The sequence below is a fragment of the Siniperca chuatsi genome, linkage group LG23, assembly GCF_020085105.1.
Source record: "Siniperca chuatsi isolate FFG_IHB_CAS linkage group LG23, ASM2008510v1, whole genome shotgun sequence".
Lineage (NCBI taxonomy): Eukaryota > Metazoa > Chordata > Actinopteri > Centrarchiformes > Sinipercidae > Siniperca > Siniperca chuatsi.
In genome coordinates this window covers 20,145,841-20,259,666 of record NC_058064.1, presented here as the reverse complement: position 1 = coordinate 20,259,666, position 113,826 = coordinate 20,145,841, and the positions used below count along the sequence as shown (strand labels likewise).

The 113,826-nt window shown below is 40.9% G+C and overlaps 5 protein-coding genes and 1 long non-coding RNA gene across 10 annotated transcripts; 3 read left to right on the top strand and 3 right to left on the bottom strand.

Moving 5' to 3' along the window:
- Positions 1 to 350: 350 nt before the first annotated feature.
- LOC122871159 lies at positions 351 to 2,892 on the top strand. The gene is made up of 2 exons (XR_006376804.1): positions 351 to 487; positions 584 to 2,892. It is a non-coding gene; the product is annotated as an uncharacterized LOC122871159 (long non-coding RNA).
- msrb3 (methionine sulfoxide reductase B3) lies at positions 1,915 to 26,834 on the bottom strand. Of its 2 annotated transcripts, XM_044185883.1 has the most exons (8): positions 26,082 to 26,834; positions 20,304 to 20,413; positions 13,542 to 13,691; positions 7,942 to 8,050; positions 6,284 to 6,361; positions 5,965 to 5,993; positions 4,201 to 4,298; positions 1,915 to 3,065 (listed from the first exon to the last, which is right to left on the bottom strand). In XM_044185883.1, exons 2-8 carry the CDS (start codon positions 20,395 to 20,397, stop codon positions 2,886 to 2,888), a joined length of 738 nt encoding a protein of 245 aa, XP_044041818.1. In that variant the 5' UTR covers positions 20,398 to 20,413; positions 26,082 to 26,834; the 3' UTR covers positions 1,915 to 2,885. The 2 variants fall into 2 exon arrangements, with proteins under 2 accessions (XP_044041818.1, XP_044041819.1); XM_044185884.1 differs by lacking the exon at positions 20,304 to 20,413.
- Positions 26,835 to 26,991: 157 nt separating this feature from the next.
- Positions 26,992 to 46,512, bottom strand: lemd3 (LEM domain containing 3). Its single transcript, XM_044185880.1, has 13 exons — positions 44,960 to 46,512; positions 43,277 to 43,317; positions 41,732 to 41,801; positions 41,176 to 41,249; positions 38,914 to 38,993; positions 38,648 to 38,793; positions 37,221 to 37,322; positions 36,186 to 36,288; positions 33,584 to 33,762; positions 30,652 to 30,733; positions 30,444 to 30,549; positions 30,251 to 30,329; positions 26,992 to 29,422 (listed from the first exon to the last, which is right to left on the bottom strand). Exons 1-13 carry the CDS (start codon positions 46,281 to 46,283, stop codon positions 29,250 to 29,252), a joined length of 2,559 nt encoding a protein of 852 aa, XP_044041815.1. The 5' UTR covers positions 46,284 to 46,512; the 3' UTR covers positions 26,992 to 29,249.
- Positions 46,513 to 50,325: 3,813 nt separating this feature from the next.
- Positions 50,326 to 58,246, bottom strand: tmbim4 (transmembrane BAX inhibitor motif containing 4). The gene is made up of 7 exons (XM_044185886.1): positions 58,009 to 58,246; positions 57,356 to 57,464; positions 57,044 to 57,149; positions 56,808 to 56,841; positions 56,603 to 56,720; positions 56,430 to 56,475; positions 50,326 to 51,876 (listed from the first exon to the last, which is right to left on the bottom strand). The coding sequence occupies exons 1-7, from the start codon at positions 58,097 to 58,099 to the stop codon at positions 51,670 to 51,672; spliced, it is 711 nt and encodes a 236-aa protein (XP_044041821.1). The 5' UTR covers positions 58,100 to 58,246; the 3' UTR covers positions 50,326 to 51,669.
- A 4,012-nt stretch (positions 58,247 to 62,258) lies between these two features.
- Positions 62,259 to 65,375, top strand: b2m (beta-2-microglobulin). Of its 2 annotated transcripts, none has more exons than XM_044185888.1 (3): positions 62,259 to 63,183; positions 64,211 to 64,483; positions 64,890 to 65,375. In XM_044185888.1, exons 1-3 carry the CDS (start codon positions 63,120 to 63,122, stop codon positions 64,901 to 64,903), a joined length of 351 nt encoding a protein of 116 aa, XP_044041823.1. In that variant the 5' UTR covers positions 62,259 to 63,119; the 3' UTR covers positions 64,904 to 65,375. The 2 variants fall into 2 exon arrangements, with proteins under 2 accessions (XP_044041823.1, XP_044041822.1); XM_044185887.1 differs by lacking the exon at positions 64,890 to 65,375 and adding an exon at positions 64,695 to 64,735.
- Positions 65,376 to 82,479: 17,104 nt separating this feature from the next.
- rint1 (RAD50 interactor 1) lies at positions 82,480 to 111,663 on the top strand. 3 transcript variants are annotated; one of them, XR_006376734.1, is made up of 16 exons: positions 82,481 to 82,802; positions 85,684 to 85,809; positions 86,447 to 86,562; positions 88,291 to 88,464; positions 88,598 to 88,738; positions 89,868 to 90,051; positions 91,009 to 91,119; positions 91,750 to 91,975; positions 95,196 to 95,333; positions 98,402 to 98,496; positions 99,107 to 99,211; positions 103,353 to 103,573; positions 108,048 to 108,228; positions 109,206 to 109,324; positions 109,797 to 109,954; positions 111,137 to 111,272. XR_006376734.1 is itself a non-coding variant. In XM_044185367.1 (15 exons), exons 1-15 carry the CDS (start codon positions 82,569 to 82,571, stop codon positions 111,348 to 111,350), a joined length of 2,385 nt encoding a protein of 794 aa, XP_044041302.1. In that variant the 5' UTR covers positions 82,483 to 82,568; the 3' UTR covers positions 111,351 to 111,663. The 3 variants fall into 3 exon arrangements, 2 of the variants coding, with proteins under 2 accessions (XP_044041303.1, XP_044041302.1); XM_044185367.1 differs by lacking the exon at positions 109,797 to 109,954 and having other exon boundaries at positions 82,483 to 82,802; positions 111,137 to 111,663; XM_044185368.1 differs by lacking the exons at positions 109,206 to 109,324; positions 109,797 to 109,954; positions 111,137 to 111,272 and adding an exon at positions 108,896 to 109,193 and having other exon boundaries at positions 82,480 to 82,802.
- Positions 111,664 to 113,826: the final 2,163 nt, after the last annotated feature.

Here is a 113,826-nt window from a genome sequence, read left to right as displayed (position 1 = left end):
CAGAATTCCAAATTGATAGCTTAGTGTATTTGATGAGACTGAATTAATTAATTGGCATTAATCATTTTCCCTTCTTTAAGGGTGGTGTGCCGAGGTGAATTTAATGCAAGTTAAATTTCTCTATTTAATATAAATATCGATTATTTCTGATAGCCCGAAGTGAGTGCAATCACTCTACTTCTTCTCTTTTGTACCGATAAATGTCTTTACGCTATATCATTTTTGGTGCCTTTTTAGCCTTATTATCGTTACATATTTTGGTATCCTTTAAGCCATTTTCCCTACACCATTTTAACTGTGATATTTTATATGTGTTTGATTTTAACATTTCTTCTGATGACTGTAGGTGAAGCATTTTGGATGGATTTGGATGTTTATGATGCTGATGGATGTTGTGAAGGTTCATGACCAGAAGCTGGTTTCAGAGATGAAGTGCGCTGGGTTTGGAAGGGTAGTGGCCTTCAAATGGCTGGAGCTGAAAAACACAGTATGTACTCCTATGATGTAGACTAAAAATACACAGCGTCTTTCAATTTCCAATAGTTGGATAATTAATAAAATGGTTGCTTAATCGTCTTTGAAGGAGCCAAAAGAGGAAAACTTCAGATAGCAGGTGATAACTGAAGAAGATCTACAGGAACTTGCTGGGACGCTGAACTGAGATCAGCAAAGTCCTCGCACCTGGTTGTGACTCGTCCTTTGGACTGCTGCTTGTACTGATGCATCAAATCATGTCTATCACCTCAGTACTTCGCCGCTGTACACCTCCATCTTTGCTGACTTCCACCTCCCCTCTAGTTCTGCCAGTCTGTCATTGTGTGTGCCAGAGACTGCCAGCACGGAGTCATGACAGAATGAGAGAAACATCACTTTAATTAGATATTACATTGCTACAAATGAGGTACAGTATGTGTTAAATGTAAGACCACATATATATAGCACTCCATAATCAGGTTTGTAAAGATGCATTTTCTTGCCAACAGAACCTCTGTGTGGACTACTGTTGTACTGACTTGTATGATGTACTGTATATTCAGTATGTGTTGTGGCTGTTCTCCTTTTTATTTCAATAATGTAACCAGGCTGTTAAATTCAAACTTTTTTATAAGTAGACCATCAACAGTATTTCTGAAAAATGTGAGTAGCCTAATTATTTATTTCAAACTAAATTATTCAGGTAAACAAAGAGGGAGACGTTTTGGGGAGGTAGGTGTGACTCACAATATTAACATAAAGCAGCTGGAGCTGAAAGGAGGGCTTTGCTTGCTTTCCTTGCAGCATGCCAACACAGGGCCGACGCAGAACCGTGCCTTAATACATAACACGACCCCGTTTGTTTATTCACGGGCAGCTGATAATAACTGTTTGTTTATTAGTTCTTTTTTCAAATACAGAGTGGCTGGAGTATTTTGTTGTTTCCCATAAAATTTGACAGTGCTGATGGTACTCTTTCTAATGTGTGCCTTGGTGGCTTTTTTTAGTTATGTTGATTTTTCTTTATTGTTCTTTAAGCAGACATTCCAGCAGCTTCTTCTCTGCTGCAGCTGCTGATTTGGCGACTCTTTTCTACTCCATTCTCACACAGTTAATCATGACTTTTTCATCTGACTTTTGTTCTCTCTGCGTAACAGATGCAACAGATTTTTAAGTAAGAGCACACAAAAAATTGACTTTATTACAATAACAAGAGTAAATGTTTGATACTTCCACCCCTGAAAACTACCTATGACACTATGGTTCCATGCTTAGGTCACATGATGTCACCTGAGCCAGTTCCATTCACTGATGAAGACCATGAGATGAAAGCTCGTATGTAAACTAGTATGTAGACCTTGTGACCTTGAGTTGGGATTAGTTTGTTGCATATACTGTACCTATTTACCGTTTTGAAAAAAACAGAACAAGAAAGTCATGCAGTGTTTCTCGATATTTTATTCATTCATCATCTGTTTTAATGCAAGCTGTGAACAAAAACTGAACTGAACAGGAAGTGAACTAAAGGCCACAGTACATTGCTCTGTCACTGCTGACAGGAGCACTTGGATAGGCAATTTCATTAAATCAACCTCTCAGTATCAAATATCGCTTCAAAAATATACTCTAATAAAATATTTTGAAGTTAGAATATCAAAGGTTCTACATTAAATATTTATATGTGTGTGTGTCTACTATCCAGCACTTAACCATGTTTAAATTAGCAGACCAAATGCTACTACCCAGACAGAGGAAATGAAAGAGAATTAAGGGGAAATTATGACATTTGTCAACATGGGTGTTACAGTTTTGTCCAGGGTCATGTCCATGGTTGGTCATGATAACATTTTAGTCACCCTCTCTGTTGGAGACAGTTGAGGAATGCAGGTTCCAGCAAGAACAACACTAATTGGGGCAAGAAGCCTTTTAACACCGTCAACTTAGCCCTCAAGCACTTGTCTTTGAATCTTCCAGAATGTAAACACAGAGAGTAGCGTCTTGGAACTCTGTGTAGCTACTGTGACAAACTGCAGGGAATACACACATCCTCTTCCTGCTCCCCTTTCCCCAAATCTCTACAAATACAATGTTTTCATGACCAATAGTCATAACGGAGAACAATCTGAGAATAACACCCAGGTTGACACAGTGTGTTTTACAGCTTTGACTGTGGCTACAAAATGGCTGTTTTGGAAGCGTGCACTTTCCCCAGTGATAGATTATAGAGAGAGTAATGCTCTGGTCTGTGTCTGAGGCCTGAGCACCTTCCTTCCTTTCGCAATATAACCACCTACTCTATCTTTACATTGTGAATCAAAAACACAGAATCCCTAACTATTTTATATATGTGAACTGTTGGACTCCCTACGCGGGTACAGTCATCGGTTTGCTGTGGTTCCTGAGGCTTTCTTTCAGAACTCTGTCTTCCCATCACTCACTGAGCTGCTGGCAGCTCCACCCTCGGCCGCAGAGCTGGAGGTGGAGGGGGCCGTGTTTTTGGGCTGGAAAGTCAACGAGGCAGAGTTAATGCAGTAGCGTTTTCCTGTGGGTCTTGGTCCATCATCAAACAGGTGTCCCAGATGAGCTCCACACTGAAACACCAAAGGGAAAGACTGATATGCATAGTTGGCATAGTTGTACATGTTACATCATCAGCATGTCCATTTGTGATCCTGTTAGTTGTTTCAAACATGATTCTGTCTGCATTGGCTTTTCAGTGACAGAGGACTGTTTGGATCACATGCTGTAACATCCTGTGGCCATGTGCAAGACTGGTGACCACAGAACAGTTGAAGGCACTGTGTTTAGAACTTTTAATTCATTACATCCATCCATCGGCTATACCTGCTTATCCTTTAGAGGCTCACAGTGACATTGGGCAAGAAGCGGGGTACACCCTGTACAGGTCGCCAGTCAGTCGCAGGGCTGAGACAACCATTCATGCTCACATTCACACCTACACCTACATATACGTAGTGGCATTAAGTAAAAGCAACAAATCAATCAATACAACAGACTTAAACACAGTATGAGCTGTGACATCACTCATCACCCAGGTTTTGTGTTTGAGTTCTACAGTATCAGGAATGTGCACTTGCATGTATTTGATTAGCCAACACAATGCGTAGCTGGATGACATTGTGCTGTGGCAAAGGTTGAGTCAGATTTAGGTTTTTGCCAGTTTATTAGCCAGCCCTCTGCATCAGCATGTTTTTGCATGCAGAGCTAATGTTGGTCTGAACACGACCTTTACCTTGTATTAGACTGCCGACCTGTCCAGAGTGAACTCCATCTCTTGCCAAATGTGTGTTGTGACAGGCGAGAATAGTCATCTGACAGAAAGCTAAGCCATCTTATAAAAGTGGAATATAGCACTGGGGACAGCCTTTTTACTGGATCCTGAAAATCCACATTTGGTGAAATATGATACTGTGACACCTGTCAGTCAAGCAAACACATCATAAAATATAATTCCTGTAAGCATTCTAAGGAACAATGATTCTCAAAACTGCCTCTAATACACACAGGACAAGTATAACAAAAAATGATTTTATTAAAAGATTTAGCAGTAACAGGGTCAAACTATCTGATCATTTGGATCATTTACTTTATTTTAATTAATTATTTACAATTATTTATTTCTGTTTCTATTTTTGTAAACACTGCACTGGTAAAGGAGTAAACAATAGATGCTGTTAGGGTGTGATGCAGTGTTGTGTAGCGTACCTGGCTGCAGGTAGTCTCCACTCTGTGCATCCCGTAGGAGAAATCATCTGTCCGAGTGATGGACTCCTCCTTCACAAGGTCAAAGAAGGACGGCCAACCTGAACAAATGATGGTATCATGTTAACAAGGTGTTAACACTCAGATGAAGTGACATGCAGAGGACAGTGATAATTCATCAGACAGCACTGGTCATACTGTGTGTCTGATGTAGGCTGGTGTTAGCTAGCTTTGGAGAAGAAATTAAACCTCTTTACAAATGTGAAATGACTACTGCATGCTTACGTCCATGTACAGGGCTGGACACACGCCAATACACCAGTAGAATCTGAGGAAATCCAATCCTATTTTTTTGTGGTGATGTCCTACTGGATTTCAGTTTTTTCCTCCTCCTCTTTTGTTTTTTTGCTAGCGGCACAGCTCTGGGGATCGGTCTGTTGATCATTTGGTCCACCACTTCGGTCCGGACTGAAATATTACTACTGGATGGATGAAATTTGGTACATATATTCATGGTGCCCAGATGATGAATCCTAATAACTTTAGTGATCATCTGACTTATCCAATACTTTGGTTTATAACCAAATACCTGAGCTGTATTTTGTGTTTTGTGCTAAGTAGCAAATGTTACTCAACTAAAATGGTTAACATTGTAAACATTGTGCCTGCTAAACATCAACATGTTATACAACCAGGGAATTATTCTGTAGCGCATTTTTGGAATTTGTGTCTGATGGAACGTAAACAGCAGCTAGAGATAGTGATAATATGTGCAGTGATAATAATATGGTGTCTATCTTCACATGAAAAGGTCGACATTGTGAGACCGTGTCCGTCCACTCTGTCAGCCTGGAACACGGGCCGCCCGTCGAGTGCTTGATCCGGGATGCTGATGGAGCAGGTCTCTGCAAAGATGTTAGCACAACAGTCTCTGATTCCCGTTGCTTGGCCAGCCTGAGTCCCATTTCGTCCAGACCGGACATTAGCCAGGAGCAGCCTTAAGTCCAACCTGGGCCAGCATGGCTCCTTTCCCGGCTGTCTTTCCTCTCCTCTTGAGCGATCACAGCAGCCGCCGTGGTGCCTGGTCCGGTTGACCTGGATCAAGGTCCGCTGCTCTTTAATCCAAACCTCGGCTTCCTTTTCCGATGACAACCACGATGCATTACTGTCATACGTCTTTCAGCAATAAAGCCGAAAAATTAAAAAAATAACAGTTGAAAAACAAGAATGTTGCTAGCGGAGTTTGCACATGCAGTCGTCGCCATACTCAAAATCTTCTGGTCCAGTCGATTTGAAGTAGCCCTTCAAATCAAATCCAATCAGACATCATTCAATCACGTTTCAGCAATAAAGCCGAAAAAAAAAAGAACGGATTAAAACAAAAATGTAGCGGAGTTTGAAGGAGCTACCGGCCGCTGCCATAGCATACAGATCCTCCGTGGCTGTATTTGACTGGTCTTTAATGGCTGTGTACAGCATGCCGTCTCATCTCCCTGCCTGCCTACCTTCTCCCTGAATAGTGTATAAGAGGGAAAATCCTAGCATTCTTCTACTTCACAGACTTTGGAGGAGAAGTGATACAAACAAGAAAAAATTGTTTTGCTGTATGTACATAAAGATCAATTTTGGGTCACCTATTAGGAAATATCAGCATTTATATATAGTACATTCAAAAAAGAGTTTCAGGCTTCAGAGATGCGACCTGCTCTGGCAAAGCTGGACGCAGCTTGTACAGAGGGAGCGGAGAAAAGAGCTGGTTCAACTTACCTGATCCGGAGTCAAATTTAGTGTCCGAGCTATAAAAGGAAACAAAAATGTCAATTAGAAAAAAACTGTTAATTTCATGTTTTAAAAAATTACTGTTACAGTACAACAGTCACAGGGGACATTTTTGAGTACTTTTAATACTAGTACATTTTCCTGGTGATACTTACTTTTACTTACTGTAAGTGACATTTTCAATGCAGGACTTTTACTGGTAACAGAGTATTTTTTACAGTGTGGTATTAGTATTTTTACTTAAGTAAAGGATCGGAATACTTCCTCCACCACTGTTGTTCACACACAGAAACAGTGCAGCTTTTACCTGAACAGCAGGGCCCCGCAGACAACACAAGTGTAGGTCCCCTCGTCTTTATGGTGTGTGAACTCTCCAGTGAAGGCACTGTGGAAAATGGCTGTATTAGTAAAACTGAATGGCTCAACATGATGAACAAATCAGTAATTGTTATGTTTCCAACATGGTCCTGTCAGTGTGCAACAACAAATACTGTTTTCAGGGAAACAACCTCATGCTTACGTCTGTGCTTTTATAGGAGGTTGTGTGTGTCAGCCCAAAAGGATGGTCTCCGAGTCTTGTCTCAAAATTACCTTACTACAAAGCTACCAGCCACTGGTACAACCTCCACTATTGGTCAGTGTGACTGACTCTTCGACTGACAGAGCTGTCAACAGCCAGGCAGGAGTGATGCTCCGTGGTGCACCAGGATTTTATAACTGCACTATGACCAGGGCGCACACTTTTTATGTCTTTGACTGTGTGAAAATCTGAAGAAGAAAATATATCAGTAATAATATTGAGCATTTATAAAAACAAAAAAATATCTGTGAAAAGAAAAAGCATGAACCATGAGTACATGATAAATAAGAATAAACTAAAGAAACTTGAGAATACTGAAATTCTGAGAATATGGAATTCAATTTTGAAAATATGGAATGAAACTCGAGAATATTTAATGTAACTTGAAAATATGGAATGAAATTCTGAGAATAATTAATAAAACTTGAGAATTTAACTAGTGTCGAAAAGCTAATTTTTGAGGAAAAACACACTAGCACTTACTACTAGCGCAGCCATTCAATGCGCCATGTTGCCTGAAGATATTGAATAAAGCATGAGAATATGGAATGAAATTTGAGAAAATTAAATGAAATTCTGAGAAAACTGACTGAAATTTGAGAATATGGAATGACACTTGAGAATATGGAATAGAATTTTGAGAATATGGCAAGAAATTTGAGAATATGGAATAAAATTTGAGATTATGCAATACATTTCTGAGAATATGGAAAAAAAACTTGAGATAATGGAGTGTAATTTGAGAATATGGAATAAAAATTTAGAATATGGAACAAACTTGGGAATATGAATGGAACTTGAAAATATGGAATGAAACGTGAATTAAATTTGAGAATATGGAATGAAATTCTGAGATTATGGAATGAAATGTGAGATTATTTAATGAAAATATGGAATTAAATGAGAGAATATTGAATGAAACTTGAAAATATTGAATGAATTTTGAATTTCAGAGAATATGGAATGAAATCTGAAAAGTCTCCCCGGGTATGATATTCCTTTTCTAAATAAGCTTGATTTGTGGATTGCCATGGCATGGATATAAAACACTGCCAAAAGTTTTTTGTATAAAATGGTGCATGAGGTTGTAATTTGACTTGTAAATGTGCAAAACAACATACAAAATTTGACCTCCAGCCTTTAAAGTTGACGGGTAAAATCAGTGTCTGCACCGGCACTTATACATTTGTGAGAACACATACAAAATTGTGATCAATTTAATGCAGGTTTCACTTTGATGACAAAAATCATGATGATAGTGAGTCATCACTAAAAAACTATGACACATTTATGAAACTTTGAGGAAAATTAGAGGAACAGCATAAAACTAACAATGAGCACTTTTATGCTCATGGTCAGCAGATGGTTACAGCGGTTCGTCCTACCTCTCAGTTCCTTTCTCCTGGGTAACATGGTACTGCATCGGTGTGAGGCGTTTCTTCAGCTCCTCCTGAGAGAAGCTCACTGGCCACAACTTCTTAGTCCTACATGTTCCTGAGGGGCGAGGCAGGGCAGACAAGAAATATTAACTATGCAGATATTTCTGATACCACCAGGAAGGAAAAAGAGCTGTATAGGTGTTCTTCTACAAAAATGCAAAATCTTCCTCTATCTCAACATCATGCTCTGACAGAAAATATAAATAAAAGCAGATGGGCCAAAAAAAATTAGCTTACAGTATGACAATGACACTTAAAAATAAACAGTGCTTTCATTAAAATCGTTTTTTCACCTTATATATGCTTCCTTTAGGCAATATTATTAGGAAACACTCCATAAACTTTCAGTGTTATGTGGATGATACCCAATTATATCTATCGATCAAGCCAGATGAAACTAATCAGTTAGCTAAACGTCAAGCATGCCTTAAGGACATAAAAACCTGGATGACCTGCAATTTTCTGATGTTAAACTCAGACAAAACTGAAGTTACTAGATAGTGCTCTAGATGGCATTGCCTTGGCCTCCAACACCACCGTAAGGAACCTCGGAGTTATCTTTATCAGAATTTATCCTTTAACTCCCATATGAAACAAACTTCAAGGACTGCCTTCTTTCACCTACGTAACATTGCAAAAATCAGGCACATCCTGTCTCAAAATTATGCAGAAAAACTAGTCCATGCATTTGTTACTACTACGCTGGACTATTGCAATTCCTTAATTTCAGGCTGCCTGAATAAGTTCCTTAAGACTCTCCAGTTGATCCAGAATGCTGCAGCACGTGTACTGAGAAGAACTTGTACTAACAAGAGATCATATTTCTCCAATATTAGCCTCTCTGCACTGGCTCCCTGTAAAATCCAGAATAGAATTTAAAGTCCTTCTCCTCACCTACAAAGCTCTTAATGGTCAGGCACCATCTTATCATATAAAGAGCTCATAATACCTTATTATCCCACTAGAACATTGCGATCCCAGAATGCAGGGTTACTTGTGGTCCCTAGAGTCTCCAAAAGTAGAATGGGAGCCAGAGCCTTTAGCTATCAAGCTCCTCTCCTGTGGAATCAGATCCCAGTTTGGGTTCGGGAGGCAGACACCATCTCCACATTTAAGAGTAGGTTAAAGGCTTTCCTCTTTGATAAAGCTTATAGTTATGGCTGGCTTGGATGAGTCCTGAACCATCCCTTAGTTATGCTGCTATAGGCCTAGACTGCCGGGAGACTTCCCATGATGCACTGAGCTCCTCTCTCCTCCTCTCCCTCTCCATCTGTACGCAGTTTTATCCCATTAATGCATGTTATTAACTCGACATCTTCTCTCTTCCGTAGTTTTGTGCTTTCTCGTCTCTCTCCTCCTGTCGCTTTCAGCAGGTATTTCTGCCTCCAGAGCTGCAGAGTCTGGATCTGTGATTGCGGGCCACCTGCTGCCCCCGTGTTCCTGCTCGACAACTGCTACTACAGTTGTTATTATTAGTCTCATTACTATTATTATCATCATCATTATTATTTCTATCACTATCATTCATATTATTATTTTAAAATTCTAGGTGGAATTTGCATTGTGCTCTGGATAGTGATAAGTTGTGGTTCAAGTATCAACTTCTGAACACCTTGCTCTGACACTTTTTCTCCTCAGATATGAGGGAATCGTCACTGCTTCATCATGCAGACTCTTATTATAAAAGGATAACTGATGCAAAAAAAGCACATCTTTTGCACACAAAAAGAAAAACAGAAAGAAGCTATGGAGCAATAAAACCTTTTAATATTAGATGTAAATTTCTTAAACAAAACCAAAACCACTCATTGCATGCAAGCTGCAAGGTAGCCAAGAAGTGAATCATTTTATTATTCTGTTAGCACTTGAAATTTCAGCTGTTTGACAGCAGCATGTGAGTAGAGCTACAAACTCAACTGATGCTGAACTCAAGGGAGATATGAACCATTTTAAAATGTACCCTGTGGAACTAATGGCACTAATGTTTGTATCTTAGACCAGCAAGTGAAGAGGGTGATGTGATACACATTTCCTGATTTTGCTATAGTATAAACATGTGAGTAAAAACATATTTTTTATTCAATTTAATTTAACAAAATTAGCTCATTTTTCAAATGTATCATTGTTTAATGCTGTCTAAAGGTTTTACCTCACAACAAATAATGTGTACCTCACATTTTTGCCAACCATTTTGAATGCAGGCTATACTATAGCAGATTTCGAGATGTATTTTTCATTTTCATTCATTTCTGTACAGTTTCAAAATCAATTAGCAAACTCTAGAAACTTGCTAACCTTCACACTAAATATCAAGTCTGCATTGTTTGTCAAAGTTACCTTATTGTTGGCTGATAATGCAGTTTAAATGCAATTTGACCTGAAAAGTCTGCACTGCATCACCTCACAATATAATATAGTAATATAATTTGTGAAAAAAGAGAGCAGACTTGATGTTTACTGTGATGGATTATACAACAGCCCAAGTCTGCTAATTGATTTTCATACTGTACAGAAATTAATAGAATTCATTGGACACCTGGAACAGTAGACAAAAATGCTATTGTTGCAAAAGTGCAAGTGATTAGTAAATGTGCTAAAACATGCAAAACCACTGATCACTGGTCCTTTAAGAACAACCTTTATATTTGGACTTGAACTAAGAAATAAAGTGAAATACAATACACTTTGTTATATGTATTTGCTTGTATGCATTTAGTGTGTCATAGTTCTATGAAAAACATCTATTAATAGGACTAATATTAAGCCACTTGCCTTAAATAGCTGAATTAATTGTTTTTCATCATAGATATATAATTGTAGATAGTGCACCCAGACTGTGAGATGCCCACATTGCAGCGAGGTTCTGGCCAGTTCAAAGAGTGGAAAATGTCAGACTTTTGTGCTGCTTTTGGATGTTTTGGTGTCTAATGAAAGAAATGCCAAAACCAAGCAACCGGGAATAATATTTCAGATGAAAAACTATTTTACAATATTTATAATAATTTTCGTTATAAAACCCTGTGTTGTAAAATTATCAATAAATCTATCGTGTATCTTTTACTGGTATGATTGTGTTGAATTTGATATATCACAGTAAGTAATCCTTCTTTTGAGCTAACAATGTTAAGTGACTGTCCTGATACTAAATTAAGCTAATTTTGTCAGGTAAAGAAAAACATTTTTTTGAATTAAAGTAATATATCAGTAAGATGCTGAAAATGATCTCATTATTATCAATCAGCTATGTTGCTCTGTGTATTACTGTGTTAAGTATGTCAGTCCTAAATGATCTACTTTAAAGCAGTAGCCCTAATGTGACACAAAGTAACCTGAATTGCAGCTAAAAGTAACTTACCTGTTACACTGCAACTCTTCACAGCCCTGTTGATACACTGTATATATAATTTTGCCTGCCAGAAATGTACTTAATCTTTTAACTTTAGTGTTTGTTGTAATTGTGTGTTTTTTATTAATCAGGACTTTATTTATTTCTAAAATATAAACAAAATTAGATCATGGCAGCAATTTTAGAATGCAGTAAGAAAAAAATAATATACTTAGTAAATTAATCTTAAATATTATATTATACTAATATTATTGTTATTATCTATATAAGATAGAGTATTTTGGTATGAAAACAATAATTTTGAATTTAATAAAGTATCCTTTATCATAAATACATGTCTGACATTTGTAACAAACCAAACAGCTTGAAAAGCTGTAACAATTCAACGAGTTACGATGATTTTAATTGTAGATAGACATACAAGCATTAGGAGGCGAGGCTTCCCCGTACCAATACGGTGGCTGCGTTGACGCATAGCTGCAATGAACAGCAGCGACCAATACGTGTATATATCTATGGTTTTTCATTATGGCATGAATTTTCCATGCCACATTAAAATCAAATCACAACACAGAAAAAAAAAAAGTTTTTTAAAGTTATAAAATTATAACCAAACATGAAAAACCGTCTCAAAGGTGGCTGTCCACCTAAAAATGCTGATATTTACATTAAAAAGGGGGACAGTGCAGGGTGAGATCCAAGCACTGGTGTGGAGGGTGTGAGGAAGATGGCGGGAGTGACCATGTGGGTCTTCGCCATGCACAGAGCCAAAATGGCGGGCAGACCTGCGAAACTCAAACAAAAGGGACAGAGCCGAAAGGGAGGACAAGCTCTAATTGTCCTCAAGATAGCGGGCAGCTTAGTTAATTATGCTCTCACGCTATCTGGGTTGTTTGAGATGTGTGTAAGTGTGTAAATGTACGTGAAAAGGTGTGTGGGTGAGTGGAGAGGAAAATGCTGTGGCAAAGCACAATAGCTGCCCCTTTATCACACAGGAACCCGGCAGCAAACCTTCATTCACCAGCCGTGTTACTGGATAAAGTTATTAGCGAGTCAAGACTCTCCTAGGAAAAGAAAAGTTTGTGTGATGTGTCTTCCTGTCGTAACGGGGGTTACAGTGTAAAAGACGACGAGCAGTGTGGGGCTTTATAGACGTGATGTCGTCACAGCTGTGCGCCGGGATTTCCCGCGCTGCAGTGCGCGTCTCGTCCAATACGAGTCCGGTGTTTAGATTCAACTGAGATCTCGCGTCAGTCTTACACCTCGGTGTGAGTTAACGGCTGTGGGGACTTGGCGCCGTTCTCCTGTCTGTCCTTTGTTTCTCAGTCGAGCCTCTTTGTGAAGGGGCGAGGCGAGGCGAGGCCCAACAATAGATAACTGCCCATTAAAGCTAGGGTAGCTAATGTTGGAGAAACTAGCAAGAGACAGCTACATTTTGAAAGTATCCAGCTGAAAGGCAGGTAGGGGTGTAGACTGGCAGGTAGCCCAGCCATCATTTCATTTGGGCTGAATGAAATGATGGCTGGGCTTATTGCAGGCCTGCGGCAGCCACGGACACCAGATTCTTTTCATTTTTTCCCCAGAGCATTTGATTTATTGATTGCTGTCGGGATGTAAACAAATATAACAAAAAATGCTTCTGAAATAGAAAACCTACCCTAGCTTTAAGATATGTTTTTCATTTAATTATGACACACTAAACGCATGCATAAACAGCAAATACATAAAACAATGTGAATTGTATTTCACTTCATTTCTTTGTTTGATTTGTTTTTATTTAAAATCAAGACTATCAGTATATAAATAAAACTGACAAAATTAGACTTTAAAATCAGGTAATATTTTTTCAAGAACGAGTCAGCAATTCTGTAAGAATCTGAAAGCATTCAGTGCCATAATTGCAGTACCAGGAAGTTTTTGATACTCACTGCTACAGATGCAAATCACTTGCTACTTAAAAAGTATTGAGGTCCAATTCAGATTTGGTCCAATTTTGGAGCTCTCAAGCATCGTTCACTGCAAACATTTGATCACCATTCCCTTAGAGGACCGATCACATTTAAGAAAATAACTGAAAGCAGCTCACATCATTGTGAACACATGCAGACTGGGACAATAAAGACATGCTGACACACCAGCCAGGTGTTAAGGCTTTAAGAGAGGTAGAGCACAGCAGGCACACATCACCCAGTCAGTGGACCTGAGGGAAGACTGCAGGACCTCAGAGCTACAGGCTGGCTCTTGGTTATTAGATGCAGCAGATTGAAGCCCGACATGGCTGCTGGAGAGAAGTACTCCACGCACCACAAGAACCAAACACCCCTCAGCAGGGCTACAACCAAGGACTGGGCTGGATGAAGGGGAGCAGACAAAGGGAGAAACAACACAAGACAACATAGGTCAAGATACTGAACAGCATCAGAGGCAAGATGTGGAATAAAAGTGCTGGTCGTCAGGATCTGTTTGGGATTCCCACTGTTCATGCAGAGTTTGAAGGACATTGGTTAACAGGCACATGGACACACACCTAGAAAAACAAGAAACATGAATACCTTATCCTGCATGGGCGACTAATTCCTTCATTACAATCCACACATCCAGTGTCATTTATGACTTTCTGATGGTGATGGCTAAAAATTAAAGTCACCATGGAGTTTATTAAATGCTAATTTAATTTCTCACAATTTGAATCAAAGAAAATGTTGATTTCTCTCCCTGACCAGAAAACATACAGAAAAACTCAACCAACCCATAATACCATTACAGATTTTTGAATGCTAAAAACATGTACACTCTGCTTAACGGATGTCCCATTGGTTTATACGTTTCAATAATCTAATCCAATATAGTTCTTTGCCCCAAAGTTCAGTTTCAACCAAAAATACATCAAATTTTGCAAATAAGATGCTCTGAAAATGCAAAGTCACTGTGGCTTTAAACATCTGAGGTCCATACAGATACTGATATTACATTAGGCCAGAAGAGTGTCCGAATCACAGCTCAGAGATAACAGAACCACCGTTTGATGATACTGATGATAATAAAGATGATTAATAATTACAACAGAAAGATTTTACAGTGTTACACATTAAAACATTCCCAGGGCGTCAAATGCAGACGTTTTGTCACGCCTCTGCGTCGTATAAACACGCACAAGGAGACACCTTCAGAGACGATGTAACGTCACTTAGAAGGTTTGGGGGAAAACACTTGGTTAGGCAGTAGGACGTCACGTAAGGTTTTCTGGCAGCCCTGTGCATCTAATCCAGACGCCAAAGGGTACCTTCTGTTTTTATGACGCCGAGGGCCGTGACAAAACATGCCCTGGGAATGAGAACGGGCTGTAACACCACATGTTCTCTGAACAGAGGACATCATAATGTGCGCACACACACACAAACACACACATATACACACAGCTCCTTTAGATTATACACTGAGCAGAGGTCCCCGGATGTCATTAAGATTTAGGTTTTACTTATACATGGCACCAACATTGTCCTATTATTTGATGATGGGTATGATTTCAGTTTGTGTGGCTTAATAGTTGTTTTAATTAAAACTACGTTATATCTGTGTAAAACCTTACTTCACCTTACTTATCCTGATGCAAACTTTTCCACAAAGCAACCACAATTATTATTATTAGTAGTAGTAACAGGAGTAGTATTAAACAGAATATTGAAATTTTACATTGACCAACATATAGAAGTCAGAAAATGTTTTCTTTGTAATTTGACTTAAACTTTCCCATCAGCTCCACCAGAAGAGACCACACAAGAAGCCTTTTCAATACCATCTGTGCTTTTAAACCATTTTACCACACAGGAAAAATACACCTGACAAATGTAGTCATAAAAAGTACGACACATGTTCATTGTGATGGGTGTCCTCTCTTACACATCACAATTGGTGCGTTTTTAGCAGTGTGTCATCAGCAAAGCATTGAGGTATGACTCGCGTTTTAGCCATTCAGGGTTGATTTTCTTACCATTCTGGCATGGAGTGAAACCTACGGAGCCCGGGAGGTGACATGGACGTCCCATACACGCTTTAGTAGGTCGCACACGCGTTATACTAAACCGCACACGCAGAAGTAAGTCGCAGGCAGGATTTACTAAAGCACACACACACTTTAGTAAGACGCACACTCGCCGGTAACTAACTGGAGTGTAGGAAAATCATATTCAAACATGTAACTACGGTGCGCTTTGGAAAATGATTAACAATATCATCTACACCATCAACTGCACCTCAGGAGACTTATCTGTCAAACTCCTGAAGTTTGCAGACATCACCACTGCAGATCCACCACACCCTGGTCACAACCTGTCCCACCTTCTCCCCTCTGGGAGGCGCTACAGAGCACTGGACGCCAAAACACCCAGACACAGGAACGGTTTCTACCCACAGGCCATCGCTCAGCAACAACTGTTAACACCCGTCACACAGTGTCAGGAACAACCCCTGTGACACTGCCACTGCACCTGTAAATTTATCTCATTGTTTTATGTCAATATTACCACTTTTTAAATCTGCACACGCTGTGCAGACTGTAAGTACAGTCATATCCACCTACCTCCTGTATAGAAAGCAACCTGTTACATTATCATATTTATTTCAGCTCCACTGCACTAATTGTCTTACTGTTTACAAATGTTACTGTTGTTGTTTTTTTGTACTTTAAAAAAAAGAAAGAAAAGAAAATTATATATATATATATATATATATATATATATATATGCATATTGCACATGGTAGGTTAATGTTTGTTTACCTTGTTGAGCTTCTTGTCCTTGTTTTTAGACGTATTTATGTCTACTTCTGTGTAAGTACATAGAGAGCAACAAAAAAACCGGAGTAAAATTCTTTGCATGTGTGCACATTCCTGGACAATAAAGCTGATTCTGATTAGGGCTGGGCAATATAATAGAAAAATAAAATCTAGATTTTTTTTGTGTATCGACAGGTGACTATTTTAATATATTGTTTGTCCCGCAGCAGTGTGATGTGAAGATGTCACAGTATAGACAAGGGCTTCACAGTTTGGGGGACTGTCATGACCTAAGATGGCTGACAGCGAGGACATATGAGAGGAGAGACAGAAGAGGACTCTGCACATTGATCTGTGCTCTCAGTTTGTGTTTCTTAAAGAGAGGGGAAGACATGGGGGTGGACTGAACAGTGTGTGGAATACTCTTTTTCAGCCTGTCCCCACCATATAGTCAAGGACGCTAGCTGGCCTGCTGTCTGGAGAGATCAGGCTGATGTCTTGTCAACAAACACACATAGTAAGAGCAGATGGTATTTTCTGCCCTGACTGTGCTGAAACTTATGATCACAGTGAGACAGCTCAACTCAGGTAATAAAGACAGTTATCGTGGCTAAAAATAACTTATTTGCACACGTTGTAACAACACAATGTCCACGTTTTAGACATTTTACACCTTGTCCAAAAACAAAAAATAGAATTAATCAAATTAAATCCATATATATGACCCAGCTCTAACATTAGGTATATGATAAAATATAAATACATTACCAAAAGCATGTGGACACCTCAACATTGCATGTGTGACAGTTAAAGTCCCCCTCCATTTTTGGACCTTCACTGTGCAGAATGATGTATATGCAGAGTTTAATACTAGAACGCTATTTTCACATTCATCTGCTGAAAGGGGAAAGTTTCTCTGTGCTCACTTTAAATCTGAGTTTAAGATGTGGACGTGGGAGCAGGATTTTGTGACATCGCATCTAGTTTGGAAGCCAGTCTTGATCCAGTATCCAACTCCAGTATCATACAAGTGTGATGTGAAAACTTAAAGCCTCCAGTGCACATACACCGAGACTGAACATTTAGTGAAGAAGTCATCTTGTGTCTTGTAATTGATCTTTTAAAATCAGGGAGGAGAAGATGTAATTTTAAGAATCATTAACTAGGTAATCAGACTTTTTTGGCTGGACTGCAGCAAAGTGAGGCCAGCCCTATAAATGCGAAAGTCTGTCCCCGACTTACTGAGTGAGTGAGTGAGTGAGTTACACCAGTGGTTGGTCGAGTGACAGCTGTCTCTGGGCCGGATCCGCCTCTAAACCGGCAGATCCACGTTATAGTCACACCTGTTTTACTGCCCCGTTCCAGATACAGCGCACGTACAGGCTGTGTACACTTAGGAGTGGACGGTGTCATTTGGAAGTCACGGTCAGTCAGTATAATCAACGTATGGGCCGGAACTGTGGGAACGAGCACCCGAATGGTTTTTCTTTTTAAACAGCGTGAGCTCTTGAAGCGCTCCTTCGAACAGCTCGGTAGGATGAGGCGGTTACTGAAGGTGCTTCTCAGGCCGTTCATCTCCTCGTGAAGGGGATGAGGTGGGTTCTCCAGTATGTTCCTGATTTTGCACCTCATCCTCCCCTCAGCCACCTCCTCCAGCCGAGCCCGCCTTGCTGACCAGTTTATTGAGTCTGTTTGCATCACCAGCCATAATGCCGTCTCCCCAACACACAACAGCAAAGAAGAGCGCGCTGACCACTGTTTCATAGAACATGCAAAGCAGCCTGCTGCACACATTGAATGACCTGAGCCTCCTCAGGGAGTACAGTCAGCTTCCTATAGAGGGCACCACAACTGTCTGACCAGTCTAGTTTGTTGTTGAGTTGCACCCCCAGGAACTTGTATGACACCACTACACCCACCTCCTCACCCTGAATGGTGATAGGTGGCTTCCTGTTCCGTTAGAAGTCCACTACCGGCTTTTTTGTCTTGCTGATGTTTAGCTGCAGGTGGTTGGTGTTACACCAGCCGACAAATCTCTCCACCAGGCTCCTGTACTCATCCTCGTTGTCCCCAGTGATGCAGTCGACAGCGGATGAGGTGCGCCCGTGTTACTATCCAGTACATCTGACTGGCAGCTCTAGAGCCGGACACACTGCGGTCTGCAGGTGACAGTCAGTAATCCAGCATACCATGGCACAGTCCACCTTCTTGTCTGCAAGCAGGAGTGGCTGAATGGTGTTGAACGCACTTGAAAAGTCAAAAAACATTCTCACCGTGCAGCCAGACCTCTTCAGGTGAGAGTGATTAGATTAGATTCAACTTTATTGTCATTACACATGTAGAAGGCAACGAAATGCAGTTTAGGTCTAACCAGAAGTGCAATAAGCAAGTGCAGGATATAAAGTGTGTGCAGGATAGAGCAGTATTATGAAAATGTTTTACAAGTGGTACTATGGACATTATATACGGATGGCATTACTATAAACAGAAGTATATTGATGGATATGTACAATAATGAATTGGACTGGGCAGTAGGTAAATGATGCCAAGGTTTGCCTGGTAGCGATCTGCAAGGGGTCCAGAGAGTCATGTCTGCAGGGCATTTATATGCTGCTCTATCAGCCTCCACTTTGCACCAGATGTTGAACCTGGCTGCAGGGATTCGCTCCCATTCAGACAGTGAGGTCCAACACTGATATTAGCCGATCAGGCCTGGCTCACAGTCTGTGTTCCAGTTCATCCCAAGGGCTCTGTGCAGGCCAGTCAACCCAAACTGATGCTTTTATGGTTTTTGTCCATTTTTTCATTATTTACTAAAGAACTGCACCAACGTTTTGCACAGGTAAAATCGAAGAAATGCAGCACCTCCAGAAATTGCATATTTGGTCTCAATTTAAGGCTTACTTGTTCATAGGTGCAAAATATCGGAGGAGGGAATGGAAATTTACACAAATACCCTCAGCACCTGATTTATCACAGACTCACCACATCAGCACACAAAACTGCAACTGAATATTCAACGCCTGAGAAGCGAGAGCTGAGAAAAGTGTAACATCTGTGGTACTGTTTCAGCAGACACACACAGAGGGAGAGAGACTATAGGTGAGAGGACCAGTGAGTGAGAAAGGCAGAGAGAGAAACACATTGCATTATAAAGTTAAATGTGCCAAAGCTCACCGCTCAGCATCGCAACACAAGACAAAAGAGCAGCATTGCTACAATCTGCTATTTTCCACGCAACGTTACCGTTCTGTCTCCCACAGGGGCCTCCTGCTAATTCTTCCTGACTTTTAATGGCTCAAAGCAGCTCCCATGCAATATGATTGATGCAGCCAGTACTTATATGATTTTTTATCCATTTACAGAAATGATCAAGTTTAAGGAGTTTACAAGTTTTACCAAAAGTCATTCAATCACTGATCTTTTTGTTTCAGCTGACATCGGGCTACTCAGTATTTTTTCACATGCAGCCTTCTTAAGCGGGACGAATACACACCTGCAGTCCCAAAAGTGTCTTCTCTTCAACCAATAGTCCAAATTCAGCAGTAATCTTTAGTTTTGCTTTCCATTACTTTTCAGACGTGTGCAACATGTGTCTGAACAACCTGGCATCAGGCCTAGCCCAAACCAGCACAAACAGACCCAGTCCACTATTCCTCCTCCACCAAGCTCTACAGGTGGCACTATGCATTCAGGCAAGTATTGTTCTCCAGGAGACTGGCATTAGACTGCCATATAGTGAAGCATGATTCTGCTCCAGAGCCCAGTGCTTGGCACTGTCCATTGTGATCTCAGGCTTGTATATCACTGTTTGGATATGGAAACTTATGGCATGAAGCGCCTGACAAACAGTTTTTGTGTGGACATTGTTTCCAGAAGCAGTTTGGTAGTTCATGTTGCAACAGAGGACAAAAGACAGTGACACTTTAAAAGTCACTGAGCTCTTCAGTACGACATGGCTTGATTTTATGCATCTGTTAGGACTATTAGAAAGGGTGTCCATATACTTTTGGTCACATAGTGTACAGTAGGTATATGATAGGCTATGTTATGTTACAGGTATGTCATGATCATAGTAGGTGGACTAAAACATGCAAAACACAGATATGTTCCTTTAATAAGCACTACAGTCTGCATTGTCCCGTCACACCTGGACATGTTAACACTAAAGCTAACAGGTTACTCTACCTAGAAGAGCAGCAGGGTGGCAGACTGAGCTGCTGCCTTGCCCAAGGGCACGATGCAGGGCCACGAAGAACCCACGTCTGAGGAGGACAGCCATGAGACACACAGTCACACTGAAGAGAGAGAGAGAGAGAGTCTGTGATTTACAAGGAGGGCAGGTGGTGGAACAGGTCGAGATCTTTAAGTACCTGGCCACTGAGATCATGCGGACGGGGTCTACAAAAAGGTCCAACAGCGCATGTTTCTCCTGAGGAGGCTGAAAGCTTTAATGTCAGACAGACATTTTAACAGCAGTATACCTCATTGCGTCAGTCCTTCCGTTCAACATTGCATCATGGTACAACTTCCTCACAGAGAAAAGCAAGAAAAAAACTCACAAGAATCATCAAGCATGCAACCAAAATCACCGGCATCACTCAAACCCAACTCTCAGACCATCACCAAGAACCCCTCACCCCCTGTTCACCACTCCTTTCAGCTTCCCCAGCCGCTTCAGAGCACCTTTGGCCAAAAAGAGAACTTACAAAAACTCATTCTCGCTGCAATATCCATTTCAAACAAGGCCAACACTGTCACTACTGTTTAATGCAGCTTTGCACACCTGCTCTTAATTATTTATTTATGGAATTATTTGCATTTTTATGCAATTTTATGCAAGACTTTAACAGGTGTATGTTTTTAAGTTGTTTGTGAGCCAAATTAAGACAAATTTGTGTCATTATGTGATAGACAAAGTTTTTTGAATCTTTGATAAGTTAGAACATACTGATGTGCATCAGCCCATTTCTGTACATAGAAAAAAAAAACAAGTCATAACAAAGAGACATATTCAAGGCCAGAGAGCCAAAATCCAAGAGGAAAATCTCAGTGTTTTCAGCAGTGTGTGACTAACATTAAGCTGCAGGAAAACAGTATTCTACCAAAGGATGTATCAGCCGTACACAACACTTACTCGAAAGGCCCGTACACACCAAGCCAACCTCAAAGAACTAGCAACAGCAAAGCCTTACATCACCACATGAACCACCCACACAGACTACAGCTAACAACCAGCTGACTGCTGGGATGTAAAGCTCTGTGAAACAGCTTTGAGCTATGGACACTCATGTTGGACAGAACAGAAAAGATAAAACAATAACAATAGGAGGAAAAGGTATAAAAGCAGAAAGATTGCCATGAAATTGTCACTGCTCACATGACTTGAATTAACCAATGACTGATGGCTTTAATGCTTAAAAAGGCCACTTTATTCCCTTTTCCTTGTTTTCACAATGGTGAAGACAAGAGAGCTGTCTGAGAGCATCGGACGTGCTATCACCACCAAACACAAGACTTCTAAAGGGTTCGAGGCCATCTCCAAAGACCTTGGCATCCCTGTTTCAACAGTACGCTCTTTGGCAGTGCAGACCAGCGATTTGTTTATTGGAACACACTTGTCATAACGTGAAATAAAGTGCGCAACATGTGAAATAATGCACGCTGCTCCACTTTATTTTGACCTCCCACACTTGACCTACGCCGTACAGAGCGTGTAACCTACTGCGCACTCTCTACGATCTAGACTAGACAGTGCCACTCACCAGCTAAGACGCCTGTCATCAAAGTAAATTATTACCAGTAAGTCACAGATAATCACACTGTGCATGCTGCCCGTTTTAATGCCACCTACCCTACAAAATCAGATCACTGCAAAAATAGCAAATATGATAACATCATACAAGCCATTCACTGATGCTGAGTTGAGTAAAACGTGTGCAATTGATGTGGTTGGCAAGGTTTTAAGTCGCGATGAGAAAAACAAGAAAACAGCTGTGGAGCTATTAAAGCAGGTGCTGCTGTCGGATAACGACAACAAGAAGAGCAGAGGTTTTAGTGGATGAGTGTTTTTCCAATCTACTCGCAGATTTGAAGAAAGCAAGAAGCCATATCACTAGCAACAGACTCGTCCTTTGACCAAACTGATATGGAGCTACTTGTCTGCTTCCTCTGCGTGGGCGCACAACTGGGGAAATCATTTTTAACGAATCGGCAGAGTTCTTGGAGAAGAATGAATCGGATGTGAGTAAAATTGTGCAAGTTGTCACCAATCGTGCTCCGTTGCTGGTGGGACAACACCAGGGCTTGGTAACCATGTTAACCCAGCACTCGTGGCATTTCATTATTCACAAATTAGTGTTGTGCGCTAAACTGTGTGGAGAAATGAAAGAGGCGATGGGTACTGTAACGAGACAGATTTCATTCGCGAGAGATCTAGTCTGCAACATCGCCTTGTCAGAGCATTGCTGGAGGAAACGTCAGCGGAACCCAAGGACCTTTTGCTGCATAATGATGTTCACTGGCTGAGCAAAGGCCGTGTGCTGGAGAGGCTGTGTGACCTGTGCCGTGAGCTTGTCATTTTTATCCAGTCTGCAGAGCCAAAAAGCTCAAGAATTTCAGAGGTTTTTAAGTGACAACAAGGTGAGGGCATATGTTCTTACTTTGTGTGATATCGTGTCTCATCTAAATTAAGCCACGTTTCCACCCAAAGTACCTGGAACTTTTATTCCCAGGAACTACTTTTCAAGGAACTAAAAGGTTCCTTCCTTCATTGTCTGCGTTTCCAGACTCGGGAAGAAATTACACCCATTAGGTTACACCCATCACACATAACTTAATAAACACATCACCTGCAATTCAGCATAAGGACCTTTGCTTATTTTAACCTCTGCACTCTCATCTGTTCTAATTGCTGAGCTCATAATGGTGAAATTGAGAGCCACTACTTTCTCAGAGTGTTGTAAATATTAGAATATGGTAACACAAGCATACGCGTTACGTATCTTTTTACATGTATAGCAGTATATACTTGTTTTCAGATACAAGAACAGCCACTATACACACATTTAGTTCCACAACTATTTATTAATCTGCAGAAATATAAAAAGGTGCAAAATACAGCGTTTGTGTGCTTCAGCAGGAGACATGGGACGAGCGCTGCTGCTGGTCGCAGGAGGAAACACAACATGCGACGACATTAACAAGATATCATTTTGTAAGATCGATTTAGCCAACGCTTGTCTTAAGGAGCACGACATTCTCCACCATTAACGTTAGCATGTAGCTAACGTTAGCTTTCGGTTATGGTAGCAATAGCATGACAATAGTTATTATAGCATTTAACAAGCAGCATGTGGGCCATATGTGATTTACCTTCAACCGACTGGTCATCTGTTTCCGTGTCTTCCACCACGGCTTCAGCAGCGCAGCAGCTGAGCCGCTGCACCAGATAAGGCCGGCCTGTGACCCAGCAACGCATCGATCCAGAAGGTCAAACCACCGCTGCTCTGCGGTCGGAGCTCGCCCAATCAGAAATGTTCAGAGCCCCACCCCGAAAGTTCCTGTACTTTTGGAAAGCACTACCCCTCGAGCAGGGACCTTTTGAGGGGTAAAATAATGTCCCCAGAACTTCATTTAGGCCCTGGTCCCTACGGTGGAAACTTGTTCCTCCAAAGGTTCCTAGTCCCTGGGGAAAGTTCCTGCGGTGGAAACGAGTTCCTCCAAAGGTTCCTAGTCCCTGGGGAAAGTTCCTGCGGTGGAAACGAGTTCCTCCAAAGGTTCCTAGTCCCTGGGGAAAGTTCCTGCGGTGGAAACGAGTTCCTCCAAAGGTTCCTCGTCCCTGGGGAAAGTTCCTGCGGTGGAAACGAGTTCCTCCAAAGGTTCCTAGTCCCTGGGGAAAGTTCCTGCGGTGGAAACGCAGCTATAATCTGCAATTGCACGGCAAGAACCACACTGTTGCGGACATGTACGAGGCGGCTGAAGCTTTCCGGTCAAAGCTGAACCTTTTGGAGCGAGACATTCATGGGAGAAAACTGCACTTTCCATGTCTGCGGGAGCACTGCGAGAAGAACAAAGTGCGCGAGGATCCAACGATGAAGCATTTAGTGACGAGTCTGGCAGAAAACTTCAAGGAACGATTTGAAAGCTCCCCTAAACGCTCAGGTGACATCCTCCTCCTCCTCCTCTTGAGACAGCCGGTCTGTTTCAGCTGACGGCTGGTGGACTGCAGAGCTATTGCAATGCGCCCACTCACAATGTTTCCCTCCACGTACATATGTATAGTTTTCTTCAATTAACTCTATCAAGAACCAGGAAAGAACCAGACTCTCCAGTGCACATCTTGGCCAGTGCCTCAGGACTGCCACAACAGAATCCAGGCCCGACATCAGAAGCTCTCACTTCATCAGTCATCATCCATTTACAGTGTGTGTACACTTTCATAGTTCAAATGCAACAGAGCTTAATTAAAAAGAACAAACAGATAAAATGAGAGAACGGAAACAGTGGGAGAGGCAGTACTACTAAAAACAGCAGACTACAGTTGGTCAGATGTAACACAGCAATTAAACAATAGAAAAAGAAATTAAAATAAAAGCATAAAAGCAAATTATATTGTTTGCCGCAAGAAAAGCAAATAAGACCATTTGGTTTTTATAGCCTGATATTATTTGGTAAGCTCATTTTAAGTGTCAAACTAATAATGTGTTGTTGTGTTATTTAACCTCATATTTTAAAAGTGACAAACTGACTCTCTCTCTCTGTCTCTTTCAGTGTGTGTGTGTGTATGTGTGTGTGTGTGTGTGTGTGTATACATAATTAAATTGTTGGTTTTGGACTTTTTTTGTATCAAGAGTGCATTTTTTTCTTGTGTGACCCTCAACCCAGGTTTTGAGGATCCCAGGCCAAAATTATTACTACTACCACCCCCACTATAATATAATAATAATAATAATAATAATAATAATAATAATAATAATAATGGTGATAGCAGCAACATCTGCACATAAAACAACTTTTACTGGCATGAATGGAAACCCCCCCAGACGTTTTGGCCCTTGGCTTGGCATGCTTGATATAATTTTGACAATTGGGGAACCCTGGCATAGGCCTTTTTCAAAGCAGACATTTTTACTTGTCATAGTATGAAAAGCACAGTTATTACTAATAACATCAACAATGGCTTGAATGTATTTCCTACCTCACAAAGTATTTGTAAAGCCCTTTAAAATTGTTTCAAGCCTGCACTTTTTACATTCTGAGCTTACATCAGTTGCCCACCCCCCCTCTCCGGTCTTGCTTTAGTTAAGGATATTACTTCACACACAGTTATGATTGGACATTGTACATTGTAACAAGCTACAATACACTAACAATAAATCCAAGTAAGCTGTTATGGATAAATGTGACTTTCTAGTAGCCAAAGAACTTTGCCACATACTAAACCGTAAGTTTCATAGGTAAAACAGAGGCAGACGTTCATGTTACACCTGGATACCGGTAAGCCAACATGCATCCAATTCGCGGAGCAGCTCATGAGCACACTGCTGTCCGTACTGCTGTCCGTACTGCTGTCCGTTCTGCTGTCCGTGGAGAAGTAAAGCTGCTGTGGCAGCCACTGCCACTAGATGTCAGTAAGGTGTAGCACTTTGGAACGCCTTGTTCTGAGCTTCAGCATCAGGAATGGAAGGGTTTATGTAATGGGTTTTGGAAAAACTAAACTTATATTTTTCCCCCAAGTGAACTTTATACCGAATATAACTCAAAATATTTGGTTTCTGACGTCATCACAGAACATGGATTACAAGGTAAAACTATGAAATACTACAGGCTTGGTTTTCCAAACTCCCGAGGCCCGCGGCTGACTACTGACTTAACCTGAATCACCAGCAGGCCTGTGCCATGTTGAACAGGAAGTGTTGTTAGGAAGTTAGCGTTAGTCCAAAAATACAAAAGACACTTCCATACCGGAGAAAAGCAGCAGAAACGCGACGCTGACGGTCAAGTGTTGTGTCGCTAGCGATAGTCTTCCCGCGTCAGGTCGGCACATAGACTGGACCTGGAGCAGACGCGCTGTCTACAAGGCGAACCCGACCCGTCCCAAGACAGCAGACGCACATCTCCAAGTATGGGCAGGACCTCTCTCGGTTTCCGTTTGGCATTAGATAGCAGCCTCGTCACAGCATGATGCAAGCGGACTACAACCAATTCTCATTTCATTTAACAACTAAAACGTTTTCTTCAACACGAATAAAGCGACTAAAACAGCAGCCGAGTAGACAGGAAGCAGCTCGGACTGATGGAGCTAACGGAGCTGCGTGAAGCGGCACGTCACGTGTGTGGACACAGCTAATGACACTTTCATGTAACAATAATTCAAAGTTATTTGTCTATTCCATGACGTGGTCAATATAAGTTGTGACATAATCACATGAATAAATGCAAACTAAATATATAATGTAATCATTAAATTGTGAAATAATCCAACATTCTTTTAAAACTCAAATGTTATTTCAAACTGAGTTTGGGAAAAGGCCATTTAGAAATAAAAACTGCTGGAATGAAATTAAAATGACCTGCAATAAACTAAAACAGCAACACTTCATGATAATGAGCTGGGTTTTAAAAACTTTTTGGATTGGACTTATATATATATATATTGTCTGTATATAGCCATATGAATATTTATTTATTTCATAATGTCTTGTTTATTTAATATTGAGCACTTTGGGTCTGCATACATTAGATTACCAAGCAGGAAATACTGTCTCAGTCAATAAAGCAGATTCGACAGCAGGCAATACCTGAATACCGATCATGACAGTGTGATGTGTGTGTGTGTGTGTGTGTGTGTGAAAATGACAGAAAAACAACACAATTTAAAAACTCCTAATAAACCTTTAATTTGAGCCGTTTGTACAATTGACAAATTACATTAAAACATCTGTATATTTTTAAATGTCTGTAGTATTGTACACCTCCCCCCTCTGGCTAGCAGGTTAGGGACACTGGTAACTCCAAACATACAACGCAATGGAAATAAAGCTGCATATAATAGTACATATTACAGTTATATCAATGTACAGTGTTTACATAAAATACATCCATGAGGATACATTTAAAGGTGGAGCACAGCCTGGAGAAGTGCCGTCACATCAAACCAACATTTACATTCAGCCTCATTACAGTAAGTGTGGGCTGAGAAGCTGCAGGTGCACCATGCTGCTGGAGACGTACAAAAATATATTGCAGTGATGCACCATCAACTGGCTTATTTCTGAAAGTGTTCACTTTATTTTGTTGTTTTACACATCCTGACGTTTGGAAGAGGATGTAAGGCCGATGAATCGACGTCTTCATGAAAAAAAAAAAAAGTTATGACACATATGTAACAGGTCTAGTGACATTAAAATAGTACATCACCACGGCTGATTTAAAAACATAATAAATAGAGAGAAGCATTTGGTTTAATATCAAATGAAACTGCTACAAAATACCAAATTTGAAGATGTCAAACTCTACCAAAACTACATCTATGGCAGGCCTTACTCACCCTTTAAACTGTTTCAACATTTCTTAAATCCAGAACATTCTCCAGTAATGCAGTGCCAGTCTTAAAAAACACAAATGTAAGGCACAGTTGGGTTGTCTGCTGCAAACTGTTGCGGCAGGTTTTGAACATTTGAAATGTGCATCATTTGTACACTACAAATACTGAATACAACTTTCAATTCACTGCATAAAAAAATTAAGTCATGTCTGGCAACTCCTGGATTTTTAGCATTTTCTGAATACACAGGTACTGTAAAAACACACAAGCAATCAGGAATCCCTAAGTTCAATGCAGTCTCCGTACAGGGGTCGGAATATTTGGAATTGAGTATTACAAACTGTCAACATCCTCGCAGTGCACCTTATGACAAAAAGAGTGGTGGCATCATCACAAGAGGCTGACATGATCAAAGACCAGTAGCGACAGTCAGGTTCCATCATCACAGGAAACAGCTGTCCCACCGAAGTGAGATGAACACAGATCTTAAGCCGGGCATGAAACATCCTGAAGTGTGTATGTGTGTGTGTGTGCTCCTCTGGCCTGTTGGTCATGTACACAGAGAGATGACAATACACACCACTCATTCAGAACAGGTTTGGAAATACAATTCAATGACGGGGACGCGCCGACAGTGAAAATGACCCGACTTGAAAGAGGTAAATAATCAAAATAATAAGTAATAATAATAACTAGGGAATATATTGGGTTATATCTGGAGAAGAAAACTTCAGGTGACTGTTACAGGTACACTCCCTGATTCTGGTATATCGCTCAAACGTTTGGGAGCACTGCTGGATGCTATAACAAAATCAGGGACAAAGGGAAAGAAAAAGGCCGTACATGGAATATATGGAGCAAACAACAAACACAGTGGCTGAGTCAACATCCTCACTATTGCCCTGTTCTATCAGCTGAACTGTTGTGTGTGTGTGTGTATCGGTGCTGTTGCAGCCTCTTTGGGAGTGTTTGCCTCTGGTTACAGATGTACTCTGCTGTGGTAAGTGAGCAGCAAGAAAAATGTGAGCTCATGGTTTGCTTTACAGAGGATGTAATAAAGCTTGTGCCACCATTCACATGTATTTACAGCACACCCTCTACAAGTCTGCATGCCTTCCTCACTTGACTAAATAATAATCAGAATGATAATAACAGAATACATCTTCAGGAAATTAACACCCACACTGTGGTACTGAAAGCTTACATAGATGCATACTCTGATACATGCAGCCATTTCCATACAGTGCCCTAATGAACTCCATCATGGCGTCAGTTAGACTGTGGAAGATAAGGAGGGAGGGTTGGAGCCTCTGCACACATCTTAAATATTCCAGAAGAACTTTGCTTCCTTGTTAAATCCATGACATTTGTAATACAAAGATTATAGAAAACAAGCACTGCACCGCTGAACAGCTTCCCTTGCAAAGATCCTGTGTTGAAAAAAGAAACACAAACAAACGAAAAAAAAAAAGCTCTCCTGTGACACAGACTGAAGTCTTCCCCGTTATAAAGCAGTGAAGGAGCAGCAGCAGACTGGTGCCGTCATGCTGGGAGGGCAAATGCTAAATCTAATGCTAATGCTCATCTCATGAGAGACCTGAACAGTTGGCTGAGCTGCGGTGCTGCAGGTGGGTGTTCATGGTGCTTGTGGTGTTCAGTTGGAGACTGGAGGCCTTCAGGGGTGTGCTGCAGCTGTGGGCCTGTGGGAAGCGCTGGTGGTATCGGTCCAAACGAAGATACTTAACCGTCACCAACTTACCTGTCAAACCAAAAGCAGGAGCATGTCACTGACCAGTGCCCTTCAACACACGGAGCTAGCATCACATTAGAGTTTACAGTTTCCCCTTAGGGGGGGGGGGCTACAGGAACACTCATCCAAGATCCAACATCTCAACCAGTGAGTCAAAAGCTGCAGGCAGGACGCTAACGTTTGTCACCACACGTCACCTTCTACTGCTGTTTCAACATTTCCAAAATCCTCCCACATACAAGTACTGTTATCTGCTCAGTGTTGGAGATGATGGACATGTTAAAAATAGCACGAGGAGCCGTGTAGGTGTGGGTGTATTGCTACAGGTGAAAAGTTGAAATACAATCCAGACAGTCGAGTTTGACTGTTATGCCCATGAGTGTGAAGACTCTGAAGAAAACATCAGACACCAAAACACTGCTCACTGATTGTCAATATGAACAAGGCCTTAAAAGCCTCTGTATGCTTCAAATGAAGTGTTGTCAGATGGTCCAACAGCATCTGAAACCCCCTCCTACCAAACTTTCTGCCATCGAAATATGGGGGCTGCATCCTGTAACTTTCCAAAACATGATGATCACAGCTACTTTACACAGGGATTGGTCAGTCGTGTGGAGCTGTACAAATAGGCTGGGTTTGAACCTCTCTCAAGCCCCCCCCAAAACAACAAAATCACACTGAGCAGACCTGTCTGACTGACCAGCCTTCACAACTCGCGTATATCATCTTCTCACCTGTGCCTGTAGCAACACACCCACATAAACAGTCCTTTGTTTTTTTCTTTTTTTTTACTGCTGATGTACTCTAAATATAAATGTTATTAAGTGTGTAATTTACCATCAAACCAGGAGCCATGAAGTGCCTTGAAGGCTTTCCCCGAGTGCTCTGCAGAGAGACACTTCACATAGACACAGCCCTGTGGAGAGAGCAGGAAGCATAGTGTGACATCACAGCAACTAACAGCATGGAGATGTGACGTCAAAGTGTGCTCATCACTCATAGCACATAGGATATACTCATAGGGGTATACCTCTCGTGAGTTCTTGTCAACAGCGATGTGGACGATGCCATCGTTGTCATTGCACTTCTCCAGGATGGCCTCATGGATGGCTAAATCCCAGTTCTCCCCCACCTCCCTGAAAACACAAATACAATGAAAGTTACAAGCAGAAAGTCAAAAGACTAAGTTTGGTAGTTCCTGACAATGCATCAAACAAGCAGCAGAGACAGGTACTCACATGACTGGGTCAAACATGTTTCTGATCTTCAGACATGGAGTCAGGCTGTTGGGAGGTGAATTCCTCCGGTCCAGAGGGAAAGCTGAAGGAGAGAGACAAAATCTCAATGAACTGATGATCATGTCAGAACACGTAGCTGGTTCAGTACAGTCCAGTGAACATGTGTTAACTGGCAGGTACGGTGGAATCACAGTGAGAGTTTGTTTTCTTGGATCTGAACAACATTGAACAAGTTCACTTTGCTTTGTTTTGGTTCACACTGCATGATGACATGATAACCAGGGCCTGTCAACTACAAGGTATTGTGGAAGCTGGCTGCATGCTTCTTGCGACGGGCCGCGCAAACGCATGCCCACAAACCTCCACAATTACGTCCGGCCAGCACGAAATTTGAAACATCAAGGCCATGCTGTGTGCGGCTCCTTGATGATTATTGGCTCTTTGGTCAGTGGGAAACCAGACCCAATCACTTCCTCCGCTTCCTTCCAAAAACACACAGATAATCAGATAACCAACATATTTGTAAAGACCAGAAGAAAACTAGAGAAGGCAATTTCTGAAGAATGTGTGGTATGAATGCTGGATGTTGAAAAGCGGACGCTAAACTGGATTGCTGGCTTTAAAAGTTGAAGAGTACCAATAATGTATGAAAGATATGGAATATTTTACGGATTGTTTAAAAGCTGACACTAAACTGAATTTCTGGATTTAAAATTGAATAATACCAATAATGTATAAAATCTGTGGAGCATTTTAAGGTTTGAATGGAGTTTCTAGCTAAAAGATATGAAAAAGTTGAATTAACGTGAGAAAGTCCCAAGTGTCGTGAAGATTGTGGGCTGAAATTTTTTAGAAAGGAGTATGAAGACTTGGAAAAGTGAGAAATGGTCTAATTAGTATGAATGGGATTTAAAAATTGAATAATACCAATAATGTATAAAATCTGTGGGGCATTTTAAGGTTTGAATGGAGTTTGTAAACCTTAATAAAATACTTGAAAAAGTCTGAAAATGTCAAAGACCTGTATGTGTGTGTCGAACCTAATTAGCTCATCTCAATTAGCTGTGTGTCATCAGCTGCAGTCAAAGGTTGTGTGTGTGTGTGTGTGTGTGTGTGTGTGTGTAGGTGCCTCGAGGGACCTGTTTCGCCTATACTGTTTGGTTAGGCTTCCTATTAAGATACAGTTACTGTCTGGGGCTTTGATTATGAAAAACTAGATCCATTCCTTATTTCCTGTTAACATATAGTGACCGTTCGGAACTTATATTTTGAAAAAAAAAAAGGCCTCATCCTGAGTTTCCTGTTAAGATACAGTCACTCTATGAGGCCTCTATTTTTAAGGTTACCATCTTGGGATTTCATTTTGAAAAACAGAAATGACACTTTGTGTGTGTGTGTGCGTGTGTCTGTATATCATTAAAAATCCCTACAAAGACAGAAAAAACTGTGTGTGTGTGTGTGTGTGTGTGTGTGTGTGTGTAAACTGCACTAATTAGCTAATCTCAATCAGCTGTGTGTCCCTCCTGAGATCAAAGTTTGCCATGGTGATGTAACTGCTGTGTGACTCCTGGCCGACAGAGTTCATTTCAAGCGCATCATACTCGTGCTTCTACCACAAAGACCGTTACTCTTATCGGCTAAGTTAAGATATCTTAAGAGAGAGGAGAAACTCTTGAAGAGGCTATGTGTGATTTGTGTGTGTGTAGTATCAAAAATGTGTCCATTTGAGCAATTTAGAAATGTCCTGGTTTCTTCCTCCCTCCTGAAAATGCTGGTCTCAGTTAATATGAAAGTCTATACAGCAGTTGGCTGTCAATGCTGTCACTTTGAAGCTCTGTGGCAACTGTGTGAGTCTGTTTGATTCCATAGTTACATGCCTGCGACCAGCACACATTTTCCTACTTTTTGATGTAAAATTATGTATGAGGAGTGAAAATTGTGGGAATGAGATTTTACTTCTCTGCACTCTAGCGATGATGTCACCAACTCTAGCTCTGAACATTCCACCCGATACACACCCATTATAAACTCAGAAAAGGACTGAAAACTGCATGAAACTTAAACTGACTCTGTAAAAAGTATGAAAGATATGAAAAAGTTGAATTAGTGTGATAAAGTCCCAAGGATTGTGAATGTTTTAAAGTTTGAATGGCATTTCTACGTGAATGTATGAATGACTGGGAAGAGGTTGAAGTTGAGTGAGTTTAAAGGTTTTTCTAATTGACTCCCATTATAAATTTACTTCAAACAAAGTTGAATAGTTTTAATGATATTTGAAAAGTTGAATAATACCCAGAATGTATGGAAGTTGTGGAACATTTTGATGTTGTTGAATGGAGTTTCTAGCTAAAACTATGAGTAGTTAAGAGCTGAAAAAGTGGGTAAATGTTGAAATTTTGAACATTTTGTCCAGTCATTTGAATGGGAAAATTTCCTGGAAAACCTGGAATATTTTGGAAAGTATGAAAGGCATGAATGAGAAAAGTAATACTGGCATGTCCTAATTGAGTTGAATATTTGGAATTTTTGAAAGTGGTTGGATGGATGTAGAGTAGTAGAAATGGAGTTCATTGAAGAGGAGAGAAAGACAGAAAGACAGACAGGAAAAGTGTGAGATTGAGAGACAGACAGACAGGAAGCTTGGGAGAGTAAGAGACAGACAGACAGAAAGAGACAGAGAGAAAGACAGACAAAATGAGGTAGATTTGAATTCCTGAATCAGCTCACATGGAGCATGCTGGGGCCCTTAGAAGTAGCTTGTTTACTAAACATTTATTGCCAGGAAATTTGGAGTGGTAGTGATGGTGTGCGGTTGCCTATCAGCTGTAAATGTCTGTTTACCCATGATACCTTGCTTTTCAGGTTTCTGAAGGAGTCATTGCTACGTTTGAGTGCAATGCTCTCTGGAGCCACAATATTTTTAGTGTGGTACCTTTTCCTTGCCAGACTTTGGAGGGCATCAAGGAGGTCTTGTCACAACTGAGAGAAGGCTGGATCCACCTCCAGACCAGGAAGTCCGCTCCACCAATCCTCTGAGTCTCTGTTCGAATCCTGGACTCGTTGGCTGAGAGGAAGCTCACAGCCCGCTCCCAATTCTTCTTCATTTTCTTCCTGTAAAATAGCAGAACTGCTGACACATCTTCCTCAATTTATAGATCAATAGATGCAGGCCCTGTTGTTTGTGCATCTAAATTTACCTTTAAAGAACATGGGGCACTGTAGACAGCAGTGCAAACACACCAACTATCATGTCCAGCCTCTTTCAGACATACACTTTTATAAAGTGCTGGCAATTTCACATGTCAGTTTCATGTTTGAATAAGCTCCCGAATCATTTCAAGTAACATTTCGGCAACATGAATGCTGCCACATTACCAGAAAGGCTACGGCACACACAAACCCAGACAGATTAAATCCATCTCTTGTTCAACCTCTTTAAACCAGCACTGTAATACACTTCTCATTCAATAAACATTTCTGAAACACGAGGAAATTAAATCAGTGTAATAAACAGTGAAATACTGTGAATGAGACAGTTCGAGATTACAGGGGAGATGTTCTTCTCATGTCAGAGGAGTCTATGAAATATGTGTTCATTGAGGATTTGTCTCCTCTTTGTGGAGCAATAGAGAAAAAACACATGAAAACCGCATTAATCGTCAGACATACATGTTCAGCTTTCATTCATTCCAACTGCTTTCAGTATGCATATCCAGCAAAACGGCTTTATATACAGCACTGGAGTCAATAACAGATTAAAGTGACCGTCACAACTTAATGTCTTGTCATTTTCTTAACATGTGTGCTGTTAGACTGGGCAAAATGGGCAGCACAATTCTGCATGTTATATTTACTTTAATAAATGATTAAATGAATGAGACTTTATTTGGGGAGCTACAGGGCTGAACAGATTAGTGAGAAGCCGGGGTGAGCCGTGAGGATAAACATTCAGCTGCTCAAGAACTTTTAAAATCCATCAGTGATGCAGCCTGACAGTGAGACAACTGACGAGTAGAGCCCAACCGATTTATTGGTCAGCGATATTGGCCTATCGCAGATATATCGGTATCGGCGTACATGTTATCCCATATGCGCCATATGCCGACATAACCAATATAAAACTGTTTTCATTTCAGTATATTAGGCAGTACTGTCTTATTATATTGGTGTTACTACAACGTTTATCCAGCAGAGTGCACTGGAACTCAGATTAATAATTAAATTAATAACTATAACCAAATTACCATTGATAGCTGGTAGGTTGAAGGATTTGGAGTTCAACATAGAAGAGGTTGGCAAATTATTCACTGTTGTGCAACATTAAAGAAACCAGCATAATTATACACAAGCATTTATTAAAAGATAATAAAGCAAAACACACAATATGAAAGCTAACTCTAAACTACAGAACAAAAGGTGTGTGTGTGTATGTGTATGTATGTGTGTGTACAGGTCTCGGTGCGCGCCAAAAGGAATGTGTGTGTGTTTCTTTATTCTGCATCCGTGGTCAGAAACAAAAAAACACGTGAAGCGGGAGCTTTAAAGTTACTCTCTGCCGGGTGTCGTTGTGTTTAAAAGGGACAATTAGAGATGTATATGTGTGTGTGGTCTGTTTAGGATAACGGTGCCAAGTTAAAAGGAGTTAGTGAGCATGCAAAGACTGTGTGAAGCATAACATAAACTAACAAACTTAGCTTGCGGCTACCAGATTAAGCTAACAGATAAACACATCACAACAAAACCTCAGTGAAAACACATCAGTACATGTACATCATTAACTAAACAGTCCCGTGCTTAGCCAAGTACACTGTTACTCTATGCTATGGCCAGTTGTTACGTCAGTAATTGACTGATACTGAACATACAGTACTGATGTTTATTTATCTATTTTTTTTATTTATTCTTTATTTAATCAGTGTTCATTTCTAGAATTGGTTGACAATGTATATTTAAGATGTTAAAGAATATAAATTTATTTGTTTAAGAAAGCAGCCTTCTGAGTACCTTTGCATAGGCATACCGGTGCACAATCCGCACAGAAAGGGTTGGAATTTTCATTCCAGCTCAAAAATTCACTATATCGGCCGCCATATTGGTAATCGGTGAATGTTTCCCCTCTAAAATCCGCATCGATATCTAAAATCCCATATCGGTTGGGCTCTACTGACAACACTCTTCTTCCTTCATATCATGACTTTCCAGCTCACTGCTGTTCTCCAGCAGTGCTGTTACCACTGAAGAAGGAAACTGAGGTTTTGCACTATCCTTTTGTGTACCAGGTACCAAATATGACAAACATTAACAGGACTTTCTCCCATAACAATAAATACACATTTTGTACAGTGTAGAGTCATGTACAGAAGTAAGTAAAACATTTTGTTTAGTGGTGTAGTTGATGATAAATTGATGTTTTTAGCTTTGACTTGCATTTGCTGTATGGCAGTATGTTAAATTCAGGCCCTGATATTCTTTTGTTAAGTTTTCTATCTGGATTCAGATTCTAAAGATCAAGCTGTGGCAGTGTTGGTACTGACCGGTCCTGAGGCTGAACCAGGGAGTCTCTGACGTGGGGGATGGGCAAGTAGGGCTGCAGGTCCTGGTTCTCTTGGCAAGCCTCACTGTGGGTCCTCAACACATCTGAACAACAACAACACAGTTAGGAAGAATTAAGGATTAAAGCATGAGGATAAAATACAGCATTCAGAGAATAACCAAGCAAGTCGATGACTTCAAATGACACAAATCACCAGGACTTCATGTGCGTAGTATGATATCCAGTACGCAGTGGTTCCCATATATTCATTTATTTGTGGTGGCCCGCCACAATATCAACATTGACCACCACATATTGATTTTCTATTTTTTTCAGCGCGTTTCGCTCAGCCCCTCTTTGCCCCGCTCTCTCTCTCTCCCTCTCTGCACGTGATACGAGCGCACAGAAAAGCATCCTCGCGAGGGAGCATTTCTGCTCTGCGTGCACAAATGTGGCCAAACTTCCCTAAACGCTTGCAAATGCTCAATGCTCCCTCGCTCGGAAAGTTTTGATACTTTGGAGGCGGGGGTGGAATAGACCAGCGTTTCCCAAACCTCTCTTAACCTGCATGTTTTAGATCTCTCCAGTCTCCAACACCGCTGATATAAATGATCAACTCATTATGAACTCCTGAAGCTGCTTGATAACAAGCTGATCATTTAAAAGCTTGTAAGCGCACCCGTTGGTGCCGATGTCATTCGGTACCACTTTGGTTTCGATAGGCTACGTCATTAATAACAAGCCTCCACATGCGGCTCACCAGCTGTAGGTGTGTGCAGGTGTGTGGGGAAGAGAGAACTGAGAGCAAGGTAAGCATATTATAGTAGTTTGTGAGTAAACACTAATATAAGATTAAGTAGAATTAAAATGGTGAAATAAGAAATACTAGAAATAGGGTAACATATGAATGTATTCTTTCAAATATTATAGCCTGTGTATAATATTTTCAATAGATACATATCACCCCCCCTCCCCGTTTCTGTAAGCAAACACATTCACTTGCTTGACATTCAGGTGAATGTGTGGTGTTCCTTACCGATAATCCTCTCCACCATGTCATACATCTGCCTGGTCTCCTCCTCCTCTCTCCTCCAGCGGTACCTCATGTAGCAGACCACACTCCACACACAGCCTGCCGCTGCACACACACACACAGGATTCACAGGTTCAAACACTCTTGAAAAACTGCTTCCACTGCTGCGTGGAGCCAAACTAGTAATTACCACTACTGTTACTGCTGCCCCTTCTGCTGTTAACTATGATAAAATATGGATATGGGTGCTAATTTTAAGCAAGTCCCTTAATCAACACGCGTGTTAATGATTAATCTATCAAATTGACAAACCACTGTGTGTTTTTCCTTTAAGCCCCTATGTGTAGGATTTCAACATTTCTGGCTTTGGTGACTCCTAGTGGTATTTCTTGAAATAACCATTTATCACTTCTGCTTCTGCTGTTACTATCTACTGAAACTACTGCGCTGTCTGCCATTGCAGCTAATTCCTCTCCCAATGCATTCAACCCAGCAACCCTGATCAGGCCACATGGTTTAGAAACTTGATGGATGGATTTATCATGCTTTAAATAACAGACGAGTGCAGTTCACTCACTTTCTCGGTCCATTCCTTGGTTACTTAATTTCTGATATTATAGTAAACTTATTGTCCAGTCTATATTACTGTTAGATATATGTTTAACATCGTGTTTGCACAGCCTGCGTAGTGAAAGCAGCAGCAGTGTCAACGCAAGATGCGTTCAGGCACAGCATTGAGTGTAGGTCACCTGCAATTTGGCAGCACCCAGAGCCCAATAGACAATCACTGTAGTTATGCGTGTAAAACAGAAGAATATATATATCTAGTGCAAGGGAAACGCGAGCCTTAACGGCCTGTAGACAGCTGGACTGATTAAAATGGGAGCGTATGTGTTCCGCCAGGCACGTGTGAAACAGACTCCTGTGCAGACACGGCTTCGGGGATGGCAATGTGGGTTGGTCCACCACTTTGGTTCATACTAAAATATCTTGACATATACTGGCCAGATTGCCATTAATATTTTGTACAGATATTAGAGGTCCACAGAGGATGAATCCTGATGACTTGTTTGAGTCCACCATCTAGTACCACCAGCAGCAGTTTTCACCTTTAAAATGATTTTTATTATATTTTCTTCAGGTCTTTATCCTTATTTCATCATTTGGTGTTATTTTCTCTTAATGTAGGAAATGAAAGAATTTACAAACGAAAACATGCTGTAAATACTGGTTGACATTGTTGCGGGTCTCATCTCTGTTGTGTTTTTAACTGTCTGTTGGTGTCAGTTACAGTCATCATCAGTGACACTACTGTGAAAAACTATTTGGGCACAGAGGTGTAGCTCACTAATCAATCACACGAATTAGCTGTGATCTACACTCCACATGTTTCAGGCCTGCTGCTGTTTATGTGGCGTGGCTTATCTTACCAACTGCGATGAGGAAGACTCTGCTGATAACGGTAAGGAAGGCTCGGCGGAAGCGGCATGTGAAGGGCATCTTGGGATGTGTGGACTCCAGCCGAGTGATCTCAGACACATCAGTCACCGGATCATCAGCTACTTGCCCAATCAGCCTGCACACACACAGACACACACACAGACAGACACACACACACACACACACACACACAGAGTGAGTACAGATGTCACATGGGAGGCTTGTGATCAGCACGAATGCGTATATCGTGTATTACCTTATCCCAACATCCTGGCCTGTCCGGATGATCCACTCCAGGGAAGTATGGATGAAGCCTTCAAACTCCTGATTCTGAGCCTGAACAAAAGACACATGGTACTGATGAGAGGAACAGCACACATCAGTTTCCACTGCAGCACTTAGGTCAAGCTTCCATGAGTTCCCACTCCTACGGGTCCTGCTTTATTAATACTGCTTTTCAGTAATCCTTTATCCACTCGGAGGTGAGATAAAGTCAGGGCTCTATATAGAATACTGACGTTTTAAAACATTGAAATAAAGTTAGTTTCAAAGTTTGACACACTGGAAACAGCATTTAAAACATGGACACAGCTTTTTAAAACACTGATCACTCATCTCAAAAAACTCTACTGGGGCTCTCCCCCCCCATTCTGATGAACTGCTTTGAGAAACTGCTTCTCCAGCACATAAAGAACAACATCCCAGCCAGCCTGGACCCTCACCAGTTTGCTTTCAGATCCAACAGATCCACAGAGGATGTCATCTCCCCTGCCCTCCACTCAGTCTTCACCCACCTTGAGAACACCACCACCTACATCAGGATGCTGTTTGTTGATTTCAGCTCAGCATTCAACACAACCTCCTCCATGAAACTGATTGGAAAACCAAGGAGCTGATTGTTGATTTTCGCTAAAAGGAGGCAAAGACACACACGCCTGTCTACATCAGGGGAGCTGAGGTGGAGCAGGTGAACGGTTTTAGGTTCCTGGGGATCAGCATCATCCTCTGTCTCCACGCTGGTAAAGAAAGCTCAGAAACAGCTGTATTTCTTAAGGAAACTTCAGAAGGCAGAATTCCCCGCGCCAGGTTCTTGTTAACTTTTACAGAGGAGCAACAGACAGCCTCCTGACCAGAAACATCACACACTGGCACGGGATGAGCACGGCCCGGGACCGGAGGGCTCTGCAGCGGGTGATTAAAACCGCTCGGAAGATCACTGGTACCAACGTACCGAGCAGCAGTGATACCGAGAGGTGAGGCGTCTGCACCCACCCCAGCCTGTGCACCCTGCTTCCGACTGGCAAGAGATACAGAAGCATCCGCACCACCAGACTACAGAGCAGCTTCTTCCCTCAGGCTGCGAGACTCCTTAATTCATCCCCTTATTATTTATTCAGCATTTACTGTATCATTTTTGTATTTAACGTCTGTTTCTGTGAGTAGCATAAAGGGAAGGGCAACTTAAATCTCGTTTCACAACCCTGTGTGTCAAATGATAAATAAATCTACCTTGTATAGTGTTAGTATAACATTAATATATACATTATATAATGCAGTATATTCATTATAATTGATATAATAGTATACTATATAGCCTACCACTAATATAATTTTAATTCCAGCTGGACAATACAGCAGTTTAAGAAATACACAACTAACATTTATAAATTTTGTAGCTTCATTAAATCCTTGTGCAAGGAAAATGGGTCTACAATGGTTAGTCTCTAATTTGGTAATGTTTTGTTAACGTGTCAATAATCAGAACCGTTCATGCATAACAATGAGTTCAACAGTTCGAAAGTTTGCTGTAGCACGTCAAACTTTTATTAATGTGCCACCCCATCCAGGCTGTGATTGGCCGGTTCACGAAAAAGTGACACTGATGAGCGCATGGACTTTATGAAAAGTTGAATATGTTTCAACAAGGGGGATTATGGTAGGTTGTAATTTTTACACACACACTGTGCACATAAATTATTTTTGTGGTTCGCACATACCTAATGCCAAAGGCCAAATGCGAGAAATACTCACACTGTAGAGCCCTAATAATCCTGCTGTAACAAGAGATATGTTTAAAGAATCTATCTATCGTCATGGAGCGAGAGAGAAAACTGAATCTGTAGCTCCTCCACCCTCCAGAAAAAAGAAACACACTGTTCCTCGTACGCTCTCCACTCTAATTCAGCATCGCTCTCATATCCTGCTTTCAGACTGGACTCAAAACATCTAAACCAAAGGTAACAAGTTGGAAAATACACTCTACTGTGTTCTTTCAAATTGACCTTTTGCAAAATTCACAGACTTTGCTAAAAAATAAATAAATACATTTTTAAAAAGTAGCACGCACCCAGGTTACCCTGTCTCATATTCAAATTCCAAGTGTTTAATGGCCGCTGCGAAGCACAAACCTTATCATGTAGTGTGAAATCTCTGCTTGTTGGAAAGATACAGCAGTGATGCTGACAGTCCCTGTTTCAGGTTTGGTTGAACAGGCAGGGATGGTAATGTGTGAACGTACCAGTAAATACGCAGAGGCCTCTTCCATGGACAGACTCCTGTTTGCATGATGCTCGTCTCCACAGTCATGCTGGCCTGCAATCACATCAAACCATCACTGATGAAAAAGAGCACACTCCTGCTAACTGCTCGTACCATCTCAACGTGTCTCCACATCCTGTGCCTCTGCTGATTAGTACTCATGTTCACATGGTAGACACAAAGGGACCGGGCGGGGTGACCTAAAGTTTATATCACAGGAGAGTTTAAATATTGGACAGTAACCATATAGGCCCTACTGAATGTCAAAGTATTGGCTCATTTCAATAGGATGTGATCTGAATAAAGTATAAGAGGAACTATTTATTAAGATATTATCACTTTGGTATTAGTCAGTTTTGTAACATTAAAAGCTGCTTTTACCAGCTCTCTCTGACTGAGGACCTATCCTGCCCATTTGACAATGTATAAACCTTCCTTAATCCAAGTGTACAGCATAGAAAGTGCAAATGTGTAAGTCTGTTAATATCAGAGTCACTGTCGTTCCAAAGAACCAGAAGAAGAGAGTTAATAGCTACCGGCGATGTGGGCCAGGTGGTCGTGTAGATCAAGCAGCAGCTTTAGGATCAGGTCCTTCTCCACCTTGTCCTGCAGACAATAAATACTTAGTGGACACACTCTACCAACAGAACTGCATTCATTTATTAGCTCATTTGTAGACCTTTCTGGTGGCACTTTTGGATATTAAAAATGTAGTAGGGAGGTCCCGATCAAGTTTTTTGGTCCCAATCCGAGTCCTTTAACATTAAGTATCTGCTGATACTGAGTCCCATCCAGTGCTTGTATATACACTTAAATGTTGATTAATGTAAGTATAGGAAACATTGAAATACATCTACTTGATCCAAATACTGACGGTCTTTGTTCAAAAATATTAAGTTTCTAAGATTAAATTATAGATTTACTTGGATATGAATGGAAATTAAAATGGGAGAATGTGACTCTTGAAACTGACGTAACACGATCAGCTAGAGAGAAGACATATCGCTCTGTCGGATTCATCGGAACTACAGAAACACTCGTCCACTCGCAGTTGTACAGCAGTGCTATAGAGTGGAGCTTCCATCACAAATGGTCTTTGGCTGAGTACAGACAACGGCTGCAGAAAGCATTTTAACAGACAACAGACGAGTTTATGGCCCGTTATCAAGTTACTTGTGGAATTAACATTAATTAGCGATATCTGGTATGATCTGCCACCGGAGACATTTGTCATTTTAACTGGTGAAAGCGATGGTCAGTGTCGGCTAAAAACGAGAAGCTGCTACCTGAGTGTTTTCTAGCCTGCTCTTTGCTAATGATAATACTGTCTAAGCTTAGCGAATCCATGTATTTTGCCCACCTCAGCGTCTGAACCCCGGAGTCACTCACCGGTGCGCCCAAATCATTTTTCACATTCGCACACACTAATTTTCCCTCGCATATGCAGCTGAATGCTACAGTCTATGGGCCGGCTGTGGTACAGCAGTGCAGCGCTGCAGGACTAGCACGCTGAGGTGGACAACACACAGGCGAGTATAGTCAGGAAAGGATCGGATTTTGATCTGCCCTTTTTGAGCTGATACACTTCCATTAAAATGTGCCTGGATCGCCTCGGGACAACTCTACAGTCTAGACCCCAAGATTTAATTACATCTTAAAATGAATTTAGAACCTAATTTGTGTTATTGATAGTATTCGGCATCAGTTTAGGTAAAGTGTTTTCACAACCCCGGTCTTTATTCTACCCTTGTTGATATAAATGGGGTGGACAAAACATTTGAAATGCCTCCCAGCAAAACAACTGGTACTCTGTGGCTTTTAAAGCAATGTGCACATCTCAACAAAGATCAGAAGCTTGAACAGTAGCGCTGCCTTTGGGACAGTTCACCTTTGCACGGCCAGGAGAGCAAGTTCACCTCATTACCGTGGCAGCACTTCAGCTGTGTTTACTGCTCACATCCATTATGCTTTCCAATTCCAGGTTAAGTGTGCACATTGCGCTTCCTGTACTCTATATATTGAACAAAAACTTTGCTGTACACAGAACTGAAAGAGGGGGTCAGAGGAAAATATCTACTTACATAAGAAGAGTCAAACTCGCTGCCAAAAGGATGGCTCTTAACTGCAACAAAGGAGAACGAGATGCAGTCAGGAGGCAGAAACAACAGCAAGTCCACCAAAAGCCCACTGTAAACCTAACGCGCCACACATGTAGAGGCACAGGATGGATTAGCAGAAGGAAAAACTTGGGCTTTTAAAATAAGACGGCATGTGTGGAGACTGTGGAATGTGAGTGTAGTTCAGACATCACTTAACATGTGAGTCTGTGTCTGGACATGAAGCTCAACCCATGAAACCTCACCACATCAACCAGGTACTTGGAGCACTGCCATCTCACTGCAGTGACCATAATCACAGGCACAACATTAATTCACGACTGAATTATACTGTGTGGAGTAAGAAGAGAACTGGTTTTTTAAACCCAAAACATATTTTTACACTGGATTTAAACCATGATGCTGTTTACACTCAAATGACAAATTTACTCCCCATTTTTCGCTCCAAACCCCCCTTATCTCTGAGGTTGTAGACCGTGGTGTTTCTAAGATTTTTGCTCCTTCATATTTAAACGAGGTGGACAAAATACTAGAAACACCTTTCAACAAAATAATTCCCAGTGAAAACTGTTGAAATTTGTATTAAGCGTTTAGCGCCACAATAAAAAATTCCATTCACCTCCATTGTACTGTGCTGTGTGGCGGTACATGTTTCAAACAGAACTTCAAATAAAATCAGAATTACGTGCACAGCTAGCACCACTTGGCCTGAGTGGGAGTCTTCTTGTGATTTGAGCAAAACAAAGGATAGTTGAAGTAGTGGGAAACCATTGGCAGGAATCTGTAGCACTTTGTGCATGCAGGTGCATTCTTGTGGGCCAACAACAACACCATGTAGAGTCTGTTTGGGGCCAGGGCTGGACCAACATCGGTGCTAACATTTCTTACAAGGGTTATGTTCCCGTCAGATGGCTAGCTGGCTATGGCTATTCCAAAGCAAAGCTAGCGATGGCACCTGCAGGAGAGAGATTTAAAACAGGAGTGTGCGCAGCGATGTGCGCGCCGGGTTTGCATTTGTTGACAAGATATTGTCACTGGTTACGAGAGGCGATGCCGTGGGAGTCAGGTGTGTGTATATAGTTTGGAAGTTAGCGCTAGCTAGCCAGCTGCCTGTAATATCAGGCTGATGTCTTGTCAAGGAACACAGGCAGCGGGAGCAGAGTTAGATTTGTGTTCCCTTCCTGTCTGTGCTGAAACGGATAAATACAGTGGATGCCTGAGCTCTGCTGGGTTGAAGTAGTGACAGTTCATAGCTGTATGGCATAGTCTGTTTTTTTTTACTTTACATAATGATAACAGGCTTGAAAGCAGTCTTTTGATATTTTTAATAATTGATAACTGCTTTCATTTAGCTTTTGTGCAGGAAAAAAAACCCCAATGTGAATTTTTTTGCCATACTGGTGTGTTCAGCACTTCTGTTTACATGAAGCACATCCCTCTTTCAATTATTGTCAAACAATCACTGTAGAGGGGATGCCAGACTGTTTGGGGGAAAAAAATACACATACAAACACAAACCCCACCACCATGCCACACGGGGATAAAATGATACTAAACACTGGCTTTAAATTTCCAGTAGACATATTTTATACTCTCTGGGGATAAACAGTCGAAAAGCTTCAATAGCACATCTTGACTGATACTTACTGGCTCCATCCACCTCAGGGGATCCAGAGCCCCTCATCCTAAGGTACATGAGGCCCAGCAGCAGGAAAAAAAGGCATGCTGCCGTGAGCAGGAACATGGACAGGTAGTGAGCGCTGAAGCTACCAGAGGAGGCCACTTCTTCCCGTTTGAACTGCTGGAGCAGCTCATCCTCCGGGACAGACAGCTTCTGCTTCAGAAACGCCTGGCTGTACGGGTGGCTGGGAGCGATGTGATTGGAGTGGTTGCCCCTGTAGGTCTGAGACAGGCTGCTGTAGTTGGAGAAGCGCGGTCTCAGCCCAATGCTGAACCTGCTAGTGCTGCTGCTGCTTCTGGAGGCTCCGTGGTCGCCGTCGAGGTGGTTGTTTTTGCCGGCCTCTGCTCCATGGTTGTCGGTAAGGGACACGTAGATGGACTTCCTGGAAAAGTTGTGGCTCCGCAAGCCTCCCGATGAGTCCGATTCCCTTCTCTTTACCTCGTCTTCCTCCCCCTCCTCCCTCCGGCTTCTCACCATGTTTAGACTCTCAGGCGGATCAACCTCTCTTGCTACCCCTCCCGTCTGAGACCCTCGGCCGACTTCGTGGGAAGGGAACGCCGCTTTCTGGTGGTTCCGTCTAGGCTCCAGCCTATCCCTCTGTCGATCTCCGGTACCAAGGCCCCCAACCTCCTCCTCGTCCGAGTCTGAGTAATCCCCGGCTAGCTTGCTAGTGTTCAAGTGAGACGCCCCACAACCATTTAAAGAGCGAGCGTTCTTCTCAGTCCCCCCCCCATAATCGTCCTCGTCCCCCGATTCGTCGTAATCCCTCCCTTCCGCCTCAGGGCTGGATCTGGCACGAACTCCCCAGCCTAGCAAGACACTTCTCTGTCCGTCCGGACCCGGGGGAGAAATGTTGCTATTTAGCGTACTCGTAGCGCCATACTGATTCTTGATAGCCACACTCGGTGTTGTAACGGGCCTTATCTTTGGTTGTTGAAAGCCAGAGCTTCGGTCTGCCCTTCCGCTGTGATTGAGGCCCTTTCTTTTCAATGGAGTTTCAGCGTCAGACTCGTCGGAGCTGAAGCCGAGGACGGAGGACTTCCGGCCCGGTCTCCTGCTAGAGCTCAGGTGCGTGACGTCATGGCTGGCTGGCCTGGATCCCGCCGTGTTGGTGGCCCCGCTGCTACGGGTTTTACCCGGTCTGGATCCCCGCTGCTGTTGGTCTTCGCGAAGCTTCTTCAATTTCTTCAAATATACCGGGCGAGTGTTTTCGGTTACCGGGCCTGGAGTGAAACCAAAGCGCTTTAATTCGGAGAAAAGCTCCTCATCCGTTAACTGCGTTGACGCCATCTTGGACAAAACTCTCAGAGAAGGTTGTGTAACGGAAATGACGTAGGGGTGAAGTGGCAGTGGATCAACTGGGCTGCGTTCAAAATCAACAGCAAGCTGTTTATAAATGATAATGCTCAAATTCTTAGTTATGAGGCGTTTCTTAGATCTAAAACCTTTCTTATTACATATAAATAATGTTAAAAGGTAATAAATTCGACAGCTGATAGATATTAAAACCCATAAATGTACCAGTAAACTTATAAGGAATTATTTTCTACGGTAGAAGGAAAATTACTCCAGTTTGCATGGAACTCATTTTTTAAAATAAGATTCAGTGGGGAAAAAACATGGCTTCTTCCATAGGAATGTGTTATTTCCAACAAATTGGGAACTGTTCCAATTCAGGATATGAAATTCAGACCTGAACATCCGAACACGTGACTGTCCGTTGCCTGCAGCTGGCTGTTCCCAGAGCAGTTCTATTGGAAAGCTCGGATTTCTCCACATGCCGAAGCGGTGTGAATAGGGATTCCATTTAGGCTTGACTGCTTATCCTTGGTATTTAGATCCGGTGATCAAATCTAAATTTCGGATCTTGAATTTCACTGTGTGAATTTGACCAAACCAATTTCAGCGAGCAGATGTTATGACTTGAATTTTCAGATCTGCGTTGAGCTTATTGAAATTGAGCACTTTGAATATAGATTTTGAATATTGGGCGCTTTCTTTGCTTCCACATTGGGATGTGGATGGTCAGAGAAAGTTCAAGGAGGACATTCACATCCAACACCAGAGAGCATCTTTGAACAGAGACAGAGGTTACACCCCCCAGTACTGTCACCTATTATTTCCAGAAATGAACATCCATGCTCTAGTAAATGTTAGCTGTCACACTGCAGCGGTTCACGGTTCTCCAGATCTGGAGCATCAACATTCAAGATTCAATACTTTATTGCCATTTCAACATAGTCCATAGGAATTTGGTTTGGTGAGCTCACACAAAACAAAACACAAACTCCAAGAAGTCCACCTCACGTGGTGTAAAGTCTTTCTTTCCAGTAGGTCGAAGCGTTGGATTTTCACTGTGGGAGATAAAAAGCTTCAGTGGATGCACTCCAACGTGTTTTATATGAGAGTTAAAAGCTCTCCGTAATGTCACACTAGATGAGATATTACACATTCATGGAGATTTCCTAATTGCTTTACTGCAATATCAGTTTCAGACAGTTAAAGTCTTGTTAAGTATATTTTCATCTTTCTCATTCAGCACCTTAATATTTATCTTTAATCTTCTTCTTTTTTTAAATATATGTTTGGGGGTTTTTTGTTTAGTTTTTTTCTTCACAGAATTCAACAATCTAGCTCGTATATCACTCAAATGAGACTGAAGGGGAAGTAAGTTCTGTTTTACTGTACTGCACTTTGGTCTATTTATTCCTGTTCTGTTGTTTGTGTTTCTGTAAATATCATTTCTATTTAACTTGTGGCATCAGCTGAGTGTTTCAACTTTGAACTTAAATCATTCCCATTTATTCCAACCAGACTAAGATTGCTAACTTCTTTAAGAACTTGGGCATATAAAACAGGTACAGCTTATTGTTAGTGAATTTGGTTCTAGAGGTTTGTGATTGCTGTTACTGATTACGAAATTGACGAGACAGTGATCCATATGTGCTCAGGCTAACATCTCTCGTTTCAGAATCCCTTTGCACGACTCACTAGAAACAAATCAAACCCTGAGCCCATTTGAAGCATGTGTGTTTTGTATCGGCGGGGTTAGATATCCTCCAGTTATCACGTGTATTTGTTGTTGCACATAAATCAGACAAAATGTCTTCTTTATTTGTCTTGCAAAACAAGACATTTCAGGCAACATTAAAGGCTTTGTATGACTAATATACAACATGTTTAAAACATTTCATAATACATTTATTTGTAAATGTCTGTATGCTGTTTCAAAATGATTGTCTATTATTCAAAAGACATTTTAAACAGCTGCAATATTTTTTCTAAGGCATGCAGCAATAATGAATTCAAATAAGTACAGTACAGACCTTCTCAAAGTTCACCAAAGACTGGCATATAAAGACTACTTGTTAAATTAGTGAATCAGCGAGGATTAGATGCTGATTCATTATACAGAATGAGACTGTCCTGCAGGATAAGCCAACAGTCCATCAAGCATGAACATGCCCATATCACAATCCTACTGGTGCTGTTACATACTCTACAGGGTCCAGTCCTCTGCAGATGTCCTGCATGACAGTCAGCTGTCCAGTAGGACAAAATGTCTCGCAGGACAAGTTGTACCAACTGCACAATACCTGCACAGTTACCTCCGGTCTCTTTCCCAGCTGAAACATATTCCTGTGGAACATATCTGTAAGGGATACATGGACATAAGGGAAGATGGAGTACCAAACATAGATAAGTGGCCACCCAAGCTTCGGTCAAAGCCTGTCAGAAACCCTGCTGCTCTCTCCATGTTTAACAGGTGAAGATATTCCTCCAACCATATTTGTCTTGCAAAGCAGGACGGTTTGTGCTGCTTCCAGTTCTTCCGTATTGCTCTTCTGGCTGGGAGGCCGCCTGGATATTGTACAACTATATCTCTATTACTACGTCTCTACTCATAACTGTACACAAAAAGCTTATGATGTTGTTCATAAAGCTAAGCTGCCACCATTAGCTGATGCCCACCTACATCACTTTGATATTCACTCACATTGCCTTTAAATATATTACATATCATTACTCCAGTGTGAGGCAGCCTTTAGTATTGCTACAGTGCCAAAGATCACTTGCCTCTTAGTGCCTGTATATTTTCAGTGCCATGAATCGGGTATACATATGCTAAATTCAGTTTTCATGCCACAGCAGCACTGCTAAGCTGTGGTTTCAGGATCAGTTGAAAGATGGTTGTTTTATCGTTCATTTGTGCGATTTCGCAAATGACGTCCGTGACGAGCACAGCATCCAGTTCAACAAGTCTGATTCAATGGATTATGGAAAAAACCTCTCGTTTTATGGTAAGCAACATTACATTAATATTGCAATAATGTTGAGGTGCCACCTGCTAAGTGCTACTTACATGTTAATGCATCAGTAGTAATAATACATAATAATACATTAAAATTATATATAAGATATAATGTAACAATGGCTGGGGTTATTCTGCTGCACACTGAGTACTTTTACTTTTGATACACTGTGGTATTACCACTAGTAAAGGACCTGAATACCTCTTCCACCAGTGTGTGCTACATCAGTTACAGAAGTATGTCACGTCTTCTCTGTATCAGACATTTTATGTGGATAATGGGGAAGACTCTGTGCTGAATTTGTTACAGCATTCTCCAGCCAACTCCTTGAGGAAATGGACATGCGTGATCATTTTCTGCAGTATGGTGTTTGTTCACAGCGCAGGACGACATACACAGTGGAATAAAGCTATGAATAAGACGGGATGGTACAAATGTGTGAAAAACACGCCCTTATGACCATTCTACAAACACTTATGGAGAAAATCAAGGAAGAAATGTGAAGATATTTAAATGCTGTCTCGATTATTATTATTATTATTGTTGCCAACATTAATATACAGTATAATTTTGTTACGCTGGGCTGTAGTATGAGTATGGAGCAAGATGGTCTGAGTTCCTCCTATGATGCCATAAGATTTATTGTTATAGACCAGATGTACAACCTTCTCCTTGGTATACCAAATCATATATTCCGACTGTGGACTGTAGTTTGAATAATAAGTACAAATAAAAAACTAAATATCCAATTAAAACAATATTCACCCCCTTTAAGTCATTTAATATTTTAAGCCTATTGTCCACATTCTTTTAGAGAATAGATCAAATAAATCTGCAAGGTTTGCAAAAAATCTCCGGATTGTGAGACAAAAGTTCTAATTCTGATAATAAAGTCATTTGTTTCTGGTGTTGTGTGGTAGTAGGGCAAAATGTGTACGTATGGCTAAAAGATGTTCCAGCAGAACACCCACACAAAAACAGGTCAAACAAGGAAGAAAACCCATAGCTCTAAAACTTGATACTTTTGGAAACTATGGAAACAATCTTTATTTCCACGACTGACGGCTCCATAAAGAATGCAAAAGGAGACCAGAAATTAATCATAATCAACAAAACAGTATTTCTCTTAACCATTCAGATTAGACGCTTCACTAACTTCAGTACTTCACGTTTCACAGAAGTTCAGCTCTTGATCCCAAAAACTGTACACTGTTACATTTACACCATAAGCATGTGTACAATCACAGATATTAATAAACCCAGGCATGCACTTTAACTTTATTATAATGAACATATAATCATCAATGTCATCTTGCTGTTGTGCGTCATTAACAGATGTGGAACATGAGAGGGGAGCAGCTACACTTACAAACGCAGTACACTGATGGAATATAAACTCATTTTTGACAAGATTGAAAACATTCAACAATAAATTCAGTTTGAGAATAAATTAGTGGAATGATAGATCTGAAACCACAACTACTGCTGAGATACTTTGAAAAATGTACTACCTACATTTGTTACAGCATCCACCAGTGCCCCATATCAAAAAATGTCCTACCAGCTCACTGTTAATGTTTGAATCTCAACTGTGTCCACTGTTTAACAAGCACAAACCCCGTCCATGGCTCAGTTCCAGAGCTCAGTGCAGCAAACTGGTGAAGCTGGGCAATATCACTATAAGATATTATATATATTATATACTGTATATATTCTCTCAATATTTTAAAGGATAAAGCTGGTGATATGATATTCATCTTATTGTCAACAAATCCCATGAAAAGATAAACTAAGCCTGATATATCTGATTTCTCTGCGCCATAGAGCTCCATTTTAGTATATTGACTCAATGTCACATACACAGTCCAGCCAGAAACACTCATTAGAGCACCAAATGTGGATTAATCCGCCACCGAAAAACTGGAATGTGTCTATGCAGGACTGAAAAGTACAGGGTGAGCTGCAATTAGGCCAGTTGGGGGTGCTAGTGGGCTCTATATCAAAACATGTAGTATACCTTTAACTCACTGGCTGTCTCCTATGATGAGTACATTTTGGTTTCAGAATAAACAAAGCTTACTTGATATAGATCGACTTAATTCAAAAGCAGAATCAGCTACAAAAAGTATGGGTGAATTAAACAGAAGCACTTAGTGCAGCTGCCTGTAAAGAGAGTTCACCGAGCACAGACAGGTTTTTTAATTTATGAAGATTCCCCTCTAAAATCTAAATTTTGGTGAACTTCAGGATGGCAACACTCACATGAATGCAGGGTAATCATAGCATCAGTCGTATCTGTGGGTTTCAGTGAGGACTGACAACAAGCTGAATAGGAAAAGCAGTTTAAAGTGGTAGTGCAGCTCTCAGTGCTTCTTCATAGAGTCGAGGAGACGCAGGATGTGCAGGAAGAGGTTGACGATATCCAGGTAGAGGTTGATGGAGGCCAGAATGTGCTCCTCAGGGGAGAGCTGCTTCATCAGCAGGTTGGTGTCGTAGATGATGAATCCGCAGAAGACCAGAGCCCCGGCACCAGCTAGGACCAGCTCTGTGCTGTCACTGTTGAAGAAGAACTGCAGAGAGACCAGAGTCAGCATTCAACTTCAATTCATTTATATAGCGCAAATTCATAATAGAAGTTATCTCACTGCACTTGTCCTATAGAGCAGGTCTAGACTGTATGAGCATGAAGGGGGGACAAGGCTGGCTTCTCTTTACAGCTTTATTGGGGCAAGTAAAATTCCACGTTGGGCTAGTAAATCTAGCAACTCACGTAAAAAATAATTAAACACATTGTTTTGTCCGGAGCTGATGATGGACGTAGCTAAGGAGTGAGCCATCTCACTTCCTTCTCATCTCTGTTTGAGCGTTGCACATGCACAGTACCGATCGGGCACTCGCGAGTACGGATGAGTAACCAAACCCAGTATTAAACGGGCCCCGGGGCTAAATCATTAAAGACCATAGTATCACGCTGCAGCCTCTCCCCGGCTGAGCTCCTCCACATGGCAAATTCTTGTAAAGTTAGCTGCTGGCTGAGACAAACCAGTCCCTCTACCAGCACTGGCCTACCTACAGGCAGTGAATCACATCAGCAGCAGAGGGAGGACAGAAGACACGAGGAAGGACTGATACTGACTGAAATTTAGAAAGAATGAAGAACACATCACTCAGTATTTGATGTCAGGAATATGATTTATTTTATTGACATTTTAGATTTGTTTTTAGTGAGATATTATTGAGTTTATATAGTGACTTTGCTGTTGTAAATAGGGTTGGGCATTGTCTACCAAAATGGCACATGACGACATCCACATCGGGATGGACAATGGCATCGTTGTTGCCAATCCTCACATACTCACCTGGTCTTTCTTTACTTTTCCTCCCCATTTGTTATAAGAGTAGCATGACTCCTTTAAGCAACAGGGCAGTGTGTAGTGAGTGTGTGGGCGAGCGAGCGAGAGAGAGAGAGTGACGGTGGCTGCACTCAGAGCAGACAGGTGTTGGCGATCGAAGCAGAGGGAAAGGTTAGCAGTGAAGTTGTCTAGTGGCAGTAAATGTACAGTGTAGGTTATAGTTTGCCCATGAATAAACGCTGCTGCTCCTCAATACCCAAGAAGTTCCCGTGTCTTGCTTCCCAGCTGCTGGGTCAAATGAAGGTGGTTATCACCGAGGTTAGCATCAACTTCAGCCCTGTCAGCCATCGGCAATGGACATTGGCATCATTCAATGGCCCAACCCTAGTTGTTAACATTACTGCTCTAGAAACAACATTTAGTTATATTTATAATATTCAAATCTAATCCTGTTTTTTAAAAAGCAATTATTTAGTGATGAAAAAGAACCAAAACTGATAAGGAGTATCGATAAGAGTAGTATCGATAAAATCCTAACGATACCCTACACGTGAGAAAAGAGAAAACAGCGGCGGGTAAAGACAAAGTTTAAGATAAATCACTCACTCACAATTAACGAGTCCCTCTCTGGGGAGGAGGTCGACTTTCATACATTATCATTGCATTTGTTACTTGGATTATTGCAATTCCTTATTATCAGGCTGCCCCAATAAGTCCCTTAAGACTCTCCAGTTGATCCAGAATGCTGCGGCATGTGTACTGACAAGAACTAGGAAAAGAGATCAGATTTCTCCAATATTAGCTTCTCTGCACTGGTTCCAGAACAGAATTTAAAATCCTTCTCCTCACCTACAAAGCTCTTAATGGTCAGGCACCATTGTATCTTAAAGAGCTCATAATACCTTATTACCCAAATAAAACACTGCGCTCCCAGGATGCAGGGTTACTTGTGGTTCCTAGAGTCTCCAAAAGTAGAATGGGAGCCAGAGCCTTCAGCTATCAAGCTCCTCTCCTGTGGAATCAGGTCCCAGTTTGGGTTCGGGAGGCAGACACCATCTCCACATTTAAGAGTAGGCTTAAGACTTTCCTCTTTGATAAAGCTTATAGTTAGGGCTGGCTTGGATGAATCCTGAACCATCCTTTAGTTATGCTGCTATAGGCCTAGACTGCCGGGAGACTTCCCATGATGCACTGAGCTCCTCTCTCCTCCTCTCCCTCTCCATCTATATGCATTCTTTTCCCATTAATGCATGTTACTAACTCAACATCTTCTCTCTCCTCTCTCCTGTCGCTTTCAGCAGGTATTTCTGCCTCCGGAGCTGCAGAGTCTGGATCTGTGATTGTGGGCCACCTGCTGCCCCTGTGTTCCTGCCCGACAACTGCTACTACAATTATTATTATTATTATTAGTCATATTATTGTCTTCTTCTTCTTATCATTATTATTCCTATAATTATTATTACTATTATTATTTTATTAATATTACCACTACCATTGTATTATTATTTTAAAATTCTATGTGGAATTTGCATTGTGCTATTGTATGCTGTTTTTAGTTTTTTCCAAATCTAATTTTGTGCTGCCGATCCAATAAGCGATGGCACTATCAGCAGCAGCAGCATCCAAGGGGGATAAAAAAGATTGGCGTGTGAGGGATGAGGCATTTCATATCGTGAGTGACCTTGTTTCCCCACCACAGCCGAGACAATGTCTGCCTTGACCCAGGTCAAAAGCATGATTACATAACAAGTTGAATAATCAAATATAGACCCCCTAGAACGATTAAACTTTACACAGTGGCTTAGGAAATATCTGGAACAGCCACAGCCCAACACTGCATAATCCGGCGACTCTGCTACTGGGGAAGGGAGTCAAAGTATAGACCCTTCATCTTCTACTACTCCATCTGTAACAAAGGCCAGAACATTCGAGACAAGAGAGAGAAAGATGCCTGACCAATCAGTGTTGAGAGTCAGCGCATCGGGGCCCTCTTACTCATCACTTGTGCCCAGAAAGCTAAAGAGGAAGGACCTCAACAACTGTGAATGGACTTCTTGAAGTTATGTGTGTAGCCCAAAATGTAAGTCATAATTACTCTGTAGCTGTTGTGGGTCTTAATGCCTTGCTACCTGTGGAAACTCTAAGATTAATTTATTGGCCTTCATGAGTAGTATGCTACTGTGTGTAGAACGTTCTGGACTGTGTTACAATGTAACATGAGCTTGAGTGAGAGATTCGTTACCCATCGCTTTGGTAATATTGCTGTTGCTGTGTTTTTAGTCCATTGATGATACTGATAGATGTGTGGATAGTTTACAAGTTGTGCAGCCATATGTTCATATTTGGATTGAGTTATAGTCGTAATTTCTAGCAACGCATAAGCGCTGTAGAGTCAGACCGGTGCCAGTGGCAACATGGAGCCACGTGATTAGCTATTAAAGGCAGATCACTGTTTTGCTCCAAAATAGATAATTGAGTTGTAATTGTAATTCTCAGTTTGTGTTAATGTGATGTTACCATGTCATCTATGAGAATTCTACCTCAGCCTATATTACATGGAAATTAATGTAACTCCTTTTCATATTGTTCTATATGCTGGTAGCTACAACATACAGTTTCATCATATTTTTCTCCTGCTCTCTGGCAGGTGGGTTTGACATGAGCAGAACAATCCACTCTGATGTGTGGATATTATAAAATAAACACATTACACAGAGACAAACACACTTAAAAAAAACCAAACTTGAATACATGTTGGTAAAGATTAAGACTGATTCTGCAAAGAACAGAAACTAAAAGTAATGTGTGATCTTTGGAGCACTCCTGTTTTATTTGTGGTCACATCTCTCTTTGTCTGTTCTCTCAGTTTGTTTGTTTTTCTTATATTATGTCTTTGTTTCAGTTTCTTTATTGTTATATTGGTTTCTCTTTCTGTTGTTTTTACTCTTTGTTTCTTAATTTCTCTTTTTCTTTGTATCTTTCTGAATATTTTTCTTTCTGATTTCTCTCTATTTGCTCATTTCTTTCTTCCTTTCTCTTTTTGGCTGCTTCCAGACTGACTTGAAAAAAACACACAGCTTCCTCATTCATTTCAATGCGGCCATTTCGTTGATGCAATGGGAACAATGACGCAAAGGGATCTGGCAAAAAAATAAATAAAACATGGAGTTGTACGCCAAAATAAGCTGAACCTGGCTTAATGCGACATCATCTGGCAAGGTGCTGTGTTGGCCAAACAAAGAAATGCAAGTAAACATTCCTGGTAGATTACCATGAAATCCTTTCTCACAGTATCATAAACCACTGTGCAGTGTTTTGTTGTCGAATAAGCCTTCAGACTCATGGATCCTGTTACTTACACCAGACTTCCTGGATCATATTTCACCTGTAGCGACACGCCCACAGCTACACAGCTCCTTGAGTGCAGTCTTCTGTCTGAATTAGGGGTGTCGCGACATACCGGTATTGACGATAACCGTGATATTTAAAAATAAAATACTGATATCATGTTAATAATACACATGATAATAAGTGTAAATAATCCAACGGCTCTTAAATCATTTCCGTTTCTTTCTGTTTTTGCTTTGTTATAGTAATGCACCTTAACGCTGGTTGCCACCCGCCATAAAACAAAAATGAATTTGGCATTCACCTCACAAGGCCTCTTATGTGTCTTTATCTCTTTGTTTCACTCCTTCTGACAGTGTTTTTCTCTCTTTTTATTTCTTTCATATGAAATAGGCACATTAATGTCAGGCAATTCCACCTACCCTCATGAAGCTTGCAATGATAAGGATCCACAGGCAGGCGAACAGCCTGTAAGGACAGAACAGATAAGATACTATAAGTCTGACGGTGGCTCTCTCTAGAGGAGGAATACAGCAGCTTTGATAAAACCACTGTGCAGACTATCAGCAGTGAGCAGCGGCCATGACAAACTCACCCTGCTCCCATTTTGCTGAAGTCTCTCTTGGACTGGAAGGTGTAGGCTGTCAGTCCAGCAAACACAGCACAGGTCAGGAACAAGGCTTGCAGTACAGTGGAGTATTCATAGAAGGTCACTGTGGAGAGAAAGACTCTGCAGTCAGGACAGTCTGCCAACAGGCTCAAAGGACGGTGCCTGACAGACTCCTTCAAAAAGTACTTACAAGCTGTGGCCACAGAAACTGCTTCCAGCAGAGTCTGAAAACAACACACAATTAGTGGCACTTACACGCTAACCAGCTAGGAGCTATTATCAAATAACCAGCAACTGTAAAGGTTACAATCACTGGGCAGCTAATCCAGCATCACAAAATGAAACTGGTAAATAGCTCATCTAAATGTTGCATTACCTAACATTGAGCCAGTGTGATAAAACAGACTGGAAACAACAAAAGCTTACAAATACGAGCAGCAGGTAGAGGTTGACTGGATGTTGGTGTCTGTACATGGCCAGGGCCAGCAGAAGAACCAGAGAGCCCAGAGACGAAACCAAAACCACAGCAGGACTGAGGAAGAAACCAGACCGTCAGTCAGACAACATGGGCAACACAAGCTTCATGGATATTATTCATAAAAGATGCACACAACCAACAATTCCAACATCGGTTTTTAAGTAAGACTAAACGATTATACTATGTTTCATGCTTTTAGTAAGAGTCCAAATAGGACTATAGTCATTCACATCTTGGTAAGATGATCAGACCATCCTCACCTGGCATGGACAAACTCCTTGATGGTTTGAGAGAACATGAAGAGGGCAGAGGTGGCTGTGGTCAGGATGATCTGCAAGCTCAGGAGGGTGTACACCTTCCTTAGGAAGTCTGATCAACACAGACAGCAGTGCAGACACAGCATTACAGTGGCTGAATCCTCAGCTGGATGTGTACACTTTTTTGACCCAGAGGCAACGACCTGTGTGTGTTTATTTGTGAGAAACTCAGCTTGCTTTAACGTTAACAGCTAGCTATAGTTCAATCTCAAGCAGAAACAGTAAAGGTAATGCTGACTTTGGCCCAGTATAAGCAGCTCGTTTACTTAACAATAAGTGGTACAGGTGTTACTTCAAGCCAAGGTAAACCTTTTCAAAGTAACGTCAGTTATGTTTAAACCATATAACTTTATCAGTGCTAACAACATTGTTCCTGTAATGGTTTCACTGTTAGCTAACCTTATATTTAAACCAGTGCTATCCAGCTAGCATTGTGCTGGAAACCGAGCTAATACATGGTTGTTAACGATAGCTATAATAACAACAGTACAATGGCAGTAATCTATGTTTCTACAGTAATTAACGTTAACTAGCGTTAACTGACGTGGCAAGGTGCTGTCAATACTACGACCCAAACATCATGCTGCTCCACTCACCCATACGGATCTGGATGCTGGCTGTAGCAACATTTGTGCCATAGTTAAAATCGTCTTCAATAGAGGACCGGGGGTATTTTTCACTACTCATCGTGTTACTGTAACGTCTTCTCAGCTAGATAAAGAAAGGCAGTTACTGTGGACCCTAGAGAATACGGAAGGATTGGCGTTACTTAGTTTGAGAGGCTGCGCTCAGGCTTGACGTCGGCGAGCTATGTAAAATAACAAAGCTCTTTTTTTTGTTTTCAATAATCTTTATTGAAAATGGACAATGATGAGAGCTATGGAGGACCGGAACTGCCAAAATCAAAAATAAATAAATGACTCAATAAATAAATTAATATGCCATTAATGCACCAAAAATAATAATACAATTAATGTACAAAATTAATCATAAATAACTTATAAATGTGACACAAATTGATATTTCTGTTGTAATTTGCTTCTGTATTTATTTACAAAACTACTAAATCCCCTATTTATTACTTTCCCATTTAATTTTCCATTTTATTCATTTATACATTAATTCATTTAGTGATTTACGGAGTTTACTGATGAACAGATAGCTTCACTTGTTGCCAAAGTAGCTAACCGCTAACTGCTGCTAACTGTAATGTTAGCTGCCCTCAGCTAGTTAGCCGTGCAGCTTCAGCCCGATTAACTGACTCTGTAACAGCACAGCCAAAGTAGCTAAACGCTAACAACAAGTAGTTAAAGCCATCTTATTTTAACCTATGCACTTTCACTTGTTTTAAATACTGAGCTTACCGGTGTATAATGGTGAAATTAACAGCATAAGCATTACATGCCTTTTTACATATATAGTAGTATATACTTGTTTTCAGATAAAAGAACAGCCACTATATACAGTATATATATATATATATACACACATTTGGTTCCACAACTATTTATTTATCTGCAGAAATATGAATGTGCAAAATACAGCGTTTGTGTGCTGAGGGCTGCTAGTGCGTCGTAAACACACTGCAGCCTGCAGATCAGTGTAACCGTCCGTATTTTATTATGAATTTTTTTATCCATGGAGGTTTTATATTTGTAAAACTTTCCTTGAGCCGAGAAAAGTGATTTAAAGCCAAAATGTGGCCTGCAACAGACTAAGGCAGGCATGTCCAAAGTCCGGCCCGGGGGCTGAGTTCAAATTTCCATCGGCCCGCAGCATCTGTCATAAAATCAATAATATGCGGCCCGCCAGCACTGTTGACAACAGTGAAATACATGCGTGCAAAAAAAGCTATTTTATATTTCACCAGAAGATGGCAGTAGACCTGTGGCCACACTCTCGCCGCCTGACCCTTGTGTGATCCTTTCCGCCCATTTCTGAAATGGCGACTGCAACTAAAAAAGAAAGTTAACTGCGAGGGCTGCCGCTTCCAGGACAAGTGGAAATTGGAGAATTTCACTGAAATACGAAACAACTGTGACTGCCTAATTTGCCAAGAGACTGTAGCTGTTTTCAAGGAATTCAATATCAAGAGGCACTACCAGACGAAACACAGCTACATCATCCGTCCAGTGTCACGCCTCTTTTATACGTCACGGGTGCCGAAAAGATTTCCCCAAAGGATCCACCTGCTCGCTCATAGCTCCTCCGGCAAGCCTCCTCTCTCCTTGAGATGCACTTTAGGGAATTTAGATGTCCTTCAAGATGGCGGGCGGAGATCGATTTCCGGGTCACAGGCAGGAGGACGGAGGAGAGAGGAGAGGAGAGAGCGTCGGTTTGGCGGAAATGGAGTCAGAGGAGGAATCAGAGGGCGAAATTAGAAACGAGGACTCGAGAGGATTTGAAAATAAAAAGAAAAGGAAGAAGAGTAACTCAAGTGAATCCGGTCAGAAAGAGGAGAAGTATGTTGTTGGGATGATAGCTGTGACACAGACAGACGGCATTTTCAAGAATCCACATGAGGTCGGAAAGTTTGTAGGAGGAAAGCTCGGAGATGTCAGATCGGTCAGGATAACAGGAAGTGGGATGGTTATCATTGAATGTGTCAAAGCGTCAGAGAGACAGAGCTCTGAAGATTCATGCGTTTGGAGATTACAGCAGTGTGGACTGCTTCCCACTCGGACCAGAAGTAAAGAAGAAGGGGGTAGTAAGCGGCATGCCACTGTCGGTGGAGGCCGAGTCATTTCGGGAGGTTGAAGGTGTGTGTGAGGCAAGATGGCTGACAAGATTCAGAAATGGGGAAAAGGAGGACAGTAACTCAGTGTGTTTGACGTTTGAGGGGGATTTACCAGAAAGAGTGTACTTAGATTATGTGTGCTACAGGGTGAGGCCGTATGAGAGAGCGCCTCTCAGGTGTTTCTGCTGTCAGGAATATGGACGAGTTGCTTCATTATGTAGAGGAGGCATGAGATGTGGGAGATGTGGGGAGGACAATTGTAATATGGAGAAGTGTAAAGTGGAGAAAGAGCAAGCAAAGTGCCTGCACTGTGAGGGAAACCACCATACGGGATCAGCACAGTGTCCAAAAAGAATTAAGGAAATAAAAATGAATAAGATCAGAGCGGAAAAGGGATTGTCATATGCGGAAGCTGCTAAGAGTATGGAGAGGAACGGTGAAAGGGTGGTAGTTCAGAAGGAAAAGGAGAAGAAAGGAAATGGAGATGAGCAGAACATCAGTATGGACAAGAAGCGATTTCTGGCATTTATTGCCACGGTTATAAACTGTGAGGCTGAAATGAAGGGGAAGTCAGAAAGGATTAAGATGGTGCTGGACGCTGCAAGAAGATTCTTGAATGTTGTGGACATTTCTGGAGAGGGTCTGGATGTTACACTGAGGGAAGGAGTTGCACCAACTCAGACAGCTGGGTCTGGGTTATAGAATGGACTATGGCATGGGATCACGTTGGGTGGACATTGTAAATAGTTTAAACTGTGAAGCTGTTCAAATTCAGTAGGTGGCGGTAATGCGCAAGTAGGGACGCCAACCGCCATAAAACTCAACAGAAGAAGAAGAAGAAGAGAGGAGAGGAGGCGGCACAAAATAGAGAAATGAGCAGAGCCCTAGGGAAGCCTTGTTTTTAGCCCAGCCGTTTGTCGGAAATCCACAAGAAATGTGCACAAAACATATCAGGTTGATTGGTCGAGTAGTATGCGAGATTAGCTGACTGACTGTATAGGCTATATGGGACAGATACACACACACACACACACACACACACACACACACAGCAACAACCAAACGCATGATCCCCTCCAGGACATTTGCTGATGAATTTACATGTGTGTACTGTATATGAAACGTAGCTTCATATAAAGCTAATGTTATTAAGATTGGCTAATCTCATAATTCGCTAAATAATTTGAATAATTATGATGTATGCTGGTTTTTCTAGTTTTCTGAAACTAAACAGTAGGCTATTCAAGTCAAGTTAGTTTTATTTATATAGCCCAATATCACAAACCACAGTTTGCCTCAAGGGGCTTCAATGAAATAAAGCGAAATCAACAATTAAATAAATGAAATGCAATAATCTGGCTTCCTCGGTGAAACACCTCACAGTCTCTTAGACAAAGCAAAAATGAAACCAAAAAAAAAGAAAAAAAAGAAAACAGTTTCAGCTCGCACAGTGCAGAAAGAACATAACACATTTACATTATCCTTGAGTATGTTACAGGATAGAATGTGTGTGTGAGCATGTAAACATGACGTGGGAAGAAAACCAACCCCCTTTAGAAATAAACAGTGTGCGGCTCTTTTTTTTTTTAAGGATTGTAAAAACAACTCAGCAGGGTGACTCAGTGACACATGACTAAGATACGTGACACCCATAAGGAACCAATGGAAATACCAGCGTTGTTCCCAAATGGAGAAAATGGTGCTCGCCATGCCAGTAGAGCTTGTTTATGGAATTCTGAATTCGTATTGTAAAAAAAAAAAAAAAAAGAACTAGTCCTGCTGGGAAGGAAGAGCCAGATATCATCTTTTCTATTCGTGTTCAGTCACATCACAATTTTGGCTGTTTCAAACTGTAAAAAAGATAAAATCCCACCATTTAACTTACCCCACATTCTAGTGAATACAGATCTTTCTAAAGAAAGATCTGACATGGTTAATATTATTAAACATACACACCAGCCAATACAAAAATGGCAAGCTATGTCTCAATTTCTGGTGTTTTGACCGAGATTTTGTGTTTTATTTATTTATTCACTTCTTTTTTTGCCTCACCATTGATCATCTGTTATGTTGGTTGGGTCTCAATTTATAAATCATTTATGATGACTTTAGTTATTTATTTAATTTGAAGTCAAAATTGACAAGTCTGTCAAGTGAACAATTTGACTCACCAGAAAATGTGGTCTTTTATTGCTGTTATCAAAAGACAGTATGATATGATTATAATAGATGGAGGCACGTGATTCGCTGTGGCGACCCCTGAAAGGGAACAGCCGAAAGGAAAAGTATGATTATATGATTATTATTTTATTTTACAATTTTAGAACATATACAAACAAAAAGGAAAACAGTTACCCATACTCAAATACAGACAAACACAACACACAATAATAAATACACAAAATAAATATAGTAAAACACGTGCTGCTGTCAAGAACAGCACAAACGTGTAAACACAGTAATAACACTGGGGGCAAATTATTGTTTATGACCACCTAAAAAGCATAGTTAATACACAGCACGGTTAGATTACTGGGAGGAGGGGGGCAAGAAGATGTGAAGAAATAAACAAGAATGGAGGCTGGAAAGAAGAAACAAAAGTAAAGAAGGCAGGAGAGTACATGGGGGCCCTCCTTCCTGTCTCCCTGACAGCTGTACTACACAGAAAAAGCTCAAAGAAAGGCTGTTTCTCTGCAGTGTAATGAAGGTGCGAGCCTGGGACTTCAGGGAGTTTCCACGAACTTTCCCTGGCCACAAAGAACCAAACCTGTTCGGTCATATTTTACCTAGTAACAGTGTAATGGGAATTAATGATTGGCTAGTGTCGTGTAGTGGGCAGTCTCAGAGCGCTTTGATAATGTTGCCGTGCTGGATGCTTTCACTTTATTTTAGCTCTCCGAAGAAAGCGGACGCACGCGACACGGTGCCATTCGACCTCCTGTGAAAGTGCTAAAGAAGACCTGCTCAGACATGAGGTTCGTGCTGTTTCTGGCGGCTGTCGCAGCTGTCTACTGCGCAGAGGACTCCAAACACAGTGAGTACGAGCTTCTGCTCTTTCTGAACTTACACCGGGCCGTTCTACCGAGCAGCATCAGGAGCTGGATCTCAAGCAAAATGGCCTTTATCCTTAAAATGGCCTTTATCCTTAAAATGGCCTTTATCCTTAAAATAGGCCTTTATTCTTAAAATAGGCCTTTATTCTTAAAATAGGCCTTTATTCTTAAAATAGGCCATTATCCTTGGTGGCACAATAATCATAGATTAATGAGTTTTTAATAATTAATTAGTTCAGCCAACATATAGAATACAAGGCAGGCAATAAAGTGTACATCTGAAATAAGCTGCTCGTGATCTGTTGAGAGGTTCATGTAAAAGAGAAAGATTAAACATGTGAATTGTACATTCGGTGGAATTCCCCTCACAGCTCTGGATTCAGTTTCGATTTTGTGTAATAGCAACTCTGCAGTGGCAGCAGCCTCCAGTGGCCCGGGCCAGCACCAGCTCTGAGAGCTGCAGCCCAGACTCCAAAGGGGGTTCTGAGTTCTCAGAGAAACGAACCCCTCCTATGAGTTCCTATGGGGAGAGTACTAATAGAAACATGATGCGGGTTCTGTGAGAGCGGGTCTTCCTGTGCTCCAGGTGTTGAGCTGAGCTGAGAGTGGTGACTGTGAAGGCCAGAGCAGATGAGTCCTGTCATTATCACACACACATCAAACCATTCAGTGAGCTCTGCGACCAGTGTGGAAGCATTGTTATATTTCTGCACTGATGACTTCATTTGTCACCTCTCCACATTAAACATTCTGAGCGCTTTATAGAAGCAAAGCAATGAATAAACAAAACGGCACCTATCCTGTGTTTCCACACCAAACAACTACCTAAAAATCCGAGTCCTTTCACTTTTGATGTGGCAGGATCAGTCCCCCCCCCCCCCTCCAGGCCGCTGCTCATACAGATACGAGGAGTGTTTTCATATTTCCTGCAGTAAGTTGCAAGTAACATGGCACACTGTGTGGTTCGCTGTTAGTCTGACATCACTTCCTTCTCCATGTTGCCTCTAGCTCCACCCAAGGTTCAGGTGTACAGCGTTAAACCGGCAGAGTTCGAGAAGGAAAACACCCTGATTTGCCATGTGAGTGGCTTCCACCCCCCTGACATCACCATCCAGCTAATGAAGGATGGAGTAGAGATCCCTAATGCCAAGCAGACCGACTTGGCCTTCAAACAGGACTGGCACTTCCATCTGACCAAGAACGTGCCCTTCACACCCACGAGCGGACAAAAGTACAGCTGCAAGGTCACTCATGGGGCGGTCACTAAAGACTACGCCTGGGGTGAGTTATTCTCAGCCATAATGTGTGTGTCACGTTCTCATAAGCAAGGAGCGGGCAGAAAAAAAGAGACATTAGGAAGAAATGATTTAACAAAATGATAGTGATACAATTCAAAACATTCAGAGCGCACACACCTTTTGAACCAAGTGAATTTCAGTGTTATTTTATTAATATAGGAATTTTTAATGAAGTGATATGCATCTTGATGCAGGTCTGCAGCAAAATACACCGTGGTAGACACTTATAGATGGCATGTATCAAGTTAGTTGCACTTGATAAACTAAATATCCAAAAATACAAGATACAAAATGTATTCAATAGGAAGCATGTTAATGCATATGGAGAAATCATCCAGCTTTTATGAGATTGATAAAAAAAAACTTCTGTATGCTTTTTCTTTTTACAGAGCCGAACATGTAACTCAGCTGACTCAGCGTTTATTCTTCACATCTTCAATCAACAGAATCGCAGTTCCTCCGGACTTCCTCACTTTTCTTTTCACAAAACCAAATCTCAACTTTAAATTTTCATTTGCTATTTTAGTGTAAGGGAATGCGTGGGTGGCAGGTAATTTAGTCATTTGTATTTAGCGTTTTGCTCGAGTGTTGCTTAGATTACTTGCAACTTTTTTTTTTAAAGCCTTTGATACTGAAAAGTGTATATATTCAGCTGAAATGATAAAATGCTTCTGTTTGTTTCTGTACACAAACTGTTAAGTTTTAATGGCATAATTTGTTTCTTCTCCCTAAATGAGGCAATCAAATGGTAATTGGTCAGATTCATAATATGTGAGTGGGGTGTTGGACCAGATAGATGCGTGTCCCATAATTTTGATTTGTTATTTAAAGTATTTGTTAATTCCCTGTACTAAATAAATGCCTCTTGAAAATTCCTTAATGGCTTCATTTTTTTTAACACAAACCTCTACAATGTATACTTTTATTATAAGGATATTGATCAATATGTTGTCTTTGTGGCTTTATGAAGTAGAAAATGGGAACACTTCAGGCGTCCATTTCAGGTGGACAGAGAAGTCCCTTAATGTTTTTAAGTCAGTCGGCCAGATTGTTCCCTTTCAGTCAGGGCTCCACCTGCGCTTCGTATGCGCTGGACGTCGACTGCTCACTTCAGGATGTCCCACTGTTTGAAATATCACGAGAAACACGTCACTTACTAGTCCAGAAAATCAGAAAGAGAACACAGATCATGTTCCTGACATGTGACAGTTTGGAAGCTGTCCTGTAAAAACTGAACGGATCAAATATTGCTCTCAGACTAACACTTGGTTTTAAAAAAAAAAAACACAAGATATTTTTTTACATTTCTTGTGTGAGTGAACTTGCTTTCTAAATAATATGATTTTATAATCGCATCAGGTGATTCAGTACACAGTGGAAACACTATTTATAACACATCACTGTTCCAGCCCAGTGTATTAGCACTGTGTCAAACAGCATTTCACTGCCTGAGGACAACAGTGTGGTCTGCTGTTGAGACCCTGTTCAACTCTGTCTATGTCCATCTAGCCTGTCTAAAGTTCCTGCCTTTTGACTGAGTACGTCATTAGTCCTTGTGTGAGGAAAAACAAGCTGTAGGCTCTAACAACTGTAGGCAGCTCACACACACATTGTTTGATGAAACTGCGCAACAGAGAGCAACATGTCGGAGTAAAATCTACCTAGCAACAGTTCCTCTTGGGGTTTTTTTTTACTGGTAGAATTAGAGGAGATATAATCTGCCGGGGATGCACTGTATTTAAACCAAGGTACGCCGAAAGTCGTTCCGGAGGGCGGGGTTAGCGGCGTTCTCTGGCTGCCTGACTAAAGCTTGGTTTATACTGGCGCACGGCACCGCCCGTCCTGCCGTTTACCAGAAGCGCTCCCGATTCAAAGAAATTCTACTTTCATTTTGGATGGCGGGACAGCTCCATCGTCTCTCTGGACAAACATAGACTAACGTTTCCAGTGTACGGAGACACAATGCAGCCGAAATCAAGCCAGCCTCCACCTCGCAGTACGCGCAGTGTGGAAGAACTGATGCAAAATAAAAGCACCCTTCTACTGAACGTGTCAGTCAGGCAGTGATGAATGATTGCATAAAAAAATAACCAAATGAAAAGATAATAAATATTAAATAATAAATAAAATGAATATTAATACAAAATAATATCTACTGCCTGCAAACTGCATTTCAGACAAAAATAAGTCTTTAAAGATCAAGGCTTTGTCAGTACAATTGTGTGAATGATTAGTCAAACTTGATAATAATAAACTTCATTAATAATAATGATCTAACCATAAAGCAAGGACTCTCTGTATGTATGTCCTTTGATTTTCTCGACAACTGTTCATCCGATCGTTTCACAGTTAGTTGGGTGTGTTGCTGACGACCCGAGGGAGTGCAGTGTTGAATTTGGTGCAATTTGGCCAGGTGGTGGCGCTAAAACGACACAGTTTACGTTTTGGCCTGTAACTTTTGGACCCTAAGTCTCAGAAACAAAATTCTTTTTTTCCCCTGGATTCTGTTGGTCCAGACGAATACAAGCCACGCCCATTTGCTTTTTGCTCAATTTTCTGCCATTTTGAATTTTGTCCAAATCTCTTTTTTCGCTACTCCTACAAATTTTGAGCAATCAGAACCAAATTTGGTGCAGAACATCTCTGGACTAAGCCGGGAAAAGTTACTGGATTTTTTGATATTCCATTTATATATTTTGCTACAGCTGGCCCTCAAAGTTTGCTCAACAGAAAATGTCACATCTCCTGAATGCTTTGTGCTATTGCAACCACATTTGGTGGACATGTGTAGATAGGATGTCTGAGTGACCATGACAAAGTTGGTGCCATTTGGCCAATAGGTGGCGCTGTAGTAGCATCATCTAACCGTAAAGAAAGGAATCTCTGTATGTACGTGTGTGTGTATGACTGTGCTTTGCGTATCTCAAGAACCGTTCATCCAATTGACTTCACACCTGGGGGGTGGGACCCAAGGGAGTGCAGCGTCGATGTAAGGTCAATTGGATGAGCGGTTCTCGAGAACGCTGCAAGCAGCAATTCCGGGGGCCAAGCAATGGGCCCGCTCCAAACGGGCATGCTTACCGAACGGCCTGGCACTCTAAAAGGCACACCCCCCGACAACGCTGCAAGCGGCAATATCGAGATCCAAGCAATCGGCCCATTCCGAATGGCCACGTCCCAATCGGGCACTGCAGTAATAATGCATTTCCACAGACCAGTCTGACTTTTGAGCACCCAACTGACAGACTATCATTGAGAAACTTCCTGGTTCCACAGACTAACTTTACTTCAAAATGATTGCAGACCACCTCACTCTGTTACTCTTGTCACTCTGACAATAGCAGCCCACTCTGATGTGGAATTTCAAAATGAAAGCCCTCTAAAATGTCATATATAAGCTACGTTACCTCTGAATTCAGATGGATATTACAAGGAAACTTCCTGTTTCTACATACCGAACCACTTCAGAATGAAGGCAGACTACCACAGTGTGTCACTCTGACAATATCACGATACTCTGATGTTTAATTTAAAAAGCCAGCGCTGCAACAGGTTTCCTCACTTGTCCCTAAACTAATGAGAGGACAGGCAGAGGCAGCTGAGCTAAGGGCATGTAAGCACTTTGGGGAGTTAGGCGCCACCTGTGGGTGTCACAGTCCATGCTGTAGCCAGAGGACAGGGCGTGTGTACTGAGGTTGCCTGTGTGGAGCCGTCTGACATATCTGGGCCTGGTGCTTCAGCAGGCACAGGAAGCTCCCCGCTGTGCTTGCAAGATGCCCGGTGCCGGCCTCAGCCACATTACGTTGTTTGTTTGCCTGGGTCAGCCAGTTGCTGAATCCAGGCTGTCTCATTGGGTTGTGGAAATGATTCAGGAAGCATACAAAGGAACTGGCGTTCTGGCACCAGTGGGAGTGAGGGCGCAGCTCATGTGGGCCATAGCAACCTCCTGGGCCTTGTGGCAGGAGGGAGATGCAGTGACTTAAACCAGTAGTTGTAGTTTAATAGTAAAAGGGGCAGAAACTAGAATATGAAGAACAGAGTATGTAAGTGAGTGAAATCTATATTAGTCCTTGCCAGCTCTATCATATTTTCATCAAATCGTTTCTGTATGCCTTCATGTGTGAAAGTTGTTCTGTTTGTTGGTAGCTCCACCCAAGGTTCAGGTGTACGGCCGTGCACCTTCAGCTTCCACCCACCAGAAATCACCAGTGAGCTGCTCAAGAATGGAAAGGAGATGCTAGGAGCCAAGCAGACTAACCTGGCCTTCGAGGAGAACTGGCACTACCGCCTGACCAAACACTTGCCTTCACCCCAAGCAAAGGAGAGGAGTTTGCCTGCAGAGTGACTCACATGGGAAAACCCAAGATGTTCTTTTGGGGTACGTGTCTGTCTCTCTGATTGTCTCTCACTAGCTAGGTGTCCGTCCAAATGTAATAAAAATTGAATTGAATTTCGAGAAAATCAGCAAAAGAAAATGCGAATTAATGCGTGTTTCCATCCACTACCATTATGCGATGGGTTCATCCATTAAACCATTGCAGAGGAAGAGGGCGCAACATGATCACGTAATTATATGTATACCAGTCAAACCTCAAATGGTGAAAAACTATGTAGAAAACACAATGGAAATACGGCATTTCTGTTTGTTTCATGTATTAATTTGAGGAACGTTACAGTCTCCTTATCACTCCACACAAATCTCATGTTTTCATCTGCCGCTATTGTTCGTCTTGTCAGTGGAATGGAGGCTTCAGTGAACGTTTAAGTCACATGCTTCATTCACGTACATCAGGATTTATTCGCTAAGTCTGTTTCCGTTGCACTTCGTCACATTTTGCTTTTATCGACACCAACCTTTCCACCTCAGCCAAGCACAAAACTTTTCCGTGATATTTCGAGATTTTCAGCGTTTCCACTCACTTTTTTTTTAAATAAACAAATTGAAAATGTGCATAAAAACAGGTGGATGGAAACGCTCCTTCTGTCTTCTGTCTTTATGATTTATTGGCATGACCATCATTAAGTAAGGTATATACTAAATAAGGTTGTGCAAGATTTACGATGTAAGTATAATTACAGAATAAGAAGAAAAAATTATTTACACATTACTACACTATTTACACTATGCAACATGCTCTACATTACACTATGCAACTACATTACTATAATATATGGTTTACTATAATGAAAGAAAAACAAAACAAAACAAAAGAATGTATAAAATCACATATACAATATATCTGAGATATGACATATATATATATATATATATATATATATATATATATATATATATATATATATATATATATATATATAGATATAAATATACTGTATCACAGATATCATTTATGATAATTATTCATCTTTTCTCGTTCTGTCTCACCCAATAGGTCCATGTTATGACTATTGGCTCCAGTCTGTCTGCAGCACCCATGCCGTTGGTTTTATTCACAACTTATTCTGGGATCGTTCTTCCTTGTTTGAGACGGTCTTCACCCAAACAAGTCAGGTAGTCGCATGCTGCATGATGCTCCTCATCACCTGTCGCCCCTCTCTCTTCTTCTTCCTCTTCTCTGCCCTCCATAAACATCCACCCTCTGCTGTCACTAACCCCCCCTTGTGGACTGATCATAGTGCTGCTATCTGGAGCCCGGACCCCTCTAGTGCCACCTTTAACATTCCTGTGGTAATTTCGGATAGGTCCTTAATACGAAACAGACACAGCCGACACAGCAATAATAATAACTTAATAAAGATCGGGGCCAGAACCCGACCTCCAGTCTCAACCTCAGCTCTGACCCAGCACAGACTTTTTAAGATGGCTCTTCTCAGTGTAAGATCCCTCTCTAACGAAACGTTTATTTTAAATGATTTTATCTCTTCTACTGATTTAGATTTCATGTTTTTAACTGAATCCTGGTTACATCCTGGTGATCACAGTCAGCTGGATGAATTGTGCCTCCAGATTATGACTGCTGTAGCCGCCCTAGGGTCTGTGGTCGAGGTGGGGGCCTCGTTACTGTCTATAGGAAGCATTTTGTTTAAACTTGATGGCCCCCTCCCGGTCATATTTGCTATTATTTATCGCCCCCCCTTCTCGTTGGAACTCCCTGAGTTTCACCTATGCATTGTTTTTAACTGTGAATTAGAGGCTGCTAGTACTGAATTATCCCGCTCTGAGTACACACGCGTCCTTAATGAGCCTAGTGCCTCAAAATTCTGTTCACTGTTCAATTCTCCTGGGAATGTGTTTCCCGATTCCTCCAACACCAACGATTTGGTTGATTCTTTTAACTTCCTGTGTTCTTCAACCTTAGATCTCATAGCTCCTCTGAAAAATAGACCAAACCCAAAGACTAGAAAACAGCCATGGTTAAATGACAGCATTCAAAGCTGTAAAATGAAATGCAGAAGAGCCTGTCTGACAGGCAGTCCTTTCTTCAGCTCAACTCAAATAAAACTGAAATCCTTGTAATTGGGCCCCAACACATCACTAAACAAATACTGCCATCCACTGGTAACCTGTCACAACATATCAAGCCTGTTCAACGAAATCTTGGTGTCCTGTTTGATAGCAATTTATGTTTTGAGCAACATATCACTAAGCTTGTCCAATCATGTTTCTATCACCTCAGAAATATTGCAAAAATCTGATCTATTTTAAATCTTAGTGATGCAGAAACTGTTGTACATGCTTTTATCTCCTCACGCCTCGGTTACTGTAACAGCCTGTTCACTTGTCTTAATCAAAAAACTTTGAAATGACTGCAGACTGTACAGAACTCAGCTGCTCGGCTGTTAACCAGGACCGAGAAGTATGACCACATCACACCTGCTTTAGCCTCTTTTCATTGGCTCTCTGTTGGTTTTAGGATTGATTTTAAGATCTTGTTGATTACTTTTAAGGCTCTTCATGGCCTGGCTCCAGACTATATTTTAGACCTTGTAATCCCTTATGAACCTTCACGTAGTTTGAGATCTTCGGGCAGGGGTCTTCTGTCTGTTCCTGAGTCCAGGATGGAAACTAAGGGGGACAGAGCTTTGGCCATCAGGGCCCCGAGGCTCTGGAACAACTTGCCTGAAGACATCAGGCTGTCTGAGTCAGTGTCTTCGTTTAAGTCTCGTCTCAAAACACATTTTTATCTGAAAGCAGATCCTGATTTTACCTGAACTGGCTGTTTATTTTATTGCTTTTGTGCATTTTATGTATTTTATTTCTTTGTATTTCATCATTCACTGTGGTATTTTATTTCACTTGTTGTGAAACACTTTGTATTTTGTTTTGATAAGTGCTCTATAAATAAAGTTTTATTATTATTCTTAGTAGTAATTACCTTTTAATTCAGTTGATTATAGTAATAACACACAACAATCAGAATCAGAAATACTTTATTGATCCCCGAGGGGAAACTCTTTCGTTACAGCTGCTCACTGTCAGGTCAGTGCACACAGGAATAGAAGATCTAAGCAAATCAAAATATAATACACTATAATACAGGTCAGATAAATTAAGTACAAAGTGGATTTACCGGTTGATGATAAGTATGTACGGTATAATAATACAATGTAATAATATAAGTAATAAGTAATAGTGCATGTACTGTCAAGTAAAGTGTAGCTTATTAAGATGATTATGAGATGGTGGATATTGCACAGCAATAAATTCAATAAATAGGAAATTTTAAACTGAAAACAGAGTATATTGCACAGCATTATTAAACAGAGAGTATTACAGAGATGTTAATGATCCAATGTCCAGTTTAGTGACCTAGGGTCATACAGACTGACTCTTAGAGGGAGGAGTTAAAGAGTCTGATGGCCACAGGCAGGAATGACTTCCTGTGGCGCTCTGTGGTGCATTTTGGGGGGATGAGTCTTCCGCTGAAGGTGCTCCTTTGTTTGACCAGCACGTCATGGAGCGGGTGGGAGACACTGTCCAAGATGGCGTGTAGTTTGGCCAGCATCCTCCTCTCTGACACCACCGCCAGAGAGTCCAGCTCCACCCCCACAACGTCACTGTCCTCACGGATCAGTTTGTTGAGCCTGTTAGCGTCCGCTAATATCTCTGAGCAACTACTAATAATAATCATAATAACTTTAAACCAAAGAAAACGAAACTAAACAGTATAAAGAACCCATGAGATGTGCTCACACCGCCAACATGAGAAAACAAACTCATGAAAACAAATTTACAGTTATTCACCAAAACCACTAAAACCATATCTTCCTATTTACCCCTAGTGAAAACAGAGCTAAGAGTGGTTTTGGGGTTTTGTTTTTATTATATTATCCTCTTAAAGATGAAAAGAAGAAGACACATTCACTTTCCATTTTTACTTCCCGAAAAAATTTCAAAAATCATTTTCGGTTTTCTAGATTTAAACTAATAATTAAATAAACCGCTCATACATGGACATGAAATGGGACACTATTGATGAACGGAACACATTGCCTTTGAGTTTTTCATTTAATAAGGCAGCGTACAAAACAAATACATGACATTAAAAGCCCCTACCTATGAGAAATTATTACCTGAGTAAAGTTATTATAATTGTTTTTTTCATATTGAGCTATGAAGGATTCTCTTGCTTGTGTTTCTGAAACCCTGACTAACCTTCTGAATTCCTGCGTCCAGGCTCACCTCATCTACCGCCCTCCATCTCCAACTCTCACCGGCTCCACCACCAACCGCTTACTCTCCGCTGCTCCACCTCAGCCTGCTGTCCTCGCTCCGCCTGCCTGCTCTCACCAGTCACTCGCCAGCCAGCCGTCATCGCCTAGTCCACCGGCTGCTGGCGTTTCCCTCCACACACCTGGTGTCTCTCTGTATTCACAATAAATTGAAACGAATCACTCTATCCCTCTCTGTGTCCGTCGTGCTTTTGGGTCCAGATTCTCCGTGTACTACAACAATTTAAAAATGTAAACTTGAGTTACCCTGATGAGATGTCACAAATACAGCATTTGGGTCCCAGACTATTATTTCAGTTGTTGTGTTTATATTTTGTATGAAAAGCTTTACATGGACCACGCCACATTTACAGCATCTAAACTGTCCAAATGCAAGGTGATCATAGAAAGAACAGGTTCTCAACATGTTTTTATTTCACTCTACAGAATCAGATATGTAAGTTCTATGCTCCACTTTGCTTCAGGTATGTACGATTAGAAAATGGGAATGTTTTGTATATAATCTTGGGTTTCATTGCGAAAGTTTGATCATCAGCAAATGAGAGAAAATATTGCACTTAGATCAGCTGTGTTTTTCAGAAATTCCAAATGGCAATAAAGCTTCACTAAGCGATTGTTGAGCATAAGAGGGCAGAAAGAAACTCTAAAACTCACAGCAACGAGCCTTAAACTTCTAGATTACATGGGTTCATTAGGAAAACTAGATATCGTGTTTATAAAAGGGCCCAATTAATGCTGCTCACCCAGCTCATACACCAACTTTTTTCTCTGTTTTGCCTCTATATGACCCGTGGTACATGTGTTTCACTGTCTCTGTCTGTGTCCCTGAACCTGCTTGCTAGTACCATGAACAATCTCAGAGAGATTTTCAAATATGAGATCATTTTGGTTTACAAATCATAAATTGACCTTGTGTGCCATTCGTGGTGTCCTGGCAAAAGTGTAAAAGATGTATGTTCAATAATTGCAGTCTATGAGGAAACTGGTTTCTGGGTCGCAGTAGATTTCTTTGTTGCAGTCCTAATGGCTGACATGTCAGAAAACACCTGCACATCTAGCAGAAACATAGTAAAATGGACATCCATGGTTACAACATTTACAGTAAGGGTTGACATCATCAGACTGCTCAACATGCAGCGCTGTGAGAGCCTGAGAAAGATGGACAGATGGATTAGTACACATAGATAATCCCTCTGGATGTCAATCCAGTAATCGTCTCTCTCAGATAGGCTATACATTAGTTTTTACAGATTTCATTTAACAGTTACACACTCACCTGGGGGATGCAAGCCAGGTCTGACTTATTCCCCCGGTGATGGGCTTTATAGCTGCGTCCTTACCATGGATACTGTGTAGCCTAGTATTACATATGAAATATAGAATAACGCATACAAATATGAAAATAACACAATATGTACACCTTACAACTATCAAATAAAGGTAAAATTACTGACAAGATTAAATTCTATATTACAAGATTTTGCTATTAGACATAGTAACCATTTAAAGCTCAAAATATGTATTTAATGTAACTTGCAAGGGTAATATGTTACACATGCACACTATTAATTATTTAATGTTATCAAAGAGGCTTCAGTAAATGTCCAAAAAAATCCAGACATCTAACAATTTAGGGTTTGTCTTTGCTGATTATGGATGAAAATTATGTCGTTTTAGTGATTTATAATATTTATCTAAATCATTCAGATAACAGATTACCCACTTCATACTTTTCCAGATGTGAATGAGGTGTGGGCTGGGAAACAGTCAGATGTGCACTGTTCTGCTGGGACATTGCAAGGATTGCTCCCAACCAAGAGCTTGAGAGTGAGGTAATTGTTATTATTCTATGCTCCCAGTTGAAATTCCATTTTTTAATTCTGAGTAAAAATTGAAATCACTGTCTTGAGCTTTGACATTCTCCTTAAAATTGCAAGCAGGTAGTTGGAAAACTATAGAAAAACACATTTTTGACACTGTAACATAGCCATATATTCTGTATTTGCTTATTCCACCACTTCACTCAAACTGAATCAAGTTTATATTGACGTAATATCCAAATCAAATGCACTGTTTTTATATAACTCTATATAGAACTAATTTTGAACACATTTCTTCAAAATTCAGCATGCCATATTTTGTGTCCTTGGATAACTTATCTGCATTTGAAAATCATGTTGGAAAGATGCTGGTACACAGTGTTTGTGTACCACATACAGTATTTGTATGGAAGTGTTCACCGGCAGGTCCAGCAGGGCAGAAGAAGTTAAATACACTGTAGTACAACACATTTATGCTCAGTAATGGAAACTTAAGCAGTAAATGTGGTGTAATTATGTTGTAAATGTAAAGTGTGTTGTTGGAACACAGCATGAGACAATTGAGTGACTTTTTAATTTCACAGATAATCAATGTTTACCTTACTGTTCTGGTGCGACAGTACAACAACAAAAAAAAGTGGATCAAGCTGCTGTCATTGATAGCTACAAAATACCACGCATCTGGTTAGGGAACACCTCCAAACAGGTTAGGCAACATTTTAAATGATGAATGATCTGTGTGATATGTGTGTACTAGCCTACTTTCTTGGGTTGAAATGTTTAACTGTTTAAGCTTTAAATTGCACAGCCTTCCAAAAATATTAAGGTATTTTATCCTCATGAAAAGAAGTGTGTTTTTCTGGATTAATTGGGAGAAGTGAAATTGAAGCAATTAAAGATATTTCAAAATGGTATATAAAGTTATGAAATGGAAGTAAAATCAAATCTATGTATTGTTCCATCAGGGCATTCATGCGGAAGAGAGGATGTACTGTATCAAGATGAGCATGTAGCAGTCTTCTGGACTACAGAAAGACAGCACATCATGCGATGTCTTTGCCTTGATATGGAATGTAACTGAATTAATTAAGAAATCCTACAGGAGCATTACACATTACAACTGGTTACAAAGTACATATACTGTGATGAGTCTTTAACTTTCTTTGAGTGTTAATGGGTCTACTTGTTATTTGTTTTGCTTTTTTTCCCCTGTGTAATCAAAGTCATCTTAAAACATGCTTATTAAATAATCTATTTTCACCTTTGTGACAAACACAAGGGCTGTCAACAGTGGATATAGTCACCACTCTCCTCTGTGAATCTGGTGTGTTTCCCTTTTGGCTTATAATTTTTAAGTGTCTTGGTAATGGTGTTGTACTTTAAACAACTGTCGTATGTGCTGCGTAGTGGTATGTGGACCCAAACGCAGATGGCCAGGAAGCGGTATGAGGTGAAGTAGCCAGATGGCTACAGTGTTTATTGGGGTTGATGGATTACAGGCAGGTACAGGCAGACAGACCAGTAGGTAGACAGATGCAACAAATAGGCAAAAGGCAGATAGGTTACCGGCTGGTAGTGGTGGAAGCAGGGAAGTGAGTCCAAGGTGGCAAAACAGTTCAAATAGGGAGCAGACAAGTTACAAAATGGGGATCTACTGTAGCCAAGGTCTGAGGGAAACAAAGAATCCAAAAACAGAACTCATGGTAAAACTGCTGGGGAACTGGACACTGGAACCAGGTACAACAAAAAGGTGCACCAAACGGTGACACACACAAAGGTCAGGAACACTCACAAGACAGGACCAAAAACTCAAGACAGGACCAAAACTCAAGACCGGAACAACACCATGTGTAACAACGATGATCCAACACTGAACAAAGAAAGAGACCCAGACTAAATACCCTAGGGAGGTGAGACAACGAGACACAGGTGCAAACAATCAAGGAAGGGCCAACAATCAAAACTGGAGGGAAAACAAAGACAGGAAGTAAAACACAAGACACACAAGGGAAGGAGAATACTACAAAATAAAACAGGAAATGAAAAACCTTAAACTACCACAACAACAAGTCTATACTGGAAAGACTGAGGATTAGTACTCAGCAGTGCCACCAATTTTATACAGATTTGTTATGTACTGTAAATATAAATATTAAAGAACACTGCTTTATGTGTTTTTATAGACACTCTCCAGGACTCTCTGCCATCACTGTGGATCTGAGGACAGTGATGACCCACAATGGGTAATGACATAAATTTGGATACATCATAAATTTGAGAGATACTTTGTAGCTCACAAAATTAACTTCATTATCACTGAAATAGGCTATTAATCACATGGGCATCTATCTCATGGGTAAGTCTGACAGTAACGTACCAGGTTTACAACATAGCATTCTAGTAGTATGCTAGTAGTAACACCCACAGTAAAACAGAAGTGATGTCATAATTATGAAACATTACGTGAAATGTTGGTGATATTAAAATAGAATGTGCATGTCGAATTTTCAGATTGACTGTGACATCTATGGTAGATGGTACCACCATGGCTGTGTGAGGAGTACCTCTGCCTTCTATGCACCTAACAGACATAGTCCTATACAATGGGGGTTGGGCAGTTGTTTCTTATATCTACAAATGTTTGTTTTACTTTTGTGTATAATTTTTATTTTAATCAACCATTAACATGGACATGTGTGTTTGCCCTGGTATACAAGTTATAATAATAATAACAATAATAATAATAATAATAATAATAATAATAATAATAATAAAAACTTTATTTATAGAGCACTTATCAAAACAAAGTACAAAGTGCTTCACAACAAGAAAAATAAAATACCACAGTGAATGACGAAATATAAAGAAATAAAACATATAAAATACACAAAAGCAATAAAATAAACAGTAAAATAAACAGCCAGTTCAGGTAAAATCAGGATATGCTTTCAGATAAAAATGTGTTTTGAGACGAGACTTAAACGAAGACACTGACTCAGATAACCTAATTTCTTCGGGCAAGTTGTTCCAGAGCCTTGGGACCCTGATAGCAAAAGCTCTGTCCCCCTTAGTTTTCATCCTGGACTCAGGAACAGACAGGAGACCCCTGCCCGAAGATCTCAAACTACGTGAAGGTTCATAAGGGATTACAAGGTCTAAAATATAATCTGGGGCCAGGCCATGAAGAGCCTTAAAAGTAATCAACAAGATCTTAAAATCAATCCTAAAACCAACAGGGAGCCAGTGTAAAGAGGCTAAAACAGGTGTGATGTGGTCATACTTCTTGGTCCTGGTTAACAGCTTAGCAGCTGAGTTTTGTACAGTCTGCAGTCGTGTCAGAGTTTTTGGATTAAGACAAGTGAACAGACTGTTACAATAATCAAGGCGCAAGGAGATAAAAGCATGCACAACAGTTTCTGCATAACTAAGATTTAAAATAGATTGTATTTTTGCAATATTTCTGAGGTGATAGAAACATGATTGGACAAGCTTAGTGATATGTTGCTCAAAACATAAATTGCTATCAAACAGGACACCAAGATTTCTTGCAACAGGCTTGATATGTTTTGACAGGTTACCAGTGGATGGCAGTATTTGTTTAGTGATGTGTTGGGGCCCAATAACAAGGATTTCAGTTTTATTTGAGTTGAGCTGAAGAAAATGTATTGACATCCAATTTTTTATGTCAGACAGGCAGTCCTGCAGAGAACTCAGCGTACTAAGGTCAGTGGGCTTGACAGGGAGGTATAACTGTGTGTCATCCGCATAACAATGAAAAGAAATACCATGTCTGCGGATGACATCACCCAAGGGAAGCATGTATGAGGAAAACAATATTGGTCCCAGAATTGAACCTTGAGGCACACCATATTTGATATGGGAAAAGGATGACATGAAGTTATTAGTGCTAACACAGAATTTCCTATTGGACAGATAAGATGAGAACCAGTCTAGTGCAGTGCCAGATATGCCCACCCATTGCCTCAGTCTGTCTAAAAGAATGCCATGATCAATTGTATCAAAGGCAGCACTTATGTCCAACAGCACAAGAATTGAACACATGCCTGCGTCTGCATTCATTAAAAGGTCATTAGTGACTTTGAGAAGGGCTGTCTCAGTGCTGTGGTGTTGACAAAAGCCAGATTGGAACTTTTCAAAGGTATTATTGTTTTCCACAGCAGCAAGAAGCTGCTAAGATAAAAGTTTTTCAAGAATCTTCGAAATAAAAGGCAATTTGGATATTGGGCGGTAGTTATCCAGGAGGGTGGGATCAAGCCCAGGTTTTTTTAGGACTGGCTGGACACAAGCAGTTTTAAAGTAATCAGGGACGCAGCCAGTACACAGCGAACTGTTAAAAATAATTTGTAAAAGGGGCGCAATACAATCCATAACTTCCAATAAAAACCTAGTTGGGATTTTGTCCAGAGGGCTGGAGGACACTCACTACATGATGTATGCGAGTTCAGGCAGAGTAACAGCAAAAAAATTGCTCAAAGAATCCCTGAGCGGGTGATCCACATCTAAAAATGCAGGATATCAGATCCTGCATGGGGGTGATATCAGATCTTATTAACTCCACCTTTCCAGCAAAGTGCAAAAGAAACTTTTCACAGTCAGCATCACAATCAGCAGGGGCACAAGGTGAGGCTGGGTTAACTAACTGATCCACAGTCTTATAGGAATCTGGGGTTGTGCTGATGGGCAGAAATAAGTGCAGAGAAATGACATGTTCTTGCATCCTTCACCATCCTATTATAAAGGAGTAATAACTCTTTCATAGCCACAAAGTGGACCTGGAGACCTGATTTCTTCCATCTGCGTTCTGCTCTGCTGCATTTCATTTAACAGCTTTGAATGCTGTCATTTAACCATGGCTGTTTTCTAGTCTTTGGGTTTTGTCTATTTTTCAGAGGAGCTATGAGATCTAAGGTTGAAGAACACAGGAAGTTAAAAGAATCAACCAAATCGTTGGTGTTGGAGGAATCGGGAAACACATTCCCAGGAGAATGGAACAGTGAACAGAATTTTGAGGCACTAGGCTCATTAAGGACGCGTGTGTACTCAGAGCGGGATAAGACAGACTAGCAGCCTGTAATTCACAGTTAAAAACAATGCATAGGTGATCAGATACAAACATGGCCCTGATTTCCACAGATGGTATTCTCACACCCAGATTAAAGACTAGGTCTAAGGTGTGGCCACGGGAATGAGTTTGGCCAGACACATGTTGTTGTAAGTTGAAAGAGTTAGTGATATTTAAAAATCAGCAGCAAGGGCATTAGAGGAGTCATCAACATGAAAATTAAAATCACCACAAAGAACAATTCTGTCATAATTTAACACAAGACTGGATAAAACTCAGGAGTTCCAGCAAGAAGTTTTTAGGGGGCGATAAATAATAGCAAATATATAACCGGGAGGGGGCCATCAAGTTTAAAAATGAGCACTTCAAAGGAGGAAAAAAATCGTTGCAAGCTATGAGGTTACACTTTAAATGCTTCCTATAGACAGTAACGAGGCCCCCACCTCGACCACAGACCCTAGGGCGGCTACAGCAGTCATAATCTGGAGGCACAATTCAGCCAGCTGACTGTGATCACCAGGATGTAACCAGGATTCAGTTAAAACCATGAAATCTAAATCAGTAGAAGAGATAAAATCATTTAAAATAAACGTTTCGTTAGAGAGGGATCTTACACTGAGAAGAGCCATCTTAAAAAGTCTGTGCTGGTTCAGATTTGATGTTGAGACTGGAGGTCGGGTTCTGGCCCCGATCTTTATCTTTATAGTTATTAATGTCGCTGTGTCGGCTGTGTCTGTTTCGCATTAAGGACCTATGTGAAATTACCACAGGAATGTTAAAGGTGGCACTAGAGGGGTCCGGGCTCCAGATAGCAGCACTATGATCAGTCCACAAGGGGGGGTTAGTGACAGCAAAGGGTGGATGTTTATGGAGGGCAGAGAAGAGGAAGAAGAAGAGAGAGGGGCGACAGGTGATGAGGAGGACAGCACAGCGTGCTGCAGGTTAGCCGCCAGCATGCGACTACCTGACTTGTTTGGGTGAAGACCATCTGTTTCTAAATGGGAATTGTTTAAATTTGAATGTATTTATGAATGTATTCTATATGAAATTTTCAATCAAGTTTGGCAAACAATATTCAAAAACTAAAATGACAAGAAATGCTAACATTTTAAAAGAAAATTAATATTTTAAATATACCTCTTTCTAATGATGAAGACAAATTAAAATTGTGTTCTTTAGAAGAGGAGTTGAATATGCTTTATATTGAAAAGGCAAAAGATTTATCAGATCATGGTCAAAATGGTTAGAATTTGGGCAAAGAAATTCTTCGTACTTTTTTAGTTTGGGAAAAAAAACGCTGGGAAACCAAAAAGATTTCTTCGATACTTGTCAATAACACAATGCTACTGATGAGAAAACAATCTCTGCCTCTATTTCTAATTTTATCAAGAATTATATACTTCTTCTTTTGACCCTCAATCTTGCAGTTTGTCCATTTATTCCTAAAATAAGTCAGGAAAGTCTAGAACTGTGTGAAAGTCCTTTAACTAACTATAGAACTTGATGCTATTGTCAAGAAAATCCCCTCCAACAAAAGCCCTGAACCCGATGGGTTTTGAATTTTACAGAACCTTCTGGCTGTTTTTTGAGGAATGTACTGATAAGGGAGAGTTAACTGAATCAATGAAACAAGGCCTCATTACTCTAATCCCTAAGACAAACAAAGACAGTTTATATTTAGATAACTGCCATCTAATTAAACAGAAACTGAATCCATCTCTCACTTATTCTATGAATGTAGCCTGCTTACTCTCAAGAGCTCTGGGCTGAAGTTGCTCTGTTGATTTATCTAAGTTTCACTACATTGACACCTACAGTATATCAAAGGACATGGTCTTGTTTCTAAACTGTAATACAGGCTCACACTCCATTAACAATGCTCTCAAATGTAAATGTCTTGTTGGAAAATATCACATCCATAAGACTAGAGTGCTACTAAAAACACCTAATATCCGCTTGTTTTGCGTTGAACAATATCTCTTTGACTCTGTTTCTAAGATAGTCACAAACAAGAAAGCTATTAAGACATCTCAAATATATTTAGATGAGATAAAGAAGTTATACAATATGTGTGTTTACATCTCCCTGTACATGTTGGTGTTGTATACATTGTTTTTCTTTCTTTTTTGTGTTTGTTTATTTTGTATTATGATTTTCCCTTTTGTTTGTAAATGGTGTTTTATGCTTGAATACAAACTGTTAAAATGATCACTCCTCAATGTAATCAGATGGACTGTATATATTTTTTATACATGTACTGTAATACTTGAAATATGATCAATAAAAAAAAAGAACACAATACACAGAGTAAGCAAGACACAATTTTCAACTTCTCTCACACATGGACGAGAAGTAAATAAAAACGTGGGTATACAGTGCTAACCGCGCCCGCGGGTCACGCACAGACCAGAAACGAGCGCCCCCCTGCTGTACCTTCCTAGCAAGTTTGTTGACAGCATCGGAGAGGAAAGATGGCGGCGCCCATAGCAGTAGAGCAAACAATGAGCAAACGGACAGATGCTTTTTTAAACTCCGTTTACACAACCAGGCAAGATAGCGAATCTTTTTCAGCAGATTCGGGGAAACAACAGGACTATGTCATGGATTTCCTGGAGAAAGAAGTAGGCAGCGACCTGAAATCCTTGAAGAAGGTTGGGGACCTGCTGGAAAAACTGAGAGAGGAAAACGGCGTACTGGAGGAACAGGTGACTTAACAGCTTAGACATGTTTTCGTATGTAACAAAAAAACAGGTCTCCTTGTTTATCGCCTTGTGTATTACATAATACTGCATCTCGATAGGTGTTTACGGGGGAGCGATGTGTGATTACAGAACAAATTAAACCCACAATATTCCCACTTCACAGCAAATGCACGTTAAGTGCTTAGCGCACAGCCACTGTGTGAAAAAGTAAAGAACACAGGACGTTATCCACCAAAATACAGTGTTCTGTACAGGCCACTGCAGCACAAACACCTGCAATACAACAACAAGCCCACTGGCACTGACCAACACTGTGAACGTAACACAAGAGCCACCCAAAAGCCAATGAAAACACTCAAACCACTCCGTTAACAGTGCAACAGAGAAACTAGACCAAGGCTGATGGCCCCGGCGTGACAGTTAACTGGTGACGTGTCGTAGGCGTGACAGTTAACTGGTGACGTGTCGTAGGCGTGACAGTTAACTGGTGACGTGTAGTAGGCGTGACAGTTAACTGGTGACGTGTCGTAGGCGTGACAGTTAACTGGTGACGTGTCGTAGGCGTGACAGTTAACTGGTGACGTGTCGTAGGCGTGACAGTTAACTGGTGATGTGTCGTAGGCGTGACAGTTTACTGGTGATGTGTCGTAGGCGTGACAGTTAACTGGTGACGTGTCGTAGGCGTGACAGTTAACTGGTGACGTGTCGTAGGCGTGGCTTGCGGACCCCTTGTCTACTAACCAGGAAATGCATTCTGATTGCTTTGCTTATGTAAGTAATGCATATTTATGTATATTCCTTTGAATGTAGTTTGTACATCATTATCCTACACAGATTCACAGGGGTCTCCAACCTGCAAATCAGTTTAAAGCGAGGACTGTAGGGAATGACAATGTCGGTGACTGTGTTGATGCCTGTTCAAAACACTGCAAACGTCAATAAAACGTCCAAATGTTCATGTTGTCCGTATTATATTTGTGTCATGATCATTTTTGATGTGTTTGTACTTACATACAGCCTATAAGTGAAACAGTCTGAGTTATTATATATTGTAGCTATACAATATAAAGCTTTACAATATATTATATATATATTACTGGCTGTATTTCCTACCTTTCAACATTTAGACCCACCAAAATCTTTAACAGAGGCAACACACCAGCTCCAATTATGATGACTTTTTTTTAATAATGCATGGCCATACAGATAATCACATTGCTATCTTGCACACAAACACGCCACATGACATTGGATCTTGCTGTTTGGGATGTGCAGTTGGGGAGCACGCCCACTTTCCAATAGCTGGATGCAGTCTGCGGACCAGTGCTCTACACAGAGAACACAGATTGGTTACAGTTTGATACTTCACTCACCTTACATCTCTGCAATGATTGATTTGTTGTTGAATGACAGTTAAATATAAATTAAATATAAAAATACCTCTCAAGCTCCTGTTTGTAACTCAAAGACCGTAACCGATATCGCCAAAACTAACCCATCATGAGAGACAGGAGACCACGCTGAAATGTAGATTTTATTTATGTGGTGTTAAAAAGAGTTAAAGAGTTTCCCTTCGAGGATCAATAAAGTATTTCTGATTCTGAAAATGTGAGATTCTGAAAATGTGAGAATCACGCACTCTAGCTTTGAACAGTCTGCCCAACACACACCAATTATAAACTCAGAAATGGACCGAAAATTGTCCAAAATATAAACTGTGATTTCGTGAAAACCGTGCTAGCTGTCAAAATGCCCATTTAGTCCAATAAAGTCCCAAGTCTCGTGACCTGTTTAAACAAACAATCACTTTTCTACGTTGGTAGAAGTATGGCGAAGCAACATGGCCCCAAAGAGGGGAGAGTTTGAGCTCTGTTCACAACGATTTCCCATTGTTGTGTATGTCTAAATTTATCGCAGTTTATTGCGATTTTCGCACAAACGGCACCATAGCACCCCATTCCCGATCAATTTTTTGTGTTTGTGATGTCAACGCTGCGGTAGGAGTAGCGAAGAATAAGAAAAACGTATGCCGATTATTAATTAGTGTGCGCATCAGGCACACTAAATTAAAGTGATGTTTCTCTCATTCTGTCATGACTCCGTGCTGGCAGTCTCTGGCACACACCATGACAGACTGGCAGAACTAGAGGGGAGGTGGAAGTCAGCAAAGATCCTCTTCAGTTATCACCTGCTATCTGAAGTTTTCCTCTTTTGGCTCCTTCAAAGACAATTAAGCAACCATTTTATTAATTATCCAACTATTGGAAATTGAAAGACGCTGTGTATTTTTAGTCTACATCATAGGAGTACTTAAGCTTCAGCCACTTCCCTTCCAAATCCAGCTCACTTTATCTCTGAAACCAGCTTCTGGTTATGAACCATCACTCCACTCCATCACTCAGTAACCTCTCTAACGCTCTTGTGGTCTTGATAATAAGGAAGACTGTAGAAAATACTCATAAGTTTACTTTCTGTCAATAGCTCAAAGCCATGTGTGACAGTTTTGATGCCTGATGAGGCAAGAGACTTGGCTGACACCATAAAAACCAACCACCATCATCACAACACCATCCACATCACTTATAATTCTAACTATCAAGCATACCCTCCACTGCTACATTAATATATAGACAAATTATTAGATTTTTAATAATGAATTCACTGCACTTTTGTTTTTTACATAGAACCAGATTAAGACAAACAGCACAATCTAATAAAACGAACAGAACATTTTAACAAGCTGACTGCAGGTTTTATGCGCTCTGGTAGCAGGAAAGCCAAGAATATTTACAACTGTAGTTTGCAACTGCCCTCAAGACTTGTGCAATCTATAACCATTACTGTGTCAAATATGAGCAGTGACTTTATAATTTGTGTCATTCAGGTTCTGACTGTATCCAGTTCTGTGCCTCCTAAAGTTTCTGCGACTCTGTCTGCTGCTGAGGAGGCCAGATGTTCCCTGGAGGACCTGCTGCAGAGAGAGCGATTTATCTCCAACATGTTGCACCAGGTAGAGACACCACCAAGAAAGCAGAGGAGCAAATACTAAATATTGATTTGAATGAAAAAAAACAAGGCAGCAGTGTGTGGTTACTCACAGATAATGCACTTTCTGTTAGCACAAATATCTCTAACTTTATTTAGTACTTTATTTGCTGAGTGTAAACAGGTTTTTCCATAAAACGTTTTTTTTCCATTTGACAAAGTAAGCCAAACATCTCAAATACTCACTGAGTGATCAGCGTTTCATGTTGTCACACAAACAGCTGTACACCAGTTGAGCTTGAATGTTAATGTTTCATAATACAGTATAAAATTATTTAAATCATTCATCAATGTAAGAGACTAAGAATCGGACTAAATATATTATATACCCAAGCCTGCAGGGCTGGGTATGTCAGCTGTTACAAGACTGGTAACAGGTGACATGCCGTTCATTACATAGATGTGCAGACAATTTTACATGGTGGTGCCAAACTTGTTTTTTCCATGAAAGTCTTGCTCCCAGACGCGACCTATTTCACTTAGCTTCCTACCTACACTGCTCAAATCTGAATTGAATGCAATCACATTTGCAGTCCTTTCACTTACGCCATTCTGGGAAGTATAAGCAGCTGTTTGTCTTGGTTAATTATTCCGTCTTCCAGCACCTACAGGGGACCCAGCCTTGGATGGATAATCTTGGTCAGACGCTTAGCCAAGTCGACACTATCGAGAGACACATGAAATACCTACGGTGCCTTCGACATATAGAGGAACTCAGGTACTGTAAAGTGGGGGTAAGGTGATGGAGACACCAATTTAGTTATTAAAGACAAATGGAGAGGGACATGACAGATGTGTGAACCGAGAAAGTAGACATTAATAGACAACGTAATTGAAAGAATAAAGAACCTTGAAAGCAAAGATGGATTACACAGGCTGAACTACTGTGGATTAGTGGTCTAAGGCATTAACTATAATATCATGGGTTCCAGATTTGGATGGGCACAGTTAGATAAATCTACCATTACTTTAAATGTTGAAATCATGCTATATTAGACATGCTGTGTGCTGTAATAAACGTTTGACATCCAGCTATTGTTTTTAGAACAGAATGCACACACATTCCTAGTAGAGCTGTGGTGCAGTATGTATATCAGACTAAGTGGCAAGTTCAGTAGAATCCTAGCACTGAAAGAAAATGTCAGTCAGCATTATGCACTCTATACAGAACTGAGGCAATCGAAAAGAACTGATGGTGCCCAATGAACCGAAGGCTTTGACTTGGAGCAGTGTTGAGATAGTGCCTGAAGTTGGTCTCCAATGGCTAAAGCTGGGTGAAATTAAGAATGAGGAATACGTGTAAAAATGAATTACACTTGGTTACCGCAGAGTTAAGGAGCAACTTGCAGGTTGAATTTTTTACTAAATTTATACTTAACCGTTCCTGAAAATGACAATTTGAAAAGTAAATCATTTTATGTTTTAAAAGACATAACGGCAAAAATTCAGAGGAAAAAGTAGCTGTTTTGAGCAATGCTCTTAAAAATGTCCCCCCAACAACGCATCATATTACGTAACAAAAAGGGTTCCCTGACTCTGCCTCAGCGCAATGTGTGGTAGTATGTGGTGAGTCTGAGCGGTCGTAATTTAGGGTGTCTGTTTTTTCCCGGTAGTTTTAAGTTACACGTCACCATTTTTCATCTTGGTGAATTATTGTGTTTGTGCAGGTTGCACAAACTCCAGCCTGTCAGAACGTTCAGTCCATAGTTTTACTAACAGAAAAGCTTTGAGTGCGTGTATTCACGTCACTTCATCCCAGTGAACATTGTTAGAAATGGTAGATTACATGTAAATAACACAACTGTGACACACAAGTCCATTTGTAAAGTTTATTGAAACGTGTTGTTTTTCCCAAATACCTGTCCACCTGTTCTCTCTCCACTTGTCCATGCCGGTGTCAGAGTCGCATCCAAGCTGATTTCTGGAGGGGTGGCAGAGGGCTGAACCAAGTGTGGTAGAAGTAGGGGGGAGGTTTGTACTTTAAAAGATAGACTTTTAAAGTACCCAAAGGATGAAAATTATGATTGTTAATTGTATATCTGTAGGCTACAAGAATAACACACTGCATGTATCTGGTGAAATTTCCTGTATTTTTTCATATGCAGAAAAAAAAGTTATCACAGTGTCGTTTTTTTCCAATATCATGTAGCCCTAATATGTATATTTTTTGAAAATCTAATTTCTACATCATTTTCCTACACATAGATTCACTGTGGTCTCCAACCTGCAAGTTGCTCTTTAAGTATCCATGGTGATTCATTACTGATCTTGCTCCCGTCTTCCCGAGAGTTTTTTTTCCATATGCAAAACGATTTTGTCACCTGTATCACCCCCATCAGCATTTTAATATAAAATGTATGTATATGCTGACTTTTAATATGACCTGTAAAAAGGTCTGCTGTGAGCTGAAAGAAGCAGTAATGTGTGAAGTGTTGTGTGCCTGCAGTGCTGCAGTGCAGCAGTGTCTGATGACCAGCAGTGTCTGGGAGGCCATACGGGCAGTAGACAGCATGGCTGCGTTGGACGCTGGACTAAACCAGTCTGGGTGTTCTCACCTCCAGGACTTCCTCCGAGAAACACTTCAGTTCTGGCACAAGATCATCAAAGACCGACTGGCCAGGTATAACCCCACCCAATCCCCCACACAGTGTTGTGGAGGGATGTAAAGACACATGCAAAGATACACTGTGTGACTGTATTGTTGTCCTGTGTTCACTTTATGAGGTAAATCCTCCTCTTCAATTCTTTCACAGTGATTTTGAGAAAGTATTGACTCAACTTCTTTGGCCGATCATCTCCCCTCCTACTCAGTCACTGACACCTGCTGCCAATTGTCAAGAGATCAACAGCCAGCTGGAGCTGCTGGTCACACAGCTGCTTGCCCTGCAGACCTCGTATCCTTCAGTTTGGGCTTCATACACAAACTCTGTCTCCTACAATTTGTATTCATATACAACTAATTTGCGATGGCTAATATGCTTTGGAGGAAATGTAGTGCCACCCGGATTGCAGTCTTTAGCCACACTAATGGTGTGGCTCTAGGGATGGCGATGTCTGTTGGTTGGTCCACCACTTTAGTCCAGAGTGAAATATCTCGACAAATAATGGATGAATTTCCATGAAATTTTACACAGACATTCATGGTCTTCAAAAGATGAATCCTACTAACTTTGGTGATCCGTTGACTTTTCACCTAGTGCCACCAGCAGGTCAAAGTTTTCACTTATCCAATGAAACATCTTCACATCCACCAGATGGGTTGGTGTAAAACTTGGTACAGACATTTGTGCTTTCTAGACGATGTATCCCAGTGACTTTGATGATCCCCTCACTTTTCATTGAGCGCCACCAGCAAGTTGACATTTTTGGTTCACAGTAAAATATTTTGGTAATTATTGGATGGATTGCCATGAAGTTTCTACGTACCTCATAGGTTTATATAGTCAGTTAGAAGAAATTGTGGTTAGGTTTAGTTGGTCAGAAGTTTGACAGTTTGTCTGATGAGAACCTTCAGGAAGAAGAAGTACGAGATGGAAGTTATGGCTCTGGAGGTAGAGCGGCTCTTCCACTAATCAGAGTTGATGGTTCAATGCCTGGCTCTTCCTGTTCACATGTCAAAGTGTTCTTGGGCTAGACACTAAACCCCAAATTGCTCTTGATGGTTAGACCAGCACTTTGCATTGCAACTTGCTGCCGTTGGTGTGTGAGTGAATGAAAATTGTAAAGTGCTTTGGATGAAAATGTGATATAAATGTAGTCCATTCATTTACAACTTTTCCTTGATGTTCTTGAATGAAGATTAGCTGCAAACAATTGCTAAACATATATTGGCCTTTGACATACATGCATCTTCCAACTTTTAAAGTATGAGTGTCATGAGTGTGTATGTAAACGAAATGTTGACACTAGATAGAAAGTAGAGGGCGACAGGGAAGTTCCCAGCAGGATTCGAACTGAAGATGATGTGGATTTGGAACACTACAAGGTGCTCCAGTGTTTGGTTTCTTTAACTTCCCCCGGCAGTGATGACCTCATATCCCAGAGGGATTTGGCCTCTTGTGTACCCTCTACCCAGCCTGTTTCTTCAGCCACACCCCCGTCCCCAGCTCCTCCCCTCTGTCTTCCCATCCAGATCTTGCTGATGCCGCTCAGCAGGAGGTTCAGATACCACTTCTATGGGAATCGACAGACCAACTCCCTCAGCAAGGTCTCTCACACACAGAACACACATCACATGTACACACATGTACAAACACTCTGACTTCCACTCTCAAGTTTATACACACCACTGAAAACTAATGGACCAACTTCAGTTTATGTGTATAGTCCTAGCAAGGTTAGACACAAACACATATTCACACATAAATTGTAATGATATGCAGAATTCAAATACAAATGCAGATTTACACTGACATGTACATGTGTTATTCAAGCATCTCAGAATATCTCCTAACAACTGTTAGACCAGGACCAAAAACACTCCTACCTTTGTGAAGTGTTAAGGCACCAATATACTCCATCAGATCTGCTTGTCGGATGGTTGTGCAGCTTTGGAAATCCCCTCCCCTCCAACATCGGAACTGTTGGGGGGCTATGTCTGACAATTTCTGTAACTTTCTGAAACCGATAATACGACATTCACACCCACTAAAGCAGTATTTTGTCAGATGTGCGGTGGTGAGAATAGAGCCAAAGTTTGAACTTTTCTTTACACAACTATTTCTGTCACTTTTCACATGAACAACCAAGCGCTACACTATGAATGCCTTCCAGGAGACACTGTCTGTTATCCCTGTATTTAAATGACCTCTTGGCTCTCTTTATGATGGCTGTTGGTAAGAGCTATGAACACTTTGCTCGACCAAGTCGTACAAACTAGTTCTTTTTGGGCATTACCTGACCTGTATTTATGAAAGTTCTTACACACATACTCGGCAAAGAGTGAAGCAAGTTGTGCAGTAGCCTTCAATTTATGGACCTTGCTTAGATACTGACCATTTGTAATTTTTACTTCTGCAAGGACAGGGAACTGGATCAGAGAGAGACTAGTTGTCCCCACAGAGGATAAAAGTAGAAAATTGTCTTTTTGTCATCTGCCAAAAAATGTAACTCTTTGGCAAAGCTTTAGAACCTCAATCTCCTCCTCTGTCTGTGCATTTTTCAGCCAGAGTGGTACCTCACACAGGTTCTGATGTGGATGGGTAACAGCTCGACCTTCATGGAGGAAAGGATCCAACCTATACTGGACCGAGCTGGGGCCACCATCAGTGCCAGGGTATACTGTTCTATAATAAGCTTTGATCCCCTCTGAAAAAAATAGCTGTTTCCACTACACATAACCAATCAGATTTGCTCTATACCAGACTATGTTCCTGTTTTTCGTACTGAAAAGAACATAGAATAACTTAATAAATCTTTGGAGTGGACACAAGCCACATGCATGATGGTTTGTGTACTACATAAACTAAGACTATGTAAGAGGTTTGTCTGGCTTTATGAATGCATGCTTCCTGGAAATCCCTCTTTCATTTGACTTTATTTTGCATCTCAGGAAAGGCTGATTGAAACCATAATTTGTAGTGGGTATGTCTGTTAAGAGCAAAATTTTCACTTTTTTGAAATGTAAAATGTATCAGGTGTCATTTATGTCATGTGATGTCATACCTATTTAAAACAATTTTAATTTGATTAGGAACTATGATAAACCTACAGGTTTAATATTTCAATATTTTTAAGTTTCATCTATGACTCAAAACCCCTGCATTCTTGACATTGTGTTTATTAGAACATGTTTATGACATAATATCTTCTGAAAATGACCTCAAGAAGTTACTGAAGAATCAAAAAAATAAAACTGGTAAATTCCTATTGTCAGCTGAGCACAGTAATGTGTATGTGTGTGTAGGTGGAGCTGTGTCGAGGCCTGTTGTCTCTAGTCCAGGAGAAGGTGGCCAGCGATGCCTCTAGGCTGCTGTATGATGATATGCTCTTCTGTCACTTGGTGGAGGAGGTGCTGCAATTTGAGAAGGAGTTGCGAAGCAGCCAGTCATACCCAGCAGCACTGCCTGGTCTGCTTCACCTTCTGCTTGAGGATGCAACCCTTCAGAAGTGGCTCACTGTGGAAAAGAAGAGTAAGTTGTCAAGTATGAGGATACTTAGTTGCACAAGTTAATGTCCGTGTATTATCTTTCACTCCCATTTTTGCATCAGTGTGATTAATAGTCAAAAGCATATTTTAGTTATTACATTATTATTAAGTCAGTTTATTATTAGGCTGACTACAATTTATGTTCCTATTAAAATGAGCCCTTGGCAATTTTACTACACCAACTGCACCACTCCAAAGTCAGTGGCTCTTTCAGTCATAGCATAACCATAGTTAGAGCCATAGAGCATGTAGGCTAGTTTCATCACCTGCTAGCTGAAATGCAGTGGTGTGGCAAACTTCTTGTACCGATGACAGTGTGGTGATGATACTGATGACTTTTATTCATAGAGCGCTTTTCAAGGTACTCAAAGACACTTTCATAAGTTAAAAAGATCATATAAAAACAACACACTTTTATATATATATATATATATATATATATATATATATATATATATATATATATATGCCCTCCTCTTGGCATTCAGGATGTCCTTGATGTCCTTTGTTACCCACGGTTTGTTATTTGGATAACAATGGACCATCTTAGTTGGGACATTGCAGTCCACACAGAAGTTAATGTAGCCAGTGATGCACTCAGTGAGCCCGTCAATGTCCTCTCCATGAGCCTCACAGAGTACATCCCAGTTTGTCACTTCAAGACATTCCTGCAGTGTCTCATAGGCCTGCTCTGACCATCTCCTCACTGTCCTTGTGGTCGCAGGCTGCCTTTTAACCAGAGGCACATAGCAGGGTTTGAGGTGAACCAGGTTGTGGTCTGACCTACCCAGAGGGGGGAGGGGGGAAGAGCTGTATGCGTCCTTAACGTTAGCATACAGCAGGTCCAGTGTCCTCTCCTCTCTAGTAGGACAATTCACATACTGGGTGAAATTAGTCAGTGTTGTTGAAACACTGACATGGTTGAAGTCACCCGAGATTAATATGAGTGCGCTCGGGTGTTGAGTCTGTAGTTGTGCTATGGCGTTGCACGCCGATGCTGGGTTAGCTGTAAACAGCCACAACAATGGCATGTGAAAATTCACGTGGCAGATAATATGGCCGGAGTCCCACAACTAGCAGATTTTACTGGCAAGAGAGGCTTAAAGAGCTGAGGGGGGAGATAGATTTGAGATTTCTGAAGGATATTTTGCATTTATCTTTTGGGATGGGGATGTCAATGTCCATAGTGATTGCCAGGTGGTCAGAGATGTTGAGGTTGAGGCTGGAGAGTTGATGTAGTGTAAGACCAGTGGAGCAGACCAGATCCAGGATATGACCATGGCTGTGGGTGGGGAAGCTGATGTGTTGTGTAAAGTTGAAGCATTGTAGCAGTTCCAGGAATTGTGGCAGATTTACAGTCAGTGCCATGTGGATATTGAAATCACCCAGGAGGAGAACGGAAGGTGAGATGGCACATAGCTGGGTCAGAAAATCAGAGAAGTGAGAGAGAAAGGAGGGGTTTGGCTTGGGGTGTGGTAGATAATGGCAGTGACCAAAGGAGTGGGACCAGAGAGTTTGAAAGCAAGGTGTTCGAAAGAATGATTGGCAGGAATGGAAATGGTGGTTGTTTTTAATGTCCTTCCTGTAAACAGCAGCAACACCACCTTCCCGCCGCTCAAGATGAGGTTTAGCAGTGTATGTGAATCCTCTTGTTGTGGTCTGGTTTAGTGAGAAATAGTCCAGGGGTTTGTGCCAGGTTTCAGTGAGGCAGAGGAAATCTAGGTTACTGTCAGTTATAAATTCATTCAGAATGAGGCTTTTATTGTTTGTGAACCAGTGTTGAGCAAAGCCAGGTTCAGGTGACATTGCTTTGTGATTGGTTGTGAGGACTGAAGAAGGGCACGGAGATTGGACAGATTCACATGCTGTTTGTTGTGGTGACATAAAGAGGAAGTTGAGGTGCGAGTGCGACAGGACCAAAGTGATGGGATGGAATTTGGGGACGTGAAGTTGTAGGTAAACACACAGCCAGAGTCCATGCAGTCTGGACGCAGGTGGTTATTGAATTGAAAGGGGGGTTTCGGAGGGGTGCTGTGTAAATAGTCATGCACGTGGAGAGGACTGGACCACATGCTGAATGTTAGCCAACAGCATGTGGCTACCCTACTTGTTAGGATGAATCTTGTCTCTTTTGAAGAGAGAAGCATGATCCCAGAGTTTAAGTTTTTAAGTAAGTTTTATATTTTTAATTTTAGTTTTAATAAGCCAAGTGTGCAGGCTAAGGATACGGCTAAAACGATCAGCTCCACGACCAAGAGTGGGAATATGGCCAGAAATAAAAACTGACTTTCCATATTCCTTTTAAAATGTTAAAAAGGAGGTTGTTTTTGGTACGCTCAAACTCCTGACGGGATGTGTAGTTCGTCCCCACATGCAGCACTATTCTCTTGTTGGAGGACGGGATTGAGGGGAGAAGGTTCACTGGAAAACAAAATTTGGAAATGCTTATTGCTTGGATTTTTATAGTTCTCCATCCACATTTTGTCACATCATCTATACAGGGTTTAGCCAGCCACCAACTAATTGATATTATAATACTGTAATTCAATTAATTTAGTCATATTATATACTTGTATCACACCATACAAACTACTCCGCACTCACCCATGTAGACAAACGGTGGCTGTAAAATTTGATGCTTCTTCACGGAGGACAGCGGCTGATTCAGCTTGGATTAATTGCAGCTAAAGTGGATTCTAACAGTGACCTACTTTCATAGCAAAAAGAAGAATTAAGAAACATCCAAAGTGCTGCAGTAGCAGTTTGAGAACGTCCTTTGGATGCTTTGATTCTTTCTTTTTATTGTGAAACTAGCTCACTAGATTGGAATCTACAAACCCTTTACAGCCAGATTTCAAGTCTACATTGGGTGAGTGTTTGGTACTAAAACCATATGTTTTCAGTATTGTTTGATAATGATAAATGTGTAACTTAATGTAATACTGTATCTAATAATACAAATTTTGCATTATTGCAAATTATTTGCTAACTGCTGAAATCCACAAAACTCAAAATGTATCAAAAATAAAGGATTTCCATGTCAACAGTGGCACAGGAATGAAGTTTTATTGAGATCACATAATGTACAATCCCATACAAACATACTACAAGTCACTTGTTTACATATGCAGTCTGCATGCTCTCGGTAGGTTTGCTCAAGAACAGTGAAAGAGTATCAACCCTGTATTCCTCTGTATATACAGTGGCGGTGGAGAAGATGGATGCCATGCTGTCGGCTGAGGGAGCTTGGAGCTCTCAGTACAAAGATATCAGTGATATGGATGAGCTGAAGGCTCCAGATTGTGCTGAGACTTTCATGACCCTGCTACAGGTCATCACTGGTAAGACTACTCATTTCAGCAATTCTGATGTCTTATTTGGAAAAGTATTAAACATGTACATGTAATACAGCAGGTGCTTGTTTTTCTATCATTTTCCATCTTCTCAATTTAAAATAAAGTGAATAAGTAAAAGGAAATTGCAACATTGGGGTGAACTGTACAGAGCTCTGAAAAGTAACAATGGAAATATTTTTCTGAACAATTTTCTGTGCTACCTCGGAATACGTTTTGCATTCTCTTTGATTCACTGAGGAAGGCTAAGATCTGACAGTAGCAGACCGCATCATGGGAAGTCTCCCAGCACTAGGCCTATAGCAGCATAACTAAAGTCAAGTCAAGTCAAGTCTGCTTTATTAAAGGATGGTTTCTACATGTTTATGCTTGCTAAACAGGTGTTTTGATAAGGTATTGGTACTGGTTTTATTGCACGTACTTACTGTAACGAGCATAGTTGTCATCAACTTGAGTAATCTTGGAGTTATCTTCACTTCACCTGGTTTACTTCACTCTCCACCGTGGTCTCTCTGCTCTGCTGTCTGCTGACTTCTCTCCATGTGTGTGTTTGTGTGTATATGTGGAGGAGCTCAGCCCCGACACAGAGAGCAGGGGAGAGGCTGCACCGCGATAATAAATTGCACAATTTTTTTGACAGCACGTTGTCTTTTGTTTATTTCTTTAATTTGAACATGGATATGTTGCTCACAATGTAGCATTATTAGGGAAAAAATAGGGTGTGTTCCCTGGATGTGTCGATAGTGAGTTTACTGAGTCCTTTCGGATTTTGATGCATCAGAGATGCAGGACACGTACCTAGCAGCATCACTGGATTAAGGCAACACCCCCACCTTATTTAGTAGCCCGAGCAACATGGGCATCGTTATAGTCAGGTAGGGAAGCTTCATTTAATGGTAAGAAAACATTTGGTTTCAGCCATGTTTCACATAAAACAATCACATCCAGGCCATGCTGAAGAATTAAATAATTTATCAGTACGGCTTTGGTAGACAGTGATCTGATATGTATAAAACCAAATTTGAGGGTCTTGGTGGGGCTGCAGCTTTTAGCAGTAGGCCAATCTGTAGAGCTACCAGTAGATGACGTATTAATTGGAGCAAGATACCTTATTTTTACCAAATGGACGTTGGAGTGGCCTAGTCAAAGTCCTGACCTGAATCCTATTGAGATGCTGTGGTATGACCTTAAAAAGGCAGTTCATGCTCGAAAACCCTCCAGCGTGGCTGAATTACAACAATTCTGCAAAGATGAGTGGGCCAAAATTCCTCCACAGCGCTGTAAAAGACTCATTGCAAGTTATCGCAAACACTTGATTGCAGTTGTTGCTGCTAAGGGTGGCCCAACCAGTTATTAGGTTTAGGGGGCAATCACTATTCACACAGGGCCATGTAGGTTTGGATTTTGTTTTCCTTAATAACAACCTTCATTTAAAAACTGCATTTTGTGTTTACTTGTGCTATCTTTGACTATTATTAAATTTTTTTTGATGATCTGAAACATTTAAGTGTGACAAACATGCAAAAAAATAAGAAATCAGGAAGGGGGCAAACACTTTTGCACACCACTGTAGGTGGACTCATCCCCAGCAGAGATGAACCCAATGAGGGTGGTGTCTTCTGCAAACTTCAGAAGATTGAAGGATTGATGACTGGAGGTGCAGCTGTTCGTGTACAAGGAGAAGAGTAGAGGGGAAAGGACACAGTCTTGAGGTGAACTGTTGCAAATGTTCAGGGAGTCAGAGATGCGTTTCCCCAGCTTCACATGCTGTCTCCTGTCAGAACTGAAGTCTGTGATCCACCTGCAGGTGGAGTCAGGTACACTTAGCTGGGAGAGCTTCTCCTGCAGCAGAGCCGGGATTATGGCGTTTGGTGTCCACAAACAGGATCCTGGTCTAGGTTCCTGAAGAGTTCAGGTGCTGGAGGATGAAGTGGAGGGCCATGTTGACGCCATTGTCTACAGACCTGTTGGCTCTGTAGGCGAACTGCAGGGGTCCAGAAGTGGGTCAGTGATGACTTTGAGGTGGGACAGCTCAAGGCACTCTGGGGGCTCTGTCTCTTGAACAGCCTGTTAAGGTCCCTCTTCAAGATGGAGAGACTCATTGTGGTAGGGTAGGAGGGGGGCCTCTGAGATAGGTAGTTGAGCAGTGGCTTGGGCCCCCACTGTAGCCCGTCTGCGGTAACATTAGCAGAGACACCCTATCTGCAAAAGTGAGGTTGTGTTAGCTGTGGGTGAATAGCCTAGACTAGTAGGCTCGGCTCGGAGCTAAGCTAACAACAGAAGCTACCTACTAACGCTAAGATTGTTTAGAAAAAAAAAAGTAGCAAGTCTAAAACAATATGAACTTAGCACAGAGTAACAGAGTAGATATATAAAAGAGTGAAGATTATGAGTGTGAAGAGGAGACCTGATAAAAGTATGTAAATAAAGTAAATTTGATATTTTATAATCAGTTTTTGTTGACACTGGGCAATCAAGATGATAAAGTGTTCTAGGGGACCAAAGTTCCATACTTAGGTCACTTGATGAAAGCTGAGTAAGTTCTATACACTGAAGAAGGATGTGGGATAATCTAAGGGCCAGAAAGGGCTAGTTAATAAACCTTTAGTTCAGAATATTTTTATCACAGATATGTATTCCCAAGGTCAAGAATGAATCTCCAATCTCAAATGACATGGTAATGTTTGGGGTTGTAATCGGTGGTGGTGGTTACATACTCGAGACCTCCCAACACCAACATTTTTTGCATATTTTGAAACCTGCATTTTTTTTATATCCATGTTGCAAGCTGGTGGTCTTCCTCCTCCGTCCCTTTTACTGTCACATTGCTGTGTTTCTTGGTGCACCACCAAATTTTGATTTGTGGAATAGTGTGAAATCGTTGACAGGACAGGATGTCACCCGCATGCTCATAACATCATTACTCCATAGCTTTACAAGTGGTCAAAAACTTCACAGGATACCTTTAAAGCATACATGATAGTAATGTACGCTGTTAGAGCATATACACATTTTGAACAAGAGTCTTGTGTTTTTTGTCAAACTTCTAAACTCAGAGCGGTACCGGGCCTTGCCCTGTCCTTCTGCGCAACTGAAGTTTCTGGGGCTACAGAGAGAACTGGTAGATGACTTCCGCATACGACTCACCCAGGTAATAATGACAAAGACTCTATACGCTACACTGGTATTAATAAAGAAAAAACACTCAAGTAATGAAGGAAAGACAGTTAGCTTTTCAGGAACACTGTTAAAGAAGGAGAGAGGCACTTGGCTAATGATTATGATCACAATTATTATCACAATTGTCCTCACAGTGGACTTCTAATTAATGCTTTTTAGTGAATAATAATGTAAGAACAATGCGAAACATGTATTTAAAGAGGAACCAGGATGAGCTGGTTGTAAGTTTCAAGCCTGTTTTTGGCGTAAGTGTGATGGGGATATTGTACATTTTTGTCTGCTAGTAAATTTGACGTTAACTAGGTTGTGTATTGTAAGTATGTTAGGCATAACAAGCTATATTTTCAGCCTACATCTTTTTGCTCAGTAAGAAATCTTTTATGTTGTGTCATGTTTGGCACAACGTGGTTTGGTTCATGTCATTTTCTCCTTTGTGCTATTTTGTTCAGTGTAACTGCCTTTCTATTGTTTTATCTAATTGTTTGTGTAATTATTTATGGACTGAAATCAATTAAAGAGAGGAAGGGCAAGAGATAAATTAATAAAAAAAGAGGGGGCTGATATTATTTTTTTCTTTTCAGGTGATGAAGGAGGAGTCTCGCTGCCCACTGGGTGCCCGTTATTGTGCCATACTTAATGCTGTCAACTACATTTGCACCATCCTGGGAGACTGGGGAGACAATGTGGTGCGTGGAGTTTATTAAAGGTCCAGTGTGTAACATTTAGGTTGAGCTATTGGCAGAAATGGAATATAATATTTATAGGTATGTTTTTAATAGTGTATAATCAACTGAAAATAAGGCTACTGTAGAAACCGCCATGTTTCTACAACCAATTCGCAAATGTGAATTAGTCTGGAACCTCTCAGTTCATTTTCAATATCCAAGAGGTGCTATCAACAGGCGCAGACCAAAATGCCTCTGGACGCAATTGGATAGACCTTCAACCAATCAGAGCAACTAAACGTGTGACATAGTGTAGTTGTTAAATTAAACTTAACAAATCCTGTCGGAAGTACGGCAAACACATCTTATCAACAAAAGCTTTAAGTGCAGTTGTATACCGTTCAATTCGTTTAATACTGACGCGATAGCGGATAGCTGGACATTTTTAGATTGTCATTCATGCACGAGTACCAGACCCTTGTTTTAATATGAAAGCTAATTTCACTGGGGAAAACCTCATCTACACAAAGTCAGTCCTGACATGGGGCCTCATTTAGAAATGTACGCACAAAACGGTGCTTGCAAGATGTGTACGCCACATCCCATGGAAGTTGGGATTTATAAAAATTTACTTGAAGGCAGAATGTGCGCACCTGTATGGAAACTCTGCCCCTCTGTACAAACATTTTGGAATAAAGAGAAATTGGCAACGCAGATGGCGAGGTAGTGAATTAAAGCCACATTTCATAATGCTCCCTCTCACACATTTAATTTCACTTCATATAAAAAATTAATTATATACCCATTTTGTCAAACATTCAGGCCTCTTGAATAACTCAAAGGGGGGTCACTGCAACCTTTATGCACTCTGTGCAAGAGAGGTTCCAGACTGTCCAGATAGAAAGATTAAATGACCTAGGGGTGTCTCAATTTCTTGAGATATGCTTGTTTTAAGTAACTCGCTCTGACGTGATTTTGGTGTTTAGAGCAGAAGACAATATAGCTTGTCTTACTATACATTAGAGTGTATATAAAACCAATGAAATAATATAGTCGCAGACTCTTTTTCGCTTCAAAATGCTTTGGCATGTCTATTCCCTATCACGGACTGAAGATATTGCCCAAGATTTGCGATGATTGGAAAATCGTTAATGAGTTATGGCCAATTTCCTTCTAAGCCCGCCCTTTGCGAAGATATTTTGGCTGATGGCGGCCATATTTTTCGACCGATCTTGCTCATTTATGAAAGAAATGTGTATCTGCAGTGCTGTATCAAAAATCTGCTGTCGATAGAGTCAAAATTCAAAAAGTTCTATTCATTTTACTGTTCACATTATGCAAATTAGCCGTCCTTATCCATCATGGCAGACTTTAGTGGTCCAGGAGGCTTTTTTTTGTAGAGCACATTGAACTGGACTTGTGTGAGAAATTTCAAGTCAATCGGACTCACGGTGTGAGGGGCGTGGCCTTTCCAAAATTGCACTTTTGGGCCTTAATTACAGCGCCACCATGTGGCCGATTGAGCTCAAATTTCTGTGGAAGCATTTGAATCATTTCCAGTTATTGGGCCAAGTTTCGTGTTTCTAGCTCATTCCAGCTCACGGCAATTTGAGCCGTGGCATAAGACGACTAATAATAATAATAATAATAATAATAAACATAAACCGGCACAAACTCAGTAGGGTTCTACTGCTGTCCAGTGAAAACCATGTATCTCCATATCTGTTGATATTAAAAATGGGTTGAAAAAATGAACCAATGCCTGTAAAACGTAGACCTGCTAGTTATCTAACAGGCTGAAATGGACAAATCCTGACATTCCACACATTTTGCTCAGGTGTATTTGAGAAGGCTCGACAAGTCAGCACATTGTTACTGTTGTACAGCTACAACAGTGTTAGCCGGTGTATGAGGTGTACATCCCTTCACAATTCATGAAATTGAAACTAAGATGTAAATGTAGATGTTGACCTTGTGATAAGAGTTTTTTGTCAAACTGCTATTTCCAAGGTCGAAAATGAACCCTTAAGGTAAATTCAGAGATTCCATTCAGAGTTTCAGCTAGAGGTGTGAAGAGTAGCCAAAACCTGCACTCAAGTAAAAGTACTGTTACTGTGTAAAAACAAAGTAGAAGTAGTCATCAAAATAAGTTGAGCTGAGTACAAAAGTATCTCCTAAAAAAAGCGACTAAACGAGTAGTGAGTAACTTAATAAGTAAAAGACAAAGTACCAGCACACTACTTTCTTATTCCCACTTCTTGTGTTCTGATGTGGACATGACTGACATCATTTCAACCACAGGTGGTCTTCCTCAGGTGAAGGTAAAGAAATGAACATACACGTGCATTTATGGTCAGTTTGTGATGAAATGTCATGTCATCATCCTTGATGAGATAATCTACTATGTATACACCAGGATAATATTTCCAGTCTGTATCTCTCAAGTGTGATCACAAAATACCCATGTGAATATATATTAATATTGCTCAATTAAATACACAGCATACATGGGCCATGTCTATTACCGTAAAACTTAAATTAAAAGCCGAGCGCCAATTAATGCAGACGTTTTGACACATAAACGCAGGTCTCAATTAGATGCCGGGTCTGTTTTTATAGAAGTTCTTTGGATGTATAAAACCTCTTAAAGCCCACCGGGTCGCCCGCTTGAGCTAGTTCTGCTGCTTAGATTGCGCATACAAATATAAATGTTTAAACTGCTGTCAATATGGACATGCTACATGCTGTCGTTAGATCAGTTAGGTTCTCCACAATTCAATCGTTCAGTTTATTGAACGGAAACCGTGAGCACCAGAGTAAACTGTAATTCATTCCGATTTACCGGCATGGTGAAGAAGAGAGATGTTAAAGTGGTGACTCGCTACCTTTGCTGCGGCCGAATATGTGTCTGTTCCTCGATTATTTACTGTATTTTTCCGTCTTTGCTGAGCAAGAGTTTTGTGCGAAAGGAATTAAAGGCCTGTCCCATATATAGGCAGGTTGAGTTCAGTGAGTGAAGCAAAAAGAAGCCTGGGCTAAAAAGTTTTATGGTATGTCAAAAATTAAATACAGCATAAAGAGTGCCAACATGTTACAGTCTCCTTTTAAAAATTCCAGTATAGTTCCCAGTTCCCGGCACAGACACCCACAGATCAGGTGTGAGCCCACCACATCCAGGTCTCTCCAATCACACGAAGACAGTAAGATTATACAAGGGGCCAAATCAGTCTCTAATCTTACTGGACATTAGCATTTGGGACTGCTTTGTCCTCGGGCTGGTCCTCGTGTGGCAGTGGAGGAAACGGCAAAATCGACTTAGTTGAAAGAGAGTGGGACGTAAAAGTTATCCTCCTCTTTCTTGAAGACAACGGTTTACCCGCGTCTTCCTTCTGCAAGCACAGAGAGATCGCCAGCTGCGCAGTGATCTTCAGGATCCAAACGTGTTCGGTGAACACAAAACAGTCTGTTGCTTGTCCAGCGAGTTGGAAACCGTCACCTAGATTATTTAGAATACAACGTTGACTAGCAGTGGGACAAGGCAGCGAGGCAGAAACGGTACACTGTCTCTTATATCCCTGGTGACGTCATGGCCGCCATCAGTCTGGTCACCATAAATACAAACCAACCTAGGAGAGGACTGAACATCATGCTTCCTCAAGAAAATGCAGTTTCACTGGTAGAGCACTGGCAGTGTAGAGATTTTGTTTTCTATTAGTGTCTATGCCAAAATGAAACTTTTGTCAATGCCTACTTTTGAAGAATATACTGTAAATATATTTTTCTACGAATCATTTTTCCATTTAATAAAAGAAGCCAAACTTCTCAAATGTTAAATGTTGTCTAAACACAAGCAGCCGCACAAGAACTTTGCTTAAATAAAGTCTGAAAATCTTAAAATCATGATTTGATTCAGAAGTTGTCCAATCAAACAATGAGTAAAGAATGGTGCAAATCCGAGCACTGATTCAGTACCAGCCTTCAGTACTGGACAGTTTTGGAACACATTTCAATCTGTACGGAAAAGAACTTTGCGCTCTGTGCCTTAGCAGAACTATAGCCCTGTAACTTTCATGTCACTGAACTGCCAGAGGAGAGTGACGTTTTTGTTTTTACCTTCTCACTGATCGGTTGTGTTTACCAGTTCCTTTTATTCTTTCTTCAGTTTTTCCTACAGCTGCAGCAGGCAGCGGTTTCACTTGGTGAGGAAGCGGTCCTGGGGGGCCTGGGGGTCATGGAGGTGGGTCGTCTGGCTTCTCTGGAGGGCTCTCTATTTGAAGGTCTATTGGCGTTGCTGGATCGACTTAAAGGAGACATGATGGGAAGACTGCTGGAATGGACCATGAGAGAAATCACAGAAAAAGCCAAACCATACTGCCAAGACAGGTGAGACATCAGCCTGTTGATGAGTACCATGTTAATTGGTGTTTTAAACTAATGATTTTAACAAAAAAAAAACAACTACCATATGCAGCTGCACTGGGTATGGTTAGGACGGTGCAATCTAAAATTTATAGTGAGGTGTAACTGACATGGAAGCATTTATAATAACATATATGCAATTCACATTTGTTATTTTATTGAGATTTTAATATCAACTTTTGAATAAGAAAGGCTTCTGGGATGTTGTCCGCTGCTGCAGAGACAGGAAGTTTGATTCCAGTCGTATTGTTCACCATTTTCTGTGTTTGCGGGTTGGAGACTGGTGAGGATTCATCATCCCGGTCTCTGCATTAGCGATTCCTACCTGGTTGGTTGGAGCACCTGCACAGTGGGGGGGTGGAGCAGGGCGTGTTAGAGCAAACCTCTCATGTATTTAACTATGCTGCCATCATGCATAATGTTAAATTTTATGACCCCTAACTAGCCAATTAGTGTCAAGTATTTGAACAGCTGCTCCATGCCTTCCTCCCCTCTCATGCCCCCTCTTCCTCAGCCTTTCGGAACCAGAATCAGCGAGAAAGAATATCACGACGATTGATGTTGAGCCAAGCAAGATCTTCTTTTAACTTGTCGTGTCCTTAAATTGAACCACTTTACATGCCAGGCCCAGAGAGCAAGTGTCTGTGGGTGGAGGGGAAATATTTCCCTGCTTGTCTGAGACTCGGGGGTCCCTGCGTATCGGTAGAGGCCAGGTTTAGCTGCAAAGAAGCTGAGTTATCTTTGTCAACCAGTGTTTCAATGGTCAGTGTGGAGTTATGAGAATCACTGACAGCCCTCCTCGCATACACTGGCTTGGGCAGTGAGAGCTATTGGGGGGACTGCATACAGAAGAACACACACTGGGTGTTCTCCCATGTTGCACAGAGGTCCACAGACAGACCACCACCGGATGGATGTTTCCACTGAACAGAAGCTCTGTCCCACGGTTCAGTATTCGCGGCACTCACCGATGGAAAACTTTAATAATTTGTGAACTGTACATGGCACATTCAAATGCTTTATACTCACGTGTTCAGCACACTGAGCTGCGTCTTTTGGCATAAGCCAAGCCCATTTATGCCTTTTTAAACTTTCTGTAAATTTGCAAAATTCACTTTTTCATACTAGGTTTTTTTTTTCTACTTAACAAAATTCTGTGACAAAATTGGTTTCAAAAGATTCTCTTGCACCTCCTTGTCAATATTTATTTCAAACATTCTTTTTTTGTATTTGTATATGATTTTTGTAGTTTGTTCGAAAGCCAAATAACTGCTCTTTGTACGGTGCCATTTTTAGAATACCCTGTATCTTACTGATAGTTTTTTCAAATTGCATGAAATGCACTAGGCATATCCAGTATGAGCTGCAGATCTATTCTTTTTCAATTAACACATTAACATATATTTTAAATTTCACCATATTTTCATAAGAACATCCAGTATGTGCTCTAGATTCAGCATATTAAATTTGATGCGAATCGGCCAAATGGTGGCACTGTGGCTGTTTTTCATGTGTTGATGCAGGATGTATTGGAGTATTGTCATGTCAGTGTTGGTGAAAAGCTAATGATGTTTTATATCAAAAACACAATCAAATTGAAACGACAGACACTCCACCAGAGGGAGACCATCAATGAACTGAGTTTTGACAAGTCACCATTTGTACTGTGTTAGCTCAGGGTGGCCCGTATCTGGGCTTCTGTTGCGGGCATGGAGCTCAATACTTTCATGCTCAGTTGAGCTCTGTGTTATTTTTGTAGTTTAATACATGGTGACATTACACCTCAGAGGTGCAAATTGCTGTAAGAGGTGCGACAGAACCTTATTTGCATTTGAATCATCACTTTACAAGTGTAAAACTGTATTAATTGATGAAACTGAAGCTACTTAAAGAATCACTGGATCATTCCCATCCTATACCTTCATCTATCTGCTTATTTAAATCTATATAATTCATGACACTTTATGTATTCCCCGTGTTTTATTAATTACATTTATTTATTTATTCTCTTTGCAGGAGAAAATTGTTCTTTGGTCCTTTCTCTTTCATCAGTGGCGGTTATCAGACCTGTGTCACTTCTCTTTGTGTCTGTATCAGTTGAGGTGTTCCCTCCAGGCCAGATGCTGGGTGGTGTTGTAAATATGCATTCTTTATGTTTCTATTGGCGTCATTATAATATTTATATTGGCATGTAAAACCATGATTTTTTTTCAAATGAAAAATTGCTTTTTTTGTTGGGATTCAACAAAACATGCCCTACGCATGTTTGGTTATTAGCAAAAATATCAAAGATATTTATGAATCAATATCAGTAAAATGTTTAATATTATCAAAATTATTTATGAACTCATAATTACAGGGCACCACCCTGGGATCAGGGACCAATAACCAAACATGAAAAACAGTCTCAAAGGTGGCTGTCCACCTAAAAATGCTGATATTTGAAGAACTATCTTAAATTAATAAGGGGGGACAGTGAAGGGTGAATCCGAGCACTGACGTCACAACCAGCTGTTATTACAACACGGACACACAGTAACCACAGGCAACTGAGCGTTTATTTAACCTTAGAACTGATGAACAATCAATTCTGTTGATAAAAAGTGTTTGTTTTTACTTTCCACTCATATCTTAAGATGTTTGATTGGAAAGAGAACTTATAATGGAGAAAAGGAGAATACTAGCAGACATGTTATTGATTTCTGAGGAGATGTAGTGTTTATGATATTAACCTTTACTATCCAGTTCACCAGTGTAGACAGACGACCTGTAGCCTGCATAATAATCAGATAGGCATTGTAACGATAATGAGAGAGCCTCAGCTTCAATGTTAAAAAAGCTACAAATCACACATCATCACATATTTTGACGGGAAGGAGATTTTCTACTTGTATGTTGCCTTCGTGTGTGTGATGTGTGTTCGTTAAGTAGTGACATTTAGTTTTGTATTTACTAACTAGCAGTATTTGCTTATTCCCAGAAGACTTCCTTCCTTAAATAATCCTCATTCGGACAACTACTACTGCGTGTAATTTACATAGTCCCGTCTAGTGTGCATCTGTTTGTGATCATGATGCGGCCTGTTTGACCCTCTCCACCACTGATGAAGGTGAGGATGACCAGTATTTGGGTGGTTGGGTGGTGATGAGGAACTGTGGGTGTCACAAATAGAACTGATTCACCAAAAGTCGATAGGCTACATTTTGGAAAGGCATCTCACCAAGTCCTGCAGTCATTATTTTACAGGTATTTAAGTTGCTAATGAAGCTGCTTTGACAACTGCGGCCGCCAGACGCCGCTGTACAATGTGAGCATGTCAAATCAAATAGTCAGTTAGGGGAACAAGAGTGCTATTCATGCTATTCATATGGGAGTTTAGACAGTTATCCTGTGATGCACACAGGATAAAAACATATCGGTGAGGACGGAAAATGATTTCGCTGGTGGGATTTAATGCAGGAAACCTTGCACACTGTAGGAAACGCTATTTATGTGCACTCGGTCTCTCCTACGTTCATAACAGGTTACAGTCCGTCTGTCATCATTGATGAACCTGGTTATTATCTTTGATTAACAGTACTTGTACCCAAGAAGGCTTCCCCAGCCTACATGAACAGCTACCACCCGTAACACTTACCTCAGTGGTCATGAAGTACTTGTAGAGGCTGATCTACATCTGCTCCTGTCTGCCTAGCTCCCTGGACCCAGTACAGTTTGCTTGCACAGGTGCTCCCCTGTGTACTTAGCCCTCTGCTGTACTATATGGTGCAAGGCCAACTACCTCCTGCTGCACAGTCGGAGGTAAAACCAAGGAGCTGGCTGTGGATTTTGGGAGGAATGAGACCACAGACAATACCTTACTCCCCTTGGTACTCTTACTTTTATGGAACATGAAATTATCTTAAAATCTGTTTTGTTTTGCTGAACTTGATTTTGGAAGAGTGACTTTGTGCCTATGCTTGACGCATTCATTAGCATCCATTAGTTTGTGGTGGTTGAAAACGTTTGTTTTGCCAGATGTCAGATTTCTTATTGTTTTTGAACGCTGTTCTAATGCTTTTCTTTGCCTCTGTGCTTGAAATGTGCTATATAAATACAGCTGCCTTGCCTTTTATACAAAGCTGTGGTTAGCTTAGTGACACTTGACTCAAATGAAGCAATTCCAAGCAACAGAAGTTACTGTTTTAGGAACTAGTCTCAGATGCTGACTGCCTAAAACCACACCAAGGAAGCTTGCAGAAGGAGACAGGTTGCTGTTTACGATGCAGAAAGGTCGCTGCAATTTAGCAGTAGGAGGTAGAGGAGCTTTTGTCTCCTGCATTGTTTTAAGGAGAGATTATTTTCTCTTCCCATAGTTTTTATTCTACTCAGTTTCAAAGAATAAAGGGTAGCACGCACGGATTTATTCTCTTTCTTGCTTTTACTCTCTTTTCTTTAGGTGGTTGTCCCTACCATCCCAGCACGACCAGTCCACCATGTCCCTGTCCAGTTCAGCGTGTCCCATGATGCTATGTGTGAGGAACAGATTGTTGAACCTTCATCAGGTCCTGAGTCTTTCTCTGTTCCAAATGGCCTGGCAGGGCCTGGCGGAGAGACTTGACAACTTTCTCTACCAGGATGTAAGCGATTAAAACCCCACCAGGCTGTGTGTTGACCTGTTGTGGCAGAGCATATTAAAAACAGCCTTCAGAGTAGGCATGACACAGTCGGGCTATTTGGGGACAGTTTAGATAACCCAAACATTCTGCAGTGGCACATAAAAGTCTATAGCAAGGGTAGACATTGAAATTTAAACCATATTGAAATTGTATTTGAAATGCGGCTTGGCTGCTTTTCTGACTTACTTCTGACAGTACCAGCTGCAAACTCACTCTCAAGATGCCACTGAATGACCAAAAAATAGTTCATTCATTTTTTGAACTGTTGAACTGAATAAGAGCAGAGTTTAGGCCTAAGCTCTGTTCCCTCCATTTTCTGTATATGCTGGTCAGAGCTGGGCAGCTGACAGAAAATGTACTCAAAACACCATTATAAATGCCTCAACAACCTAATTTAAATCAAGTTGGTATGTTCCATATATTCATTCTTTCAGACAGGCTGCCCTTTTAATCTCCCTGAAGGTACCACATTGAATCACACCTGAGCCTAACTACAAACAACCTATCGGTGTCACTTCGTATTTGCTTGTGTCCTGTATGTGGGTTCAGAGGAATCTAGCTGTGTCAAGTTTAGGAATTTATCACAACTCATCAGTCTAACTTGGATTATAACTATGATTGTATTCAGATGTTAGAGAAATTGTAGCTGGGTGTAGAGGTGCAGAGGCCAGAGCTGCTCCAAAAACAAAAGATGCCACGTTGATCCTGCAAAAGTGTCTTACAGTGATTGGAGGAATCGCACTGTAAATCTGGCAGTTAAGTTTTGCCATGCTAAGGAATTATTTTGTGAAACACTCAATCAATAAATCAATTTCTTAATTTTAGTGTGTTATTGTACGTTGGGCGTTAGAAGTAATGCAACAAGTTTAAGTTGTTTCAAGACTGCCATGCAGTTACAGTGTAATAGTTTTCAACATATCCATGTGTCTCTCTGTCAGGTGATCCTGTCTAATCATTTCAGTGATGGCGGGGCAGCTCAGCTTCAATTCGACATGACCAGAAACCTATTTCCTCTCTTTGGTCACTACTGCAAAAGACCTGAGAACTTCTTTAAGCAGTAAGTGTGTGTGTGCGGGAGTCATGATAAGGCTCAAATTGCAGGCGCAAGTGTGTGTTCACGTGTGTACCTCTTTTCTCAGTGCTGCTACCACAGTGCACGTGCGTATGAGTGGGCTTATGATCCTTGGAACATCACACACAAATGCACATACTGTACATGTGACTAAATGGATGATGCCAGTTTAAGTATTATTAAGTCCCTCTTTCAGTTTTTTCATGTACGCATGGGTGGCTATTATGAAAATTGGTGTTCCGTTAAAAAGAAATTAAAGCTACTCTAATCAATATTTTTATATTAACAATGGGTCGTATAACTACTTGTATGTGGAAGGTGCTCATAGTGACAAACTCAGAGAATTACCTGACTCGGCAGTTCGCCACAGCTGTACAGTGTTTCAACATCTTTCAGCTAATTGTCTCAGTTTTCTGGCCCACAACTTGCCTGTCTTTGTTTTCACCGCTCTCATCAGCCTTGTTTCCAGAAGAAGCCAGCAGCTGCTTTCAGTGAAAACGCTCTGATAAACCCACTGTACACTGCCCGCCCAGCAGGTGGAGCATTTTTCTCAGGAGTTGGTAGAGACCAAAACAGAGCTAAAAGAAGAGTGACTATTGGACTCAAACTCGCCAGGTAGACACAAACACAACTCCAAATGAATGATAATGTTGCCCCATATCTGCTGGATGTGTAACCTTAAGTTGACATTGTTTTGTCAACCGCTGTCGTGAAAGAACTGTCAAGCTCAATTTAGGCACGAGTGTACTGTATGTGCATTGGTGTGTTGTGTTCAAAAAAACAAATTAACATGTGCATGTACGTGTGTGTGTGAGGAAGAGGCAGATTAACTATGTTCATGTGCTGTAGTCTCCTCCCGCAAATGTGTTTTGCTTATTGTTCCTTCAATTGGACGTTTGAGCTTCACTGTGCAGAATGATTTATGTGCAGAGTTTGATACTAGAAGGCCGTTTTCACATTTATCATCAAAATAATATAAAGAGTGTGGTCTAGACCTGCTCTATACGACAAGTACCCTCAGTTAACCTTTGTTATGATTTGACGCTACGTTAATAAAATTGAATTGAAAATCAATTTAATCCACTGAAGGGATAAAGTTTCACCATGCTTCCTTAAATCTGAGTTTAAGAAATGTACATATGAACATAATTTTGTGACATCACAACTAGTTTGGAGGCCAGTCATTGTCCAGTATGCAACTTACACTATTGTGATGTGGAAACTTGAAATTTCCAGCAGACATAAACTGAAAATGGACTTTTCAGTGAAGTAGAACATCTTGCATATTCATAGATTCTGGATTTTTCAGTGAGGGAGAAGATGTGCTTTTAAGAATTTTGACTAGTAAACTAGGTAGGAATTAGGCAATGCAGTCGTGACTACATTGTTTTACTGTGTTTTCCTCACCACTATTACTAAATTAGTGGCAGCACTGATGAAAATGCACTTTGCTTTCTTTCTTGCCATAGTGTATTTCCACTGTACTCCCTGATTGGTCTGGCCAGAGATGCACTACTGGCTATAAAGACAGTGTAGTGTACTCTGTTTGTAAGGAGAACCATCTTTTGTCTAGCTATGCAGTCCATACCATGCATGTGTGTAACAGTTTATGCTACTGTCATGACAGATGGGATTGCAATGAGCATAAGACAAACAGCCGAACTAAGAAAATAATAAAACACAAAAAAAATTGTATAAGAAAGACAACTGAAGATTAAAAGCCCCAGTGAAAGGGATAGCATTCATATTGCATTATGATTAGTTTTGTCTCCATCTGCTCTCTCTATCTCTCCACAGTGTTAAAGAGGCGTGCATCATCTTGTGTCTTAATGTGGGCTCTGCGATTCTGCTAAGGAATCTCCTTAAAGAGTCAGAGGAGGAGACAAGAGATTGGACAGGTGCAGGGGATCCTCCACCAGAGTCTGCACTGAATGAGTTGGGGGTTTACTGCTTGGCACCCTGTGATGTGTTGATTCTCCTCAACCTCAGAGCCTCCTGGCCTGGACAGTAACAATTCTCCCTGGCAATATTTGTTGGTGTGGAGTGTGCATCAGTTTGAGTGCTTGGCAAATTTTTCTTATTACATTTTTGTCATTAGCATTAGTCTCCTATGTAAACAATCTGGTAATATATTGTCAACGTTAGTAAGTTGGTACTATTGAATTGTAATTGTATGATAAATGTATGATTGCATTGTGTTGCACTATTTTTGGGGGGGACCTACTTACTCATCACCTCATTTGACTGAAATACAGCACAACAAAGTATAAATAACAATTGTCCTTTATCTAGTGGATTATGCAATAAACCCTGCTGACCTGCAATGCTCTCGTCTTCAGTTGCCACATAACTACTGGTTAATGGGTTTTCTTTTAATGTGTTTTGTGTGTGACACAGCTGCCCTGTGCACACTCGTGATATAAATGAAAGTTTAAAAGGTGCCCTGTGGACTTTTCTTGAAAACAAAGTTTCTGTTTACATTCAGTGTTACTAACCCAAACGCATTGTGTATCCTTTAAGTCTAGTAAACATGTTAAATGCATGTCCTTCATCATAAGGTATACTAAGCCAATTACAAAAAAAAGCCTGCATTGTTTACATCCATGTTTGCTTGCTAGCAGTCAGGTTCCAAAGCACTAATTCAATTCAATTTTATTTTATTTATATAGCGCCAATTCATAACAGAAGTTATCTCATTGCACTTTTCCTATAGAGCAGGTCTAGACTGTACTCTTTACAATATTATTTACAGAGTCTTACATATCCCACCATGAGCAAGCACTTGGCGACAGTGGCAAGGAAAAACTTTGAGAGAGAGAGCAAATTCCACCTAGAATTTTAAAATAATAATGTAATGGTAGTGGTAATATTAATGAAGTAATAATAATAGGAAGAATAATGATAATAGTAAAAAGACTAATAACAACAACTGTAGTAGCAGTTGTCGAGCAGGAACACGGGGGCAGCAGGTGGCCCACAACCACAGATCCAGACTCTGCAGCTCCGGAGGCAGAAATACCTGCTGAAAGTGACAGAAGGAGAGATGAGAGAGACGAGAAAGTACAAAACTACGGGAGAGAGAAGATGTTGAGTTAGTAACATGCAGTAATGGGATAAAAATGCATACAGGAGGAGAGAGGAGCTCAGTGCATCATGGGAAGTCTCCCGGCAGTCTAGGCCTATAGCAGCATAACTAAGGGATGGTTCAGGACTCACCTGAGCCAGCCCCTAACTATAAGCTTTATCAAAGAGGAAAGTCTTGAGCCTACTCTTAAATGTGGAGATGGTGTCTGCCTCCCGAACCCAAACTGGGATCTGATTCCACAGGAGAGGAGGACTTGTTGCCTCAAGTCAGGGACGAGGCCAGTGAGCGAGGGTGGCCACGTACAGGCCTGCGGTAGTAACCGGACACCAGACATGTATACATATACATATTAATTGTATGTCAATGTAGCAATACATCTTTATTCAATCATCACTAGAGCTGGGTATGGACCCTCAATACTTTATTGGTACTGATTGGACTGTGTTGAAAACTGTCAAGTACCAAAGTTGGTAGTGAATGTCTGGTCCGATTGTTAATCTTCTATATGTATTCTTTGATTAGATAGTTCCTGATTGAAATAAGAAAGCATCCAATTTAAAGCTGTATTTTATTCAGGCAACATTCTTCTATGGCTGGTTGTTTTTAGACATTTAACATTATAGAACTTTGCCTGAGGTCTAATAAAAAAAAGGGTTTTACAGAAAAACATATTTCTCAAGGTAAGGGATTGAAAAAAGTATAGTTTAGGTATCTCAGTTATTGGATCAGCTCTAGTATCAAAATATTTCAAACAATGAAATCACCACACTGTTAATGTCATGTTCTGCAATCATAAGCAATATTAACAGAAAAAACATAAATCAGGGCCCATTTTCAAGTTGTTCATTTACCCCTATGCAGAATTAGATCTACAAACAGAAAACAAGTAGCATGTCTACACATTATCTATTATGACTAACATAATAGGTTTAATTTGTCCATCTGGGCATGGATAACTGAGTTAACTTGATTTGATTGCTGATGACCAGGCTTTCAGTAGCTTCACCTCAGGCTGAACCAGTGTTACAATCAATCTGACAGGCAGAAACACAGCAAGTTCCTTCCCAAAGGTTCCTCTTTACCTCGGCACTGTGAACATGACTCTTTCTTGTGTAATGAAAATCTGAGTTCAGATCCTTTTCATTCTAAAATATCTGTACAGTATTCCAGTTGATATATGTTTTTAAATGCGCTGCAAATGAAATAAAGCTAATAAACAACTTGGACCCGTGGCTGTCGCAAGAAACATTTTCACAATTTTTCCTCTCTTTAAATGTCACTAAATAAAATTTAAGAAACTGACACCCAGAAATCCATTCAGGAAAAATGCATAAAGTGGCAGACAGCCAATCTGATGGTATTTAAACAGTATTTCCACCATATGGAGGTTATGTCACTTGTA

What these genes read in the sequence shown, in the direction of transcription:
- b2m (XM_044185887.1), top strand. Translation starts at nt 63,120, where the DNA reads ATGAGGTTCGTGCTGTTTCTGGCGGCTGTCGCAGCTGTCTACTGCGCA. An exon ending in CGCAGAGGACTCCAAACACA is followed by an intron (nt 63,184 to 64,210) that starts GTGAGTACGAGC and finishes TGTTGCCTCTAG; the next exon opens with CTCCACCCAAGGTTCAGGTG. An exon ending in CACTAAAGACTACGCCTGGG is followed by an intron (nt 64,484 to 64,694) that starts GTGAGTTATTCT and finishes ATCTTGATGCAG; the next exon opens with GTCTGCAGCAAAATACACCG.
- lemd3 (XM_044185880.1), bottom strand. Translation starts at nt 46,283, where the DNA reads ATGGCGTCAACGCAGTTAACGGATGAGGAGCTTTTCTCCGAATTAAAG. An exon ending in CCACCTGGCCCACATCGCCG is followed by an intron (nt 41,250 to 41,731) that starts GTAGCTATTAAC and finishes ATGTGATTGCAG; the next exon opens with GCCAGCATGACTGTGGAGAC. An exon ending in TTGACAAGAACTCACGAGAG is followed by an intron (nt 30,330 to 30,443) that starts GTATACCCCTAT and finishes CTCTCTCCACAG; the next exon opens with GGCTGTGTCTATGTGAAGTG.
- msrb3 (XM_044185883.1), bottom strand. Translation starts at nt 20,397, where the DNA reads ATGGCTGTCCTCCTCAGACGTGGGTTCTTCGTGGCCCTGCATCGTGCC. An exon ending in TGCGGGGCCCTGCTGTTCAG is followed by an intron (nt 5,994 to 6,283) that starts GTAAAAGCTGCA and finishes TTCCTTTTATAG; the next exon opens with CTCGGACACTAAATTTGACT. An exon ending in TAAATTTGACTCCGGATCAG is followed by an intron (nt 4,299 to 5,964) that starts GTAAGTTGAACC and finishes TCATTTGTTCAG; the next exon opens with GTTGGCCGTCCTTCTTTGAC.
- tmbim4 (XM_044185886.1), bottom strand. Translation starts at nt 58,099, where the DNA reads ATGAGTAGTGAAAAATACCCCCGGTCCTCTATTGAAGACGATTTTAAC. An exon ending in AGTTTCTGTGGCCACAGCTT is followed by an intron (nt 56,721 to 56,807) that starts GTAAGTACTTTT and finishes TTCTCTCCACAG; the next exon opens with TGACCTTCTATGAATACTCC. An exon ending in TCATTGCAAGCTTCATGAGG is followed by an intron (nt 51,877 to 56,429) that starts GTAGGTGGAATT and finishes GTCTCTCTGCAG; the next exon opens with TTCTTCTTCAACAGTGACAG.
- rint1 (XM_044185367.1), top strand. Translation starts at nt 82,569, where the DNA reads ATGGCGGCGCCCATAGCAGTAGAGCAAACAATGAGCAAACGGACAGAT. An exon ending in CTGCTTGCCCTGCAGACCTC is followed by an intron (nt 88,739 to 89,867) that starts GTATCCTTCAGT and finishes TTCCCCCGGCAG; the next exon opens with TGATGACCTCATATCCCAGA. An exon ending in AGACCAACTCCCTCAGCAAG is followed by an intron (nt 90,052 to 91,008) that starts GTCTCTCACACA and finishes TGCATTTTTCAG; the next exon opens with CCAGAGTGGTACCTCACACA.